Here is a 143,797-nt window from a genome sequence, read left to right as displayed (position 1 = left end):
GTCCATAAATTCTCATAAATTACAAACAAGACACATAAGGACTGCTAAATGGTGGTTGGAGATCCCATAACCAATAATTTATCATTATTTATGTTTTTGTTGAAATCATATATCAATAAATTATTATATAAATTCACCCTGATATTTAGAATAAAAATTAAAAATTCATGAACCTCACTTGCATGTGAAATCATCTAAACACCAAACATTGAAAAGAACACAAAAGACACATCTTATTGAATTAATATTAATTTTAGTTAGATAATATTAATCCTATTATGGGCTTAATATTAATTTAGTACTAAAAAAATGAGAATGTTGCAATTGGTTTGGTCAAAACATCCTGATTTTACCTTCCAACTTTAACCTCAACTTTCTGTTTTTTCCCATTGTATATATTGTCATTGCAAAATAATTATGAAAAACATAAAATGGAAAAAATAATATAAATTGCAAAAAAATAAAGAAATACATAGAAATTACAAAAAAAATATGCGAATGTTGCAATTGGTTTGCTCAAAACATGCTTATATTGTCATTGCAAAATAATTGTGAAAAAAACACAAAAAAATGAAGAAAATAATATAAATTACAAAAAAAAACAAAGAAACATAGAGAAAGTTTACAAAAAAAAATATAGAAAATCATAAAAATTGAAGAAAAAACATAAATTACAAAATACAAAGAAAACCCATAAATTACAAAAAAATAATAAAAATTGTAAAATAAAATAATAATTTATACCTATTACCATATATAAAAAATGAGAATGATTCAATTAGTGTGGTCGAAAGACCCTGATTTTTCATACCAATTATACCCCTTAGTTTTTTGGTTTTTCCAACATATCCCAATTCTATATGAGGGTGCAGGATAGTTGTTGGAAAAAAAAAAACATTGTGTTTTCTAAAAAGCCATTGGGTGGGCACCTGACCCATCAGCCTATTAATGACCCATTTTGGGTTTAACCCAAACTTGCCATAACCTAACCCATTAATTTTTCACATAATACATAAATTCTCGAAAAATATAACTATAAAAATACATAATGTACAAATAAAGATAGAAAATGAAGAAAATAATATAAATTACAAAAAAAAACAAAGAAATACACAACAAATTTACAAAAAATGTAGAAAATCATAAAAACTGATGAAAAATAACAGAAATTACAACAAACGAAAAAACCATAAATTACAGAAAAATGAATAGAAATTGTAGAATAAAACAAGAATTTATAGAAAAATATAAAAAATGAAAAAATATAACAAAAATTACACAAAAATACAGAAATTTCATTCCATGGGTCCTACACATGTTTGTCAGTTGGGCCCATGTCTTATAAGGGCATTTGACCACCGGGATTGTATGTTATCATGTGTGCAGTTGTTAAGTAGGGCATGCAACTCATGTCCTCGGTCTTATGCAACATTGTGACACATTATGAATGGTCCGATTGTTTTATTCTTGGACAAATGTGTAGAGGTGCTCAACGTGCCTAGAAGGTATTTGCATACATGTTACTCTAGTTGTTGGCTAATAAATTTTGCTTCCAACTAATTTCTTTATCTCTTCTTGGTTAAAAAGTATGAAGAAAATGTTTTTAGGCTTAAATATAAGTTTTTAATAGTCATCTTAGATAATGACTTCTGCTATTCAATAGTTAATTGAGTAAATTAATTAACATAACAACTTAGTTTACTTCTAACCATTAATAGTAATTATTTTCATAAGTTTTAGGTTATCACAAAATAGGAGATTGGTTAAGAGTGGCGATGAGGGCAGATTTGGCCCTCTAGTGAAATTATGACACCTGACACCTCATGCCAACTAAGTGCAGCCTCTTGACAACTAGGTAGCTCGCCACTTAGGGGCAGCTCGGCACTTACAAGCAGCTTGGCACTTACAGGCAGCTTGGCGTCTTACAAAGAGCTCGCCACTTAGGGGCAGCTCGGCACCTACAGGCAACTTGCCACTTATAGGCAGTTCGACATAGGTAACTCGCCACTTATGGGTAGCTCGGCGTATCGCAAGAAGATTTCCTACCTGACAACCGTACCTGCCAGATCTGGAGACTACACCCACGTCTCTGGCCAGGCGCCGTCATGCCTGTCAACTCTGACAACGCCTCATGTCTGACAGGGTTGTACCCTACAACGGTTACCTGCGCCCACCAGCTCAGCCCTGGCAAGTAACGGCTGCGGTAGAGAGTCAAAGGCGGTTACGCCAGATTTGTCAGGACACCGCTATATAAGAGCTCCGACCCTCCAGAGGGGAAGGAGGATGAAAAATGGAGGTAACCCCTGCTCTCTAGCTCTCTCATTTCTCTAACATCTTCAAGCTCTCTACTATCAGAGTGCTAACTTAGCCATTGGAGTGGCCCCGCTGGGTAAACACCCCCAGGTCCTCTGATTCAGTTCTCGTAGGTTCATCAGCTCCCGCCAACTACAAAGAAGAGTAGATCATCTCATGTAGAGGGCAGTTGGGTTGCACTACACTAGGAGGCTCGCCAACAAGGCAGCGCACCCAACAGCTCATCCAAGTAGCTCACCACCAAGGAGCTCGTCACCAGGTAGCTCACCACTAGGGAGCTCGTCACCAAGTAGCTCACCACTAGGGAGCTCGTCACCAAGTAGCTCACCATCAGGGAGCTCTCGTCACCAGGTAGCTCACCACTAGGGAGCTCGTCACCAGGTAGCTCACCACCAGGGAGCTCGTCACCAAGTAGCTCACCATCAGGGAGCTCGTCACCAGGTAGCTCACCACCAGGGAGCTCGTCACCAGGTAGCTCACCACCAGGGAGCTCGTCACCAGGTAGCTCACCACCAAGGATCTCATCACCAAGTAGCTCACCACCAGGGAGCTCGTCACCAAGTAGCTCACCACTAAGGAGTTCGCCACCAAGTAGCTCACCACCAGGCAGTTCGCCACCAGGGAGCTCCATCATCCTCTGAGTCACAGGCCACTTGGAAGCAGATCAAATGACGAAGTACTTAGCCAAAAATTGATACATCACAAAAAAAAAAATTGGTATGTGACCAGAAACGGTTACATCAAGTGGCATCTCCAATTCTCCATAAATTTTGTGTTTCATTGGGATGAACTGTATTTGTATATAATGTCATTGAATGTAATTTTATCATTGATTTGGTGCATTAATGTTTTAATCTAATACATTTGCAACCAACATTTTATAATTATAAAACTCAGATCTTAGCATTTTGTGAGTATAGTCTTTTTTTATGTATTATATAATTGTCTTAGGACTTAAACGATATATAAACTTTCATCTATACCCGAAATGTAAAAACATAGTCAAACATCACCATCAATATCAAATACTCCGTGCATCGCACGGGCCATTCCACTAGTTTATAGAAAAAGGAGAATCATGTTCATGCATTCGGTAACATTGATAAGAAAAGTCCTTTTTTCACTTAAATACCAAGATTGCCCTCATGATTCCATGTGGCGTATTTCTATCACAAAACCATGCACTATTGCCACAAAACAATTACTGAAACCGATAGAACATTTCCATTTGTCAATGTTTTCGTCCCTACAAAAAATAATTTGACCAAAAATACCCTTTCATTAACAAATCGAGCAAAATCAACATACAAGTATTTTGACCAAAATGACCTTTAAAGTATATGGCATCAAAATTCAATGTTTTCATCATAATTGTGGACCCTAAAAAAATAATTTGACAAAAATACCCTTCAAACAACAAATTGACCATAATACCCCTGCAATGACAAGTTGACCAAAATGACCAGAACAACCAACACCATAGGGGCCAATAAGTCCCCCTGAACACTGATTGGTGTATCTTCGGTTCATATTTTTCCAAATGTGTCCATGCACTTGATCTTCCCTGAATCCTTCCTCAGCTTCCCTAGAAGCATATATAACAAGGAATTAATGGTGAACACTGAACGTAATTTTGAATATCTGTGATGTATGTAATGCATGCGTGAACACAGATAGCTGAGGTTCACTTATTCAAGAAATCAACATCTAAGACAAGAAGTAATATAGAAAACCCAAGAAAGCAACCTAAGGGGGGGAAACAAGCTCCATCTTGGGTTTATATAGTTAATAAAGAAAGCATTTATAACTCAACCTTGATATCTATCTATCAGCTTCAGTCAGTACAAGCCCATGCTCACACTGTTTGAACAGCCTCTTGCAATTTTGTATTGGGAATATCTTCCTATGAAATAAATCACAAATGTATGAAGATTTTCTTAATGCAAGGCTGTAAAGACTGTTCGAACTGGTGTTGCACTGATTGAAGCCAAGCTCCTATCTATCTATCTATCTAAATCTATATATATATATATATATATATATATATATATATATATATATATATATATGTATATATGTATATATGTATGTATATACCTAAGGATCTTTTGATCTGTACATGTGAACGTGTATTTGAATGTAATATGATGATTTGTGAGTTAATAATTCAGACAAGAAAACCCACTAAGGTCTGGAAATGCAGAAAAGAAGGCATACGTGCATCTCTGTATGCCTTTACTACAAAGGAGGAGGACAAAGTTGATGGAAGAACAGATGATTGAGTAGTTATGCAACTGTAACAGACTATTCTCTACCTGTAGAAATAGAAATTAAGCTGGATCTGATCCTTCATGCACAATGTAGATATGCACTAGTCTCATAGTAAACGCATACACCAAGCAACACAGATTTACATTCACAAAACTAAGAAAAATTCAGAGATAAATGCAGGAACCCATATAGGGGATACGCTTGGATGACTGTTTAAGTGTTTAGGACTCTTATCCACACTATGGTTAAGATCTTAAGCCCATCTTTTTTGGTGGTGTGGTGTGGTGGGTTTCAGCAAGTGTTATATGGCCGTGTTTTCAGTTGGGCATCTATATTACATATAAACAAAAAACCAGTAAATATGTTTAATTTTTAAAATAGCTCCTATTGTTGCAGGACTTTTTTTTACCTTAAGTTTGTTTCCGGTGTAATGGAGATATTGTAGATATTGTATATATTTAGAAAGATATTGTTTTAGGAAGTTGCTAATATTGTGTTTAGGAAGTTACTGATATTGTATTTAGGAAGGTGCTATTTTAGGAAGTTGAAGTTGCTAATATTGTGCATATGGATTTTTAGGAAGATAGAGTTTTAGGAAGTTGCTATTTTCTAGAGTTGTTACTTTGATCATGATGTAATTGTATATATATGGGGTGATTGCCTCCATTGAAAGCAAGACAGAAGAGTCATTCTTTTGAATTTCGACCCATGCAATTATTCTTTACGGTGCAAATACGGATAAGTGTAAAATTCCACTCCCAGTCCGTATTTGTTGGCATTTGGATGGAGTGTGGTTTTACATTGAAAATTGATGTAAGCTTTACTTACGGTAGAGTTTTACATTGATAATCGATGTAAATACAACATCAATAAAATCGATGTAAATATTTATATCGATAATAACACTTTTCAAAGTTACAACGGTTCATTCATTTAAACCAATTCGTGTTGAATTCCATCAATGTACTTTTACATCAATAAATATTTACACCAAAAACAAGCACAACTTAGTTTCTATTAATATAGAAAGAAAATTGAAAAAAGAAAGCTTCTTTAGTACTTGATCTTCTACAACACAATGTTGCATATAGAAGGTTGGGAAATGGAACATGCACACAGTAGAATCCAATATCTAACTGAGATCCATGTGTTAACTGACAAAGCCAAGAGAGATAAGAAACACCAGCTCCCCATCTAATTTCTTCTGCACCTCCCTTACCACATTCCTATACCTCCATGGCCCATTAATGTTGTCCTTCAACCAACCCACAACTGCTTTCAAATCTTCAACTAACCCTTACACCAAAACAGCTTAATGAGAAGGCTCATCTAATATATATTAAAGGAAGGCTTTCAGGCTACAGCCCCACCATTCAGATACGTGGCTTTTTCAAATTTAGACACATAGTATTTTATGAGAAGTTACTGTTAAAGACCACAATCAACTACTACCATTCAGACAAGTGGCCTTCTCATTTTTCAGAAAGCTAGACACGTGGCAATTTCTAAGAAATTCCTACTAAAGCCCATAACCCACTACCAAGCTACACCTCCCCACTATCTAGACACATGGCCTTCTCATTTTTCTGGAAAGCTAGACACGTGGCATTTTCTGATAAGTTGCTGCTAAAGCCCACAATCCACTATCACCATTTTCAATCAATTCCTAAAAAAATGCAAAAAATGCAAAAGTGGTTATCCACAACCACTTCCAATCCATATTCTAATAATTATTGAAAAGCTGTTTTTTGAAATAAATATTTCTTGAAATTTTAACAATTATTTAAAATATTAATAAATATAAATTTAACATTATTGATTCCTTGTACTTAGTACGGGGTCATTCACTAGTTTCATAATTAAAAAAAGGGTAAATTGCTGAAACCTCCCCTAAATTTTTAGGCTATTGCTAAAACCTCCCTTGAAGTTTAGTAATTACAATCACCTCCCCTGAACTTTCTGACATAGTTGCAAGTAGACCCCTTTTGTTAGAATACTCTTAAAAAGAGGCATGAAAATGACCAAAATACCCATACAATTACTTTGATGAAAATAGACCCCTTCTGTTAGAATACTCTTAAAAAGAAGCATGAAAATGACCAAAATACCCATGAAATTACTTTGACGAAAATGATTATTTTTCAAGTTTTCTCTACATATGAGTCGCTACCTCAAATCCTTCCAATTTCTTTTCTCAAATTGATTTATTTTCCAAATTTTCCCTTCATATCAATCACTCAAAGGTAAAGCTGCTACTTTAAGTTCTCTTTTATTTTTTGTTTTAATAAAATTTGTATTATTTTTTCTGTAGAACCATCAACCATAGTAATTGTATGGGTATATTGGACATTTTTATGCCTCATTTTAGAAGATTCTGATAGAGGGGGTCTACTTGTAACTGTATCAGAAAGTTCAGGAGAGGTGATTGCAATCACCAAACTTTAGGGGAGGTTTTAGCAACTTTTCAAAACTTCAAAGAAGGTTTCAGCAATTTACCCTTAAAAAAACTTGAATGAGAGTGGTCCAAGCAAAAAATGGAAGTTGAGAGCAATTCTTTCCTTTTTTTTTTTGGACGATTAGTAAGTATGTTCATTCTTCTACAACATATAAGTGAAGAAGAGAAGGCCGGAAGGGTCAAGGGAATGGATTATGAAACTATGTTCATTCATGGGAAATGTGCATAAATCTCTTGGGAACTGATTTCCTCACATTAGGAATATAAATAAGCAAAGTTCCCTCTTACAAACAAGTTTAATAAATGGTAGATTTGTATGATCATCATTTGATGGGTTTAGTAATCCTAAGTTCCTAACCATGAGATCATGATGGCAATTCTTCTTCAACTATCAATTGGAAGTTCAAACCGTGAAATACATGTATATGAAAAGAAAAAGACAATCCACACCTATGTCGCTGAGCATACCTCTTCTTTGTTTGCTCTGCCTGCAATTTAAAATTTCCTATCAATTCAAAATTTCTTAAAAGAACAACATCTTGCAAATTTTAAATTAACCAAAACAGAGTGGAAGTAATAAATAAATTCTTCAAAAATACAAAGAATATTGTTTGTCTATATCAAAATTTTTTACATCCATGTACTAGAATCAAATTCAGCATTCAGAATTTCAGATCTTAGAACAATTCTCTACATTCAGATGTAAAAAAAAAAGTAAAAAATCACAATTTTTCAAAATACTTTTGTCAAAAGTGAAATGTTTACTAGAGATCAGAGATCAATGCAAACAAACAGGCCCTAACTAATCATCTAGATGAAATAAAAATTCCATAGCCAGCAACCTTATTAATAAGCTTACTCTTTCAAGGGTTCGAGTAGTGGAAACAGGTAGGGGTGATATGTAGACCTGTTCATGGGCCGGGCCGGGCTTTTATTGTGTATTAACAAATTTTTTTAAGGCCCGAGCCCGAGCCCGGCCCGACCATCGGGCCTACAACTTGGGCCCGAGCCCGGCCCTCATAAAAAGCTCGAAGCCCGAGCCTGGGCCCGGGCCCGAAATTTAGCCTATACTATTATTATTATTAATGTTGAAGCAAGTGAATAGAGAAAGAGAGATAGATTGAAATTATAAAGAAAAGAATAATATATATATATTAAATTATAAATATATATTTTAATAAATATTATATTATTTATATATTTTATATAATATATAAAATACATATTATATATTTTATAAAATATATAATACTGAGTCGGGCCGGGCCGGGCTCGGGCCGGGCTTTTTTGACAAATCCCAAGCCCGGCCCGAAACACAGTCGGGCTTACTGTGTTAAGCCCGAGGTCAGGCCCGCGGGCCTAATTATATGACCAAGCCCGACCGGGGTGCGGGCTGGGCCGGGTCGGGCCGGGCTTTTTTGACAAATCCCGAGCCCGGCCCGAAACACAATCGGGCTACTGTGTTAAGCCTGAGGTCAGGCCCGTGGGCCTAATTATATGACCAAGCCCGGCCGGGGTGCGGGCCGGGCCGTCGGGCTACCCGACCCATGAACAGGTCTAGTGATATGTAGTGGTGGAGCCAGGAATTTTCTTTTGGGGGACCAAGTTAAACAAGAAAATGAAATAGGGGGTAGAAGAAGTAGGTTTTCGAGAGAAATGGGATGGGAAGGTTTGGATTTGTTAAAGATTTTTTAAAGAAAAAACAAACAATGTTTTTCTTAATTTTGAGATTTGGAAGAGCATTAGAGAGTGATCCTTAACATCTCAGTTCAATTTTTTTTCTTTTTTTCTTTTTGTTTAAGGACTCACTTTACTACATTTTTAACTCTGCCCCCACTTGTAGGTAGGGTGTTAAGGCGAAGGATGTTGGTCTCCCTGAAGGATAGAGGATGATTGGGGCTGTATAAGTAGGGTGAGTGTTAGTGAGGAGAAGGATATGGAATTGCAAGGGAAGGGAACGAGAAAGCTAGGAGGTGGGGGATTCTCTTAGTATTATTGAGATGAATCTCGCGTGGAGACGTTCAAGCCTCTCTCCCTTTATAAAGGGATTGCTAAAGCTATAACAAGAAATGCACAAAAGAGACTTTTATTATTCGAAAAGTGGATCACGATTGTTTGGATACCTAACAAGTCTTATTGGGGTTTCACCACGTGTCTAGTGAAGATCTTTTAAGATCAGGATTCTCCTTCTCTTAGAATTCTTATGTGGCACATTTCTGGCTACAGCTCTTTCGTGCCTACTCACGTTCTTGGCGACATGGCTTACTGTGACGAGGTGTCATAGGCCATCATGGCTGCTCGCGAGGCAAGCTATACAATCGAGGCTTGAGGTAGCCACAAGTTACATGTATAGAACATCGCAAGCATATGTGATTGCATTCGTCACTCTTGAATGATTCTAAGTCATTGTAACAGCCTGCAACTGTTTTTCCATGGCGACTTCTTCAACGGATACAATGCTTATCGTAGGTTGTATGATGATCACCCCTGTGCGATCATGATCCTCATCACAATCTCTGCAATGCTGATCTACATGCACCTACTACTATCTATATAAATGGTGGTTTTAACAAAAAGTTTGTGTAAGTTTATTATTTCAAGTGGGTCGTCCAACATTCAGTATATGCAGGTTCCAAACAAAATATTTCAGATGTGTGGTGTAAGATGGATTTTTAAGACTTACATGAAAATAAATTTATATGCTGGCTAAAATTCTGTTACCCAAATGTTGGGGTCTTGAGAGGGATGAACTGGACACAGAAAAGTACTGTAAGACCCGGACTAAACTGGATGGTTGAACCACCGACCTATGATCAGTGACCTTTTTGGGTCCCGGTTAAGTGACAGCTTTTATGAGTTTGTCATTGGGAGATGTTTCTAATACACAATTGGAATATGCTGTGGGACAGGCTCTGTGAGGTGCCAATATAATCTCAGCTTTTATGGGTTGTATGGACTAATCATCTAGATAACCTGTAAAATCATGACCCAATGAGAATTTCAATAGTCCCGTCTCAGTCTTATAACATTGATACAGACCCAACCTATGGCGTTTTTTAGTATAAAGTAGCCACTCACCCTCATCATTCTGATCATACTTTTCAATCCAAGGTTTTATCATTACAACCATCATTTTCACATTTTTCTAGCTCCGAATTTTACCATTCGAAAGAAAGAAAGAAAGAGAGGACCAAAGAATTAACTGATGAGAATTTTTACCTATAAAAAAATTTGATGAGATTTTACCATTCATGCTTGTGTCTTTTTCAGTCGACCAAGAAATTGTGGTCTTCTCCCACAGAATCCTCACCTTAAATCCACAAAAAATAGATAGTTTGACTGAAAATAAAAGCTTAAAAGAAATAGACAAACTACAAAGAGAGACAATTTGACTGAAAAACTAGAATTGATATTTGAAAATGGGTTTTCCAATGACTGTTCAGTAGGCTGCAAATGACAATGATGTGGGTAGTTATTGAATTAATTTTGTGTAAATTTAATAAATTTCCCGCAATATACAAATCAAAAGTTATAGCTGTTTGAACTTCGGATTTCTCCATTATTTTCTCTCTCTCTCTCTCTAGCTGATCCTGGCCCTCTGCAAATTGTTCTATAACCTATTTTGTATCTCACAGTTCTCAATCACCATGTTTAGATAATTACATCTAAAAGCTAGGTTAGTTCTCACTTCTAAATAGCTTAGTCATATAATTTCTCGTTTCATGTTATTAAAAGAAGCACAGAAACTTGCAAATTCGGGATAAATGGTGCACCCTGAAGAACACCGTGCACTTTGGTTGTAAATCGTATATATATATAAATAGGGATGTCCATGTATTCGGTTAAGTGGTAAACCCACATTGACCCAATCCTATTGAGTTAGGGTCTTGGTTTTGTGTCATGTTCAAAGTTAAGATGGATTCATACCAAATCCTATCCACCTTTTTTGCCATGTGTATCACATACACACATTACAGCGGATTTGGGGGTGAGGACAGAGCAAAGTTTATATGAGGATTACCAATTTGGGGGTGTTTTGTGGTATGGATGAGAAATTGGGTAGTACAGATGAATTCACATCATGCCATAGCAGAAGAGTTGTTATGTGTAGTGGACAAAAATGAGTGGATTGAATTACACCTCACCCCATAGGCTTTTTTCAAAGTGGTATGGTTTAGTCTACATTCTGTTTTTTTTTTATTCCATGCATCTAACATATAACATGTGAGATGATCTATACGGTTGACCAAGAATAAAAATATCTTATGTTTTTTTTTAAATAATATAAATAATTTAAAATATACAATTTAACCATGATTAATATAACATAATTAATAAAAATAGTAGATGAACTTATAAAGCATAATAATTACAAAAAAAGAGTATTAATTTTAAAGCTACTAATTAATAAAAGTTAAAGTAACAGAAATTATATATTTTTAATAAAAATATGATACTAAGATAATATTATTTAATAAAAATTAGTAATAATTATAAGAAATACAAGCTGAGGTTAAACAAGAAGCATAAAATCAATTTTTTTTCACCACCGTGGAAAGGATCAAACCACGAGTTTTTGGTGTAGACGAAAAAATGCAATATAGTGTAGAATGATCCATGATATATTGCAAATCAGTTCATGCTACAGCCAAAGGTTTAAAATTTTGATACAATATGCCCGATACGGGAAGTATCGTATCATATATTTGAAAAATAGATGCGGGATACGCATGGAAATTGGATATTTTGTCTTTTTTCATGCATATCGGACCCGTATCAGGGGCGTATCGTGGGTGTATCGGGGCATATCAGTAGCAATATCAATGAAAAAGATATGGCCAAAAACTAAAAAAATTAAAGGGGGAAAGCAAACTTCTTTTCCCTGAAATAAGCCTTCTTTCACCTCCAAATGACTCTAAAACTCCAAACTTCATTGTTAGAGTGCTAGATTTGCAAAAGTTTGCAAGCAACAACTGTAAATCGTTAATTTTTTTAAAGATTTTTCAAATTTTGAAAAAATATGACAAAATAGGTAAAATTTTTCAAATTCTTATAATATCTTGTGATTTCTTTTTTTCCTGAGTGTTTAAATTTATGTTGATCTACATTTCTTACATTCAAAATCACAATTTATTTTGTATTATCAATAGATTTATGGAAATTTGCGAAGATATTTGGGAAAAATATAAATTAACAAAAAAATTGAAAATGTAATTTTTTCTCTGCCTATAATGACTAAATATATTTTAGATCTATGGATTTATCTATCATATCCATAGAGCAATTGAAATTTCTTCTTTAATATTTTTTTTTTATTTTTTATATTTTTAGAATTAAAAAATAAATAAAAATTATTTATATTTTATCATTTGGTCACGACAATTGAATATATTATAATTCTATGGATGATCTATCATATCCACATATCAATTGAATTTTTTTTTTAATAATTATTTTTTTATTTTTATATTTTTTGAATTAAAAATAAATAATTAATTAATTATATTTTATCATTTGATCAAAATGATTGAATATATTATAATTCTATGGATGATCTATCATATCCATAAAGAAATTGAAATTTCTTCTTTAATAATTATTTTTTAAATATATTATATAATGTTTATTTATTTTTTATAACTTTTGGAAATGAATAATAAATAATAATTAATTATTAATTCTATTTTCACATAGAAATTGTGCCAATGCATGCTTTATGGTTGGATAGGAGAGTTGGGTTTTTCCCATCCCATAAAACATTAAAACCTAAGAATTACAATTTATAAATTATAGTTAGGCATAGGATTTTAAATGAAATTATAATTAACTACAATATATTTCTTCATAAACCATTAAAATATATTAATTTAATGTATATACACCTCATTGAGGTCTTATATTTAGTGGTTTTGATATATTTATATGATTTATTAAAGTATTTATAGTGTTTCAAGCGTATCTTAGTTTTTCTCCAATACACATGCGTATCCAAGATGTTTCCCGATATGTCTCTTAAAATTGCCTTTCCGATGCACTTGGCGTTTCCAATACTTTGAACCTTGCTAATTGAGGTCTTATATTTAGTGGTTTTGATATATTTCTATGATTTATTAAAGTATTTATAGTGTTTCTAAGCGTATCTTAGTTTTTCTCCAATACGCATGCGTATCCAAGACGTATCCTGATACGTCTCTTAAAATTGCCTTTCCGATGCACTTGGCGTTTCCAATACTTTGAACCTTGCTACAGCCTCACCGAACGCCACTCATCTCATAGTGTGGACCGAAATGGTCTACACCACAAGATAATCAAACATCCAAACACCACCTTTACCAGCATGTGGTTTAACGGGCTTGATCCCACATTTCATTTTTGGAGAAGACAGAATGGACACCTAATAGAGCACACCCCACAACCTATCACCCCCTCTCACTTGAATTGAGAACATCTCCCCATGACAAGTACGGAAAATGGATTGTTGGGCATGCTCTTTGGGGAAACATTTGTATAGTTTGCGTTGGTTGAATATAGTTATATACTATATATGGGGTGGATCAGGTTTTGGTTGAGAAAGACCTATGCTGAGTCGAACCTTTGACATATCCCTAAGACATAGGTGTTGATTGTGTGCAATTTGAAAGCTCCTAGCTAGAAGATGAACCGGACCTTAGTCGTGCGGCAAGCTGGACCAAGTTGCAAGTCAGAGAATCGGAGACCCGGGGTGTCAATTAATGAGGTTTATCATTTCCCTCCGATTCAGATGGGGAGAAGATAAGGCCTACGGTTATGCGACGTGATCTCGGGAGGTTCGGAGATAACTGGCGACCTTCTAGGTTTGGCTACGTGACGCCTCAGCATATGTGGGTATCGAGGTGCTCTAGTCCTGAGGTGCTCTGGTTCTGAAATGACCAAACTCCCGAGGTCTTGCAATCTGCTATCATGGCACCACACGCTGATTTGTCGTCTGGCTTGCAGGCCGCATCCACGTGTCCCTTACTCATTAGGTCGGGCCAAATCACCCCTCATCAATTGCCCCCCACTCCCCGTGCTAGGGGTCCCGACCCGGTATGGGGAGTTCATGGTGAGCCTAGGTGGGTTTAGCATGACTTTTAGGTGGTTTGGAAGGTGACTCTTCGATCGGACCTGCATAACTCGTTGACTCGACCAGGGAATGCCCAGATCACATATCGAGTACACGTGGATGTCATGCTATTTATAAAATCCGCGGACGTCAAAACACGCGCTCAACTGATTTTGACCTCGGTTAGCATGCAACTGGTTTTCATGGGAGCCATCAGATTGTGTAGATCTCAACCGTTGAGATCCAGTCGCGGTGGCTATAAATATAGGTCAGAGGGACCCATTTTGTTTTGCCACATATTACGTGCTCGAGTTTGTTGAGGTCACGATCCAATTCTTCCAGTTCGGTGTCAGTTGCCTTTGCACCCAAGGTCTTTTCGCTTCCTTCGGTCTTCTTGGTGAGTTCGCCTCTCCTCGTTTCCGTTTCCTATTGTCTTCTTCCTCTTAGTTCAATATGTCTAGTATTAGTTTGGGTAGCCTTTTTAATGAGAGCGGAGAATCCGTCGGGACCGAGGTGGGCACCTCGGGGCAGGCCATAGAGTCTCATCCTGCCAAGGTGGATGCCTCAGTGCGGGGTGTGGACTCCAACCCGTCCGAGGCGGACTCACCTTGGCAAAAGTGCGAGTTCTTTGGCAAGGGGGCCTCCACTTCACGTTGGTCTCAGGGACCGGACAGCTTCGGCCCTTCTACTATGATGGCTGACAAGCTTTTGTCCCTGGTAGCTCGGTACAAGCTGCCCAATAGCCTTGTTTAGAGCATTCTCTTAGGTAGTTTTCCTTGGGATCACGGTCATGACAAGATTGTGGTGTTCGAGGAGCAGCTCGTAGCCGTGCTGCGATTCCTACTTCACCCTTTCATCATTGAGGTCGTCAATTTTTTTGACATTGCCATAGATCAACTCCATCCCAACTCGATTCATAACATTATAGGTACCATCTCCCTTTTCCACGACTATAATCAGCCTTTGAACCTCGACATCTTTTCTTCAATCTACTCCATTAAAAAGAATTTCGCCTGTGTTCTCCCCGAGCATAGGCGATGTTATTACATGTCTCCCTATCCTTGCTACAAACTCTTGCATGACCTCCCAAACAAAGTCTCGGTCTGGAAGAGGCGCTACTTCATAGTTCGTAACACTGCGGGGTGGTCGTTTCCAACTCATTGGAGACCTACCATTGAGGACCCCTGCATCAGGTTGGACAAACAGACACAGGAGGAAGTTCAATCTTGGGTGAAGCTCGGGTTGAAGTTCGAGAACTTCATGACCGAAGAGAAGCTCATACAAGCCGGGCTGAGTCCTCCTGGTAGGTCGCCATCATGATTGTCATACTTGCTTTCTTCTTCATGATTTATCTTGATCTTGTAATTTAACCTGTTCGTTACATTTTGCAGGAGCAATGGCTGATATTCCTACTGTCGAGCTCTTCTGAAGTATGAAGAAGGGGAAGAAGAGGAGGGCCTCCAAGAAGGCCCATCTCCATCAGGCCCCCACCACTTCAAGTGTCGATACTGCCCCCCCAAGCACCCTCTAGTTATTGATTTGGTCGAGGAAGACCAAGGTAGGGCTTCTAGGCCTCGGTGTCTGAGCCCCAACCCACTTAGGCGGCCACCCCTTCGAGAGACGACACATCCCGGGGAGCTCAGAGCATTTTGACACTGAAGTTTAGTCTCCTCAAGAGTAAGGATGCAATTTTCGCCGAGGAGGTCGCGCATTGGGCCGATCTGTTGATGGCTTAGCTTGGGGCCAGAGCGGTGACTCACTACATGGTGGTACGTACCTAATCCTTGGATTGTACTCTTTGTTGCTCTCCTTCGATACTTAGATTTTGTTCCTTCTTTAGAAGGTAAACTCCGCAATCCATGCTCTTGCTTATCAATCCGAGGTGCAGTTGAAATGAGCCCTCCAGGTTGAAGAAACCTCCCAAAGCGCCTAGCACGAACTGGACTTAGCTCACGGCGAGATCCAAAAACTGGAGAAGGATGCGTGAGCTCAAAAGGAGTTGATCATTCTGCTGAGGGAGGAGAAGAAAAGGCTCAAGGAGAAGAGGGAGGCCCTCCAAAGGGAAAAGAAGAAACTCGAGGAGCTCGTGAAGGAACACATGGAGATCTTCACCGAAGCGTTGAAGGAGGCCAAGGTCAAGGCCGTCGAGGAATAGAAGTCTTTGGAGGAGCAACGCAAATTGTTGATTGATACGGGCATAGCAGCCTACCGTAAAGGCTTCAAACTTAGTAGGTGGCTGACTCGGCGCAAATTCCCCCAGCTCAACCTCAGTGCTATCACAACGTCCAAGGTCACAAAGGAGATGGTCGGGGAGGCTACTAATGACCCGGGCTACGAGGAAGAGAGTGATGATGACCTCCTCGACGAAGAGACAGCGGAGGAGGGAGATGGAGATGTTGCCACCGAGGACCACATGGAGACCGACCAACCTGCTAGAGCTACTGTTGGGGACAAGGAGCCCCATGTTCACTGATATCTATCTGCCTCTTTTCTTGGACCCCCCGTACATATCTGATGTCTCGAGCCTCTGAGATCGATTGAGTACTTGTAGTCTTTTTTTTTTGTCATGTACTTAGAACTTCACCTTATTAATGCAATGCAATAGTTTCAAAACTCCTTGTTGTGAAAAATTTTATAAGTATGGATTACCCCTTAAGTGTCGATCTAACGATCTAGGCCCGAGTAGGAATAACCCGATTTCGTTATACGTCAAAGTGAACAAGCACTGTAGGGTATACACCCAACCTGTTTGCGCACGGGCTACTTTATTTACCCATGCTGAAGCGACTAGGTTTTTGGTTGCCTATGCCAAAGTAATTAGGTCTTAGGTTGCCCATGTTGAAGAGGCGACTAGGACTTATTTGCCCATGCTGAAGAGGCGACTGGGTCTTATATTATGCCGAGGTCTTTTGTCAGCTCGACACCATAGCCCTTAGGCTCTGTGAGTGACTTATAGTCCTCTTTCTAGCTCGACATCCTTTTGACCAACTCGGTGGTCTTGTGGACTTAGTAAATTTTTTTTGGTTATGTCAAAATTGGAGCCGCGAGCTCATAGATAATATCTCCTCAGGTTGTCGACGTTTCAAGCTCGAGGTACTTGTTTTCCTCCCATATTCTCGAGCTCATATGTGCCTTCGCCAAACACTCGTCTCACTTAGTATGGACCTTCCCAATTCGAACCGAGCTTACCCACGCTAGGCTCAGGTACCAATACCCTGCAAAGCACCAGGTCACCAACTCGAAACTCCCAGGCATTGTAGTACTGAGCTACTCGTTGCTGGTAAGCTGCAGTTTGGATATAGGCCAGGTTACACACTTCTTCGATTAGATCCAAGTTAGTTCGGAGCTCGTCGTCGTTCGCTCCTTTGTTGTATGCTTCGAGCCACAATGTCGGTACTTCAATATCTGCCAAAATCACAGCCTCTGTTCCATACGTCAGGTTGAAGGGTGTTTCACCAGTCGCAGTCTTGATGGTCATCATATAGGACCAAAGGACACTGGGCAACTCATCCACCCATAACCCTTTAGCTCACATCAGGCAAGCTTTCAATCTGTGGAGGATAACCCTGTTCGTCACTTCGGCCTGTCCATTCGCTTGTGGGTGTGCCACCGAAATGAAGTTTTGCCGAATCCCCATTTCAACACACCAATTCTAGAATTTGATGTCTTTGAACCGCTTCCCGTTGTCCAAGATCAGCACCTTGGGAATTCTAAAACAACACACAATGTTCTTCTAGAAGAAGTTATGCACGTTCCGAGCTGTAATGCTTACCAACGGTTCAACTTCCACCCAATTTGTGAAGTAGTCCACCGCTACGACCAAGAATTTCCTCTGCCCGATTACCGACGAAAATGGACCGAGGATGTCGATCCCTCATTGCACGAAGGGCCACATGCTGGTTAAGTACTTCAAATCGGCAGCAGGTTGATGAAAGATATTGGTGTGCCTCTAACATTTGTTGCATTTTTTGACGAGGTCGAGCGCGTCTGCCTTCATGGTAGGCTAGTAGTAGCCCTGCCTTAGTGCTTTTTGGGCGAGTGCTCTACCCCCCAAGTGTCCTCCGCATAGTCCTTCATGGATGTCGCGAACTACTAGTTCGGCTTCTGAAGGTTGCAAGCAACGTAGGTAGGGGAGCGTGAAGGACCTCCTGTACAGACATCCGTTGACGAGGACGTACTGAGCTGATTGATGCTCTACCCTCCGAGCTACATTGCATTCTACTGGTAGGGTCCCATAGAGTAGATAATCAACGAGCGGGTCAATCCATCTCGGTTCCACTTGCAACATGGGAGCGACCTCTTCTGCCCCCCCCCCCCCCCCGAGAGTGTCGGGCCGCGGCAAGTCTTCTATATATACAGTTCGCAATGTGTTGTCGTTGGTACTTGCCAATCGTGACAGGGCGTTGGCCTCAACGTTATCAGACCTTGGAATCTACCTGATGAAGCAAGAATGAAAGCCTAGTAGGATTTCTCTAACCTTGGCCAGGTAAGCTGTCATGGTTGAATCGCGAGTTTCGTAGTCACTATTGACTTGGTTTACTACCAACTGAGAGTCGCTCCACACGATGGGGTGTTTGGCACCTATTTCTTTCACTAAGTGTAGCTTGACAATTAGTGCCTCATACTCTGCCTTGTTGTTCGACGCCTCGAATCTGAACCAGAGAGCATACTCAAGCTTCACCTCGCTCAGGCCGTACAATATCAGTCCAACACCATTTCCTCACTGGTTAGACGAGCTGTCTGTGTGGAGGTTCCAGGGCTCCTCGTCCCAGGTCGGTCCTACTCTGACTGGGACCGGTGTCGCGCTAGTTGAGGCCTCTGACACATTAGCGGGCTCAGTGAGTTCAGGGGTTGGCATGTTGAATGTACACTCTGCTACGAAGTCTGCCAAGATTTGGGCTTTGATCGCTGGACGTGTCTCAAACCGGATGTCGTATTTTCTCAGCTCAAAGGACCACTTCGTCAACCTCTCTAACACCTCAAGCTTAAGAAAAATGTGCCTCAGAGGTCTATTGGTGAGGATGACAATGGTATGGGCTTGGAAGTATGGACGTAGTTTCCAGGCTGCTACTACTAGTACATATGCTAGTTTCTCAATGTCGGGATATCTAATTTTCGCGTCTTGCATAACCTTACTTATGTAGTAGACTGGTCGTTGGACCCGGTCTACTTCTTTGATTAGTACTGACCTGACCACCTCATCACTCGCGGAGAGGTACAACTTCAGCTCGTCTCCTTCCTCAGGTCGGGTCAAAACTGGGGCTATACTTAGGTACCTTTTTTGCTCATCAAATGTGAGCTAGCACTCTTCAGTCCATGCAAAGTCTTCGTTCTTTTTTATCGCCTTAAAGAAAGGTAGGCACCAACCTGCCGATTTAGACATGAACCGGCTGAGAGCGGCTACTCGGCCAGTGAGTCTTTGAACCTCCTTTATTTTTTAGGGTGGTCTCATATCTAAAATGACCTTAATTTTATTCGGATTGGCTTCGATGCCACGTCGGTTTACTATGTGACCGAGGAACTTGCCTGATGTGACCCCGAAGACACACTTGTTCGGGTTAAGTTTCATGTTTAATTTCCTTAGAATTTGAAAAATTGAATTTAAGTCATCAATTAAAGAATTGGAAAACTGGGCCTTCACGACCATGTCATCAACATAGCACTCTATTTTATTGCCAATCAAAGGCTCAAAAATTTTATTTACAAGTCGCTGAAAAGTTGCTCCAGCATTTTTTAAACCAAAGGGCATAACTTTATAACAATACAACCCTAGCTCAATTACAAAGGCAGTCTTGTCCTGGCCGACTAAGTCCATCCTAATCCGGTTGTAGCCGGAGTAGGCGTCCATGAAGCTTAGAAACTCGTGCCCTGAGGTCGCATCTACCAAGCGGTCTATTATGGGAAGGGAGAAGTAGTCCTTTGGGCAGGCTCTGTTCAGGTCGGTGTAGTCAACGCACATGTGCCACTTGCCATTGGACTTCTTCACCAGCACGGGGTTGGCGACCTAGCTCGGGTAATGGACCTCCCTAACGAAGTCTGCAGCGATGAGCTTCCTGACCTCCTCATCAACTACCCTTCATTGCTCTAAGGCGAGGTTGACTTTTCTTTGTTTAACTGGCTTGACTAAATGGTCCACATTTAATTTGTGAGTAATCACATTAGGGTCGATGCCGAGCATTTCTGCAACGAACCAAGCAAAAACATCTAAGTTATTAAACATGAAACTTACTAGTTGTGTTCGGGGCGGTTTGCTTATCAGGGCACTGATCTGGAGAGTCTTCATCGGTTCAGTCTCAAAAATTGGTATGTGGACTGTCTCCTCTATCGGGGCAGCTTGCTCCTTTGTGTAGTCTGCTAGTTGCTCTAGCTCGACATCCTCTACCAATTTTGCCTTTCCTTTCAATGCAGCCACGTAGCACTTCCTAGACTCGAGTTGGTCATCTTGTACAACCCCTATTCTGTAATCTATCAGGAACTCCATTGCTAGGTAGTATGTCGATACTATTGCATGTAAGACATGTTGGATGGGCCGACCTACGATTGCATTGTAGGGGGACGAAGTCGTGACCACCAGAAAGGCGTGCTCGAATTGCACTATGTTCGGCCACGTTCCAACCTCTACTGGTACCCTAATCCAACCAAGGGGTCTGACTTCTTCGCCGCTGAATCCAACCAAGGGTGTACTTGCTAGCTCCAAGTCGCTTCGCTTCAACTATAGTCTGTCGAAAGTCCCTTTAAATATGGTGTCGGCTAAACTGCCTGAGTCCACCAGAATCCACTTCACTTCGAAGTCATTGATGACGAGCTTCACCACAAGAGCATTGTCATGAGGGTATTGTATCCCACGCGTGTCGTCCTTGGTGAAATAGATAGGCTCTTCTATCTGAGGTCATTTCGGTGGGTTTTCTGCTTCGTGCCCTAGCTCTCTAACTGAGGTCTTCCCCGCTGCTGTAGTGCACCCTGCCACAATGGACCCCCTGGTGATCATGTTGATCACCTCACAGAACGGTCTTTCTTCTGGTAGCTACCAAGGTGGCTACTCATTTTGTCTGCTTGACTCTGGAACATCTCTCCTCCGGTCTCCTTACTGATCTCCCTGTTGGTCTCCCTATCCTTTCTCTTTGTGAAAAATGTAGTTCTTTAGGTATCTGCAATGAATGAGCTCTTTGATTTCGTCGCGGAGGTTCTGATAGTTCTCTGTGATGTGGCCATGGTCCCGATGAAAGTGACAGTACACATTTGGGTTCCTGGTTATTGGGTCTCCCCGTAGCCTGGGTGGCTATTTGACGAAGGAGGAGTCCTTAATTGCCATCAAGATCTCTCCTTACTTCATGTTGAGGGGAGTGTAGTTGGTTCTTCTTCCTTTTGTGTTTGTTGCTGCTCATACCTTCTTCTTCTCTCTTTCTCTTCTTGCCTTGTTGGTTTTCCGATTTCTAACTGAGTTCTTCTTTGGTACTTATGAATCTCTTAGCTAACGCAAGAAACTCTATAATGGTCTTCAGCCGATTCACTCCAACGTACCACCTAAACTCCTTGTGTGTGACTCCTTTTCGAGCTGCGGTGAGGCGTACTGCTGGGTCAAGCTCTGGTACCTGTAAGCATGTTTCATTGAAACGTTTGATGTAGCTTCGGATCGACTCGCCTTCCCTCTGCACCACGTTCAGAAGGCTTTCTTGTGACTTCGAGCACTTCTTACTAGTGATGAAGTGGGTTGTGAACATGTCCACGAACCGTCTCCAACTTCTGATGGGCTAATCCTTTGAAAGTGGTGGAAAAAGCCACACACATACACGCTTCGTCTGCCCCGACGAGATGCAACTGAAATGTGCCTACATGATCACTGGGGTTGTAGGATCCATCGTACTTGTCCAACAGAGGTACCTTGAAATCTTTCGGCATCGGGACTACTAGTAGCTTGGGTGACAGGGGGATTGCCGGCTCAACAAAGCTGGAGCCGCTCGTGTAGCCACCGAGCTTACCTCTTCCCTTTCCTTGCTCTGCTCCAACGGTTGGTTGTTCTTTGCTAGCAGGCTATTCCTGGCCAAGGAATGACGAGTTTTGCGACGTCGCCGTTGTTGCTTCTTTACTGGCTCGGCGTTGGTGCTGTTGACTTCTGTATGGTCAGGCACTTTGATTCTGGTCTGCTCTCGCTCCTGAACATTGCCACGAGGTGGATCAAGGTTCCTTCTTGCTACTTCTTCTTGATCTCGAGACTGGCACTAGCTGCTGTGGGGTGTTGGGGGGTCCTATCTTGAGCCTGCACCCCAGGCCCCGAGCTGGTGATCATCCCATTGTGATCCATTGTTCTCCGGCCGTGAATGTTGCTACTGACTGGCCCTCTCGGGTTGGCTGACTTCGAACCTATCCTTCGAGTTCCCCCTTTGAGAGACTAGGGGAGTGTGATGTCCGTTCGTCCTGCCCCGAGGTGAGGTCCAACCCCTATGTAGGACCGGTACCTGTGAGGTCTCTTCACCCCTATGGGGAGATTGGCAGACATTCTGATGGGACCTGTGTTGGTTCTGGTTCTGTCCTTGGTACTGACCTGTGTGCTACGGTGGAATCTGTTGTTGGCTTGGTTGCAGTGGTGGAAACTGTTGCTGGTATTGTTGGTAGAAATAATACTATTGAAACTGCTTGAATTGGTGGATCTACTGCATTTGGATCTGCATCATCCTAACACTCTGAACGTGGTTGTCGAACTGAAATGCCCAACCCCAAGAGGGATCACAAAAGGCTTTGAAAAGGTGGTGTTCACCTGGGGCAACAAGACATTTATCTATTGGGTTGTCTGAGGCACTAACGGAGAGGGGATCCCTAAAGCAGTCAGGGAAATGGTAAATTGCCCGATAGTCTCTGAGGGGCCTTGATGGAGTGACGTTTGATGATCCTGCCCCACAGTGACGTTCATGTCAATGCCCTTACCGGTGTTGCTGGAAGATGCCATTGAAAAAGAGTGTGGTGGTTGATGAAATGTAGTGTTGACCTTTTGATCGTTTCCCACAGACGGCGTCAATTGATTGTGTGCGATCTGGAAGCTCCTAGTTGGAAGATGACCTGGACCTTAGTCGCACAGTGAGTTGGACCAAGCTGCAAGTCAGAGGATCAGAGACCCGGGGTAGCTAACCCGGCGAGGTCGCTCTGATGCTTAAGTTTGTACTTTATTATGGTTGTGAGCTGAAAGCTTGAGTGCTAGAATGCTAGTGAGCAAGTAATCGTGCATACCTGATACCCTTATATAGCTAAGATGTCGTAGGTCCCTCGAAATGTTCCCGGAATCTTCGACCCATGACATTAGGGTCCATTCCGCTTTGGTAGGAGAGTAACGTGTCAATTAATGAGGTTTATCGTTTCCCTCCGATTCAGACGGGGAGAAGATAAAGCCTATGGTTATGTGACATGATCCCAGGAGATTCGGAGATAACTGGCAACCTTCTAGGTTCGGTTATGTGAAGCCTCGGCGTGTGTGGGTACCAAGGTGCTTTGGTGCCGAGGTGCTCTGGTTCCAAAATGACCAAGCTCCCGAGGTCCTGCGATCTACTATTGTGGCACCACACGTTGATTTGTCGTTTGGCTGGCAAGCCGCATCCACATGTCCCTTACTCATTAGGTTGGGCCAAATCACCCCTCATCAGGTGCAATATCTTTATACGGAAAAAAAGGGTGCAGTGTCTAAAGATAGAATTTGTTACATAATTTAGTACGAATATATTTTATGTAATAACACAATAATATACACATGGGCTTGAAGAGCCCACCATTCTTCATTATCCAGCCCAAGTTTTCTGATAGGGCTGGGCTTGGGCTCAACTATGTACTTAACCTTGCACAATCGATCTATTACCAATCTACAATTAGACAAGGAAATTGCTACAAAAGACAATTGAGGCTTGGTCATACATCCCAAACCCTCTCGCTTTCTTTCTTCTTTTATATACAATAATTCTTCTTTACTAATATATGAGAAAAAGGTTAGTTCGATAGGCGACCCAAATATCTTTGATGGGTGATTTCTCATTTTTTAGCGTCATGGACATTCATGGCGGAGCTAAAACTAATAAATATGGATGGGCCAAAATATAAGTGGGAAATAAATGGAAATTGTAGGGATTTTTTAGGTATGTGGTGTGGTGGGGCATGGCTCTCCTCCACCACCCTTGGTTCCGCCCCTATTTATGGACAAGTAGAGAAGGGGCTTTGTTTAGGGTCTATTTTGTTTGTAGTCGGAATCAAAATCAGAATGGTTTATTCCTACAGTTTATTTGACTCGAACAGGAATCAGAATGGGGATTAGAATCAGTTGGAATAAGATTTCATTCCCAAGGGAAAGAGAGGGAATGGCCATTCCACCAGAAATGGAAATGAGATTTGGATTCTACCCAACCAAACAATTGAAATCAAAATCGACCATTTTGATTTTGATTCCAGACCCCTATTCCCGTGAGCTAAACAGGACCTTAGATTTCCTATTCATGTCAAACCAATCTATCAGACTATCCTTTTCCCTCCATCAATGGGAAATGAATGGGGGTTTATTGCAAGGAGACAAAACTCTATGAATTCCAATCCTATAAGAAACCTTCTGATAATCATGTTTTTAATAAATCAGTTGCTTAGTACAGCCTAATAATACTTAATTCTCTGGTTGTTGCTTGAGAACCTTGACTTCTACAGGCTACCAACCTTATCTTTTCATCTCTGGGCTCAGCTGCCTGAAACTTCCAATAAGTAGACAAATTCACAAACCATTCCAAATACGTCTCTGTGCAAGGGAAAGAGATTGCTTGGTTCCATCTACATCAATCCTAGTCCAGGAGACAATGGAGTTGAGTTAACAGGTCTAAGTAGTTTTTTTCCCTCTTTGAATAAACAGTGTGCACTGCACCCCATCTACTTCCAAGGGTGCAAGAAGCAAGCTCCCTTATAAGCAGGGGTGTCAATTGGACTGGATTTGGTCCAATCCAATCTAGTTCAATGTGAGTTCATTACAAATGGATCAGGTCCAATCCAATCTAATTCAATGTGAATTCATTACAAATGGATCAGGTCCAATCCAATCCAATAGAGATTTTGGACCATTTTAGACCGGTCCAATTCAATGTTTAAACCGTTCAATTTGTTCAAATTTGTTTAAATTTAGATGGGTTTTAATCAAACCTGGCCCATTGACACCTATATTCTTATCTTCTATCAATGGAGCTGATATTATCTCAATCCAACCCAATCCAATAAATTCATTAAGGATAGACTAGATCCAGTCCAATCTAATAAATACTTTGGACCATTAAGTCTGGACTGATCCAATTCAATGTTTTGTTGGCCTGTTCAATTTGTCCAAATTGATCTTAGTTTGAATGGAATCCAATCCAAAACTGGTCCATTATTGACACCCCTACTTACAAGCTTATTCTCATGGCTGCTACCCTTGATTGCCTCTCCCTCGCCAACTCTGCGAGAATATCTGCTTGAATGGCCACTGATTGATGAAATGTTGATACTGTAACTAATTCCTCTTGGAATTAGGAGTCTGTTTTCATCAACTTTTGGTGGGTGGGCATTGTTGATATAACTTGATGTGGAGAAGTCATGATCTAATAAATGGTTGAGTTTGGCAAAGGGGATGGCATTGGCATTCATTAGAGTACGATCACGTCATGGGCTAAGCTTTCTTGGACGTCCTTTTCATGTGGATAGAGGTACAACTGGGGCCCAGTTCTCCCAAACCCAATCAAAAAAGTGGGGTTGGATTGGGTTTCAGTTGAAGTTCGGTACAGGGTTAGGGTTGAAAAATTAGTGGATGTGAGTCCAATTTAACTTCAGTTGGGTTAGGATTGAGGCCTTGGAAAAACAACTTTAATCCAGTAATCTTAAGCCTGTCAAAAATGTTTTTCGCAAAAATGAAGTCAATCCAAACCCAATTTGATCTATTGGTTGGATTAGGGTTGGGGTTCAACAACTCGAATTAGATTAGGGTTCACCTCAACTAGACCTAACATAGCCCTGCGTGTATCCCTTCATGTGGACCCCATTAATCCATTGCATGTCAGCATCATTCTATCAGCTCCATAGAAGGGAATCTAGATCAAGCTAAGCTTGACTTTGAATTTGATGGAAAAAAGAGAGGTAGGCCATGAGTGGCAGGGTTTTAGGTATATATATGGTTACGAGGTAGAAGACCCACACCATTGAAAGCAACTTTTAAGACTGAGTGACTTTCCTCCATGGTCTATGGCTGCATTTGAACTTTCCTTTCACATTGTAGGTAAGATGAAAGGTGTAGTTGTCTCAACAACATTGTTCATGTGGCCAGTGAGGAGACATATCCAACTAGACTCAAGTACAGAAGGTCTGAAACACATGGAATGGGTCCCATCCAAGTTGTCAAGCCCAGAATGAACATGACCAAATAATGTTTTATCTTCTTATTATGTTGATTTCTATTTGTTTTTTATTTATTGTTAATCGATTAGGTGGTCCCCATCCATTCAATGTTGGGTCCCAGCAATTCTATAAAGATGATAGAATTATTTATTTTGAGATAGTTCTCTCACAATTCTGCCAACTTTCCAGCTTGTTGTTGCGTGTAATTTCGAAATCTTAAAAATGTGGGGTTGGAAGCTTAGGCTATGTATAGTTAAAATTTTGTTATAAAGACATTATTTGAAGAATGAATTTTGAGCCAAAAATGATTTTTTTAAGCTTGATTTTTTTTGCTCTTTAAGAATCAATTTTCAGAATGAATTTTGAACCCAAGAAAAGCTTTACTATTCCAGTAATTTTCATACTTCCAAGTTTAAAATTGGGTTATAACCTAAACAGTACTTCCCTTCACTTTTCTCTCTTTCTCATTTTACCCTGACTTTTCGAAACCTCTAGAGACCCCTATCTATCATCACGAGATGAATGTATTTACAATTTTATCCCTCCTTTTTAATTTGTCATGAACAAAAATTGTGGGATGATGAAATTTATTATTTTATTATATTACCTCTATTTGAGGGTTTACCACTTCATCCAAATGGGCTTGGAACATTTGAATTTACCTATTCTCTTTTTAAACAATTATTTAATGGGTATTTTGATGAATACCACTTTTACAATATTGATTGATTGGTTATAAGTTTTTATCATGTTTTTCCAATATCATACTCGAACCTATAAATATAGTATAGGCTTAGTTTTGTCATTAAAAATAATTAATGGTCAAGTCAGTTAAATTTAAGAGAAATGGGAAAAGTGAAGGGGCTTTTAGATAATAACTCTTTAAAATTGATTCTTAGAATCACAAAATTTAATAGAATTAATTCTATGAAAATATGTCAAATGCAATCATGCCCAAACCCACAAATAGAAGATATGGGTAAGTTTTGTCACTAAAAATAATTAATGGTCAAGTTGGATATCTTTTGCTAATAATCACTGGCAGTGACTTGAGGGAATGTAAATTAGGGTTTGTGTGGTTTATAGCTAGAATTTCCTTTGAAATTTGGAATGGACTATTCCCATAATTTGTTTGATTCATATAGGAATGGGAATAGGAATTGGAATCAGTAAGAATAGGATTTCATTCCCAAGGGAGGAGCAGGGAATGACCATTCCTTCAAATGGAGAAATGTCATTCCAGTAGGAATGAGAATGTGATTCCGATTCTAGACCCCTATTCTTGTGAACCAAATTGGGTCTAGATATGACAACAAAAATTCATTGATAGTGGGGTCTTTGAAGGTTTTGAATAAGTCGGGTTAAGTTTAAGAGAAACGGAAAAAGTGAAGGTGAGCTTTAGATAATAATCCTTTAAAGTTGATTCTTAAAATCAAAAAATTTAATAGAGGGCCCATTTGGTTTGTAGTCGAAATCGGAACCGGAGTCCGAGTCGAAATCCTCCAAGAATCGGAATCTGAATGATCCATTCCCATACTCTGTTTGGTTCAGACAGAAATGGGACTGGGAATTGAAATCAGTAGGAATGAGATTTCATTACCAAGGGAGGGGCAGGGAATGACCATTCCCTCAAATGGGGGAATGCCATTCCAGTAGGAATGAGAATGGGATTCCGATTCCATCCAACCAAAAAGTTGGAATTGGAATAGCCAATTCTGATTCCAATTCCAGACCCCTATTCCCACGAACCGAACGAGGTCTTAGTTTTTTCGCTAAAAATAATTAATGGCCAAACTGGATTTCTTCTATTAATAATAACTGATAACTAACAATGACCTAAAGGAAGGTAAGTGATGAAGGGAAATTTGGCCCGACCTCGCCATCACTCGACGCGTGGCAAAAGCGAACAGCTCGGAGCAACAGAGCGCCCAAAACACCAAAAGAAAAAGGAGCACGAGCTCCCTACTAGGAGCCCGAGCTCCCTACTAAGAACCCGAGCTCCCTGCTAGGAGCCCGAGCTCGCAACTAAGGACCTGAGCTCCCTACAAGGAGCCCGAGCTCTCTCCTAGGCCATAAACCTCGAGGCCGTGACCCGAGCTGGCCCATGGAAGCTCGGAGCACTCCCCAAACCGAACTCAAGACTTTGTCCCCCCCCCGTTACTCCGGCACTTCGCCTCCGAAACGCCAGACTAACCAAGCGTACCATACCTGACACCAAGGATGTCCGTTTCCAAGGGCGGCGCACCTGACTGATTTGGGATCTGACGCTTGACAGCCGCACTTCAAACGGCCTCCTGCCACCGCCACCTACCACCGTCGTCACCAGCCGCAGAAACAGTTCCGACAAAAGGAGCAGTGGCGGTTCTGCCCGGCCAGAAGGGATGACATCCAAACTGGCAGGAGCTCAGAGATAGTCAGGCCTGATCTAACAGAAGCCTGGAAGTGAGTGCGCGATGTGGTTATAAAAGGCTCCCTACCTCCCAAGAACGAGGTATGCAAACTTTGCGCTATCTGGTTTATCTTGCCTTTGAAGGATTCTAACTTGAGCTTCGGAGCCTCTACACCGGGTTCTCCCCAGAGCTTCTTCATCTCCCCCGTTTCAGGTCCCCAGTTACTCAATTCAGAGGCAAGGTCGTTGACAGCTAAGACCGGCCGGATTGCGCATCATCAGTAAGTGTTAGATGACAAAAATTGTCCGAAGTTAAGTCAGGTAAAGTATAATAGAAATGGGGAAAAGTGAAGGGGGTTTTAGATAATAACTCTTTAAAATTGATTCTTAGAATCACAAACTTAAATCTCCTAGCTTATCAGCTCTGTTCTGCTAAAGAATTCAACACGAACAACAAATCCATTCTTATCTGTTTTCCCTGTTTTCTCCTTAATCCAAACATAACCTTGAAGCTTTCAAACGGTGCAGGAAAAAACATTAAGCATGTATTCCATATAAGGTGGTTTATGGTTGATAAAAAGGAGACTCGAGTTAAATGTCAGAATATAATCTAAGATTGTGAAATCAAATATCTCATTTGTTTTTTTTTTTTTTCTAAAGGATTTAACCAATAGGTTTTGGCAAGTTGTTGTTTGGGTCTTTTGCTCAGGTAGGGCCAATTTGTGTTTGACATGCTTCCAAAGAATTAACTCTAATTACTTTGTGATTCTAAGGATTAGTTTCAAGTTTGAATACTTGAAAATTATTGCAACTAACGGCTCAAAACTCATTATAAGAAGTGATTCAATGGAACTCAGAAATTTAGGCTGCATTTGGTTTGAAGGAAAGGAAATGTAGATTTTCCTTTACAAATCTTGTATAGATTTTCCTATCTTTGCCTTCCTTTCCTTGCTTTTTCCTTCAAACCAAACAAGCCATTAACTTGAAAAAAGAACCATGTTTGACTCAAAACTCATTAGCTTGAGTTTCCTTCCACATCAATTTAATAGTGTTATGCGCCATCTATCAAAATATTCTGTTCATTTGCATTCTTCAATTGCTAACATATTTTCTTGATTTTGCCAACAAAGGCAAACCCTTTTGTTCAATGGAGTTGCCTAGACGAGGGTGCAAGTTGGGTGGGCTCTGCTTGAAATTTTGCTAAAATTTAAATGGGCCTAACTTCACAATCCAGGCCCAATGGTAAATTCTTCAAATCATTTGCAGCTGCACAAAGGCTGAAATTGTCTTGATTTTCATGCCTCTCATTTTTGATGAATTATAAGAAACCAACATAGAATAGTTCCCAAGATATTGGATGGTCGACAATCAAAAACTTAGGACCAGCATCGTAAAATTAGTAACCAATCAGGTGGATTTTAATCAAAATTCACGGGGTTGTGATTGGTTAAAACCTTTGCGGTATCACAGTATGACAACGGGGTAACTCATAAACCCCAAACCCATAAACCCTCAATCCAGATGCAGACGGGATTCGATCCCAAATCACCACTACAAGTCTACAATCAGTAGGAGACCTTACCAGTTACCAATTACCAACCAACCGGTTGGCACCTTTTATTTAATCGGGTTTGATTTGCATTGGATCCGATTACATAAATGGATCATCCGAAATGAGAAATAATCGGACTTTCGGTTTTGGACTCCTCTAAGTCTAAAGTTCTAATAGTTCTATCACCCAAATCGGCTTCAGTGCTGATATGCCCGTGCTCACTGTCAGCCTTGCATTGGGAATATTTCCCAATGCACGGTGTAAAAAGGCTGTGCGAATGGTGTAAGCACAGTTGTGAGCACTGAAGCCGATCTCGACAGGGATGGGCTTGGTAATGGTAATCGGCACACGCGAGTTGCAATTGCAGCTGCCAGGCGAGAGAGAGAGAGAGATATGATATTGAACGCTGGTACAATTGTTGTAGCTCGCAGGCCTCCTTGGGGGACGCTCTGCATGGGAACGAAAATCAGCAAGACAGAGGAGCTACGAACCCAACTCGACCAGCTTCACACTGAAGCAGAGAAAACAAGGTTCAAAGGTGTGTTTGTGCTGCCTCTGCTCTTTTTCTTTTCGAAAAATCCGAATCCATCTTCCCTTCATCACTTGCATTAAATCATTGATTCTACGACAATTAAGGCGAGATAATTTGCTTCTCAGAAGATTTTACTCAAATCGTGTGAAATTCTTCCTTTGATTTCTTATGAAACTGCGGCAATTTTGCTGCTAGACCCTCAGAGAGTTCTAGTAAAAGGGATCAGAAGGTGGGTTTTGAAATGGGTTATGGGGTTACACTGCAATGGATAAATTGTTGATCCGAGAATGCTAGAAATGACCTATTTTAGATGGTCATCTGTATTATCACCTTCTGTGGCTCACAAGGTGGGATGCAATAGGCGATGTAGGATTGATTGTTCATTAGTTGGGTTCATGCTTCTCTATCAGAAGAAACGGTCTAAAGATAAATATCTCACAACATGAAGGTCTCTATAGAAGTATTGGACTTCCAGGCAATAATTTGCTTTGTTGACCAATTTGTCTTGGACTATTTGTTCCAGCTCATATAAGAGGTGGTACACATGGAGTCAGCTTTCTATTAACGAATATGTATGAACAATGGGTGTACAGGTCTGAAGTGTGCGGAATCCACTGATTTCACCATATGGGCAAGAGCTTGTTCAGGTTAAATTGATCTTTCTGAGACATACTGGACTCCATTTAATAGTTAGCATTGGCTACAAATAACACCAAGTCACTAACTATTAGGTAGAAATTACAATAGTGAACCCTAAATAGTTGCGGTTAAGGCTGAGTTGAGCTTATCTATAAATGAACTGGGATTAAAATCATGATCTTAATCTTTATTTTACCCACACCTTCATTGGTATTAACTTAAATTTTGTATATTTTAGAAGTCTACCAGAAAAGAAAAAGAAAGGATGAAAGTGAAGGAAAATGGTAACCATAGTAAAGAAGGACAATGACTCCTATACCTTTTTTTTATAGGAAACGGTAACTTTCATTGATGGATTTAAATAAAATTACAATTACAATTTTACCACCTACAGGATGGGTGGAACATCAGAGCAAGAACTTTACAAACAAGCCCAAAACAAAGCCTCCCTAGTAACTCCTTGCTTAGCTAAAGTGTCATCCATTCCATTTGCTGACCTTTTTATCCATTTAAAATGCACCCAATCTCCCTTGCTAAGCTAATAGTCTCTCTTAGAGGTTGCCTAAGTGACCATACTCCCAAGTTTCCAAATTGTATCCACCCTATTACCAGCTTGGAGTCTCCTTCCACTTCTAAGTGTTGCATTCCCCATTGTTTCGCCAATTTCAGGCCTTGGAGCAAGGCCATGACTTCTGCCCTTAAGGAGTCTCTGTTGGAAAATGTGGGGTTACTGGTTCAGATCTGAAAATAGAATTGTATATATTCCTAGGATTGTGGAAGGATTGATTTAGAAAGTTTTTCTTTCTATTTTTGTACTTTCTTTTTTCTTCTTTTTATTTTATTTTCTTTCTATTTATTGCAACAGCTTACTGTATAAATATGCCAATTGGCAATAGAATGAAACATATCAGTATTCTACCATTCCAAAACATGGTATCGGAGCTCTAGGTTTGTCAACCTTGAGATTTTTTTTTTCGGCCTTCATTGCCAGTTTTTTGTGTTTTTCTCTTATGGCCTTCAGTGTTGATCTGTAACCAGAAGTGTTCCTTTATTCTCCTTTCCTACTGGCCTTATTTTTCCTCCATTAACAATGTCCGACATGACTGCATCAAGTGCTCCCGTCCAAACCGATGAAGGAGCAACAAATTCTCATCCTCACACTGGTGATTTGCAGAATATTCAGGCAACATATAGACTGAATGGCCAGAATTACTTGAAGTGGTCACAACTAGTGCGTACCTATTTAAAGGGAAAAGGAAAAATTAGTCACCTCCTTGGAACAGGACCAAGGTTGGGTGAGCCAAATTTTGATGCTTGGGACGAAGAGGACTCCATGATTATGTCATGGTTGTGGAGTTCAATGACACCCGAGAGTGATACTTGTATGTTTCTTCCCTCTGCAAAGGCTATTTGGGATGTTGTCCGACAAACCTATTCCAAAGCTGCTCGTGTCTATGAGGTCAAAGTGAAGACTGTGGCGGCCAAACAAGGGAGCAGGAGTGTTACAGAGTATGCAAATCTGCTGCAAAATTTATGGCATGAGCTTGATCATTATCAGGTTCTTGAGACAAAGTGCGCAGATGATGCTGTGATCTTGAAGAATTTCATTGAAAGAGATAGGGTGTATGATTTTTTGGTCGGACTGAATGTTGAATTTGATCAGGTCTGAATACAAATTCTTGGCAAAGAAGAAGTGCCTCCATTGAATGAAGTCATAGCCCTTGTCAGAGCTGAGGAAAGCCGCCGTGGAATCATGCTTGAGCCTAAAGATCCCGAAGGCTCAGCCATGGTGGCAAGGGGAGGAAGTTACAGTGGTTCAAAGGGTGAGAACAATCACAACTTGGCTCATGACACAACCACCCGTGACTCTAACGATAACATCTGGTGCACCTATTGCAAGAAGCCCAGACACACGAAAGATCGGTGCTGGAAACTTCATGGGAAACCTCCCACATCCAACAAGGAATGGGGAAATCGAGGAGTTTCAAAAGGAGTTCAACAGGCCCATAATGTCTCCACAACCCCGCAGCAAGAACACTCAAGTCAGGGACCATTTAATGATGAAGAAATTGAAAGGCTAAGGTGCTTCCTGAAATCCTTGAAACCAGGAAGTGGTTCTACCTCTCTTGCTCTCTCAGGCGAGTCTTTATCTCTAGGATTACATGCCTCGGCTAGTGTTTTTCCATGGATTCTTGATTCTGGAGCTACTGACCACATGACACCCTCTTCACTACATTTTCTCACCTATACACTCTGTCCTAGTAATAGAAAAATTTCTGTTGCTGATGGTTCTTTCACCACAGTGGCAGGGATTGGGAATATTCAAATTACTCCATCCCTATTACTTAAAAATGTGCTTCATGTTCCTAAGTTATCCACTAGCCTTATCTCTATACATAAACTCACCCAGGATGTGAACTGCAATGTTGTGTTCTTCCCTTCTTACTGTGTATTTCAGGACTAGGTTTCGGGGAAGAAGATTGGACTTGCTAAGGAAAGAGATGGACTCTACTACCTTGAAGCAACCAGCAAATCATCTCACACTGTTATGCATGTCACACACGAATCATTCTTATCTACCTCCAATAAAGATTTAATTTGGCGTCATCATTTCCGTTTTGGTCATCCTTCATTTCCTATTTTAAAAACAATGCTTCATTCCTTGTTTAAAGGAATTGATGTTGAAATCTTTCATTGTGATGTTTGTGAACTTGCTAAGCACAAAAGTATTTCTTTCCCAATCAATAACAAAAGATCTTCAACTCCTTTTTATTTGATTCATTCGGATATATGGGGCCCTTCTCAAATTCCCAACATTACTGGTTCCAGATGGTTCGTCACCTTTATTGATGATTGCACTAGGGTCACATGGATTTTTCTTCTTAAGTCTAAATCTGATGTGGGTACGATTCTTCCCAACTTTCATAACATGGTCCAAACTTAGTTTGGTGTGAGAATTAAAAGGTTTCGATCTGATAATGCTACAAATTATTTTAATCAGAATTTGCCCCCATTTTTTCAGAAAGAAGGCATTGTGCATGAATCCTCCTGTGTTAACACTCCCCAACAGAATGGGGTAGCTGAGAGAAAAAATGGCCATCTTTTGCAAACCACCCGAGCCTTTCTCTTTCAAAATCAGGTGCCAAAACAATATTGGGGGGAAGCTGTCATTACTGCTGCCTACACCATAAATAGACTACCATCTAAAGTTCTTGACAACCAAAGCCCAATACAAGTCCTTTCTCAATTTTACCCTGATATTCGAGCCTCAAATAATCTCACACCAAGAATTTTTGGCTGCATTGCCTTTGTTCATGTCCATAATAAGGGAAAATTAGACCCACGAGCAATCAGGTGTGTCTTTTTGGTATATTCCCCAACTCAGAAAGATTATAAATGTTATCATCCAGCCACCAGAAAATTCTACACCTCCATCGATGTCACATTTGAGGAAGGAAAATCTTTTTTCACTCAACCTTATCTTCAGGGGGAGCCCTCATTAATGGAAGATAAAGCCTCGGATCTACTCTCCCTAGATTTATTACCCTCCTCACAGACATTCAATCGTCAAGAATCACATCCCTCTGAGTCACATTCCTCTGAGTCTCAACAAGAGTCAAACAACCCGACCATTGAACCAAATTCGGACATTGTTAACCCCACGAATGATGTGCATGATAATGTGAGATATATGCAGGTTTACTCTAGGAGGAAAAATCCAGATCCTCAACCTATGCAAGTCCAAGATTCAACTCCTAATCCTAGAACTGAGGGATGCTCAGAACCTGAACCTACACCTTCACAGTCTGAGTATGAGTATGACCTACCTATTGCACTGAGAAAATGAACCAGAGAATGTACCAAACGCCCATTGTACCCTTTAGCCAAATATGTATCATTCCAAAGATTCTCTAAATCCTATAAAAGTTTTCTAGCCAGCCTTAACACCATTCCAATTCCTAATACTCTAGCCGAGGCACTTTCTAATAAGGAGTGGAGAAAAGCCATGAGAGTGGAAATGGAGGCATTAGAAAAAAAAACACATGGGAAGTTGTGGATCTACCAAGAAACAAGAAGATGGTAGGTTGTAAATGAGTGTTCACAATTAAGTACAAATTTGATGGGTCATTAGAAAGGTACAAAGCACGCCTGGTAGCCAAGGAATATACACAGACTTATGGGGTAGATTATCAGGAGACTTTTGCCCCAATAGCTAAATGAATACAGTAAGGGTGTTACTTTGGCTGCTAACTATAATTGGGATTTGCAACAGTTTGATGTAAAAAATGCGTTTCTCTATGGTGATCTCGAAGAGGAGATATACATGGACATTCCACCGGGTTTTGGAGAAGGCATTAAAGGGAACAAGGTTTGTCGGTTGAAGAAAGCAAAGTCAAGGTGACCACACATTGTTTATCAAACACAGCCTCAGGGAGAGTTACTGCACTATTAGTCTATGTGGATGATATAATCGTTACTGGGAATGATAAAAAGGAGAAGGAAGTATTGAAAAACTGTCTTGCCAGAGAATTTGAGATAAAAGACTTGGGGAGACTAAAGTATTTTCTCAGAATTGAAGTTGCACATTCTAAACAAGGCATCTTTATCTCTCAACAAAAGTATGTTGTTGATCTTTTGAGAGAAACAGGAAATATGGCATGTAAACCAGCTTCCACGCCCATAGATCCCAATCATAAACTTGGAGAAGCCAACGAGAATGCAAGTGTAGACAAGGAGATGTTCCAAAGACTAGTTGGAAAACTCATTTATCTTGCACATACACGACCGGATATTGCATATGCTGTAAGTGTAATAAGTCAGTTTATGCATAATCCTGAAGAAGTTCATCTGCAGGCTGTTCATCGAATTCTGCACTATTTGAAAGCCAATCCAAGAAAAGGAATTTTATTCAGAAGAAATGGAGGACTGGCTCTTGAAGCATATACAGATGCTGACTATGCAGGATCTCCAGTAGATAGACGGTCCACTTCTGGTTACTGTACCTTCTTAGGAGGAAACTTAGTCACTTGGAGGAGTAAGAAGCAAAATGTAGTGGCTCGGTCAAGTGCAGAGGCAGAATTCAGGGCTATGGCACAAGGAGTGTGTGAATTACTCTGGTTGAAGATAATTTTAGAAGACCTGAAGATTCCATGAGAAGAGCCTATGAAACTATATTGTGACAACAAGTCAGCCATCAATATTGCTCACAATCCTGTTCAACATGCCAGGACGAAGCACATCGAAATTAACCGACACTTTATAAAAGAGAAACTGGACAACAAGTTAATTTGCACTCCCTATGTGTCTACAAAAGGACAACTGGCCGATGTACTTACTAAAGGGCTCAATAGTACAGACTTTTGGAGAATTATAGCCAAGCTAGGAATGGAGGATCTTTATTCACTAGATTGAGGGGGAGTGTTGGAAAACGTGGGGTTACTGGTTCAGATCTGAAAATAGAATCGTATATATTCCTAGGATTGTGGAAGGATTGATTTAGAAAGTTTTTCTTTCTATTTCTTTCTTTCTATTTTTGTACTTTCTTTTTTCTTCTTTCTATTTTCTTTTCTTTCTATTTTTCTTTCTTTCTATTTATTGCAGAAGCTTACTGTATAAATATGCCAATTGGCAATAGAATGAAACATATCAGTATTCTACCATTCCAAAACAGTCTCCTATCCCAATCGGGCTCGAGTAAAGGGCCAAGACTTTTCCTTCCTCATTTTTGAAAACTCCCTCAACTCCTGACTGGCCTAGATTACCCAAGGAGCTTCCATCAAAGTTTAACTTCACCCTGAACTGAGGCGGTGGTAACCAAATTTCTTGAACCACAAGGAGGTAGGGAGAGATACAGCTATATCACTCCAATTTCTAATTAAATCAGCTGAGGAGAAGCCCTTGAAGAGGTGCTGCTCTTTCAGCCAATGCATAACCTTGATGGTGATAACCTCAAGAAGTGTTTCCTTGGATTTTTCTTTCCCTTGGAAGATCCTATTGTTTCTCTCTTCCCAAATTGACCAAAGGATAGCTGCTCTTGTTATTCTCCACATTACCCTACCTCTTTTCTTTGGTTGCCAGAAGAAGCTAGAGTCAAAAAGGTTCAGCACACCCGAGGGGGGATTCCAACTACAACCAAAAAAAGAAGAGAACCAATCCCACAAATAAGAAGCAAAAGGACAAGAAATCAAAAGATGAGTCAACGTCTCACCATTTCTTAAGCAAAGGCAACAAACATGTGGGGAAAGGCACCAATCTAGCCTTTTTCTTTGAAGTACATCTATAGTGTTGATCTTTTTGGAGAGCCACTTCCTAACAAAAAGCCCTAACCTTTGGCGGCACAGGAGAAAACCACACTTCTTTAGCAGGAAAAGAGACAGGCACAACAGAAGGTTGAACTAAGGCATTGAAAAGAGAGGAACAAGAGAAAGATCCTGAAGAGGATTCTTTCCAAATTCTATTGTTTGGGCAAGAAAGATCTAGGAAAACTAAACTGAACATAGTGAGCAACTCATCTGCAAAAGCCAACTCTGAATCCCTCAACCCTCTTTTCAAACTCAAATCTCAAGTCCCCTTAGACACATGGAGTGAGGAGATGGTTTTGAATTTATTTAGGGAAAGATCCCAAGTCAAAGATCCTCCCAAAATAGAATTTTATTACTTGAGAACACATCAAGTCTGATGAAAGGCTGGAAGGAAGGCAAGGCTCCAGAAATGGCTTTCCAAGGGGAGAAATGAGAAGCCCTAGGATCAACGACAACATTCCATCCGTTAAAGACAAAAAGCAATAAGTCATTCAGTATAGCCACTTAAGCTGTTTTCAAACAGCTCCTAAGAATCAGTCAGTTTAGAAGAGTTAATCTAAGATGCTCAAATGCTAAAGGTGGATATGTGAAATGGGCATACAACTTATTTCTTGAGATCAAGGATATGGATATGGACATCAATATCCTATATAACATGCTGACACCATTTTTTTATGTTTAAGCACTTTAAGTTGAATGTCCTTTTTAAATACTTTAACATTAAATATTGTTAAATTCATTGAAATTTAACATCACACAATATCAACCATGGTAGGGACTTATAAGCTGAGGGTGATGAATGTGACGTTGTTTTTTATTATTCTTCAATTTTTTATATATAATGATTAAAATGTAGCATTTATATATTTTATAGGTGTGCATATATTCTAGTAACTATCCATGCAATATCTGATATTATAACGGATAAGTATCAACCCATGTTGCACGGACACTGATACAGGAGTTTGAATTTGACATGTATTGAAGAGTCTGACTTGGGAAGCTAAGAAAACATGGACTTGTAGACACGTCTATGGAAAATTATATACTATTAAAATAGCCCGTATTTTTTGAATCCTAACCTTATATACCTGTGAAAATTACCTTTGTTGTTACTAAGTAATGTTTGATGTGAAAAATGGCATTCATCTTGTACATTAGCTGTTCATGCATGTCAAATAACCTAGAAGATAGAAAGGAAATGTTATTTAAAAGTATCCTCAAGAATCATGGAGTGTTGGAATCTAACGCATGTCGAACGTGGACATGCCATCCATTTGGAAGAGTGGATGCAACACTGAAAGGAGATAGCATTTTGAGTATCATAGGATTTAAGGTAATGCGATAGCATTTATGTCATTCCATATTGAAAATGGCAGTCGAATCTCCACTTTCAAATAGAAAAAGTTTCTCTGCTCCCCTTCTTCTCTTTCTGGTTTGAACTAGAATTTGGGCTTCACTAGGAATCTTAGAGAGTTTGAGGTTCCCATCATGTCTGCTTTGCTTACCTTGCTGAATTCTGTAGTCCTAGGGTAAGATGGCTTGGATAGTAGGGTGTAGATCCTTAATCTAGCTAGACTTTTCACCTGTAAGTCTTTGTTTACCTCTCTTATTGCCTCCTCACCTTCCCCTTCTCCTTCTTTCCTTGTTAAGGAAATTTGGTGTGTTCCCATTCCTCCTGGAGTTGGTGCTTTCTGCTGGGATGTGTTTTATGATTATATTAACACTTGTGGTTTACTTCGAAGGAAGATGCCAAACTGGTACTTGTCCCCCAACTGGTGCTGCTTATGCAAATTAAATTGTGAGATTGTATTTCATCTCTTAATCTCCTGTCCCTTTGTTGGATTTATTTGGGATTGGTTTGCTTCGCTTTTTGGTTGCAAGTGGCTACCTCCTGATAGGTTGGGGGGGTTGTTTAGCCCTTCTGTTTGCAGTTGTACAAAAAGGAGGGGCAGGTTGATGTGGAGATGTACTAGGGCAGCAGTGGTTTGGACAGTCTGGGAAGAAAGAAACTCAAGAGCTTTCCAGGATAAGGAGGGGAGTAAGGAAGCCTTAATAGAGGTCATAACTCTAAGAGTGGCACAACAGGTCAAGACCTTAAATATTTTCTCTGTTTTTAAGTCGATGATTTTTTCAGGTCTTGGGGGGCTATTGCTGACTCTTCTAGAAGACAGCTGGTAAACAATGGAATGGTCACCTCCATCTAGTGGCTGGATGAAGCTGAACTTTGATGGGAGTTGCGTGGGCAATCTAGGCCCATCTGGAATTGGAGGGGTAATTAGGGATGAGGAAGGAAACATATGTGCCTTTTTCTCAGATCCAATTGAGCAATTTGATGTTGCCACTGCAGAATTCTTGGTAGCAGTTTTTGGGGTTGAGAAAGCCAAAGAATTGGGTTTCGAAAGGTTAGTTATTGAAGGTGATTCCCAAATAGTCGTGGATGGCAAAAGAAGGGGGAAGGAGTGTCTTGGCATCTAAGGAATGATCTCAGATGGCTCAAATGGCTCTCTAAGGACATGTTCATTCAAGTAAATTGGTTAAAAGGTCTACCAACAGCTTGGTGAATGGTCTAGCTAAGCAAGGGGTTCAGAGACAATCTATGTTGTGGGCTCAGTTTTAATATTGTGGGGAATTTAGACTCTGTCGAGTCTATTTGTTTCTTTCACAATTTCTTGTTGTTCTGTTTTCTCATAATTTTAATAAAATTCTTCCCGAGTTACTGACCAAAAAAATAGAAAAAATTTTTCAACATGCTATCATCAAAAAATTGAAAGGAGACTAAGGTTGTGTTTGATAACTCAAAGTTTGATGTCTGAAAAGTCAAAAAGCTATTATTTCGGGTCTGACATCTGAAAAGAGGAAGAAATGATTTTCTGCCTTTCAGAGGCTTTGAAAAGATAAGATTGTTTCGAGAAAAACTCTTGCGTTACTTCTTTCTTCTTTCTCTATACCTCGGTTGTAATACTGCACTTTCATCCATTATTATGCCCAGGATAGAACTTTCTTGATTACATTTAAATGGGATAAATTCTCACATGCAAAGCTATAAGATCAAATAATAATGGGATGGCCAAAACTATAATTACAACTATAAATAATTTTATTTCAGCAAGTGCAGAAAGAGTAGTGAATTCCTTAAGGATGGAAAATCAATAAAAACAGAGCAAGAAGATGTTGTTAATTCACCTTTTGTTCTATGGTTTTTCTTTTCTGAAAATATATTGTTGTGCATCTTTTTTTTTTTTTTTTGATAAATGAGTGAAATTTTATTAAACCAGCAAATAAGAGTTACATGCAACCCTTGGAAAGGCACGGGATTATTGTTGTGCATCTTTTTATTATTGTGCATCTTATCCTACATAGATAAGTTTAAAATAATAAGATGTATTGTTTTTGTCAACATTTTTCTGGTGAGTGCATCTGGAGTTTGGAAAAGGAGATGGTTTCCTACAGAGTTGGTTTCCAAGTGGCGGTATGAGGGGCACATCACTAAATTTGCATGTATTTCTGCTCTACACTTGAATGTAGGAGTTCTGAGGATTCTATGAAAGCAGTCATTTCTTTACATGGGAAGCCTTGTAAGATGAGCTAAAACTCATTGTACAGTATTAACAATACTCAAGGGGACATTGGGTGGAATCACAGTGAACGGTTATTCTATGCAAACTTGTCAAATTCTAGCTAATTAAAGTTCCATGACATTATTGACAGTTGTGAATCTTGTTGGTGCTTATTGCTGCAGCATCTTTCTTTCCAAAGCCATTGTTGCTAGAATGCCAAGTGTTTCAAGTGATCTAAATGATTTGGTTTTGTAATCCTGTTCATGCTTTACTATACTTGATGAACTATGCTTCTTGTGGGTTTTTGACATTTTGCATATGCCTGAGTTCTTTGGTGTATACACAACTAGGCCGTATATCAAATATTTGGGGTTAGCTTATGAAATATCTGCACCACCATACCACTTTGTCGAGGGTTATATCCTCTTTTGAATCACAAATCCTGAAGTGTAGTTTCATACATGTGTAAATAACACTAATTCATATAACAATATAATAAGATGCGCTGTTTTTGTTAACATCTTTCTGGTGAGTGCATTGGTTTCAAAGTGGCAGTATGAAGGGCATATCACTAAATTTGCATGTATTTCTGCTCTGCACTTGAACGTAGGAGTTTTGAGGATTCTTTGAAAGCATTCATTCCTTTATATGGGAAGCCTTGTAAGATGAGCTAGAACTCATGGTACGGACTACGGAATTAGAAATACTTCGATGGTACATAGAGTAGAACCGCACTGAACTTATCAAAATCCAGTTAATTAAAGTTCCTTGACATTGTTGTTAGTTGAGAGCTTCTTACTGCTTATTGTTGCAGCATCTTTCTTTCCAAAGCCATTATTGTTAGAATGCCAAGTTTTTCAGGGATCTAATTTAACAGCTCAAGCCTTAAGGTTGAACAGTTCCTGGACCAGGTATCAGAGCTTGTTTGATCAAGTAGTCTAGTGTTCAGTTCTCATCACCCCCATTATAATTAATTAGTTTTCAGCACAAGGTATGGGTGGGCCAGTGCTTGTCCATGCTTCAAGCCTGATGAACTTTTGCGTGAGGGGGCACATTAGAGAATAAAAACCTATTCAGGGATCTAATCTAACAGCTTAAGATTTTAGGTTGAATGGTTCCTTGAGAATCTAGATCATTTGGTTTTGTAATACTGTTCATACTTTACTATACTTGATGAACCATGCTTTTTATGGGTTTTTGACAGTTTGCATGTGCCTCAGTTCTTTAGAGTATACACAACTAGGCCTTATCCTTGTACCAAATATTTGGGGTTAGCTTATGAAATACCTACCTGTGCCACCATATGACTTTGTCAAGGGTTATATCCTCTTCTGAATCACAAGTCCTGAAGTGTAATTTTATGTGTAAATAACACTTATTCATATCTCTGTGTGTATACCTACCTTACCTGCCTATAGAAGTTTGATCAGCTATATTGGAAGCTTCTAATAATAGATTTGAAAGGTCTCAATTTCATGATCAGGTTAAGGATGATATAACAACCATTGTTTTTTACCTGCTGATCAGGATCATTCATCATCAATTGACAAAAAATAGATTTTCTTTCACAGCTATCATTTTGTATGTCATCATAATAATAGACAAGGCATGTACTCTGCATAAAAATATATTTATCAGTAAATATGTGGTTATTGGTTCAGCAAATAGTGCAAGGTTAAGGCTCATAAGGTTGTCAGAGGCAGCAGAGAAGCTTCGGCAACAGGCAGCAATTGATGTTCAACTTGGGAAAGAAAATGAAGCAAGGGAACTTCTTTTTCAAAAAAGGAAGGTTATGCAAGCATTGGAGAAGTCAAAGAGCCGCATTGAGTTACTTGATCAGCTCTCAGCAAAGCTTAATGAGGTGCAGTAATCTTTTTTTTTTTTTATTTGGAATTTTGCATCTTATTGTTTCGTTCCAACAAAGGAACTTGTTGGAGTGAACAATATCTGAAAATCTTAATTATATATAGTAAATTCAAATGGATATGTCATTATCAATTTCCTCAAAGTTCATTAATATTATATGAGTTCTGTATTGTTCTCTGACCTAATCATGGTCATTGGTGCTTCAAAATAAATAAATAAATAAAGAACAAACCTAGTCTTACATAGAAAGACCAAAAATGAAATGAAGGTAAGAACTAAGAACTTTGTGTTGTTTTCTTGTAAGATGTTATTACTTCTTGGACTGAAGGGAGATTTTTACTTCCCAATATTTGCACCCTGATGGATTCATACATAGGATTCAACACCAAAAGGAAAGCAAAAACTCATTGTTGGGAGATGAAAAACTTATAAGCCTTGGTATCTGTAGAGAAGATGGGCCAAATGGCCCATAGGCTGTTTATCCTTTTTTATTTCTATGTTCTTTGTTGTAATGGGCCTTAAACTAGGGGTCTCTCTGTAAATTATTAAAGTTTTACTTAATGAAATGGAATTAAGGGTGTAAGAGAGAATGTTATGTTCGAAAATCTCTCTCTCTGAACCCTAGTTGTTGCCACCTTCTTCTTCTTCTCTCTTCTTGAAACCTGATTTCTGTTACTTTTGATTTTCTGCAATTTTTTAAGCAGTCATTTCATTTCAAAAGGTTGTTTTTCTTCTTGGTATCAGAGCAGACTCGACTTTTATAGAGAACTGAATCGTATGAATAGGTAAAGAAACCTATTTCAGCTTAGTTGTTAATGGTTTCTGGAGAGAAGGGGCTGGTTTTGTCGTCCTCCTGACAGATTCAAGTGTGTTGCCCAAAACCCTAATTTTCTGGAGAAATCTGATTGTGGGCCCCACAGGGAGTTTGACATGGGTGCTCAGTGACTGAAAGTCTTCTCATCCTTCATCTTGAAAATCGAATCAAGTAGATTGGTGTTCTGTGAAGTCTACAAGGAGCGGCTGAGATTTCTTTGTTTCTCCCGTTTTCTAGGTGTGACGCAGGTAGCTGGTACAACTGCATAGAGGTTGGCTCACAATACGGTTTTTGTTCTATCTTCATTTGTTGTTATTCGAAGTTGTTAGAAGTTATTTTCGAAGTATTTAAGAAGATGAACCCTTCAGAAGTTGAAAACAAGCAAGTTGCTGAATCCGGACAAGTTTCAGGAGCCTCTGTAGACTCTCTACTGGTTGTGACCATGGTCAAGATAGATGGAACTAATTATCTAGCTTGGTCACAATCAATAAAAATTCATATCTGCAGTAGAGGCAAATGGGGTTTTATCTCTGGGAGCAAAAAGGCTCCTTCGGAAGATGATCCATCATATGAAAAATGGGTGCAAGAAAATTATACTATTATTGGATGGCTTGTGAATTCAATGCAACCGCAAATTAGTCAGCACTATTTGTGGATGAATTCAGCAAAGGAAATTTGGGATAGTGTTGCTGAAACCTATTCCCAAAAATATATTGAAGTCTTTATGGCAGGAAATTGATTTGATAGAAGCTGTATCCTGGGACACCACTAATGATGCTGAGACTTACAGGAAACTTGTTGAGAGATGTTTTTGACAGGGTTGAATCCAGAGTATAACATCATCACAAAGCAAAATATTTATCCAAGGATAGTATTTCACTGTCTCAAGCTTATGCCTTGGTAAGTAGTGAAGAAAGCAGGAGACTTGTCCAGGTTCAAGGGGCTGGTCTAGATGATCACTTTGCTAATATGGGAGTGAAACCCAAGTGAGTTGCGGGGACTCCAAGTAGCTCAAGGAAGAAAGAAATTATTTGTAAGTACTATAAGAATCCAAAACACACTAAAGACAAGTATTGGAAATTGCATCCTGAGCTTCTTCCTCTTCATTTTCAAAAGAAGTCTGATAATATGAAGGCAGGGAGTGCCAATATTGTTGCTGGTCCAGATAGTGACAGATACCAAACTAAAGAGATGGACTGCTAGTGAGCAGTTAGTAGCTATGAAGGAAAAATATGAGAAGTTTGGAAGGATGATCAGTCACCAAGAGGGTGTGGCCTCTTCTTCCAACCCTCCAGGAAATTCAACCTCTTCTGCATTTGCTCATTCAGGTATACGGGCTTCTTCCAATCATACAACTATCTTAAGTAATCGTAGGATCCCTTGGATTATTGATTCTAGTGCTTTTGATCATATGGCCAGCCTTTTCCACTTTGTTTGTTTCTTATGATTTACTTCCTGACCGTGACAAAATCACCCTAGCCGATGGCTTTCTTGCCCCTATCTCCGGCAAGAGAACCATCAAGGCTACAAATTCCTTGGTACTTCCTTCTGCTCTTCATGTACTCAAGCTAAAAACAAATTTATTATTTGTAAGTAGCCTAACTAAGTCATTGAACTGTTGTGTAACATTCTTTCCTTCCTACTGTGTTTTTAAGGATCTGGAGTCTCAGAAAGTGATTGAGAGTGGCCATGAGGTGAATGGAATATATCTGCTGGACACTCCTGGACAGAGCCATGAACAACTTGGAAAAGTTGCTTTTGGGTCTACATATACAGAGTCCATCAGTTGAGTCATGTTATGTCATTTTCGTTTGGGTCATCTTTCTTTTTCTACATTAAGTCATTTTATTCCCAGAACTGTTTAAGGGAATTAGTATGTCTATTCTTCATTGTGAGTCGTGTGAATTGTCAAAACATTGTAGAAGCAATTATCCTTTGAGTAATAAAAAATCTTCTTCTCCATTTCATATTGTGTACTCTGATGTGTGGGGGCCTTACCACTTACCTTCTATGGGTGGTTACAAATATTTTATCTTGTTCATTGATGACTTTTCTCGGTTCACTTGGATATTTTTTGATGAAGTCCCATGATGATGTTCCCAGACTTGTGAGGCAATTCCATAAATTTGTCCTAACCCAGTTTGATACCAGAATTAAAATTTTCAGATCCGACAATGCAAAAGAATAGTTTGAGAAAAAACTGACCTGCTATCTCATTGATTTGGGGGTTATTCACCAAAGCTCATGTGTTAGGACCCCAGAATAGAATGCAGCTGCTGAAAGAAAAAATCGGCATATTGTTGAAGTTGCAAAAAGTATTCTATTTGCCTCACATGTTCCTACAAAATTTTGGGGTGATGCTGTTCTCATTGCAACCTACCTAATCAACCGTATGCCATTCAGGGTTTTGGGGTTTAAGTCTCCCTTCAGTCTTCTTCATCTGGGCAAGGATCTTTTTCCTATTCCTCTTCGTGTCTTTAGTTGCAATTGTTATGTACATATCATAAGTGTCCAGAGACATAAATTTGAACCAAAATCCCACAAATGTATCTTCTTTAGTTATTCCCTCACACAAAAGGGTTACTGTTGTTTTGATTCGAAGACTGGCACTCGGTATGTCTCAATGGATGTCACCTTTGATGAGCTCTCTTCCTTTTATGATTCTTCTCAGGAGAGGCATTGTCCAAAGGGGGAGAATTTGTCACACTTGTTTGCTCTTCCCCTTCCTATCCCAATTGAGTCTTCTATTGAGACTCATTCCAGTGTTTTTATCCCTCCTCCTTTACCTCCTCGTCCTCCTTTTAATCCCAGGTTGTACCAACGGTAAAGAACCAAAAGTGAGTAGATTGTTTCCCCTTCAGCACATGAGCCTCCTGCACTTCCAGTCACAGAAGAGACAACAGGTATTGATACAGCCCCTTTGGAGTCATCCTTTCTAGACCTTGATATCCCTATTGTTATTAGTAAAGGAAAAATGAAGTGTACTGCACATTGCATTTCCAAACGCCTTTCTTATAGTTTGCTCTCTCCTTCATATTTTGCCTACCTTTCTTCTGTTGCTTCTAACCCAATTCCCAGGTTTGTGTCAGAAGCTCTTACTATTCCAGAATGGAGGGATGCTATGAGAACAGAAATTGATGCCCTACACAAGAATGACACTTGGGAAGTAGTTGATTTGCTTGGAGGGAAGGATCCAGTAGGCTGTAAGTGGGTTTTTACTATCAAATATCTTGCTGATGGCACCATTGAAAGGTACAAGGCTAGGCTGGTTGCAAAAGGTTATACACAGACATATGGGATTGATTATATAGAGACCTTTGCTCCTGTTGCAAAGATGACTTCTGTGAGAGTTCTGCTATCTCTGGCTGCACACTCAGACTGGCCACTTTATCAGTTGGATGTAAAGAATGCATTTCTGAATGGAGAGTTACATGAGGAGGTCTATATGTCTCTTCCTCCAGGGATGTATGAAACAGATATGAAAGGGAAGGTCTGCAGGCTAAAGAAATCTCTTTATGGACTCAAACAGTCCCCTAGAGCATGGTTTGAAAGGTTTAGGGTTGCTCTTGTTAGCTTTAGTTATGTACAGACATAGTCTGATCATACCCTCTTTGTGAAGAGGAGAGGATCCTTGGCCATTTACCTAATTGTGTATGTTGATGATATTGTTGTGACTGGTAATGATGTATCAAGGATTAATGATCTCAAATATTTCCTTCATACAGAGTTTGAGATCAAAGATCTGGAGAAATTGAGATACTTTCTTGGCATAGAAATTGCTAGATCCAAGGATGGGATCCTTATCTCTCAGAGAAAGATGGGTGTTGTGGAGACTCTATAACTTGATGTTCCTTATTAGTATAGTCCCTGTTGTATATTACTTTTACATCTTATTCTTCTCTCTTTCAGCCCTGTATGGGCATTCTTGTAATTGTACATATCTTTTAATATATAAGAGACTCTTTGAGGTGGGGGTCATTCATTCTTGACACCTCTAAGATTATTCTTGTTCCTTTCTCTATTCGGCCAAGAGTGTTGACATGGTATTAGAGCATGTTGTTCTCTGATCTATTTTCTCGCTCTCTTGAACCTTGCTAGAAGCAGTAAACCTGTCGTATTAGGGCTATCTTGATCAACCCTTTTCTATTCTTTCTTCTTTGCACAACCAGCAAGAGAGATTTCTTTAGATCTCTCTTGGGAGACATTGGTTTGAGGCCAAACTTCAGATCTGGTGTCACCTAGACCTGATCTATTCTCCCTACAAACAACATCTGATTTGGTGAAGTTTTCGAAGGAGTTCTGGTCTTCTTCTTGGGGCGGCAACACTGTACAGTTTCCTTTTTTGGACTGCAACAACTTTGGACTTCAGATTTGGTGTCGCCTAGACTTGATCTATTCCACCTACAAACAACATCTGATTTGGTGAAGTTTTCGAAGGAATACTGATCTTCTTCTTGGGGTGGTAGCACTATACAGTTTCCATTTTTGGACTGCAACTTTTTTTTGGACTTCAGGCCTTCAACATCAGCCTGTGATTTAAGTTTTTCTCTCCAGATCGAAGGGTTCTCTCAAGCTCTCCTTAACCCTACACTCAGTTTCTGGTTTGGAGATTTTAAGAACTACCTCGATCAGCATAAGATACCTCCTTGTTCGTGAAGACGACGTCTGATGTGTTGGTAAATCACAGATTTCCCTCAATCGGCTGACTCGATCAACCTATACCCCTAGATCTAGTGTTGTCCTAGGGTTTTCTTGCCTCCCATTTATTTCATTTAGACTTCAGATTCATATTTGAAAGGCCTTAGACTCAACAGTCTTAAAAACTTGCCTTTTTTGGACTGTCATCTTGAGTTCCTGATTGCTGAATTTGGTTGTCTCTGATATCCTTGCGCCTGGATTGCTATTTTCTTGCTGAAATGACCTCCGATAGTGGCGATTCCTTTGTTAAAGGTGATTCTTTGGCATCTATGGTTGAGCAAAACATTTGACAACTGGTAACATCTGCTATTCCCTCTACTCTTTCTGCTATTGGCTTACCTGGTGAGTTTTCCGGTTATTGTGCTTCTCCTTCTCATATTTGGATCATTGACTCTGGAGCTACCAACCACATGACAGGAGCCTACCCTAACCAACCAAGTAACCTTACTAAAACCCATTGCAAACATATTGTTACTACCAATGGTGAAAAGTTAAACATCATTGGTAGTAGTGATCTGTCTCTTAAGCTTTAACCCACTGCATATTTCCCTCTTACCAAGACCCTTCTTGTTCGTAATCTCACTACAAATTTGATTTATGTTGGCCAATTAGTTGATGAAGGTAACATTCTTATCTTCTCTCGTGATGGATGTTTGATTTAGGACCGGAACATTGGGAAGGTGAAAGGGAAGGGGCGCAGGTTGGGTCGTCTGTTTGCATTGGAGTTCGAAAAGCCTCAAACAGCAGCATCATCAGTTTATTTCAGTTCCTCCACTTCTAGTTCCTTTATAAATCATAGAAATAATGTTTGAGACTTATGGCATAAGCATCTGGGTCATTTACATTCTGAAAAATTAAAATTTTTGCTTGATTCAAGCCTTATTAAGAACAAAGTTCCTTCCATGCACACCTTTGATACATCTTGTGTTTCTTGTTGCTTAAGTAAGAGTCGTACCTTACCATTTCCTCACATATCTGAGCATGCTACCTCTTCCTTCGAGCTTATACATAGTGATGTCTGGACTGTTGCTGTCTCTTCTCAGCTTGGATACAAATATTTTGTGTCGTTCATTGATGATTGTGCCAGGTACACATGAATATACTTTCTTTGCCACAAGTGTGAGGTTTTCCCAACATTTAAGTTGTTTCATGCTATGGTGCGAGTTTGGTTTCAATCACAAGTGCATATTCTCCATTTAGATTCAGGAAGAGAATACACTGATGGAGATTTTTTATCCTATTTGAAGGATCATGGAATACAAGTGCAATGAAGTTGTTTAGATACTCCTCAGCAAAATGGTGTGGCCGAGCGCAAGAATGGACATATCCTTAGTGTTGCGAGGACATTATTGCAGGAGTCCCATACTCCACCTTCCTTTTGGGTAGAGGCAACCAGGTACAACTATGTTTTTGATCAACTATATTCCTTCCTTAGTTCTTGGTAATATGTCTCCCTTTCAAAAGTTATTTGGTCGTTCTCCAGATTTATCTATGCTTCATGTCTTTGGATGTGTGTGCTTTGTTCATCTTCCCTCTTGTGAATGTTCTAAATTGTCTGCACAGTCTATCATGTGTGCCTTTGTGGGTTACAGTCCTAACCACAAAGGATTTCTTTGTTATGATCCTCTATTCGCCGCATTCGTATATCACGTAATGTTAAATTCCTTAAGCACATTTCATATTTTGCTGGAATTACTAGACTGTCTACACCATCTGTTTCTATTTTGCCAAACTTTGATTCACAGGATGCTCCACCTCCTTCTGTTGAGAAGAACTTTCTCGTCTTCTCTCGCAAGCGGTTACATGCTCCAGCCCCCGCGCCTGTGACTCTCCTTCCTCCTGGTTTAGATCATCATCCTACCTTTGCTCCTGTAAGTGATACCTCTACTTTAGATACTCTTCATACTTTTGTTCATCTTCGTCGTTATACTCGTATATCTAAACCTCCTGACCGCTATGGTTTTCCTTCAAACCATAGCTCTTTGTTTGCTGTCCTATCCTCCACAGATGTTCCTCGCTCCTACCAGGAAGCTAATAGTAGCCCTCATTGGAAGGAAGCCATGGATGCAGAGATTCATGCTTTACATGAGAATGACACTTGGGATCTTGCACCTGCTCCTCCAGATGTATCCATTGTTGGGAGTCGTTGGGTTTACAACATTAAGCTGAAGTCTGATGGATCTCTTGATCGATACAAGGCACGTTTAGTTGCCTAAGGATATAGTTAGGAGTATGATATTGACTATGAAGAAACCTTTGCTCCTGTTGCAAAGATCACCACAGTCCGTGTTCTTTTAGCAGTGTCTGCTGCTCAATCTTGGACCATATGCTAGCTTGATGTGAAGAATGCCTTTCTTCATGGTTAGTTGAAGGAGATGGTCTACATGAAGCCTCCTTCTGGATATTGCATTGATCCTTCTTTAGTATGTCGCCTCAAAAAATCTCTATATGGTCTAAAACAAGCTCCCTGGGCATGGTTTGAATGCTTTCGCAATGTTGTAGTTGCTGCTGGATATAGCCAGAGTTCTTTTTATCACTCTTTATTTGTTAGGCGATGACCTCAGGGTATTACCATTCTCCAACTATATGTTGATGACATGTTGACTGTGAATGATGCTGAAGGCATTCGTGAATTAAAACTATTACTTCATAATTCCTTTCACATGAAGGACTTGGGCCCTCTCACATATTTCCTAGGACCGAAAGTACACCACAGTGATCAAGGGTATTTTGTTTGTTAGCAGAAGTATGCCTCTGACCTTGTTAAACTTGCTGGTCTTAATGATGAAAAGCATGTTGATGCACCTATGAAGCTAAATCTTAAGCTATTTAAATCTGAAGGTCCATTACTTCTTGATGTTGCCTTATATCGCTAGCTTGTGGGGTTTCTCATCTATTTCACTATGACTTGGCCTGATATTTCTCTTGTTGTTCAGGTTGTTAGTCAATTTGTTTCTGCTCCTCGTCAGCCTCATATGACTGTTGTTCATCGCATCATTCGATATGTTAGAAGCACAACTTCCCAGGACTGTTCTTCTCCTTCTCTCCTATTCAGTTGAGAGCATATGCTGATGCGGATTGGGCTGGTTGTCCAGACACTCGTAGGTCCACTTTTGGGTGGTGTGTTTTTATGGGTGATTCACTTATCTCTTGGAAATGTAAGAAACAACAAATAGTCTCCAAGTCTTCCACTGAAGTAGAGTATAAGGCCATGTCTTCGGTTTGCAGTGAGATTGTTTGGTTACAGTCTCTCTTTATGGATCTTGGCATTCATGTTCCTACTCCTATCCCTCTCTATCCAGACAATACGAGTGCTATCAAGATTGCATCTAACCCTGTCTTTCATGAGAGAACCAAGCACATCGAGGTGGACTACCACTTTATCTGAGATCTCTTCACTATTGGGTCTATATTGCTTCCTCATGTAGCCTCAGACATGCAGATTGCTGATATCTTCACCAAAGCTATGACTAGAGTTCGACATCTCTTTCTTATAGATAAACTGATGCTTATGTCGAGGCATCAGTTTGAGGGGGTGTGGAGACTCTATAACTTGATGTACCTTATTAGTATAGTCCCTATTGTATATTACTTTTACATCTTATTCTTCTTTTCTCTTTCAGCCCTGTATGGGCATTCTTGTAATTGTACATATCTTTTAATGTATAAGAGACTCTTTGAGGTGGGGGTTGTTCATTCTTGACACCTCTAAGATTATTTTTGTTCATTTCTCTATTCGGCTAAGAGTGTTGACAGACCAGTTGCTACTCCTATTGATACGAGTCATAAATTCTCTGCTTCAGATGGAATATTGTTGAAAGATAAGGGAGTCTTCCAGAGACTACTTGGAAAACTTCTCTATCTATGCATGACTCGGTCAGACATTGCATATGCTGTCAGTTGCATTAGTCAGTTCATGCATGCTCCCAAGGATACTCAAATGGCAGCAGTAGAGTGGATTCTGTGCTATTTGAAGGGCTCCCCTGGAAAGGGAATTCTATTTGCTAAGCATGGCCATATGAAACTTGAAGCCTACATAGATGCTGATTGGGCCGGAAACATTGATGACAGAAGATCTACCTCTGGGTACTGTAGCTTGGTGGCAGGTAATATTGTCTCTTGGAGAAGCAAGAAACAATCAATTGTTGCCCGATCTTTAGCCGAAGCTGAATACAAAGCCATGGCTCATGGAATTTCTGAACTACTGTGGCTTAGATCTTTGATGGGAACTGGGTATTGAGCATGATAAGCCAATGATGTTATACTGTGATAATCAGCTACCATCAACATTGCTCACAATCCAGTGCAACATGGCAGAACTAAACATATTGAAGTTGACAGACACTTCGTTTGAGAAAGAGTGGCTTCTAGAGAGGTGTGTCTACCTTTCATCACTTCTGAAGGACAGTTAGCTGATTTCCTCACCAAGGGCATTCCCAAAGCTAAACTTCTGCATGATACTGGCAAGCTTGGCATGATTGACATCTATGCTCAGCTTGAGGGGGAGTGTAGAGAAGATGGGCCAAATGGCCCATAGGCTGTTTATCCTTTTTTATTTTTATGTTCTTTGTTGTAATGGGCCTTAAACTAGGGGCCTCTCTGTAAATTATTAAAGTTTAACTTAATGAAATGGAATTAGGGGTGTAAGAGAATGTTATGTTCGAAATCTCTCTCTCTGAACCCTAGTTGCCACCACCTTCTTCTTCTTCTTCTCTCTTCTTGAAACCTGATTTCTGCTACTTTTGATTTTCTGCAACTTTTTAAACAGTCCTTTCTTTTCAAAAGGCTGTTTTTCTTCTGTATCCTCATCACACTTCTAGTTCACACTCTGGTAATGGTCCAATTCATTTAAGATATAGGTCAAACCAGAATAGTACACCGAGAGACTCCTCTCCCCCTGCTTATAGGTGGAGTATTCAGCTTGTAGCTGATAGATTTTTCCATAATGTCGTTATTTATAATAGGTAGATTTAGCTTGCTCCCAAATCTTGTAAGTAGTGTCATCCCACATAAAGTTTTTTGTCACTTGTGGCAACATTGATACTAAAAGCCACAACATCACCATATTGTTTTCTTGGTCCCATTTATCATGTTCTAAACTCCCAGACTTTAGTTCCTTAATTTTACCATTAATGTGGCCTATCTTTCACTTTGCAGTTATGTAGAGTTTAATTCCCTTTGACCACTCGAGGTAGTTGAATCCATTTAAGGGAATTACAGCCATAGGGAAACTCATATTGAACCCCCACTCACACCACCTTGGCTTAATATGGGGGGCTGTTGGTGCAATCTAGAAGCAAAAAAGAAAAAAAAAACAATTTAATCTAAATCCGGACAGGCCCTACAAATATCAATCTCTTTTCTAGGCCACACGATCATTACTCTCACCAAAAAACATGGACATCACTGTTATTACAGCAGATACAGGTCATCCCAAACCTACAAAAGACATCACCTAGGTACAAAAGGATCACACGATCCACATAGGGTTTGGAAAGAATCCTCAATCACCTTCACAGCATCCAATAGGCACATTCATAGGGTATTTCTTGGCATATGACCAAGAAAAGAAAGGAAACATAGCAGATAATTCTTCTCAGACCAGTTGATGTAAGCTTCTCTCTGTCTTGATCTGAAAAAACTTCAGAACAAGAGTGGAATCCCTAATCAAACTGCAAAAAAGTTGCTTTGATACCATGTTTTCTTATTAGGAAGCAATAGGAGAGGGAGGAGAGAGAAAGAGAGGAGGATAGAGAAGAGAAGAGGAGAGGAGAGAGAAACGAGAGGTTGGGAGTCAAAAGATTGTGCTTGTGGAGCCAACCTCTATTTATAATAAGGCGACATTACATAATAAAACAATAAAGGTAAAAGGACTATCGTGCCCCTACAACACATTATTTCAAAAGATTGTGTAGTGGGCTTTTACCCTCTCTTTTGTTAATAAAATTTCTTCTTAATTATTATAAGAAGTTGGAACCCATTATATGTTGTTGGAAAGCATATAAATATTAATGGAGAAGGCTTCTTTGAATTGATATTAAGCATTAAAAGTGGGGAGACATCCATTACTAGCAAATTGCAAGCCAAAGGTAGCAAATAAATTATAAAACTACATGGAAGAGCAGGACTATAGTTGTCAAGGCAATGCCTAGGCGACTAGGTGCCCTTCTAGGTGACGAAAATGACAAGGCAGGCACCCTATATAATATCATTTATATTGTTGTATCTTATTAATGTATGTTAATACATTTTATTATATGCTATATATTATCATTTATACTTTGTTTTAATGTTTTATTAATGAAATTTTAAAGATCTAAGGGTTTTGAGGAGAGAAAAAGAAAGAAAGCAAGAAAAAAAGGAGGAAAGAACGAATAGAAGTATAAAGAGGTTCTTTTTTTCTTCTATTCTCTCTCTCTAATTAAATAAAACAGAAATTCCATTCCTTTTTTTTCTATTTTACTTTCCATCTTGAATATTTATCGTATAAAGTTAATAACCTTCTTTAGCTGCTAATTGATATGAAACTGCTCTATTAAATACTTATTATAATAGTATTATTTTTGAAAAATAATGAAACTAATATATGCAAAAGATTTTTATCTTTTAGATGTGATGATTTGCCACATTTTTAGAGGAAATTTAATGTTCTTAATAAAGAGAGTTGCTATTTTTTCAATTAATATACATGGTGAATGGTATGTAAAACTAGGGAACTAGCCAAAAGTTAGTTCTTTATATTATAAAATTCTTATCGCCTAGGTGACTAGGTGCCCCAGTTTCCTAGATGCCTTGAAAACTATGAGTAGGACAGGAGTGTTTGCAGACCTACAATGCTGTTTAGAGCAAGAGGAAGATCAAATAGAGAGGAGAGAAGAGAGTGAATGGACAGCAAGTAAATTCTCAGCCAGCCCTAGAGCAGAGTTTATATTAAGTGTCTAATAATAATACATAAAAAGACTGATGTGTCCTGATTAGTGATGGGACACTCAAGAAAAAAGTAAGAAGGCTAATCTAGACCCAATAACTTCAGGCCCACTACAAAAACATATCTAAAATATAAAGAAGAAAAGGCCCACACTTGTTACAACACAACCCCCTCAAGCAAAGCATAGATGTCCATTATGCCTAGCTTGCCAAGTAAACCATGGAACTTCAATGGAGGAGGGCCTTTCATCAGAACATTAACTATCTGCATTTCTAAGGGTGTAGGGAATGCATAGATCACCAGAGACAATTCTCTCTCACAAAATGTTAGTCAACCTCAATGTGCTTAATTCTATGATGTTGTAACAAGTTAGTAGCAATATTAATTGCAGCCTTGTTGTCATAGTAAAACTTGAGAGGACAATCAACCTTCATTCCTAGCTCACCTAGAAGAGTCCTGAGCTACAATAGTTTTGCAACACCATGAGCCATGGCCCTATATTCAACTTTTGCACTTGATCTAGCAACCACAATTTTCTTTTAACTCCTCCAAGTAATCAGGTTCTCCCCAACAAATGTACAATATCCAAAAGTAGACTTTTTGTCCCCAATGATCCTACCCAGTCAGCATCAGTATAAGCTTCTATCTCAAGTTAATTTGTGCTTCTTGAACAAAATTCCCTTCCTTGGACAAGTCTTCAAATATCTGAGGATTCTCTCAAATGCCTTCATGTGGGGAATTTTGAGAGTATGTATAAACTGACTTACCACATGTACTACATAAGCTATATTAGGTCGAGTAAGAGACAAGTATATCAATTTTCCTATCAGCTTTTGATGCCTTTCCTTGTCAAAATAATTCTCACCAATAGACTCCTATAGACCATGACTCTCAAATATCCTAGATCCTTAACCTCAAATTCAAATGCCAAGAACTCTTTCAATCTTTTTATCTCTTTTGGATCATTCATTGTAATGACCATATCATCCACATAGACTATAAGTGTTGTAATCATATCACCCTATATTTTTATGAACATAGCATGGTCAGCTCCGCTCTGAGTGTATCTCACATTCTAAATAGCCCTACAAAGCCTCTCAAACCAGGCTTGAGGAGACTTCTTAAGTTTATACGAGGCTTTCCTTAGTGTACACACCTTCCCTTGAAAGTCATAGCCATGTGGGGGTTCATAAATACTTCCTCATGTAAGCTTCCATTCAAGAATGCATTCTTTACATCTAATTGGCGTGGCTCTCAAGAGAAATTTGCAGCTAAGGACAATAGAACCCGAATCGTGTTGTGCTTGGCAACTGTTACAAAAGTCTCCTTGTAGTCAATCCCCTCCTGTGTAAACCCTTTTGCCACTAGCCTAGCCTTATATCTCTCAATCCAACCATCTGCCTTATGTTTCATAGTAAACACCCACTTACACCCCACAATGTTCTTGCCTTTTGGTAGATCCACTAATTCCCAAGTTTCGGTTTTCACCAAGGCTCTAATTTCCTCATTCATTGCCTCTCTCGATTTTAGACCAGATATAGCTCCAGACTACCTGATGGGAACATGGGCAGAAGAAAGAGCAGACACAAAAGAGTAATAGGGGGGAGGGATAAACAAGAATAAGAAACATATTTAGCAATAGGGTGTTGAGTAGTACAAGAACAAACAGGCTTGTGAAGAGAAATGGGAAGATCCAAACCAGAAATAGGTGTAAGAAATTAGGAATGGGGTTACCTAGGCGTTAGGGCAGATTGATTTGGGTCCAGTTGGTTGCTATTACAAGCTAGAGGCTCCCTCATCCTCTTCCTATAGAAGGTTCTCATTTCTTTTTGTTGTTCAAGATTAGTATCATCACCATGAGCCCCATCTCCTACATCTGGAGTAATAATAGGGTCAGTAGGAATCTCACCAGATTCACCTAGACAGCTAGAACTAGGAGGATTAGGAGGAGAAGATGGAAGACTAGAAGTGGAGGGATCCTCTTCAACCCTACTAGTCTCCCCCTGAAGAGGATTCCTAGGAAATTGAAAGAAAGATTGAGACTTGAAAAAGATCTCATCCTTGGTGACATACTTTTTCTTGGTAATTGGGTATTTGGATCATAGCACTTATAGCCCTTTTGTGTAGGGGAATACCCAAGAAGACATCCCGCATAGCCTTAGGATCCAACTTTGTTTTCTTAGGATCCTTAACATGGATGAAACATACACAACCAAAGACTCTAGGAGGAAGGGGAAAATCATCAAGAGTAGGAAAAAGGACAGAAAAAGAAGTTCTCATACCAAACACACTAGATGACATCCTATTTATCGGATATGAGGCTATAAGAACTACTTGAGACCAATAGTTCTTGGGCACTTTGTGCTGAAATAATAGGTCTCAAGCTATCTCTAATAAGTATCTGTTCTTGTGTTCTACAACTCCATTTTGTTGAGGAGTACTAACATAAGATGATTGATGCAAGACACTTGCTTCCTCCATGAACACATTTAAAGAGCTTTCAAAACACTCAACATTATCTGAACAAAACTGTTTGATCTTCTTGCCAAACTAAGTCTCAATCATTTTATAAAATATCATAGTTATTTGCAGTACTTCATCATGGCCTTTAATAAATAAATCCATGTGCACCAGGAATAGTGATCAATGAAGCGAATAAAATATTAGAAGCTATCTATAGAAACAAGGGGTCAAGGACCCCAAACATTAGAATGGACTAAATCAGAAGGAGCTTGAATTTCATTACTTGAAATTGGAAAAATGGTTCTACATTGCTTTGACATCTGACACACTTCACAAACCAAACTCTGACTTGAAATGGAAATAACTCAGGAAACAACTTTTTCATCAAGGAAAAAGACAGATGACCTAGCCTAGCATGCCACAAATGTAACCTAACTATGGACTCCTCGTTATCCCGACCACGAAAAGTAGATGATTGTAGGGATGAGCTGATGTGTTCATCAAAATAATAGAAGACTCCAGACTCATGACTCCTCCCAACTGTTCTTGTCAATCTATTCTAAAACACATAGTGAGTAGGAAAGAAAGTTATGCTACAGTTCAAATTTTTAGTAAGGTTAGAAACAAATAACAAATTTTGAAGCAAAACTAGGAACATGAAGAACAAACTTAAGGGAGAGATCCTTGTTGAGGTTTGCCTCCCCCTTTCTAGAGATAGTAGAGAGGGAACCATCAGCTACTCTCACCTTATCTTGACTAGACATCAAATGATAGGGGGAAAATAAAGAGGACATATGTGTCATATGGTTAGTAGCTCCTGAATCAATAATCCAAGAATTAGAGGGTATGGGGCCAATAACACTATGAGCAGAGACAGTACCTGACTTGGCTAGAGAGGAGGATGCAAAGGGATTGTTCCTCAACTGAGCCATAACTCGGCTAAGAATTTCTACCTCATTAGTTGTAAAATCCTAGAAAGACTCTGAGGGAATAGTAGTGGTTTTTCCTGTTGGAGGAGAAACCGTGGATGTTTCTTCTGACTTTATACACTGTTCCCCATGGCAATATTCACACTCAATGTCTGACTCCTCTGTGGCTTCTTATCCTTCCTCAATGCAGCTGGTTTCAAGTGGGGATATAAAATCTAACATGTCTCATTGGTTTGTCTCTCGCCCCCAGTACGTTTAAGATTCATTATGTTAGAACTTTTTTCCCCTTTTTGGCCAGAAGAAATTAATATTGAATGTTTAACAGGTGGCTGCAAGTGGGTATCTACTTGCAATTCCTTTCTTCTTCCCTCTTCATTCCTCACAAGGTAGTATACATGTTTCAAGTCTAGAAGTTCATCCCTTTCTAATATCTGTGACCTTATACGTTCATATATGGGATCCAACCCAGCTAGGAACTTGAATGCCCTTCCTCTGTTTTTTTGTCATGTTTCTCCTTGACCTTTGTGCTGTCCCAGTCAATTATAAGATGATGGTCTAATTCTTCCAACAGCCCCTCCATGTAGCAAAGTATGTGGCTACCATAGTTTTCAAGGCGCCAAGGCGAGGCTGGACATCAGGGGGGCACCTTGTTGCCTAGACTCTTTTATATAGAAAATATAGATCCTATGGTAGTTCCCTAGGTACCATAGCCATATTTCCTTAATAATTATTCATAATTTTCATAATAAAAGTATAGAGTTCATGTTAAAGTATAGAAAATCAACATATTCATGAGAAGAAAAAAAAAGAAGGAAAAGAAAATTCAAAAAATATAGGGTCTGAACCCTTATTTTTGTTATAGGAAAAGAAGAAAAGAAAAAGTGTTGATTATAGTAGTAGTACTGTAGTAGAAAATGTGTTGATTAGACAAAATTTTAAGTTCTTCCTTACTTATTGGTTCAGGTTTTAAAGTCTTTGAGGGTTCAATACAGCATTTAGCAATGTTTGTATTGATTAAATCCTAACAAATAAGAAAATAATAAAAACAAATTAGTATATAAACACACAAAATGAGTATTTTAGTTTAATTGTGCCTATTTTATAATTATAATGTCAAAAAATAAAGAATAAAAAAGTATTCTACAATACATAGTACAAAACTGCTAGGCGATTAGGCGAGGCGAGCCTCAAAGGGTGCCTTGTTGCCTAGGCGTCGCCTTGACAACTATGGTGGCTACAAACATGTCTCCTTGCTTTAGGACAGCAATATCTTGTGTCAATTTGTAGATTCTAGCATTCTTCCGTTGCCCATAAATCTTAGAGACCTTCTCCTAAATCTTAAAGGTGATAGGGAAGTGTTGGATAGTCCTTGCAACTCTTAGAGTCATGGAAGCAAGGAGCCAAGACATAACAGTCGCATTTTCCCTACACCAGGTTGCATATTCAGCATCTTCCTCCTTGGGTTCCTTCTTTTTCCCATTAATATACCCCATGAGATCCCAAGATGTGATGAATGACTTGGTCAAGACTGACCATTTTGCTGAAATTGTACTCATCTAGCAGCACACTGGTTATTTGTAAGCTGTGCAGACTTGGGTTACCAAGATTGGGAGACCTCCCAATAGGTTGGTTGTCCTTAGAAGACACTTCTCCTGAAACTGAAGGCATTTTTTCCTTCTACTAACACACTAGCTACTGTTTTTACACCAGATTCAATGTATATACTGCTGAAACACAAGCCCAAAGTGAAAGAGAACATACCAGAAACAAGAGCCCAGCTGTAACACTCTTCTCAGACCACCTATACCTTCCAGAAGCTTGAGAGGACCTTCTGCAGCAATCGTCTATACCAGCAACTTGGTTCCAGAACTAATCTAGGACTGTCTATTCAGTCCTTCTAGATCTGCCCTAAATAGATCTCTCTAATAGCTGAATGGCTACTGGCTGTCTCCACTATCTAGTAGGGCATAAACTAGGTCGAAACTTCCTCTTTGGTCCCTACTCCCAAAGAGAAACCCTAGATACAGACTTCCTTGGGTACAACGATCAGAATTAAGGTTTCTTAATCAGTAATAAAAAACAAAAAGAAGATAGGAGAAAGAGGAGAAGAAGAAGTAGGTTGAAACTTGCAGAAGTTGGATCATCAGTGCTCTGATACCATGTTTGCAAACCTGCAGTGGTGCTTAGAGCAAGAGGAAGAGAAAACAGAGAGGAAAGAAGAGAGTGAATGGGTGGCAAGTAAGTTCTCAGCTGGCCCTAGAACAGAATTTATACCAAGTGTCTAAGTGTCTAATATTACATAAAAAGACTGATGATTAGTGATGAGACACTCAGAAAAAAATAAGAAGGCTAGTCCAGGCCCAATAATTTCAGGCCCACTACAGAAACAGATCTAAAATATAAAGAAAAAAAAGTCCCACACCAGTCACTTGTTACAACACGGATAACTAGGCAAGGGAAAAGAAACAAATAATCCTTTTCAAAGTAAAAAAGAAACAAATAATATTGTCTGCTAGGAAACTGTCCTCATCGCAACACCAAAAAAAAAACGAATATAGCCGGTTAGCATGGATAGCATATATTCTCTGAGCTTTCCGAAAATCTAAATTCTTTTGGGGTTTCAATAGTCAATACATCCTCTGCCTTGGCACTGTTTCATTTTTTATTTGTATTGCGAAATGATAGGCTTTGACTTCATCCTTTGCCTTGGCTCTATTTCATCCTTCCTCTTCAATCTATTTGAGACTTCTTCCTTATAAAAAAAAGTGTAATGGAAATACTTGTTTCTCTTTTTTCTCTCAGGCCTTGTTTGAGAATAAAAACTTTTAGTTTATTGTATACTTAGAAGTTTCACATGGTTTTCAGGCAATTTCTTTAAAGGAGACACAGTTAATTGGTAATTGTGCCCTGGATCTTGAAATTGGCAAGAAAGATGATTTGGGTCCGATTCGCATTATCTCCCCAAAGGAGGATGATGAAAAATGTTCAGATGACAATGAAGACAACTACAAACCAGTTACTATGAACCTTAATGAGGATCAAGAGCTGCAGTTTCAGGAGTTCCAAGAAAACCTGCCTGTCAATCATCAGCAAGAGGATGATGAAGAAAGGAATCTTAGTATTGGAATTTGGAAGAAAGAGGACATGATTAGTAGCTTGCAAGGAATATCCTCTTATGAGGACTTCCTGGAACATCTGGACCAACAGTTCAACAAAATTGAATTGGAACTTGCCACAGTTTTAAGGCTCTCAACCTTGGTACTGGAAAATGGGGAGAAGCCTAGAAATTCAAAGTGTCAACAAATCATGGATATTCTTGAGACTGTGTGTGGCATTAGAGGGAGGTAAATATGAAAGAGTTAAAATTTATGCACATTAGGCTTATTTTGCTTCTGTCTTGTTTCTGTTTTCATCAGTCAAATATTGATCACCATTTTCTATATTTATTGGACTATTTATTACTCATTAGTGATATTCTGGTTCAAATGTATCTACTCTCCAATGTATTTATTTCTGAGATTTGCATGTTCGTAGGATTGCAAGCATCATGCAGATGAAAGCAGAGATCAGATAAAGCTAGATTGCAATACATATTGTTTGTGCAAGACAGGTGAGAAAGGACTTGAATTTATGGTTCTTTTTTTATTAGTAAGTATATTAATGGATTCTTCCACTTATGACAACTCATTCCTTTTTTTTATCAGTAACGGCAAAATTTATTAAGAATGAGAAACTTTAATTACAAGAGAGGGGGGAGGTAAACTTTCTCAACTCCCCCACTAGCACAAAACAAATGATACAAAATTAGAAATGAGCCCAGAAGAAAGATCCCCTATTGACCCCTTGCTTGGCTAACCCATCAGCAAGTGATTAGCAGTTCTCTTTACCCAACTGTATTTCACCTCAATGCCCCTAGTCAGCCATTTAAACTTTTTCTTTTCATTGCTGTAGTTCCAGATACCAGTGTTATCTTCCTTTAGCCATCTCACCACCACCTCTGAGTCACCTTCATTGACCAATTTTCTTAGGTTCAACTCCCTTGCTCTGTGGGCACCTTCCAGATTCACAAGGATCTCAGCCCTAAGAGAGTCTCCTCCAATAGGGCCTGAGAACATGGTTATAATAAGCCCTTCCTCATTCCTGAACACTCCCCCTATACCAGAGTGCCCTGGTTTCCTTAAACTACTGCCATCAAAATTCAGCTTTATGACAGGGGGGGAGAGGTCCAAGAGGGAAAAGAAACCTTATTAATCTGGGCAGAATTATCTATCTCTAACCAATTTCTCAGCAAGTCATCCAAGGAGAAAACTGTGAATAGGTTCAGGGATTTCAGCCAGTGAGTCACCCTTAAGTGTATCAACTCCATTACATTCTCAATGGTTCTTTTCCTTTTCTGAGAAGGTAGGTAAGTTTCTTTCTTCCCAAATAGACCAACAGACTGCAGCCTTGATACATCTCAACATAATTCTCCCTCTTTTTAAAGGTCAAATAAAGTAAGGAGAGATGAGGCTTTGCACATCTGCACCCAAAAAGGTTCAGTTACACAATCCTGTTTTTTGTCCGAGGTCATATTTTCTGCTAAAGAATGAGTTGCAAATCTATGATTACCACTTGAACTCATATTTGTCTTCAAACATGAAGAATTATAGTTCTTTCAATAAGATCATGGAAAATATAGAAAAGTGAATAAAAACGAAGCTAACAATTTGCCAAGTCTTTTCACTGTTATTTTTTTTAAACAATTCTGATACAGACTGCATTTTGTCATGTTTTTGCCCCAAGTTAAGAAATAAATAGCTTTAATCTTGCCACTTAGTCGTTTGTTGGTTCTTGGGTTGTAGCCATTTAATACACTTAATATTTGAAATAGCTGAAAATCATCAAGAAACTTACACAGAGATCCATCTTTACTATATAATACCAATACTTGCATTGCTTCATGTCCAGGCCATTAAAGTCAGATCAGAATATTTTAATAGCATCATATAATATTAATACTTACAAATGTTAGTTGTCCAGATATTTTAATCCTTAAATCCAATTAATGAATTGAGGCATTTAAATTACAGTAAAAAAACTTTCAATATTTAAATGTTTTTTTTTTCATTTTTTACCCTTTTTTACTTGCGCATGCGCATGGCATATTCCCTTTCGGTACTACATGCAAATGCGTTTAGCTTCTTTTTATATATGATACATCCAGTTTGCTGCTTCATTGATCAAAGAAGAAAAAATAGGAAAAAAAAAAGAAACTAGTAGGTTTTGAGTGAACCATGATTGTGTCTAGATTTTCTAGTCCTTGGAAACCGTATTTAAACATTTTTAGGCTCTAATTGTCAAGAACAAATATGTATATCATTCTGAATGCCAATATATACTACATGTCCAACTATCAATACTTCTGTGAGTTCCTTTTACAAAACTTGGGTTGAGGCAAGGAGTTGCATCGTTATTCTGTCTTCCATAATCTTTTGATTTTTTAAGCACTTACGATGTCTGATTTGGAATTGCATAGAGTCTCACTGAACCTTCATTTTGTTCTCATGTTTCCCTTAAATGTGTTCGTTATCTATTTCTTTGCAGTCGCAGAAGGGATATTCTAGATATACCAATTCATTGATGGGAGAAGCATCCTCAAACAGGTAAGAAAATTCCCTTTTCATTGTTCCCATCCATTTCTATTTTCTTGTTACTTATATTGTTTCTCAAACAGTGAGATGCAGTTTAAATCATATTAGTAATGGAAGCTGCCTTTTTTGAAAAAAAAAAAAACAGTGAGATGCAGTTTCATTCTGTTTATTTTCTTTTTCAAAGAAAAGTTTTGTTTAATGTGAGTTTCATTATTTTGTCTGCTTATGACCTTCACTCTCTTGGTGCAGTCATTTTGTCATTTTGTGAAGGCTAAAAAGAACATAACTTAAATGCAAACAAGCTACTGTTATGGGGTGATTCCCGGGAACCATGATTATTGTAAAAAGTGTTAGTTCCATATTCTCAGAGTGTTATCAAAAGCTGGGTGCTTCGTGAAGAGATCTAAAACCAGTCATTAGAATGTTGTATATTTTCTTGTGGCATCCAAGAGTACATGTTTTAAATTTATGACTGATGCTTGCCTATTACAGGTAATGCCAGAAAAGCTATGCTTACTCGTATCTAAGATCTGGTTGAGTACTACGCTTCAGATGATATGTGGACTATGGATTCTTTTTCTGCAGCAAGAAGGGTTAATTGTGTTTATTTGGTTTTTTAAACGAGTCTAGCATGGTTACCTTGTGTTTATTTGGTTTTTTAAACGAGTCTAGCATGGTTACCTTCATGTAAATATTTTTCCTTGTGGTCTGAGCTCTCTGCCAATAAGCCACAAGCTCATGCATCATATTGATCAAGACATCCCAAATAAGTTTTGTATATGGAACTTCATACCCCTTCTATTTTTTTACCGCAATGCAATTTTTACCCAATCAAAAGGAAATAAACCACTTGTAAGTGAACACTACTCGGTTGCTTTAGCAATCAAGCGGATTTTCATGAGGCCTGCAGATTATATAGCCATTTCCTGGAATTCGCTTTGGGTTTTACTTTCCTCGGCTCCCTGGGTAGTGGGTGGTGTCTCAGACTCTCAGTCGGACTTAAAGATAGGTATTTGAAATTACGAGTGTCAACCTTCAAATCCCTGGTTTCTTTGTGAAGATCCAGAAAAGAGCTAGCTACTGTACCATCGCTTCAAGGGCGAGGGCTTTTAGAGGCACGCATAACCTGAGATTCACTTGCTAAGAGCTCAAAGTAAGTACATGAAGGCCAACACCAACAGGATCTCACCACCGAAAAATGCTGTTGACCAAGCAAATACTGATATAGGCTCTAATATGGTTTATACTATCAGGGTGTTGTTAAACACAATGCCCATTGATCCAAGATCTTCAAATCTCTAAGGCTTACACTTTTCTACCTTCAGAAACTAGTTTCCTCACTTGGTTATGCAACCAAAACCAAGAGCATTTTACGTACAACCATATCTTAGGCTATGGTCAGAAAGTTTTAGTGAAAGTTGAAACTCTCTCTAAGCTCTAAAAAATGAGGCATGAATGAGACGGTCCAGTGACATCTGATCATGAATGAGACGTATCCAAGTTGAAACTCTCTCTCTCTATGCCACTGTGTTAAGTTATGAGAACCTCAGACTACAACACTGAATTCTGTGTTCCCACTCCTAAACCGAGACATAGCAGGGCTACCATTGAATGCATACCAACTAGATCAGCTTACGCAGATTACTTGACTTTTAATCATCAGATTTGCTCATAATTTGTAGGATTATACCTTAAGCAGGACACATTTGAGGGGGACCCAGATCCCAGCTTTAGCCATTTCGGAAACTTGATGGTTCGTATATACCTAAATTATGGTTTCTTAACACTTTCTTTATGGACAAGGCACAAGAGTTGCAGTTACCATCTTAGTTGCTTCATCAATCATCATCCTCTGGATGCCACAACTAATGCAAGGGAAAGGATGGCTTAGCTCAAGAAAATCGATCTCCATGTACTGCAAGAGAAAAACTAAAAATCCAAGAAAGAAAATCTCAAATTTGAGATTATACACTGTTTAATGTGTAGGAATATGGACAAAGCTGAGCCAATCGAATCTCTGAAGATTTGAGGAAAAAGCGGTTGGGGAAGATGGAAATAGCCAGACTCCTAAAAAGGCTGCACTTCGTACCCTCCAACCAAGAATTAGGCCACTATAGTTCTTCTATACAGATTTTCAATGATCTGAGATAAGGAAAAGGAGAGAAACTGAGAGAAACAGACCAATGCACTGAAACTGAAAGGAGTCTCCCTTGTTTTTTAAGAGTTAGCTATTTATTTTTTCCTTAATAAAATGTTTCTGAAATCTTTCTATTACATGCTCCTAGGTTAACTATTAAACTGGACCAAACCAATTCACTTAATTGGATCTAGGGCGGTATGCAAGTCTATTCTCTTACACAACCATTCGAGCAAATTACTCAGGAGATCATACCGGATCAGACAGAAATAAGGAAGCCTTGAAGCACTTGTTTTAAATCTTCCCCATGGTGGTTATATTGGTAATATTGCCTTACGAAGGATAGACTCCCTTCCAAGTTCCAATCAAGCAACCCATATGGGAATCCAAACAGGCCATTCCCAAATGCTATATGTTTGCACAAGGAAAATGAATTTGCATAGATGAAGCCAAACAACTCCAAAATTTACTCGTTTGGTCAAACAACAATATGACAAACGAATCTGAACAAGAACCAACCATGTTTTCTTCTCCACCTAACAAAAATTGTTCCCAGTAGCTCCCTACCCTCCCACATCTTCCCAAGACTCTCTACTATACCTTGCTGAGTTCCGACTTTCTTGGTTTTTCCTTTGTGTTTGTGGGGTTTACTCAGATGGGGGATGGTGGAACGTCGAGTGTAGTCCCTGCTTGAATCTGGCCCCACCCAATGAGTCGCCAGTGCTTCTCAACTCGCCGGCTGAGTGCGACCTTCTCACCCTTGCTGGTGCACACTGGAGAGGTCAGCTGTAGCTTAGCCAAGTCATTCTTAACAGCAACTACACGTGCCCCTGTTGACATGGACCCTATGTTCAGCATCAGAATCTCTCCCTTGGCTAGCTTTGATACTTTGCCCTGCCTCTCTGTTCCCTTTGTTCTAACTCCTAGAAGACGGCGGAGCAGGAAGAAGTTGACCTGAAAGCAGAACAAAACCATTCAATACTAGCATGTTTAGCAAACTGCTTTAAAGAGTACAAGGCACAACCATTCCATATTTTTTATGATTAACGGATGTAACAGACTCATCTATGATGAATTGCCCTGTATTCATAATTCAAATATAAAACGAGCCAGACAAAGCGGTCCACTGGGAAAGAGCCCAAGAAAGGAGACACAATTTTGTCATACGGTCATACCACCATCTGCTACATGGCATGCCTACATTCATGTTAACAACTCTTGCACTAGAATGACAACTAGGCTGGACACTGTTTAAATCATAGAAGGCATTTTTCATATCAGACTTACCTCAAGTTCCACAAAAACATCGGGGAGTGATCCAACCTCCCCAAGAACCTGACCCACCAGCCTGTCAGCACGTGTCAAAGTAGGATCCATGGTGGTACCAACCCCAATAAGCCCCCCGGGCACGGCAAACTGCAATTCATTTTGCTCGGCGTATAATGAAACTATTCTTGAATATATTGGAGTACACCTGATGTTACCACTCTCATCTTTTACAACAATTCCAGGGCGAACTTCAATGAACTGATTCACCTTCAAAACACCCTGCACATGGCAAATTTGCTCAACTTTGGTATGTAAGCAATATGTGATCCCTACAAATATTAGTTTCCAAAAGGTAGCAGTTTTTGTCATATAATCTGCTCTGTAGAAGCACCCAAAATCTAATGCACAGCAAACATGTAGGTCAGAACTCAGAACCATATTTCATAGGTCAGAGAAATTTCATATAACAAACATCCAACTCAATGGATGATTGCAATAATTCATCATATTATCCTTTCTTGATAGAAATAGAATTAGGAAAATCTAAAACTTGACACCCTTGAGGGAAATATTGACGGGAAATATACTAAGTTAGAAACTAGGTTCTGTTTTGGTCAAACATTGAACCAATAGACAAACTGTTTGTCCAGCATATCTCCTGACGGTCTACCATCCAATTGTTTGCAGGTGCAAAATATGTACAAGAATGCACCTTCACTTCCATTCTTGAAACGTAAAAAAGAAACATACCCTAAGAATGCTTCCACCAGCAACTCCACCCTTTATCTCATCAACCTCAGACCCAGGCTTATTCACATCAAAAGATCGGATTACTATCATATTTGGTGGTGAGACAAAATTCCTCTCTGGGATGGGGATCTTTTTCACAATGTATTCACAGACAACATCAATATTATATTTTAACTGAGCAGAAATTGGAATGACTGGTGCACCATCAGCAACAGTTTTCTGAAAAAGAAAAGCCGTAAAATATTTTAGTTCAACTTCCACAAAATGGTGATGGCAAACCAACATATACCCTTGCATTAGATAATGCTCCAGGATACCTGAATAAATTTCTGGATTGCTTCATGCTGGTTGATTGCAACATTTTCTTGAATGAGATCAACTTTATTTTGTAGAATAATTATATGTTGCAGGCGCATAATCTCCACAGCAGCCAAATGCTCAGAAGTCTGAGGCTGGGGACAGCTTTCATTCGCAGCTATCAAAAGTAATGCCCCATCCATAATTGCCGCTCCATTAAGCATTGTAGCCATGAGAATATCATGACCCTGTTACAGAGTGAGGAAACAAAATGTGATGCAACAGATCAGAAATTGAGAAAAAGAAAACAAAAATTAGAAATATAACATATAAGATGAACATTGTCATAAGGAAATCCATAAAAAAACGATGAAACCAGAAAAGATGCCATTTATAAATTCAAATAATAACTTCTGCAAGAAAGCCTTTTTTATAATCAGCAACAATAATCAAATTACTTATGGACTAGAAAAGAACCTTCCACCTACTATCATTCTTCTAAACATGATACTAGATATAAGGGAGATGTCTAAATGTCTATCCTTACCGGGCAATCTACAAATGAAACATGTCTCAACAATTTCATCCGTGCATTTTCAAAGCCTGGCACATCACAGAGAGGATTATCTTCTTTTCCACTTCCATAGGCCCTGCAAAATCATTTTGAATAGAAAATCATGAAAGGTCCTAGATGGCACAGAAATCATTTTCTTGGATATCACCATACTTGTAGCACATGGGCCGAGGGCATTTTTCATCTTCACATTTATATATCTTTGCATTAGCATATCCAAGCTTGATTGTAATGTTACGCTCCAACTCATTTTTAAAACGAACAGTCTGAAATGACAAAGAAGGAACCATAAGAGCCTATTTTAAGGTTTACATACGCAGCATCATAAACAAACCATTCAATTAGTGGAGACAGGACAAAATTCTAGGTTGCTGTATCTTGCCATAACCAAGCAAATGGGTAAACTATAAACACAATTAATTTGTAATGGAAGATGCATCACTTAAACTTAGTCCTCCTTAAGATGAAGGATAATTCAAACCTGTAAGTCATGCTACCACCAAATGGTTATTTATCTAAAATTAACGAATTATATATATATTTTTTTTGAGCAGGGTAGATGTGAGGCCCACTGGCCATACCAGTGAGATCCTGTAGTTCCACAGGTTTGATCTCATACCTCCAAATTGGAGAGTGTGCCAAATGATATAATATTATTTAACCGTTATTTGCTCCCCTCCCCATAAGTTAGGTTCTTTTATATGAATAATTAGAAAATAATTTTATTTATAACTTGCTTCACCTAAACATTGGGAGTAAGAAGCTTTATAATATTCGGGCATGTAAGCAACCCCATGGTCTCCATGTTTTGCCGTTTTTAACTGGAATATCTTCAGTACATGCTCATTATTCATTAGAAGAGAACTCCACAAACTATTTTATAAGCAACAGAAAATATTCCATTAAATAAGATCACCAAACTGCTCAAAACAAAGAAGCTGACCTGTAATAGTGTAATTACAACAGCTTCCTTCACATAAACCCACAAGAAAGAACAGAACGATCTTAGAAATTACAGCCTGGTCCTAGACAGACCCAATCCAAACAAACTCTCCCTACCCCATTTCCTGCCAACAAGTCAGCTAGCAAATTAGCACTCCTAGGGACCCAGTTGAATGAGGTGTTCAATCTGGCACCTAAGGAATGAGCCAACCTCACCATATGCCTAAACTGCCAAGGAATCTGGTCCAGAGATTTCATCCATAATATATGATTATTTCACAGTCCCCCTCCACTTCTACATTCCTTAATCCCTGCTGCAATAACAGTTTTAGACCTTGAAGAAAGGCCATCAATTCTGCACTTTTTTTGATGAATCATCAATTTTTCCGCACTTAGACAACTCCCAAATCCAGCTGGCCCTGAATAACTGAGAATTATATTACCATTAGAATCCCTAATCACTCCAGATTCCCCAGGATTTCCAAAGCAGCACCCATCAAAGTTAAGTATATATCTTCCTTCCCCTGGTGGGAACCACTCCACAACCCTTTGAGGCACACTGCTATGAAAACCCAAACTCTATATTCCACTACCTCAATAGGTCATTGAGATTCACTCCATTAAATTCTTTGCAAATCATTGCACAATGCGCAGTTCTTATCATTGTGAATTCATTCAATTCCTCCACCTGTTTGTATTTCTCTTTAAAAATTCTAGCATTCCTTTCCCCCCATAATCCCCATATAAAGTTGCTCCTCACACAATGCCACAAAATTTTCTGTCATGGTGTTGAGCATCTTATTATAGTTGATCTAAAGGGGTCCTCAACATCAGAGAGTGCAATCCACACTTCCCCAATGCCCAACCAAGGACAAAAAATGTTGCCATACCCAAGAAGCATAGGAACAGTGCAAAAGAAGTCGGTTGGCACCTTCCCCATTTTTCCAGCATACGACACACATGGGGTGAATAAAACCAATTCTCCCACTTCCTTTGGAATCTCTTGCAAGTATTTATGACTTGATTCACAGCCTCAATGAAAAATCTTTATTTTAGGTGAAATTAGGCTAGACCACAAGAACTCCACAAACTTTGGTTGCATTCTATATTCCTACAGTTGCACAAATTGCCACAAACAGAAAAATACTCATCTACCTGTAACCTGTTAAACCCACGTAATCCACCAGATGCTGCCAATTTATTGGATTTCCTTTTCTTAATTTCTTAATTCTATAATATATTTAATATCTACTTTCTATAATTGAATTAATTAGAATTCCCTCAGATATATTATACAAGTAAAATACCTCATCCTTTTAAATCAACTAGCACCCTACTTATCAAAAATAAATAAAAGTTATCTGACTTGATTGTGCTAAAATATAGCACTCAAACATATTGTCCAGTCTATTTTTCCTATTTTATAGGATTTGTTATACACAATATAGGTACCAAATGCCATCATTTGTTAATTTGTATGATTGTATGCATATATTATGTTTGTTAAATCTCTTGTTACATTTATAAATTCAACAAGCTTCCAACAAAGTGCCAATGTCTACAATAAAATTTAAGACTATGTCACCAAGTCTAGAATGGGTAGAGGAATTTTTACTACTGCAGGGACTCATTGCCTATAAATCACTACATCTTGCGCTACTTTTCTGGCTTACATTTGCTTCTTAGTTGGGCTTTTACAGATAATTTCCTTGTAGACTACTTCATTTTACATTCTAGATAAGGCAATTGTTCAGTACATGAATGAATATTAAAACAAATACAAAAGGATGTGAACAAGAAAAAACAAAATAAATAAGGAAAACACTTATTTTATTCTCTTTGTTTTATCTTAATGAATGTTCATTTACTATCAAAAAGAAATAGACTCACCTGAACACCAGATATTGCTTTTACGACTGTTGACTTTCCATGGGCCACATGCCCAATGGTGCCTGAGGAAATATATTAAAAGTAGAGATGCATCAATATCAAAAATAGAAATAGGAATCCTGTTTAATACATCATCTTGATGGCTATAGGATCCATATGAAATTATAGGGATATTAAATCAACAAGCAGAAATTCTAAGAAATAGATGAAAAGCTCAAATGAAATTTTTACGGTTGTTGGGATTACCAATATTTATTGTAGCTTGACGAGAAATTACTTCAGGTGAGAGTGGATGCAGTTTAGTCACATCAAGCTTGCTCAAATCTTGTTCCATTAACCCTTTTCGAGACATTTTGATAGTTGTTGAGGCCTCTGCAATCCTGAATTGAAAAAACAATACATTCAGGCACATATAAACATACCAGTGTTTTAAAAGCACAAGGCGCAAAAAAGGTACAGGGGCCAATTTGCGTCTCAGTGCAAGGCGAGGCACGTGCCTTTTTGAAGCAAGGCGCAAAAATACAAAAAAAAATAAAAAATAAAAAATAATGTCAGAAAATTCAAAAAATAAAAAAATATTAAACATAATATTAATAAAAAATATAAACTTAAATTTTAAAATAAATGCTTTGAAAAACCTATTACCTAAAATTAAATTACACAAACATAACATGTAAAGCGTATTCAAATGAAAATTTAAAAATAAAATCAAACATATAAAACATTTTCAAGCATGTAAAACCCACAATCTCTTTTTTTCCTCAATTGCATTACTTAAAGTAGCTAATGTGATGTAAAACATATTACATTCCAGATCCTACAAGCCCCCTTTGTGCCACACTCCTCGAGGCAAGCCCAAACAAGTCCATGTTAGGGTCTTAAATTCTTAGTTCTCACACAAAAATAATGATTTTATAATTTTAATTGATTTTTAAGAAGACATTTTATTAGAATGAATGAATAAACAAATAGGGGGTTCTTGGAGCCCCCGACCCAACTGCTAGGTTCAAAAAAAGCAAAAAAAAAGTGGAATTTTCAAAAGACGCATGCCTGGGCTGAGGCACAAGGCATATCAGGCGCATTCCTAGGCAGTGTTTTAAAACGCGGAGGCATGACGCGAGGCGTTCCACTACCTAGAGGCATGAGGCGTAATTCAAAACGCAAGAGGCGTAAGCCTCCTGAACACAAGGAGTCGTAAGCCTCCTTAAGAGGAGGGGGGTTATGAGGAGGATGAAAAGGAAGGGGGGATCTCATTTTTTTCTTTATTTTTAATAAAAATCTTTTATATTAAGAAGAATAAAGATGCATAACAGTAATTCAAAGGGGGGTCTTATCAAAGCGAAGGCGAGCAAGCTTGCTGAAGCGGAGCAAGACCCCCCCAACTCAAAAAAAAATAAATAAATTGGGCTGCATCGAAAAGGGGGTGGGGGGGTCTGGGGTCGAAGCCCCCCAACCGAAGGGACAGGGGGCAAACCATTTTCTTTCCCCTTATCTTTTCTTCCCTTCCCTTACTTTTCTTTTCTTTCCTTTTATCTTTTTTTCTTCTCTTTCCTTTCATTTTCTTTCCCTTTCTTTTCTTTTCCTTTCCTTTTTTTTTTCTTTTTTCTTTTTTTTTTCTGTATTTTCATATCAGATGTGCATGAGGTGCAAGAGGCGTACGCCTCTAGCACGCCTCATGAGAAAAGCGCAAGAGGCATACGCCTCTAGCACGCCTCATGAGAAAAGCGCAAGAGGCGTATGCCTCAGAGGTGTCAGCGCCTCTAGCACGCCTCATGAGAAAAGCGCAAGAGGCGTACGCCTCTAGCACGCCTCATGAGAAAAGCGCAAGAGGCGTATGCCTCAGAGGTGTCAGCGCCTCTAGCATACGCCTCAGGGCGTTTTGGGAGCGCCTCACCTAGAGGCGTGCCTCCAGGCATACGCCTCCCACGCCTTTAAAACACTGTTCCTAGGCGCACCAGGCATGCGCCTTTTGAAAGGGCTGTGCCTAGGACCTAGGCAAGGCGCATACCCTAAAATGCGCCTCGCCTGTGTACCTAGGCGCACCTTTTAAATCACTGAAACATGCACGCATAAAACATAAAATTTCCTGATTTTTTAATCATAATTCTTCTTATTTTCCTGCTTTGGAGAGAGTCAAATCACTTTTGTTCATTTTATTATCTTAGATGCTATGGAATGAACCCCTTCTAATGATCTGAAATTCTGAACTATGGATTTTCCTGACAAAAAATCTCTGATCCAATAACCTGGAAGAATAATTGTCTAGATAACTACTAACTAAATTTTATTAAGCTATTCATTCAAAGTCATAGAAATTTATAGAATTTGGGCTTTAGTCTTAATTATTCTCTTTTTTTTTAAGTGGAGATATGCAAAATTGCAATTCTTTCTCTTAAATATCTACTTCCTGCATGCAATTCTTCTGTCCTGTGTATGCAGTGTGTATTTGTTTTAGCTATAAAATTGCAATTGTACCAAACAGATTGCTAATTTATACTGATGATTTGCATGGATCTCAAGGACTTTCAAATGGGTTCAGAGTTTGATATTAGTTTGACAATGCACAGGGGCATACAGAATAGTATTGCAGTACAAGTAAGAAGGTTTTACTTTCCATTCTCATATTATTCTACAATACGTTACATTGGGCAGCTTACTCTGAAATGGTATTGACAAGATATGCTTGGCAGAAAATTTTTATAAACAAAGTTGGATGTCAACAAGGATATCTAGTTTATTGAGCTGGGCTTGGGAGAGAATATGCCTATACCGAGACCATTTTTAAACATCAAATGCGTTAGTTTCAATAAAGTAACTCAAAAATAAGAAAAAAATAAGCAAGTTCCAGATATTCATAGATGCAAAGACAAAACCACTAAAACTAGACGCAATAATTCCCCTCATTTTGTAATCCCCAACAAAAGACATTAATAAAAAAAAATTACTGCAACAGATTTAAATGGATTGCGCCTAAGTTGCAGACTCACAGTTTGTACACAGTCCTCCCCTCAGTTCTTCCCGCAGGCTAAAGCATGAAGAAAACAAAAGGAAAACCAAGAATAAGCCGAGTATTACCCAAAAATAAACAAAACAAAGGATGACAGAAGCACGAGATAGATCTAACATCTAAGATAAAGAAACAGAAGGAAAAACAGATCCCTGAGGACAGATCGACCTACCTCGCTTTGGGGCCTGGAGTGTGCCAAATCTTCTACCCCTTCTGATCGTTTATCTAACAGGTTCAGACTACAGATTTTCAATCGAGCTTGGTCGTATTGTGATTTGTGTCGATTAATCGACAGAGTTCAGTAGCCAAATCACCTACTCTCTTCTTCTTTTGTCTATTCTCTGACACAACAATTTTAGGGTTTCAAGGTTCAGGTGTTTAGGGTTTGGACTTTGGACGGGCTGAGATGGTTAAGGGCCAACTTGGTCTTGGGCCGAATTATTGACAGCCCAGCCCGAGGGCGTTTCAAACCGATGTGAAAAGTGAGAACTGAGAAGCACAAAACGTGAGGAAAATCATTTCCGGCCTGGCCCGGAAATATTTGGGTTTGGGCATAGGTTTTGGGATAGGCCCGTAAATTCCTGAGCTGGGCCAATGTATTGTGAATATCTATTTTTTGTATGCTATCCAATGCTGCATCTCAGCATCTCCTCTTAAATTATACGGACCCCTCTGTATTATGGGATTAGTGACAAATACCTTTTATACTTTTTTTTTTTTTTTGCAGTAAAGGCCCTCTCAACTTTAACCATTAGACAAAAGACCCTCTTCCGATAACATTTCGTCAATTAACTAAAAAAGATTTTCGAGATTCTTGTCTGATATAAATGTCCAAACTACCCTTTTCTTTAACAAAACAAATCATTTAGCTTTTTTTGTACTTTGTATTCTTCATCGTCTTTCCTCCGCTCCCTTTTCCCGTTTTTTCATGCCAGATCACAAGAGGCACCACCGCTCATAATCTGCTTACTCGGATTCCTTACTAAGACTATCCTTCAAAATTGATACCTCAGTTTCATCCCATAATCTGCAATTCTTTTCGTTTTGTTTCATCTTGGCCTCTGCTAACGAAGGTCACGCGGTGACCTGCTTAATCTACACTCTATTACTCAGTTGGGCAGCTGACGTGGCTAATCCCGTCGGTGTTTTTGGACGGTGAGAATCCATCAGACAAATCGTTTGGTGAGGATCTGTTCCATGGTTCCTCGCAAAAGAGATTGCAGATTGATTGCTAGAAAGTGATCGGCCGTTCTTGTGGATCAACCGTCAACGGGACGCGAAAAATAGAAGATACAGAGTTTGAGCGGATTGGAAGAGATGAAGAAAGAAGGAATGATTGTTCCTTGCTGTACCCAGGTGGAGATTCTGTCTCACCGGTCCGTGGGATTTCTGTGATGCACTTTGCTGGAATTCGACGTTCGACTTGAAGAGTTTTAGGCTCCGTTTTTGTTGGATGGGGATAAGAAAAAATTGAATATTCTAAAAATATTTTATTTTTTTATATATATTTATTTTGAGAGAAAGAAGGGATGGGATGAAAAAAAGTTGAACTGCGAGATCTCAAAATCATGAATTCGGATCGCATTAAAACAGTGCGACCTTGGTGGGAAAACTCGAAAAAGCTCGAGTTACGATCTCTCTCCTCCCTCCCTCCCTCCATAACGCGGCAGCGACGTTAGAGCACGACCATGCCAGTGGGATCGTTGTCGTCAGAGTTAGAAGGGCACGAGGCGAAGGCAGCAGCGACGACGACTAAACAAGTTATGGCAGAGTTAGAAGAGCACGACCATACAAGTTACAGTGGTAATCAGGAATAAACAGAGAAGTTGAAACGAGAAGAAGAAGAGACGCCCAAGAAATGCAAGCAGCTGCTGCTGCTGATTCGGGGATGTCTAATGGTCCTTAGAACATGAACGCCGGTAACCCTTCGGATTTTCCGGCCATTCGGACGCATGATGGCGGCTTCATCCAATACAACATCTTCGGTATCGTCCCCCGATAATGCCCATCGGACGAGACACTTACGGAATCATCCCCTAATAACAAGAAAGATGAATTCGATCTTTTGAATTTTTTGATATGGAAAACAGAAAAGAAAATCCCCTTGTCCGAACTGGAGAGAACTTTTACCATCTTCTTATTGGCTCTTCCTTTGTTGTGTGATTCTAGCTCGGTAATGAATTCGGAGACCAACGATGGTGGCCATCAAGAAGATAGCTAATGCGTTTGATAATCACATGGATGCCAAACGTACACTTCGTGAGATTAAGCTTCTTCCATGTTTGGATCACGAGAATGAAGGGGGTAGTCGTCGCCTGACTCGCCTCCATTTGTCTCGAACGAAGGAGGAAGGTGAACAGTCCCATTTCAGAGGTGGGAGATAAAGGGAGTAGCCGTCGCCTGATTCTCCTTTGTTGGTCTCGAACAAAAGAGGAAGGTGAACAATGACATTTGATCCCCTTTTACATTTTCCCATCCCATCCCAATGAAACCAAACATTAGAAAGTTAGATTTTTACACTTTTCCATCCCACCCAAATCTTCCCACAAACCAAACGAAAACTTAAGAAAAAAAATGGCATAAAAAGAAAATAAAGAAAGATTAATGGAGTATTTTGATAATTTAACATTTTCATCATCTAAATCAACGGTCAAGGGGTATTTGTCGCAAAGTAAAAATTTAGAGGTTCTTTCATTCTTTGTCAAAAAAAAAGTATAGGGGGTCTTTGTCACTTGCCCCATAGTAAGGGGTCCGTGTGATTTACCCTTTATTATTAAAAACCCACTTAAATGCAAATTTACTTTTTTATTAACGCACTTTTACATCTTATTATTATTGTAAATATGCATTAGAAAGTGTATTTTCTGTCATTTGTCAATGAATAAATGTAATGTTGTCAAACAAAGACAAAAGTGAACCAAGAGTGCAAATTTACATTTACCTTGAACCAGAATTTATACTCCATTTGCATTGTTTCCAAACGCAACCTAAATCTTTTATTCATTTCAGTAAGTAACTGCACTTCTCATTCTATTAGAACAACCATCTTATTGTGAATTCTCTTACATGCAAGGAAAGCAACTCTTATTAAGTCATACCCACCTTAATAGTGCTCCCCTCTAATAATAGTACTTATAAAAGATGCAATATTATATGTATCAAATATGCTAGATTTTGGATTCATGTTTAATTGGATCAGAAAGAAATAAACTATTTAGGAGCTTAGCTTAATCAAATCAGATTATGATTAGCTACAGATCATGATTGATGCGTTTTTGGTCACGTACCATTTTTTTGTGATGTAAAAATTTTTTTGGCTAAGTACCTCGTTATTTGACCCGGTGGTGACGTGCCTTGGTGATGAGCTACTTGGTGGCGAACTCCCTGGTGGAGAACTGCTTGATGGCGAGCTCCCTGGTGGAAAGCTACTTGGTGACGAACTGCTTGGTGGCGAACTCCCTGGTGGCAAACTGCCTGGTGGCGAGCTCCCTGGTGGCGAACTGCCTGGGGGAGAACTGCCTGGTGGATTCGTCATTTGACCTGCTCCTAGGCAGCCTGCAACTCAAAGAATGATGGAGCTCCCTTGTGCAGTGCAACCCGACTGCCCTCTGCATGAGGTGATTTCCTCTCCTTTGTAGGCGGCGAGAGCTGAGGGACCTGCGAAAACTGAATCAGAGGACCCGGGGGTATTTTCCCGGCGAGGACTCTCCAATGCTTAAGTTAGCATTTTGATTACAGAGAGCTTGGAGAGAAATGAGAGAGCTAGAGAGCAGGGGTTACCATCATTTTTTCCCTCTTCTTGGCTTTGGGGGTCGGAGTCCTTGTATAGTGGTGTCCTCGCGGGTTAGGTGGGTGAAAAGCCTTCAAACGGTAAGACTTGTCATATCCCGTCAGAACCGAGGTACGGTGGTGAACTCCTCGAGGTTGTCAGGCTGGCGCTTGTGTCAGGCGGCCAGGTTGACACCTGGGCTAGGTTGTCAGGTCGGCACCTGTGTCAGTCGGTGGGTCGGTGTCTGGGCCAAGTTGTCAAGCAGGAGATCTTCTTGCGATACACCAAACTACTCTTCTGTACCGAGCTACCCTACAAGTGACGAGCTGCCCAGGGGAGCTATGCCGAGCTCCTTGGGCTATGCCGAGCTGCTTGTGGCGAGCTTTGCCGAGCTGCCTGGCTCCTTGGTGGCGAGCTCCTTGGAGAGCTGCCTATCTCCTTGGCGAGCTACCGAGCTCCTTGGTGAGCTACCGAGCTCGCGGGGTATGCCGTTATGGTTCATCGGTGGGCGTCTTATGGGTTGCCAGGTCGGATCATGTGTCAGGCTGATCCAGGTCGGCCAGGCAGCGCGCAGGCCGCACGCCAAGCCGCGTGCAGGTCGCGTGCCAGGCAACGCGCAGGCCGCGTGCAAGCCGCGCCAGGCCGGCCAGGTCGGTGTCCCGGCGGGACATCGACTTGGTAAGTTGTTACCTGGGTGTCGCCTAGTTGTCACGAGGTGCCACGTGTCACAATTTCACTGGAGGACCAAATCTATCCTCATCAATGATCTTTAAAACTGCAAAGGTCATCTGGATCTTCTATCTACAGTTCAATGTCATGTATCTATGCTGAAATGTGTGTATGAAATAAATGAGTGAACCGTCACCACTATTCCATATCCTGTCCAATTTGGTTTTAGAATTGCTAGTAATCTACAATGTAAAACAAGGTAGATATAGAGATATTGAGGCTTTTTGAATTTTGGCATGTGAAAAATTGGTTTTGAGGATTGTCAAAGTAATGAATTTGTAACTAAATTATTCATTTTCATTACCTTTCTTCATTTCCTCTCATATTTAAAAAGAAAAAAAAAATATTTTGCTCATCATTTCTGGATGTGTTGTTTTAATTGTAATCCTTAAATCTTAAATAGGACAATAAAATGAAAATATTTATTAAAAACTATAAGATGAAAGTGTAGAACATCAATCTTCAATAGTTGCATTACTTGTATCATAATCACCTAGCCTTGTCCTAACTATACGGGTTGGCCATATGAATTTTGTTCTGCCATTTCATTATGTTCTTTGACATATCAATTGTCAATTTATGTTTCCTTAAATCATTTCTTAATACTTCAATCCATATCAATTTGCAAGTAGCAACAGATGACATCTTTCTGGTGCTTTTGCATTACTTGTAGGGTAATGCTTTTTGTATATTTATTTGAGATTTGAGGACAGGTGTGGCTTTAAGGTTTTTTTTTTTTCTTTTTTCTTTTTCATTGGTTTGCAACTAAGTTTTAAAGAATGATATAAATGGAAGGTGTAGATTGCAGCCAGCTTAATTGAAGTCTGGGATAAAATCCTACTTTTATCAATACCGATTGCTGACCACTGAGCGTTGAGCTTATATACATCCGAAGAAACAAAAGGCAATGGAAGGTCTTGTTCCATATTATCTAATGGAGAATATATCAAATTTAGAACCTCTATGGGCTGGCCCATGGTTGAGGTATTCCACTCAACTCAAAGAAGCATTGTCCCAACTATATGGGCTCAGCTAGTCAAATCCGGTTTTTACCATTCCACCCCTATATATTAAATTGAGTTCTCAAATCATTTCTTACTATGATAGTGATAGAAAATATACCTCACTACCTTGTGTTATTTTTGGCCAGGCCTAGATTTTCCAAGAATTAGGTCTTTTTGCTATAGTTGTTATAGATTGAACATGTTTTCTCAAAACTTGTGTACATTGGGGAAGTCCAGTGAGAGATAATAGAGAATGTTGAACAATGCTATTATAGTTTTTTCTCTTGGTACAGAACATTGCCGTTCAAGATCAAAATATCCACTATTCAAACTAATGGAAGCATTGTCATGAAATGAAATTGTCTTCATATCCTCTCTTTAGTCTTTTTCTTTGATAGGTTTCAATCTTGTTTTGTTTCTCCATGCTTTGGTTGTTTGATTTAGGTTCATGTTATGAAGTATTATGTATTTGATATAAAATCAGAACCATCTTGTATTATTGTTATTCATCCCTCATTATTGCTGATTGAAGACACAATTATGATGTGGAAACTAATAACATTATTTCTCTAACCTACTGCTTCTAATCCATATTCATATACAAAAGTCTTATCATATTTTCCTTAATTAGCCTTGGTGTTGATAGGTGGATATGCATCTAATGGAGCTTCTTCTCCAGGTGGACAGTCTAATGGTGATTCAACTAACACAACAGTAAGTGCAACTCTCTCATCTTGTTACCCAAAAGACTGTTCTCCTCTTTTATATCATTAACCCAATTACCTAAACGATCAACACCTATTGGAGGACCAATGCTGAGGAAGTAAATGCCAAATAAACTTCCTGTTAAAATGAAAAGGAAAAAACCAAAAAAAAAAGAAGCAAAGGAAGACAAGGAAAAACAAAGAACTAAAAGAAAAATACGCAAAGATCTATATTTGCCAACAACCACCAACAAAGTGGAACTAGGTTAGAACTGAATCAAGTAACAATGAAAAGTATGACACCATAACCCTGCCAATAAAGTCACACAAAGCAAAATCTGAGCAAAGAAACTGTAAATTACTGTAACACAAAAACCCTAAGTTAGCAACCAAGAAGCAAACAAGAAAATACAAACAGAACACATTGTCGCCAAAGAAAAACAGAGCAAACAAAATCTCTACCAGAAAAAAGGGAAAAAACATATGCAATGCAATTGACCGGTGGTGGCAGAGCTACGAGATAATAGAGGAGTTAGTGAGCAGTGGCAATACCATTACCACCAAGCCTAGATAACCCACACAGTCGTTCCAAAATGCAGTGCAAGAAAAATACCATACTTAGTTAACAACCAAGAACGCTAGAAAAGCATTACAAATCACATAGCAGAAAAATAACATACTTAGATAACAACAAAGATGAAATAAAAAAAAAAATTACCAATGATTAGCATACCAACACCAAATGCGCAAGAGCAACCAACAATAGCATACACCTATTAAAACCTACCAAAAGAAGAGTCACGAACAAACAAATGAGGTGAGCATAGACTCCAGACAGCATATTAAAAGAAAAAAGGTGGAAATTTTAGGAAGAACTTTGAAAAGAAAAAAGAGGCTTTGTTTCTTTTCCTTTCTTCTTCTTTCTCTCTCTTTCCTTCATTTCACCTTTTTCTCCTTCTCTCTCTTTCTTTTAATTTCCATCTGAGTGGAAGAGAAGAAATTGCTAAAAACTAACCAAAGAAATAGTCGAAAAGATGAAAAAAAAAAACAACAAATGAAATAAAGCAAATATGATGATATTTCATGAAAAACAAAAGCAAATAAGCAGTTATTCAAATGACAGTAAGCAAAGGAAAACCAAAATCAAAGAGCTCCATAGAGGCAAACGAAACAAAACAAAAGGCAGAGATAAAATCCTCCTACAAACCCTGAAGCAAAAACAAACCCTAAGAGCTATTGAACCTTGAAGTAGAAATAATCAAATAAACCCTATTCCATTGTTGAAGAAACCCTACGGAGCTCTAGAACCCCAACTCGAGACAAAATCCTCTCACTGCTAGGAGGTCTTAAGGACCAAAAAGTTGTTAGGGAACATAACCCTACAGAGCTCTAGAACCCCAACCCCGAGACAGAACCCTCTTATTTCATTCACTGGTAGGAGGTCTTAGGGACCAAAAAGTTGTTAGGGAACATAACCAGTGAGACAAAAAGAGAATGATGAGTAATAGGATCTCTCCATTACCTGGGTTTTCTTCCTATCTACGGAAACCCCTAATTAGAAAAATGGCAGTTGGATTGCTTCTCTCCCATTGGAAAAAAAGCATTGAAAATGATTGACCAGATTGCCTCTTTCGTTGAAGGTCTTCGCATGCCGTAAACGAAGAAAAACCTTAGAAGCTGAGGAAAAAAGGGAAAAAGAGAGACTGTGAGAGGGCAGCTATAGATGGGGGAGATGGATAAGAGTAACGAGGGATTTTGGAGGAGAGAGAGAAAGAGAGAGGCAAATGATACCAACGAAGTCCTGCCAATCTCGAAGATTTGAAGCCTATTGTCTCCTTCCTCCGTGGTTAAACATTGGTACATTTCAAGTGCTTGAACACTTCCTCAATTGGAATTCATTCCAGATCAACATATTCATACTTGCAACAGAGGTTGAGAGTCTATTCACGGTGAAGATTTTCGAGGTTTCTGTTTCTGTTTCTGTGAGCAAGGGCAAGAACGAGAGGGAGAGAGAGAGGGATTCCTGCGTGGAAAATAAAGAAAAGAGAGGATACGTGTTGCACATGCAATGACATATTTCATTTTATTCGCACGCTCAAAAATACTCGCACGTGAAGGCATTCATCTACTCGCACGAGTAGATTTCATTTTGCGTACGGAGAAAGCAACATTTCATAATATATATATATATATATATACATTAAGTGGATGAAAGTTTTAATGTCATTTATATGATTTTTAGCTACATTTATTAAAGCGCCATTAAAACCTATTTTTAGTGACATCTTCTATTCATTTGTAACAATAATAGTGTTTATTGTTTTTTTAGTGTTTATTGTTGTTTTTTTCTTTATCAACAATTTAAACATTGATAAAAAACGTAATAGTTTCAAATTTTTATCTTTTCCATTCAAAAAAGTTGGGATCATTAGAAATGTAACAATTCAGTATCTATCGTTAATTAATTGTTAATTAACTGTTAAATGGCATTTGAAAAAAACACAAATGTCCTTCAATTGTTATTTAATTTTCTTTATCAATCATCTAAACACTGATAAAAAAATTAACGGTCCTAAATCCTGTATTTTCCATTCAAGAAAGTTGGGATCATATTTGATTGAACATTCTGGTAGCCATAACTTAATTAAATAAAAGAGACAAAGATTTGAGACTTAATTTTTTGTTAATATTTAAATGAAATAAAAGAAAATTAGATGACACTTAAAAAAGCGACATATATGTCTTTTTCAAATGCCACTTAAGGAATGGTTGTATGATCCTCGAAGCCCATTGTTCCAAACCAGGCATCTAATAATGCCGAAGACAAACTGATGATGCCACGTTGACTGCATATGGCTGCCGTCTCACAGAGATATCTCGTGACAAGTCTCCCAATAGGTATAGAGGGTATCCATCGTAGACTTTCCCACCCCACAAGGTTGCCGTCGAGAGGATGGGAATAAGACCCTTGGTGAATTCAGTGCCAAGAGACTCGGTATTGGATGTATTGTATGGCTGGAGATCTACCTCTAAGACAACACTTCTTTTATCAATACGTCAACAGCTTAAATTTTTTTTACTGTCTTTTTTCCTCTTATTGTAATAAAATTTCTTTTAATTATGTTCTGATATGCCAGATGATCCAAGCTAGTGACACGCTGCCATGTGGCCCATGTGGAAGGGCAAAATGGTAAATTCACTAACAAATTGGCCATAAATCCCATAACGAGACTTTTCCTTTATAAAAGATTACACACTCTAAATAGTTCGGCTTCGGTCGGGACAAAGTCCATTCGAGCAGAATTCGGATTATTTGAACTTGATGGTTGTTCAGTAGGCTGTGAAACCAATGATGAGGTTCTATGTCAATAATAAATTCATAGGCCCCACTGTAAAAAGTGCAGGCCCCATGTATTTAAATATTGGCGTAGAACCTTATTATTGATTCCACAACCTGCTGAACAGCCGTCACATTCAATCAAACCTTATTCGTTCGAGCAGTTTTTACAGCCTTGTATTGAGAATATCTCCATATTTATGTGCTTTATTTCATCAAGAGATATTTCCAATGCAAAGTTGCAAAAGGTGATTGGAACGATGTGGGCACGAGCTTGCCCTAATGGAAGCCAATCTCCACTCCAAAGGCACATTCTTTATGCACACTCATTTCTCTACTTTATTGCTCTCTAGTCACCTTGGTTCATCTCTTATTTTCTTCTATTCATTTGAGCTCCCAAATTCATACCTTAACTAACTAGATCTTCGGAGACTCCTCTCTTAGGCTCAATTTGGAAAGAGTACAAATACAAATATGTACATTACAAATGGATACAAAATACTAGGTTTTGCACTCTACATATTTGTATTTGTAAAGCTCAGTTTGGAAAGAGTACAAATACAAATACGTAGAGTGCAAAACCTTGTATTTTGTATTATTTTGAATGTATTTGCACTCTACATATTTGTATTTGTACTCCTTCCAAACTGAGCTTGCACAAATACAAATATATACAAAATAATACAAAATACAAGGTTTTGTATTGTACATATTTGTATTTATACTTGTTCCAAATTGAGCCTTAGGGAAGAATTGCAGGGCATCTAACTTATTTTTGTGATAATAGGTGATGTGGGTGTTTGGTATCGTGGTCAGACCAAGATATATTGCATTTTGAAATGCACCACAATCTCTTAAAGGTCTTCGATTGACTTGTGGTGTGGACTGATCCACACTATCTCATGGATTGGTCCACACCAAAAGCCAATTTCTCATCCACATGTTTTTATCGTGGATGATCCACACTACTGTTAGAATTTTTTTACTAAAAACGATTTCATGCTTTGCATGGTATGTTTTACTCAGTCTATCCCGTATTTTTTAATTCAATATGTGTATATTTTATTACTTTTTAATTAAATATATGTATATTTTATTAATTATTGTTTTATATAAAATTAATACTCTAGGCAACCTAATGATTTTTTTTTTATTTTTATAAAATAAAATATTGCTTTTTTGTGTTAACAACATAGATCACCTCACATGTTGTTAGGCCCGTTACTGATACCTAAAAATCCTAGGCCCATTTGACATTTAATCTGATTATCTCAGATTCAAATTATGTATTTATGTAATTCAATCGGATTCAAATTTGACCCCATCCAATCCAATTATATTATAATATTTATTAATTTTTATATAATTATATTTAAAATTATAAAAGTATATTATATTATATATAAAAATAATTAAATTTTAAAATTTTATGATATTTTAAAAAATTTAAAGCAGGGTCTAGTTAAATCCAAATCCGATCCAAGTCTCTTAGGAATCGAATTCTAATATGAGTCTTTAAATCCGGTTGGATTCAGATGCAAGTTTTCATTAATCAAATCGGATGTGGATTTTGCTGCACTTGATCTAAGTCGGATCTAATTACAACCCTACATGTTGTAGGTGAGATGCATGGAATCAAAACACAGGGTGTCGACTGAAATGCACCACACCTTGTAAAACACCTATGGGGTGTAATGTGGTTCAATCCACACTTCTTTGTCCATGGTTCAGAACAACTAATGTGTTGGGGTGTAGTGCATTCTCATAAAAACACACCACCCAATCTCTCATCTACCTTATAGAACACCCCGACATTGCTACTGTGATCTTTGGACATTTCTAGCTTTCTCCTTGCCTTCAAAACCGAATAACATCATATATAGAAAAAGTAGGGAATTGTATACAAGGTTTGTGCAAGTTTCCCCATCTTTCCCTACTTTTTCTTTTAAACCAAAGACAACCTTAATTCTCAATGCTGAAATAATTTTTTAAGCTTTCCAACCTTAATGTCTCATATGGCTTTTGTTTTCCAATGGTTTCAATTTTTATTTTCCAGAAGTTATCGTAAAAAGGTTCCTCCTTTTACTATGCTACAAATTTAATAATAATAATAATAATAATAATAATAATAATAATAATAATAATAATAATAATAATAATAATAATAATAATTACTATTGTTATTTAGAAATTGTTATCATTTTATTGTATTATTTAATTACATATTTAGTTATTTTATCAATGTTATAAAAACCATTCCGGAACCACTTTGCCCATTGGTTTTTGAGTCAACGGTTTGACCATTTGATCCAAATGGATCATCTTGTTATGTTTGAAGAATTAAAAATATAAAAATTAAAATAAATAATTGACCTGAAAACAACTGAGTGTCCATTTAGTTTGTGGTAATAGGGGTCCGGAATGAGAATCTGAATGGTCCATTCCAATTCTAACTGTTTGGTTGGGTGGAATCTGAATGCTCATTCCTGGTAAAATGGCCATTCCCACCCTCTCCCCCAGGAATAAGAATCCATTCCAGCCAATTCTGATTCCGGTTTCCATTCCAGACTGAACCAAACTGGTGAAGGGGATAGATCACATTAAGATTGTGATTCTGATTCCAATTCCGACTGTAAACCTAACGGACCCTAAGTGATGGCATTACGTTAGCAGACATCTAGCCTACCAAGTATGGGGGAGGTTTCAAGTTTCAACAAGTATCATAAAATTATGGGGTAAGTTGGAAAAACTTTCCCTTCCCATTCCCATTCCATAGGAAAAAAGACCCATCCCAAAGAAATAACCTAGTGTGAAGGTTTTCAAGACTTGTGAGTTGCACCACCCAGTTCGCTAGTGATCATGTTTTCAGTGGAAGAAACTTCTGTGCTCTGCTGGGACGAAGCCGGTTTTTTTGACTTAAACCAAAAGCAAGAAAATTGGGGAACGGCCAATGGGGCTGTAAGTCTGTAACATAGTTGCTTTCCGAGTCGAAAGTAGATGGTGAAAAAAATTGGCAATGGCTTCGGTCTAGAATGTGTAGATGGTGAACCTCTGCTGACTGCTAATTAGATGGCAAATTCACCAGCTGGCAGCTGCCCACAAACTCAGGTACGTATGCTATACCGTATTTCATTGGAATAATAACTGTTCAGCCCAGGGTCAGAATTTGTAGATTTAAAATACATTTCAGGTAAGTGTCAGTTCAAAATTGATGTTAATTTACAGGCAGCCACGGGACAGGTATAAGTGCATAGAGTGTGAATTTTTGACATTTTCAATGTTTATAACTCTACAGTGGAAATCAGATATGGGTCTGTCCATACTTTTCCGTATTTCATTTTGGATTCTGTTTTCATTAAACTAGGTTGACTGATGGGTCAACGGCATCGGACTAATATGCTCGTCCCATTAGTCTCACACCTACCGCAATCATCATGTTTAGACTCAATTTTGGCGTATTTCACGCCTTCATTTCGCCGCTGGCATCTTTAAAATATGGGTCGTTGGAACATTTTGTTTTGACTTTAAGATAGTCCTACACGTTTTTAGGGGGGAGGAGATCTTTTGGCCTTTCCAAAATTCCCATGAGCCTTCACTTCTTTTTGTTTTTGCCATGGTTTGGGGTTTAGCATGGCATGGCGTTATCTTTAAATCCCTCTTGTTTTTTAGGGTTCATTCGTTTTTTGGATTTTGAGAAGGAAAAATCGATCAATAGGATTTTGATTTTTATTGGCTAAGATACCCATGTTTTTTTTTTTCAGATTTATGTGAAGTTTATAAAAAATTAATTTTCGTTAAATACTCGTCTTCTAGGTGATAAGTAATTTTTTCACTTAGAGAAAAAATTGCCAACATTTGGATGGAATAAAATTGTCCCTTTTAATAATGGCTTTTTATAGCTAAAACAATCATTATCTTATTTACCTAAAAATAAAAGAACATGGATAAATAGCCTTTTGAAAAACCAATTGGAGACTTAAAGTTTTGGTGTGGCATTACTGGTCAATTAATGAGTGAGTCACACTTGATGAATTTTTGTGCCACTTGTAGAGATTCTCATTTTCTCAAGATGTTCTCCCTCAACGCTCGTGGTTACTTTATTATTTAATAAGGGTTTAATGAATGAATTTCACCCATAAGGCTTAAAGCATACTATTCCATTACTTGAACTCTCAAAACGTCTTAGTTAAGGTTCAAAGTTTTGATACGTATGGGGGCCTCTCGATACGCCCCTATAGTGGGTGTTTTGGGTCAGACCATGGTTCAAGGGATAGACGGGCCTTAAGCTAACCCCTTTGAACCAAATTGAAAAAAAAAAAGAGAAATGAGCCTTGATATAGGTCAATACCCTGGTAGGGGCATATCGGTTGTATCGATATTTTGAACCTTAGTCCCAGTTTAATCCCTACCTTTAGTAGTTCATCAGTTACCTGTACATCATGACATATGCAACTTAAAACTTTTGAAAATATCACTTCTTTCTCAAGAATCAACATTGAACCAAGGCAATGGTAAACAACCCAAAGGACATTTGGATTTAAGCATTTGGATGATTGATAAAGAAAATTAGATGACACTTGAAAGGCATTTGCATCTTTTCATATACCACTAAACGGTAGTGATTTTAGATTAAACTGGGACATTTTAAGAGTTCAAGTACTGGATTGGCATGTTTTGAAATTCGGGTACCAAAGCAAGACTAGACCCAAAGCACAAGTAATAATCTGCAATTTACCCTAAAAATGACAGTAAAAGATCAACCCGAATGAATGCATTGAGCAGAACTGGAGGGAGTATGCAGAATTTCATCTGAATTGGTTAACCAAAAAAATGGCCAACATCGAGGAAATCATGAAACAAGAAATAAGGAAAACATCTTTCTTTGGTAATTACAATTTTTTCTTGTAATTACAAATTAACCACTTTTCTAACTTGATCTATAAATACATGATATTGATACTTAAGGACATGGGTGACCATTTATATTGTTTCATACAAGAATAAGATATCCATGATCTGCTTTTGTTGATTTCTTCTAAATTTGAGCATTTTTACACACCTTTACATTAGGGTAGGAGCTAACCCCTTCAGTAACAAGCAAAACATGACGAGTAACATAAACATGAAATTATTGAAGCTCCCTTTCTTCTTTCCATGCTCTACTTTATCTTTCTTGTGCATTTGTGAAAGAATAACTGCCATGGGCATCCTATACCAATATGGTGTTGTATAGATGATTTCTACTGATAATCAGTACGATGCCCATCTATAAAGATTGTTGATTACTTAAGAAACCAATATCCTTTTGCCATTGATGGACCTATGGATCTTAAGAAACCAATATCTTTTTGCTACCCAATAAAAACCAAGGGCAATTCTAGTTGAATCATATCTCAGAATCCATATTTTTTATGGTATGACTTATCCAAGAGACAGCTAGTTCCTTGAAGGGACTGTTATAGGCATATTCAATGGAGCAGCAGGGAAGCTCACAGAATACGATAAACAGGAGCTGGCACCTTTAAACCATTTATAGCTTGATAAAAGTAGGATCTTCTCTTGTCTAGTTGATGGAAAGGTTTTCAAACCAAGAATACCTCTCATATGGGGTAGGCACGCTTGTTCTATTAGAGAAAAATCCACAACTCAATGGTGATTTTCCATAAGATCAGCGAGTGTGATCTTCCCACAATTGCCTGTGTCCAGCCTGTCAAACTGGTTGCAGATCTGCAGGATATCTTTCTCTGCTATCTTCCCCATCTCCTTAAGCTTGTAGATAACATACTCAGATTTGCTGGATGTACACAAGAAAGAAAAGAGTACAAAGTTAGAAGGGATACAAACCAAAATGTAAGAAAGCAATGGTCCTTGGTCAAAGCAAAATGGATGCAACCAAAGAAAATAGCTTGCTCTCTCTCTCCTGGTCAGAGTCAGAAAGCAACAGTTTTCAGAATACATGCAAGAGAACCCATCTGAATGAAGATGATGTTCTTCCATTCCTGTCTTTATTTTTTCTGTTTTTAATCAGCTACAGACTAGATGGTAAGTTTCAGAGATTTCATACGGTTTGGATGATACAAGGATTACACTTGTAGAATCAACAAACCACAAATATGTAAAGTAAATCACTTCTGCATAACAGCCCACATAATATTTTGATCAATAAGCAAACAGACCATAAGCACAGAAAGTAAACAGTACATGCATTTGATGCCTCATGTAGGGGCCAATGTGTGTTCAGTTCTGGTTTTAATTACTTGGTCCTGCCTAATGACTCAGATCCACAGTTCTCAAAGAACCTGATTCAAATACAGGTTTACCATCCCATATGAATAGTATGGGATAGCACTGTTAAATTACTTTAGCTTAGCAAGCCATGGCACTGTCAACCACCTTCCTGCAGGCATATTTACCAACTTGAGATTTGAGAATCATGTATACCATCCTAAAATGTAAAAAAGAGATCAAAGCACTAATTGTTTTATCAGATTATATGAGGATGGTATACTGCTTCTCGTAATAAAAGTGGAACCTCAATAAAGGACAGGACTTAAATATATATGCATGTATGTGGAGAGGTAACAGAAGAAAGGCCCCAAAACAAATAGCAAGTAATAGTCTTATTATTCAAAATAAAGACTTTTCCTAAGCTAATGTGGGTCCTTCTGGAGTGGGGGGAGCATTTAGAGACAAAGATGGTAATATGATAGCATTGTGTTCAGGATCATTGTTGTTGGGGATTCTATCATTCTATGAAGGCTGTTCTACAAGGAGTGCAACAGGCAAAAGATATGAATTTGGACGAGATGATTATTGAGGGCGACTCTACGGTGGTGATGGTTAAGGAGCATTGAGAGGGTAGCATGGGCTTACAAAGATGAAATTATGAAATTTAAGGGTCAATTTTTTTTTTATGAGTAGAAATTTAAGGGTCTGTTTTTTTTATGAGTAGAAATTTAAGGGTTTGTTTGGTTTACTTGAATGGGGGTCTGGAATCGGAATCGGAATTGGAGTCCATTCCGATTCCAACCATTTGGTTGGGCGGAATCAAAATCCGATTCCCATTCCTGGTTGAATGGCATTTCTCCATCTGAGGGAATGGCGATTCACTACCCCTCCCTTGTGAATCAGAACCCATTCCAGCCAATTCTGATTCTGATTCTGATTCCGATTCCCATCTGAATCAAATAGGCAGGGAGAATAGACCATTCCAGTTCCGATTCCAACGGACTTCGATTTTGATTCTATTTATGACTGTGAGCCAAACAGACCCTAAGTGGATAACATGCAATATCCTTTTAAAGATACAATGGGTGGAAAGATTTACAAATAGCTTGGTTGATACATTAGCCAAACAAGAGGTAATTAAAGATCAATTATATTGGGCTCAACTATAATTTGATGTTTGTTGACTGGGGAGGTAGTTTTACCTCCCTTTGAGATGCCTGTATTGTATGTACACATTGTGATTATATCATTAATAAGCACTGTTAACACATTAAAGTTATAGCTACCTCCATGGACTGATAGAACCTGATGCATGTCCACTGAACACTAAATAGATTTAGGAAAGTCCATGTGACACTACATTTCAGAACAGTAGAAAAAAATTCAAAATGTCTCTTATCTCATTAAGGTTGATCCAAAACTCCATGAACCCCCACTTGCCCACCTTATAGCAATAACTGAATCACCAAGCAGTGTTAATGAAGGGGGTTGAAAGCCTTTTTAACAATCCTTGAATTAGTGAACAAGACACCATTAAAGTACCAAAATAATGAAAGACCCAGGTAATCCCCCCCCCACCCCTGGTATGAGTTAATGTTTTCTATTTAACTCCTTTGCAATGCATTGAGGAAGAAGATATCCCTAAGTTCTTCCTCAGACAACATCCAAGAGTCAACCAAAAAAGAATATGGTCACTTGGCGCATTAAATAAGTTGACTTTACAACGTCTCTCTGCCCATACTTTCCACATGATGGAAGGCAATACTGCCTTCAATACAGCCTTCTTTTGGAGTCTAACCCAGCAGACATCCATGTGAGGCTGGACTCTTAGCGCATTTAATAAGTTGACTTTACAATGTATTTCTCTTCCCATACACTCCACATGATGGAAGGCGATATATTGCCTTCAATACAGCCTTCTTTTGGAGTCCCCACAGACGTCCATTGTGAGACTGGACCAACCTACTCCAATATCTGATGACCCTATAAAATCTAAAAGAAAATGACAAAATCTCCCTGTTTCCCAGAGGAGGTATGGGGCCATCTTTTTCAGCTTAACCTCAATGACATCTATTACTTGATTTCTAAGAGAATTCTTAGAGAAATCATTTTCTCAAAAAAAAAAGAAAGAACGAAACTTGTTAGGGGAGAAGTCAGCACATGGTTGGGCAAGGAAAAAACAGCTCGGTTGTATCCCAGAAGGCAGAGGAGCTAGAGATTGGGTTATGTTTTCTAATACGGTTCAGGATTTTACTCATTATGTTGAAAAGATGTTGCCTAAGGAGATTGGAAGGGGAAGAAAAGAGTCAGACGGAGATGCAGGTGGGGCAACAAAGAGTGGAGAAGGAAACAATACTTAACTGCAAATAACAAGTAGGTTGGGGAAGCTGAAATTTTTCTACAATGGTCTGAAGGAATAATGGGAATCTAGATTGGTGTTGTCCACAAGAGAAGAGATCAAGGACTGGAATGAAGTAGAAGAAATCAGGGAACATTTCCATAATGATAGCCAATGGTGGTTAATCCGTTTGAACAGAAGAAAGCTATACTCGGCTTTGTGGGAGGTGTGGAGGTTGTAGAAGCTATGGTAAAGATGAAGGTGGGGCTGGTACAGGTTGAACATTGGTGTCCTTCAAGCAACTCAAAGTCAGTGGATCCTGGGAGAAGATCATGCTCAGAATCTTTGGACTACCTTTCCATTTGTGGTCTGAGATGATCTTCAAGAGAGTTGTAGAGCTCCGTGGTGGAGAGATGATTGCCTTAGATGCTGGTAACCTTCAGTTGGTGGCAATACAACTAGTCAAGGCAAAGCTAGAAGTGATTCCTCAAATGTTTGAACTACACAAGGAATTTTTAAGGTTGCAGGATTGGATTACATCTTTTGAAGCTAGGTCGTGGAAGGAGGGAGGGATGACATGCCACTTCTTTCACCATATGGTTGACTGGGAGAGAAAGGGCCATAGAAGATAGAAAGTTTCACCAGAAAGAAAACCGGAGGGTCGGCAAAGATTAGAGTAGATGGACAGTTGCATTTTAAGAATCCTATTTCTGAACCATGCAGTGCATTCAAAGGGATGGTGTTTATTCATTTGACAGGGGGTGCAGGAATCAAAAAGTTCAGCATTTAAAGCAACTGCAACTCAGTCAGTTGGTGTGGGTAATAAGGAAAAGCTTTTTACTAGTGATTTGGATGGACCAAAGGCAAACCGGGTGGGTGAGCCACGAGTGGATGATTCAAATTTTCTTTTTAGGGGCTAGAGGGTCTTGGTGATGTGGGTCTTGGGTTTTGAAACTTTGTGGGTGATGTCTTGTCAGTGGTCACCTTATTGTATTTTCTTCTTTAATAATACTTTTCTTTTTTATTTATTACCAAAAAAACAATTGGTGTAAAACTGACTACTCTAATATCAATAAATTTTTTCTTTTATATTTATTACCCAAGGATGATTACTCTAATATCAATGATCATGAATTCATGATGATGACTTCACATGTGAACAACTAAAGCTCTTGTTTCTAATTTTAGATATCCAGTTTTATTAAAATATAATTGGGGTTGGCTACACAAGTCCTACTAGATAATTTCATTTTATCTTGAAGATGTCATCTTGAGCATAGTTCTCAAGCCCCTTCCCTCCTTTCCATTACTTCTACAGTTCTTTCCAGAAACTTGCTTTTGTAAAGCCTTCAACATGCACCAAACAGCCAAACCATTATTTCACAGTAATACAAACACGGATCTATGATCTACATGAATAAACCATATCAGTTGACTTTCTCTCATCTTGTCATATATCAGGTCTACCATAGCATGCATAAATGCTTTCATTTTCTAAATTTTTATAGTCTTGACAAGCAACCATCTCTTCAGCTTTGTTGTATTCATTTGATGAACATGTTTCTTGATTTCCTAATGCTCTGTCCCATAAAGCGTGGGTAGTTGTAAACCATCTCAATAGAAGTGTGCACTAACTTGCATTATGTCCACTTTAACAATTTTGGTTTAATTTCTTTTTATCCCTTTTCACATCTACATATATGGTATTTTAACCATTTCACAAAGTTGCTATTTCCAAAGATAATCTGTTGATTCGTAGCCATCCATTAATAGCTCATAGGGTACCCACCATGGTAGAAGTACCCCTTGGATTTCAAAACATAACTTGCTAGGTTATATGTTGTATCTGTAAACTTCCATAGAAACTGCATATTGGATACCACTACAGATATATCCTAAGTTTCTTATTTGGTGAAAAATTGAAAGAGGATCAATAAGCATCAAATTTGTTCAAGCATCTAGTATACATAAAGCATGCCTTGTTATGGTGGAGACTTAACAGACCAATTATTGACACCATTTCATATTACTGTTGCACCTTTGCATCTCAGTGCTTAGAGTAATTCGATAATTGATCCAATCAATCGTTGTCCTCCTAACAAATCCTGAGAGAGCTGTTACAGAGACCGGCACTCCTTCATATGGAAGGATGAATCAATCCAACCCAGAATTCTAACCTACTGGGCTGGTTAACTGCAAGATCAAGAAACTTATAAAGGTGAAATTAGCCATAGAAACCAGTGATCCTCCTATTGGTCTAGAATCCACACAGTCTACGCATGATATCATGAAATCCTGCCTCTCATAGCGATTCAAAGCCACAGATTCAAAACAAACAAATTTTTATAAAGGGATGAGATACGACAAACGACAAACACCCACCTCACAAAACCATTGTTGTCAATGTCGGCTGCAAGAAACTCTGCGATGGTCATATCCTGACGAAGCACCCATTTTGCCATCATCCTGTGTCGCTTATCAATCCGAGCCTCAGCAAGGTAAAGGAAGGCTCGAGCTACAGCGAGCGTCGAGACAAGCAGCCAAATTGATGCAAACAAACGCCCAGGCAAGGACTTGAATGCATGATCACCATACCCAACTGTCGTCACAGACATCACAGAAAGATAGAACGAATCCAACCAACCGAGCCTCTCAACGAAATGCATTACACCGGTACCTATACCAATGCATAGAATGACAACCCCCAAAGCCAACGCCACCTTCATCCGAATCCTCATCCTCCCCTTCTTCACATCGACAATATAAGACCTCGCATCATGCCCTCCCCCACCTTTGACAGCACTCAGAAGCAAGCTCTCCTGCAAATCCAGCACATAGCTAACCATCCCAGTAAGCAGGATATCGATGAATCCGAAGCCAACCAATACGAACATAATCGAGAACAGCTTCGTCACCGTCGTAGTGGGGGTGATATCACCGTACCCAATTGTGCACATGGTGACAATACAAAAGTACAGCGCATCGACGACGGGATGGGTCTCGGTCGCCGAGAAGTGCTTGCGATTAAACGAGTATATAAGCACGCCGAAAGAGAGATACACGACCAGAAGAATAAATGCCTGGCGGACAATCGAAGTAGAAGCGAACTGGGGTTTGCGGAGCGACTTGTGCTCGAGGTCGTTAATGGCGGCCATGGCGGGGGCGGTCTTGGAGCGGTGGAGATTGGTCTTGGTAAATGGGAGAATAGGGTCGGTGAGCCATGAGGGCTGGTCTTGGGGAGGGTCTGAGGAAGACAGGGAGCGAGGTGAGTTGATGGCTAGGGTTAGAGCGTCGGTGAAGTCGGTGGAGGACTCGGTTGCAGAAGGGGAAGAACCGAAGATGAGACGGTCTTTGAGCTCGGAAGGGGTCAAGGGGAGGGTCATCTCTCCGTCTTCTGGGAGTGGACAGAGAGAGGGAGGTGTTGAAGAGAGATGGGGTGGTTTTCTTCTGGGGCTGAGGTATGGAAGGAGTGGTTCCCTATCCATTTTAGGTGGTTGCCGGAAACCGTTTTCGACCAACCGGAAAACCAGAAACCAGTAAGAAAGAGAGTCATACAGAGAGATAGATAGATAGATAGATAGAGAGATAGAGAGAGAGAGAGAGAGAGAGATGCTTTGAGGTCGTAACGGGCAAAGAAGTGTGGAAGAATGGACTCGGTCGGTGACGGTGAGTGCGAACTGGTTACTCCGTTTAGGCGCCTGGAATCCACGGTTGACAGTGGTGGGTCTCCCGATGTTGTATATTGTAACTGAAGCCTATAAGAAAACAAAATTGTACACTGTAATTCAAGTCTATAAGAGACAATCTAGTGGACTGGGACTCGTTAAAGAACAAAGGAACGAGGGGGGAGGAGTTGCTATTTGGCTTTTTTTTTTTTTTTGGTTGTTTGGTTAAAAATTGACCCTAGTCAGACCAAAATCAGCTCCAATTGGATTATTTGAATAAGCTCTGGAAGTGCATTTTTGCTGTAGATGTTTATGGACGAGAGTAGAGTAGCTTGGAAATAAGGCAGGTTTTAAAATAAGTATGATCGGAACAGGACATATGCAATGCAATTTTAATAATTCCATCGAAAAAAATGTAAATTAAATAATATACTTCCAAAGCTAAGATGACAAAATTGACAGTTTGGTCAGGTCTGCATTTAGAAATGGTTTGAAGCAGTTTGAGAAATTTTCAAATTTTGAGCTATGGATTATGCTGGTTTGTTTGAATTTTAGGCTACGTTTATTTGGAGTAGAAAATCAAACTCGAGTAAATTTTACACCCTGGATTGATTTTATTCGTGTTTGGTTAATATGTAATTTTACATCGAGAATCAGTGTAATAAATACATTGATGATCGATGTAATAAATGCATCGAAATTATTGATGTAAAAGGTAACCGCTCTTTCTTCCTCAATTCTTCTTCTTCTTCTCTCTCTCTCCTTCCCTCTTCTTCTTCTTCTTCTTCTTCTTCTTCTCTCTCTCTCTCCTTCCCTCTTCTTCTTCTTCGTCTTCTCCTTCTCTCTCGCTCACTCTCTCTCTCTCTCTCTTCTTCTTCCCCCTTTTTTTCTCTTTCCATCACTGTCATGGCAGATCTGAACCCCACCTCCAAAGGGAGAGCCATAGAAGACACAAGGTAGAGATCGTCCTCGAGCAGTACCCCAACTTTGTCCTCCGAAGGGAGAGCCGGAAAGGGCCCAAATCTTAACCGCTACAACCAGTTGAAAGTTGGTTTAGGACTAGAAAACAGACACCATCTCTCTCTCTCTCTCTTTGATAAATCTCCCGCTACAACAAACTAGAAAACAGGGTAACCTCCATTTATGTTGATGTAACCAAACAGGACGAGTGTAAATGGGCACAATAGCCGATTCATATTTTACACTCTCACCGAACCAACGTGGTTCAACTCCATCGGTGTAAAAGTGCATTTACACCGGAAACAAATGCAGCCTTAGAAACAAACCAAATTATAAACTGAAATAATATAATATAGGGAAAATTTATGATGCTGGATTTTGATAATATAATAAAGGTTTTTGACCAATCACAACCCCCTGAATTTTGATGAAAACCCATATGATTAATTATAACTTTTATGATATCGTTGGTAGGCAATAAGTTTTTCAGTATCATAGTTGAACCCTATAATATATTAATTTTCTAAATTCCACTTCAATAGGATAAAAACAAATCAAACTGTAATAAAATGGTTTAATTTGATCAATAATTTCTTATACTATAATTTATTAATTTGGTCTGAGATCTTTTTCAAACTAAAACAAATCGAACTATGAAAACCCTAACTGAATAGTAATTGGGACAAGGTTTAGGTGGTAATGATGATGATTTCCAGTATTTACACATGGTATGTCCATAATGTATAATCCACACAAAGAACACTTAAATTTGAACAGGAACAAAAGGGGAAAATTACAGTTGGGATTACAATTTTAAGTGTAAGAGATAAGTGATAATAGTCAAGCATTGTAAAATTTTATTGGCTGATATGATCTGATACATTGTAAAATTTTAAACCTTGAGATCACCGTAAAAAAATAAACAAATTCAAAGAAACAACTGCAATAAATGATAAAACAAGGGAAAATAGGCTGAGATAGTTTAGGCACTAAATATAGGGACATGGTCCAGACCACCAAATCAAACCAAACCAAACTGAAATTGACAGTCTGGTTTGGTTTGGGATATTTTCAAATTTCAGCATATGGTTTCGGTTCGGCTTTCTGAGTTTAGAAACAAACCAAATCATAAACCTATATATTATATTATATTAATATATAATATATACAATGGGGTGGAGTTTTCTAAATTTTACTTCAATAGAATGGACCAAATCATAATAAAACAATTTGATTTCTATACTAAAACAGTTTGGTTTAATCTAAGAATTTCTCATACCATAATTTACTAGTTTAATTCGAAGTTTTCTTCAAATCAAACCACACCAGACTGTGAAAACCCCTAACTGAATAGAATAGAAGGTGAAGCAACACTCGTGTAGCTGATCCTATATAATTGGGACGAGGTTTAAGTGATGATGATGACTTCCTACATTTGCACATGGTATGTCCGTAATCTCTAATCCACACCAAGAACACTTGAATTTGAACAGGGACAAAAGGGAAAAAGAAATTACAGTTGAGATTAATTACAATTTTCAGTCCAAATGGGGAAGTGAGAATCAGAGGGATTTTCATTTTAATTTGTTTCTGTACAGAGCTGGCAATATTTTCCCAACAAAAAGGAGACGGGCAACATTCTATGTAAGGCTGTTTTTGCAGAGCTCAGATCTGTGAGAAACAGAGTGCTCCTCACATCAACCTCACGGTATTTCTCAACTGTGCTGCACACTAAGAACATCTCCCATACTTTATGTTGTTTATGAGGAGATATTCCTAATACACGGTGGGATGGGACTGTGAGGTCGGTGTGAGGTACACTCTGTGAGGAGCAAATCCCAATTCATTTTTGCATTGTGAGAGGTGAGATCAGAATTTATTTGAATTATATCACCACCTCAATTGCACCCAAAACAAAATGATTAATATCTACAGAAGGATTTTGAATCCCACTAAAAGGTGGAATTCAGACTTCTTTTTTTGGGATATTTTGTTAGGATTATCTGTTTGGTTTTAATGGTAGCATCTGTGGCTTTCAGAAAGAATTTAGGAACAGACCAATTTGAGTCATTCTCTTTTTTCATCATCATCTAAGCTTTATCTACATGAATGCTGTTTGGCAGTTTCATCATTCCATTCGGTTTAGTGTCATATCCATTATTAAATTATGAGCATTTAAATTGTTTCTTACTAAATTTTATGTCCTTTCTAGTGATTTCAACAATAAAATACTTTGGGTTTTTTTTATGATCTTCTACATATATGATCAAAGCATTTTAGTCTATTTTCTCTCATTTAAAATTTTTGACGTTAAGCGTCATAGAATAATACCCATTAAAAGACTATTCAACGTAATTGTTTTTTTTTTCAAAAAATTTATTAATGTAACAGTTATTTTTGTTTTCAAAAACAAAACCAAGTATGTAAAAATTCCCAATTTTGAAATTAACATATTTGGTTATCGAATTAAAAAAAAAATCAACAGTGACAAGTGCTCAACCTAGGCCCACCCAACATATATAAGACTAAGAGGACTATAATATTGAGAGCTTGGCAATGGCATGTCACTGGACATGAATGGAAGTATCACCCACCAATTATTTTTAAACCAAGAACGTGAACTAATTGACAGAATGTGGGACCAGCAGACTGACTTGGTCCAACCTGACGGTCTACTAATACCAGCCACAGAATAGAGCCAGAAGTTGGGATGATATCTAAATTATTATAGCTTCTGTATTGACTACCAAGAAAAGGAAAAATCAAGTCTATGTTAACAATTCAATCACTCTCTGTCACTACCCAACTGGTGGACCACCTATATCTAATTCCAGTCTGAAGACCCAAAACCTAGCCAAAACCCAACCAAACACTACATTAGTTTTTTTCAAGAAATCAACAAAAACATAAGTTTGTCCATGCCCTGAGCTGATACCTTATCTTTGTATCAGACTGTGTGTGGTTGAATTTAATAGTTTGGCATTAGGGGTCCAAGTTGGGTACCTAATTTGAAAGAATTTACATAGCACCGGGCCGGCCGATGAGGCCCTCTGCTTGTACCATCTAAATTTTAGCAAATGCTCAACCCAAGCCCACTCAAATTGTAGCCCTAGTTGGGATTAAGGCTTAGCTGGCTTCCTATTTTTTATTTAAAAAAATGTTAACACTAACTTGACATTTTTTTACCTATTTTGGGAAGGTTGTATCAATATATATTAATCTAGATTTTTTTTTATTTAGACTTTAGAGGATACTATAATATATTAATTTAAAATTGAATAAAATATATAATAATAATAATAAATTTATTTTATGTGTTTTTAGGCCAAAATGGAAAGACCATAAGTTGTGAAAACTGAAAAAAAAAAGATAATCCAGATGGAATCTATTTCTGGCTTTAAATAAAAGGAAATGATGGAGAAAGATTGTTGTAATAGTTGGCGACAGCTCAGATATTATCTATTCCCTTACACTCTCTTATGCTTGCCATTAACCACCACAATAAATCTTAATTGGAGGGGAGTCATTGTCCTAGCTCATCCACCTAATCAATTATATCAAATGAGATATCACACCTTCCACCTTCCATCATCATGTGGGTGCTCTTTAATTGCTCCTATCTGGCGATGGACAATAGATACCTATGAGAAAAAAGATGAAGGAACCCGGGGGGTTCATCCGGCGAGAACACTCCGATGGTTAAGTTAGTAACCGGATTGAAAGCTGGGAGAGAAAGAGAGAGAGAGAGTTGCAGAGAAATTAAAGAGCTAGAGTGATGATCACGCAATACCTTCGCCCCTAGGGGTCGGGGTCCTTATATACTGGTATCTTGACATGTCAGGTGCAACCGCCTCCGAATCTCTGTTGCGGCGATCTGCTGTCAAATAATGGCTTGGAGTGGTTGGCCATTATTTGTTAGAGCTGAGCTGTCGGGCAAAGGTGATCGCTGCAGGGTACAGTCCTGCCAGACAATAAACAACCTCCAGGGTTGGCAGGCACGACGCCGCCAGGCGACAAATGTGGGTGCAGTCTCCAGGTTTGGCAGGTATGGTTGTCAGGCAGGAAACTCCCTGCGATACGCCGAGCTACTCTGTAGTGAGCTACCTTATACCGAGCTGCTGGTGATACCCCGAGGTGCTTCTACCCGAGGCAGGACTCCGAGGTAGACTACTTAGGCTTGGACAGGAGCGAGCTTATTCTAGTTAGGGAGCTAATGAACTTAACCCGAAGTGTCTTCAGTCCGGGATGCTCCCTACTTGGGAGAGTCTTAGCTCGGGGTAACAGAGTATTACCTTGTAGCGAACTGCCATTTGCGGCGAGCGGTCAGGCTAGGTTATAGCGAGCTCGTTATGTTGAGTTGTCACTTATGTCGAGTCACGTCCATGTGTCCCCTTATCATGAGGTCGGGCCAAATCACCCTCCATCAATTGCCCCCCACTCCCCGGGCCAGGGGTCTTGACCTGGTGTGGGGAGTTCACGGCGTGACGGGTGGACTTGGCTCGAGGTTCAGGCCGTCCAGTCAGATAGTTTGTTGGTCGGACCAGTTCGGCTGCTCGGCTCAACCAAGTATAACCCAGGTCGCGTACGGTTTACACGTGGACGTCACGCAATCTATAGACTCCGCAGACGCCAAAAAATGCGCTAAATTGATTTCGACCTCGAGGGTCGTGCAACCGGTTTTCTCAGGAACCGTTAGGTCTCCTTGATCTCGACCGTTGATCCCCTGACCTTGCGGCTATAAATAGGGGGGGACCCGAGTCATTTTCTCCGCCATAAGTTCACTAGCATTCACCTTGAGGTTGCGGTTAAAGTCCTTAGCTCGGGTTTTCTAGTTCGTCAGTCTTTCAATTTGGTCTCCCTTCTTGGTGAGTCTCCCTAGCTTCTTTTTTTAGTTCATTTCAGTTCAATAGTATGTCAAACAGTAGTTTCGATAGCCTTCTAGATGAGCCCGAGGTGGGTACCTCGGCTCAAGTGGGCCTTTCCGAGGTGCAATCCTCTTATGAGGCACAGGAGGCCTCAGATAACCCAACATCCACCTCTTCTCGAGGTCGGGTGCCGGACAAGTTCGGTCCCTCAACCATGACCGTAGATAGGCTTCGGTCTTTGATTCACCGGTACAACCTCCCGAGGGAGTTCGCCTATAACCTTCCTGCGGGCAACTTCCCTTGGGAACACGATCATGATGAGATCGTGATCTTCGGAGAACAGCTCGTGGTTGGACTCCGTCTTCCTCTACACCCCCTAATCATAGAAGTCTTGAAGCACTTCGATGTCACCATAGACCAACTCCACCCGAACTCCATCCAGAATGTGGTCGGGACAAATTCTCTTTGCCTTGACTATGCCCTGCCCCTTGACCTCGACATTTTCTCCTCTATCTTATCCATAAAGAAGAATGCTTCTTGCGTCCTTCCCGAGCATAGACAGACCTATTACCTGTCTCCTCGTCTGGGCTACAAACTGTTACACAACCTCCCTAGTAAAATCCCGGCCTGGGAGTAGGATTATTTTGTAGTCCGCAATCCCGTGGGGTGGCCCTTCCCAACTCATTGGAGGGCGGCCATTCAGGACTCCGGCATTAGGCTGGACCTGAAAACAAGGGAGACGCTCCAATCTTGGGCGGAGGTTGGCCTCAACTACAAGGATTACATCCAGGACAAGCTCGTACAGGCCAGCCCGAGTCCTGGTAGGTCGCCTTGGTTTAGAGTTTGTATTTTACCTCAGTAGCTAATATTTCTTCTCGGTAGCATCACTAGTTGTCGAGCTTTATTGCAGGCCCCATGCAGCAGATCAGCGCGGATAGGCTCTTCGGAAAGATGAAGGGAAGGAAGAAGCGGGCTGCTAAAAGAGCTCGCGTTGAATCTCCGCGGTCCCCTACTCCCGAGCCCAAACAACCTCCAAGTGCTCCTCAAGTGATCGACCTGGTCGAGGAGTCGAAGAGGAGCCCTCATGCACCCGAGGTGCTCTTAGAGCTCGCTCCTTTTACAGCTGCAGTTTCTTCAGGCAGCGAAGGGGCAGTTCGGAGTATTTTGACTCCGGAATACGACCTCCACAAAAGCAAGGGGGCGGTATATGCTGATGAAGTCAAGAGCTGGTCCGAGCTATCGACCGCTCAACTCGGAGTTTGGGCCACTACTCATTGCATGGTGGTAAGTCTTGTTTTGCCTTAATTTCTGGTTTTGTAGCCTTGCCGGTACTAACTAGTGCTCTTGGCAGGTGAACTCCATTGTGCATGCCCTGACTCTCCAGTCCGAGAGGCACCTGAAGCGGGCCCTGGCTGCCGAGAGCTCGTCCCGCAAGGCTCACGCCGAACTAAAGTTAGCTCACGGTCAGATCCACCGGCTAGAGAGCGACGCGATAGCTCAGAAAGAGCATGTCAAGGTGTTGATGTCGGAGAAGGAAGATTTGCTATGCCGGGTGGAGAGCCTCGAGGCCGATGTCAAGGAGCGGACCGAGATCCTCCTCAAGGGTATGGACGAGGCCAAGGTGAAGGCCGTTGAGGACTACAATAGCTCGGAAGAGTTCGATGGGGCACTGGTGGAGGCCTACCGCAAAGGCTTCAAGCTCAGCAAGTGGCTGATCAAGCGTGAGTTCCCGCAGCTCGACGTAAGCGCCATCACTACTTCGCGAATCACAAGAGAGGTAGCCCTCCAAGCCGCTGAAGACCTGGACTCCGAGGAGGAGGGTGATGATGACATTGGAGAGGCCAATGCCACTAATCAGGCTGGTACTTTTGCGGAGGCTTCAGGCAAGAGTGACGAGTCCCCTAAGTAGTCAGAGGTCTTTTGTATTTTGAGCCTGCGAGCTCGACGTTTTTTGTTCCTTTTCTGCCCTTGCAATGAACTACAAAATTAATGAAATACTCTTTTTGCAAACTGTCGAGCAATTACCACCTTTTTTATCGTAATTATGTAATTTTCTCCAAACTATTAAGTCATCGAGCTAGCTGACCGAGGTAGGGGTTTCTTAGCTGTTACCCCGAACTTCCACCCTGTACTTAGGAGTAATTTTCCGAAGTGAGCGACATTGTAGGGTATACGCCCGACCTGTCTGCACGCAGGCTACATGTCGTAACAACCATTACAGGTATTCATACCCGAGCTAGGTGTGCCTTAGCACTTCCCCTATGCCAAAGAGGCGACTAGGTCTTTGATGGTGTCGATGTCCTTTGTTAGCTCGGTATTTTAGCCCTTAGGCTGAGGGAGTGACTTATAGTCCACTCTCCTCTAGAGCTCGCCCATGCCAAAGAGGCGACTGGGTCTTATATGGTGCCGAGGTTCTTTTATTAGCTCTACGCTTTGGCCCTTAGGCTCGAGGAGCGACTTGTGGTCCACCCTCTTCTAGAGTTTGCCCATGCCGAAGAGGTGACTGGGTCTTATATGGTGCCGAGGTTCTTTTATTAGCTTGGCACTTTGGCCCTTAGGCTCGAGGAGCGACTTGTGGTCCACTCAACTCGGTAATTATAGGTAATATTGCCTTAGGTTGACAATATTCCATGCCCGAGGTACCTGCTTCCCTTCTAGGGTTTCGAGCTCATAAGTTCCTTCCCCAAGTACCCGCTTTACTCGGTAGGGTCCTTCCCAATTTGGCCCGAGCTTACCAACACTAGGCTCAGGTACCATGACTTTGTGAAGAACTAGGTCTCCGACGCGGAGGTTCCGCTTCTTGACCCTGGCATTATAGTACCGAGCTACTCTCTGTTGATAGGCCACGGTCCTAATGTATGCGAGGTCTCGTACCTCATCAAGTAGGTCGAAGTTGGTGCATAGTTCATCCTTGTTTGCTTCGTCGTCGTATGCTTCCAGGCGTAGCGTAGGGACCTCAATCTCGGCTGGGATCACTGCCTTCGTGCCGTAAGTGAGGTTGAAAGGGGTCTCCCCCGTTGCGGTCTTCACCGTGGTTCGATAAGCCCATAGTACGCTGGGCAGCTCGTCTACCCACAGTCCCTTAGCTCGGGCTAGACGTGCCTTCAGTCCACGGAGAATGACTCTGTTTGTGACCTCCGCTTGACCGTTTGCTTGAGGGTGCGCCATTGAGGTGAAATTTTGTTGTATTCCCATGTCTTTGCACTAGTTCTGGAACTTAATGTCCTCGAATTGTTTTCCGTTATCAGAGATGAGCACTCGGGGTAGTCCAAAATGGCAAACTATATTCTTTTAGAAGAAATTCTGCACACTTCGCGCCGTGATCGTTGCAAGAGGTTCGGCCTCCACCCACGTGAAATAATCAACTGCTACCACTAAGAACCTCCTTTGTTCTGTCGCTGGTGGAAACGGTCCGAGTATATCGATCCCCCATTGTGCAAAGGGCCACGGGCTGGTGAGGTACTTGAGGTCGGCAGTCGGCTGGTGGTGGATGTTGGCGTGCTTCTGACACTTGTCGCACCTTCTCACGAACTCAATCGCATCTGCCTTCATCTTTGGCCAATAATATCCCTGTAGTAGCGCCTTTTAGGCGAGAGCCTTGCCCCCCATGTCTCCGCCACACAAGCCCTCATGAGTGTCGCGGAGCACGAGCTCGGCTTCAGAAGGTCGTAAGCAGCACAGATAAGGGAGCGTGTAGGATCTTCGGTATAGTCGTCCGTCTATTATGACATATTTGGCTGCCTGACGCTCTACCCTTCTGGCAGCATTATGATCTGCAGGGAGGATCTCGTGTAGTAGGTAGCTCGCGAGTGGATCAACCCAGCTCGGCTCTGCTTGTAGGATAGGAGCGACCTCCTCTGCCCCCCCGAGAATGCTAGGCCGAGGCAGGTTCTCTATGTACACGGTTTTCATGGTGTTGTCGCTTGTGCTGGCTAATCGGGATAGGGCATCGACCTCAACGTTCTCGAATCTTGGGATCTGCTTGATGAAGTAGGACTGGAAGTTGAGCAGAGCCTCTCTGACTTTGGCTAAGTAGGCGACCATGGTTGGCTCGTGAGCTTCATATTCGCCGGTGACCTGGTTGAGCACGAGCTGGGAGTCATTGCAGATAACGATGTGCTTAGCTACTTCATTCGCTAGGGCTAGCTCGACTATCAACGCCTCGTACTTCGCTTCATTTTTGGATGCAGCGAACTTGAAGCGTAGCGCATACTCCAATTTCACACCGCTTGGCCCGTATAGAATGATTCCAGCCCCGCTACCCTGCTGATTTGACGAGCCATCCACATGGAGGATCCAGGGATCCTCATCCCAGGTCGGGTTCAGTCTAACCAGGGGAGAGGCCGTGCTGGTTCAAGCTTCCTCGCTATGCTTGGGCTCGTCCAACCTGGGGACTTCGGTGCTGAAAGTGCATTCCGCGACAAAGTCAACTAAGGCTTGGGCCTTGATAGCAGTTCGCGGCTTGTATCGGATGTCGTACTCGTTGAGTTCGATGGCCCACTTCGTCAACTTACCAAGGACCTTGGGCTTGAGCAAGACTTGCCTTAGAGGCTTATTAGTAAGGACGATGATCGTATGAGCTTGGAAGTACGGGTCGAAGTCTCCGAGTTGCAACAACTAACGCGCACGCCAACTTTTCGATCTCTGGATACCTCGTCTCTGCTTCCTGCAATACTTTGCTAACATAATAGATGGGTCGTTGGACCCAATCTACTTCTTTTATCAGTACCGAGCTGACTACCTCGTCACTCGCGGAGAGGTACAACTCCAAAATATCTCCCTCCTCGGGTCGAGTTAACACCGGGATGCTAGCGAGGTACCTTTTGAGCTCGTCAAAAGCGAGCTAGCATTCTTCGGTCCATTCGAAGTCCTTGTTTATTTTAATTGCCTTGAAGAAAGGCAGGCAACGATCTGCCGATTTAGACATGAAGCGGCTCAGAGCGGCTATGCGGCCATTCAACCTCTAAACCTCCTTCATTTTCCGGGGTGGTCTCATATCTAAGATGGCCTTAATTTTATTAGGGTTGGCCTCAATGCCACGTCGGTTGACAATGTAACCTAGGAATTTACCCGATGTGACACCGAAAACACACTTGTTCGGGTTTAATTTCATGTTAAACTCGCGCAAAATTTCAAAAACAGAATGCATATCTTTTATTAAATCATTCGAAAACTGGGTTTTGATGACCATGTCGTCTACATAGCACTCTACTTTTTTGCCGATCAATGGCTCGAACAATCGGTTTACAAGTTTTTGAAATGTAGCCCCAGCATTTTTCAGCCCAAAAGGCATGACCTTGTAGCAATACAGGCCTAGTTCGGTTATGAAGGCCGTTTTTTCCTCATCGGCAGGGTCCATTCTGATCTGATTGTAGCCCGAGTAAGCATCCAAGAAACTTAGCAACTCATGCCCTGAGGTCGCGTCCACCAAACGGTCTATCTTGGGAAGTGGGAAGCAGTCATTCGGGCAAGCTCGATTCATGTCGGTATAATCGATGCACATGCGCCATTTACCGTTGGCCTTTTTTACCAGAACGGGGTTGGCTACCCAGCTCGGGTAATGGACCTCCCTGATGAAATCGGCTGCGAGGAGCTTCCCAACCTCCTCGTCGACTGCTCTTCAACGCTCTAGGGCTAGGTTGCGTTTCTTCTGTCTAACGGGCCTAACTACAAGATCAATGTTCAGTTTGTGAGTAATGACTCCGGGGTCTATGTCGGGCATCTCTGCCGCGGACCATGCAAAAACATCTAAATTTTTAAGTAAAAAGCTTACCAGCTGAGATCGTAGAGGCTCCTTGATTGAAGCGCCGATTTGGAGAGTCCGAGCTGGATCGTCTGCCGAAGTAGGTACAACGACCGTCTCTTCTATGGGCGTAGCTCGCTCTTCATGCTGCTCCGCAGGTCACTCCAACTCGAGGTCGTCGGCCACCTTGGCTTTCCCTTTCAGGGCGGCGACGTAGCATTTGCGAGACTCGAGCCGGTCGCCCTGCGCTACCCCTACTCCGAATTCCGTTGGGAACTTCATAGCCAAGTAATAGGTGGACACCACTGCGCATAAAGCGTGGGTGATTGGCCGACCTATTATGGCATTGTACGGGGAGGGAGTTGCGACCACTAGAAAAGGGTGGTCGAATCTCACAATACTAAGCCATGTGCCAACCTCCACGGGTACTGTAACTCTCCCCAGGGGCCTGACTTCCTCTCCGCTGAAGCCCACCAAGGGAGTGTTTGCGGGTTTGAGATCACTTTCCCAAAGCTGAAGTTTGTCAAATGCGGCCTTGAAGAGTATATCCGTCGAACTGCCGGAGTCGACGAGGACGCACCTTACCTCGAAATCATTGATTCTCATCTTTACAACGAGCGCGTCATCATGGGGTACTGGACTCCGCGCATGTCATCTTCGGTGAAGAAAATCGGTTCCTCTATCCTTGGCCGCTCCGGGGGATTCCGCTCTTCTCTTTCGATCTCGCGAGCCGAGGTCTTTGCTACAGTTGAGGTGCAGCCCGCGATGATTGATTCATCGGTGATCATTTGGATTGTTCCCCGAACCAGCCTCTCTTCGGGTGGCTGCCTCTGCGGCTGCTCATTTTGCCTGTTGCTGGATTTGGGAGCGTCTCTACCTTGCTCTCCCTGCCATCCTGTTTTATTATATCACTTTGTACAAAATTTCTCAAATACCCGCAACGGATGAGTTCTTCTATCTCATCGTGGAAGTTTTTACAATTTTCGGTGCTATGACCGTGATCTCTACGAAAATGGCAATACAAATTTTTATTTCTAGTATTCGGGTCTCCTCTCATTCGAGGTGGCCACTTCACATAAGACGCATCCTTGATCGCCATGAGGATTTCTGCTCGCTTCGCGTTCAAAGGCGTCTTTCCTCCCCGAGCTGGTTCTTTCTTCCTCTTATTGTCCCCATTAGTTGAGGTCTCACCTTCTCTTTTCCTCTTCTCCGGTGGGTTCTCGTTCTTCTGCTTCATCTCCTCCTCTGTTCCGATGAATGGTCGACGAGCTTGAGGAACTCGGTTACATCCTTGGGCTTGTTGGCAACCACGTGCCACTTGAACTCTTTGTGCATTATGCCTCTTTTGGCTGTTGTGAGCCTCACTACAGGGTCTAGATCAGGTATCTGCAGACATGCATCATTGAATCTCTTGATGTAACTGCGGATAGATTCCCCCTCCCTCTGGACTATGCTGAAAAGGCTTTCTTGGGACCTCAGACACCTCTTGCTGGTGATGAAGTGTGAGGTGAAGATCTGCACGAACTGCGCCCATCTCTTGATTGTCCCGGGCGCGAGGTTTCTATACCATGTGCGAGCTACCCCCTTAAACGTAGTAGAGAAAGCTACACACATGCAATACTCACCTGCCCCGGCTAAGTGCATCTGTGACTGAAAAGAATCTACATGATCATTCGCACGAATGATCCATCATACTTGTCCAGGGGAGGTACCTTGAAATCTTTTGGCATTGGGACGGCCAGGAGTTCAGGAGACAGGGGAGATGGCACAGAGAGGAGTGGAGTGGCTTTCACTGCTCCCGAGCTCGCTTCTTCCTTTCCTTTGAGGAGTTCGGGCAAGTTCTGGGTTGTAGCTCGGCGATCTCTGCGGCGTCTCCGTTGCTTCTTTGTTGGCTCTGCATTGGTGCTGTTGGCCTCTGTGTTGTCCGGCACAGTTCTCGCGGGGAGTGGCCCAGACTGTTGACGATGGTTGTGGATTGAGGGACCTTGTCTAGAGTCCGCAATCAGGACCTCAAACCGGTTTTCTACGAGTGAGATCTCAAACTCTGAAAGCCGAGGTGATGCGGGTCTGTTAGGCTGAGAATCTCTCGACCTGACCATGCGCGGTGAGGTGGGAGTAACTGGTTTCTCCCTCCTGCTGCGAGACAAGACTTGGCTCCTAGGAGGATTCTGGGTCTGGGAGGTCTCTCCTTGGTGAGAGGGGCGTTCGCTCCGACGGCGAAGCTTAGCTTGCTGTGTGGCCGGATGCCGAGGTGGAACCGACAGCTGGTTCTGAGGCAGTAGTGGGAACTGCTGTTGGTACTGCTGTTGATAAACATGGTGCAGTGCTTGTTGCTGATACAGTTGGAGCAAATGGACTTGCTGCATTTGAGCTTGTATAGATCGCATGCAGTGCATCAGGTCTTCGAGTTGGTTCTGTCCGACTATATTCTTATTGGTTTGAATTGGAACTAAATCAAATTTCCAATAATTTGATCATGAGGCCAAACCCTTGTCCAATTTGAAACCGATTAGAATTGAAGTCGGCATAAAATCACTTTTATGAAAGTACTTTTACAAAAGCACTTTTATAAAAGTAATTTTATGAAAAGTGCTTTTACGAAAGCACTTTTACAAAAATACTTTTATGAAAGCACTTTCACAAAAGTACTTTTATGAAAGCACTTTTACAGAAGAAGTTTTATAAAAAGCACTTCTATAAAAGTACTTTTACATGAAAACACTTTTACAAAAGAACTTTTACGGAAGTACTTTTGTGGAAGTACTTTTATGAAAGCACTTTTGCGAAAGTACGTTTATAAAATAACTTCTACAAAAGTACTTCTACAAAAGCACTTTTATGAAAGTACTTTTATAAAAGCACTTCTATGAAAATACTTTTATAAAAGCACTTCTATGAAAGTACTTTTACAAAAGTACTTTTATGAAAATACTTTCATTAAAGTGCTTTTTCAATGCCAAAAGGGTATATTTTTGTAATTTTCAGATTTTCTTCATTTTAATATATTTTTGTAATTTTTATATATTCTATTTTTTTTATATAATTTTTGATATGTCATTTAGTTTGGATTGGATCCAATCTAGTCCATTTACATTTTAATGGATTGGATTGGATTTGGTTTGTATTGGATTTGGACTGGATTGGGTCCAGTCTGTTTGTAAGTGGACTCACATTGGATTGGATCGGGTTGGACCAAATCCAATCCAATTGACACCTCTAAGCCCAACAGCTGAGATAATCACTTGGCATCCCTCTAGGCTAGAAAAGGAAGCGTGGGATCAAACCTGCTGATCTGTGCTAGTGGACCTCACGTTCTACTTGCTCCGTCCCTGTTAAGGGTGTTCATGGACTGGTTCAGTTTTGTTTGGAGAAGATTTCAAACCAAATTAGTAAATTGCAGTTTGAAATTAAATTTCCAGAACAAACCATTTTATTATGGTTTGGTGCGATTTCTAATATGATTTGTTGACTTTGGGCCATTCTATGACTTTATTGGGCTTAACCCAATTAAAATGCCAAATAACACCCCTAAAAGTTAAGTTAAAATTTTTATTTTATTATTCTTTTAAAGTAAAAGAGTTTATTATATGTTTATACTTTTATACATTTGGAATATTATATATTTATATAATTATATGTGGTATATATTTTTTTGCCAATACTATATATTCTACATACATAAACCTATATTAATTTGATTTGCAAAATCCAATAAATCGAATCAAATTACAAATTTAATTTGGTTTGGTTCAGTTTTACGGTTTGAACCGTATAATAAATACCCTTAGTCCCTATCTTTAGCACCTAAAAGAGCAATTTCTATGATACTCGAAAAACTTTAACCAATCAGAAACCCACGAGAAGGGGACTCTCGAGTTGACCTGTTCTATCCTCTCGTCGGACAGAAGCTACCTCACCAAAGCAAATGTTCATCTAATCCATCAGGATATAAAGAAAAAGGACTAGAAGGTAAGTACAGATACATTGTTTATAGAACCAGCTGGGTCCCTCAAATAAAAAAGTGAAGGATCTATGCGCTGGACAGACTGTCTTATTAAATAAATCAGTTTGAACTTAGGTTTGGGCTCTCAGAGACATTGAAAGTATATCAATCTATTCACATTTCAATAAGTGATCTGTTGCAAGTTGAAGAGGCTAGAAGGGCCTTGGCTAGTTCAAATAGGACATGGGTTGAAGTAGTAAGAAATGATTTAGGGTATGTTTGATGGTTAAGTGGTTTGAGAACTTATTTTTAAGTACTTATTTGAATAAGTACTTAAAAATGGAAATAATTATTGGGTAAGCACTTCAAAGAAAGAAAGAATTGCAGAAAGGCAAACTATCAATATACAAAGTTATTCAGATGAAATCAAATGGAAATAATTAAACTGAGCATACCTTATGGACCCATCATTATCAAGGTCTGCAGCCACCAGGTCACCAAGAGTAATCTTCTTCTGAAGAACCCATTTGGCAATCTTGCGGTTTCTCTTTTCTATCCTGAGCTCTGTGAGGTACAAGAAAGCTCTGGCTACAGCTAATGTGCTTACCAATAGCCAAATGATGGCAAAGCACCTACCCTTTAGAGTCTTGAATGAGTAGTCTCCATATCCTACTGTGGTCACAGAAGTCACAGACAAATAGAAGCTGTCTGTCCAATCCAATCCCTCCAGAACATGCACCATGATTGTCCCTATGGCAATGCAGCCAAACACAGCAAACAAAGCCAAAGCCACCTTCATCCTGATCCTCATTCTTCCCTTCACAGTGTCAATGATGTATGTCTGGAACACTGTATTCAGTCTGTTTTCATCCACTGCACTTAATAGCACTGTCTCTTGTCGATCAAGCACGTAGACCACCAGACCATTGAGCAAGATATCGATGAACCCAAAACCAACAAGGATGAATGCACAGGTGAAGAGCTTGGTGAAGGTGGTACCAGGCACAATGTCGCCATATCCTATGGTGCAGAGAGTGACCACAGTGAAATACAGAGCATCTACTAGGCTGAACGTTGAGTGGCCTGTGAAACTTCCACTTGTCACCATAAAAATGGCAACTCCGGCAGCTATATACAGAACCACTCCGATGAAGGCTAGGCGAACGATTGAAGGGGTTGATCGTGAAGAAGGGCATTGGTCAATGGAGGGAGCACCTCTTGTCTCTGTAAACAGGGATGGGGCAGAATGAGAGTGACGTCTGAGTTCTCTTCTTTTGCTCAAGTTGGCTAAGAGATTGACAACGGAAGAACTGTTGGCTGCTGCCCGTGTGATCTGTGGTGAGAGAATGGGAATTATGGCTTCTGTGTTGATAATATGGGCAGCCGATTGACGCAAAGGTGAACCCAGATCAAGGAAACATGAGGAGGTGAAATCCTTCTTCAGGTTCAGGGTTGATTTGCCTTTGCCAGAGTCATCTGCTAATGCTTTGTTGGAGAGCAGAAGCTCATCCATGGTGAATATATATGTTTGTTAAACAGCATGAATCATCAGAATTCGACCTCCCCAAAACTTTGGTGGGAGATGGGGAGGTTTCCCTTTCTCTCTTCTCTTCTCTTTTCTTCTTCTTCATCATCGTTCTTTTCCCTTTTTGCTGGTAAGTGATCAGTCGGTAGCAACCCAACTACAAGTCAATCTGCAAAGCAGAAAACAATTGGGAAGCTTCATGAGAGGCTCTTATTCATTTCTGTGGTAGCTGTAGCAACTAATTAACCGTCATTCTTTGTTGTTGTTGTGGGCTGGTTGGTTTAGGCGTTTGTCCAATACTTTCTTGTCGCTGGTCAAACCCAGAAACGCTTGATATGGACAGTCGCTGATGAAAACATTTCTCACAGAAAAGATATTGGCGGAAGAGTGAAGATATGAATTTTTGGATAAGATTACGCCTAGCGGATAACGAAGACATATCGGACTTTTGCTCAATCAAGTGGTGCTATTGAAAGCAATCTTCCATTATTGATCCAAACGACACAATCAAAGTGGAAACAAAGGAGCACAATCCACGTGTTTGTGAAAAACCATTTATAATTCAGTATGATATGGAAAAATTATGATATCTGAAAAATAACCGATCAATAAACTGAAATCTTAAAAGTAGTAGCGAATAAGGTGTTATTTATCAAAATTCATGGGTGGATTTTGATTGATCAAAACTTTTTTCATACCATATCTTTCCGACATCATAGATTTTCTCAAATAAAAAATTTATGAGAGATTCAATAATTGACATACAAAGTGGTCTTCTGTTTGGGCATCATCTTGTAGTGGGCCTGCAATTGAACCAATCAAAGTCCTATGACGGTACATGGTGCTTGCTTGGTTCTTGAATTTTTTTATTCTTGTAATGAAAGAGGAAAGAGCTCCATAAATCCTTGCATATGGTGCAGCTTAACCCCTCCACATCTCCCTTGCCATTTCTCTCGTGTCCTTGATTAGTGGGTCGATCTTCTATGGAATGGTTATACGGTACCCTATCTTGATTCTGTCTATTGAGAAGCTTAGGTTATTAATCAGCCATTCAATTGGTAAACAGTGGAGGCATTCCACAGAATTGCAGATTTTGGACTAGCTCTGCAGCTAGAGCGAAGTCAATAATTCTGTATAGAGTAATGAAAGCTACTTATCGAAAGCACACATTTTGGCCACACACACATGCACGTCAGGTACCGTAGTCTTTTTCATGTGCTTCGACTATCTATTCTTTGCAACCCATTTGCTACTTTTGTCGAATTGTAATTTTCTAATGTGGTTCAAAAATCTCATTTCATTCAGGGCATGAAACCATCCCTTGCTACTTTAGTTCTTTTGGTGAAAGTTTTCTAAAAGTTCAAGATATGGACCTCACCACAGAACAAATCCTCGACAGAGTATAGTAACTCTAGAAGACGCATTTTTAAAATGGCTAGTTTTGGTTGATGTGTTTGTTCAAGATCAATTAGGTTTTAAGAGAGAATTTCAAGAAAAAGAAAATAGAGAAAATTTAGTGTGGTATTTTGGTAATTTAATGGCTTCTGTCATCTGACTTAATGGCCAAGGGGTATTTGTCACAATGTAAAAGTTTAGGGGGGGGGGGGGGGGGGGGGTCTGCGCAAATTAAAGTCTAAGAATCTTTGTCACTGACCCTATAGTAAGGAGGTCTTTGTAATTTACCCGATTATTAATAGTGATTTTTGTGTATGGAAATCAAAAAGAGAAATCATTGAATTTGCTGATTTCTCTGAGAAATGACTTTGAACCCCCCTCAAAAAAAAAACCTAATGCCTATACAATGAAAATCCACTCACTGAAACCCACGGTAAAATCAAAATACCATCGCAACCCCCTGCTACTTGGTTCCAAAATGAAACTTTTTTACACATCCTAACTTAAAAAATTTTCATACATCCAAACTTAAAAAATAATTTATTGAATGACAAAATTAATCATAATTAGTTCTCTAAGAACATGCCAAACGCAGCCTTAATTAGCCAAGACTTACCATCAAAGTTCATCGTATTGAAACCTAAAGGATAGGGGCAGTAACTCTAGAAAGCAATGTCTACAAAGCCACCAGGGCATATTTGCTCTTTGGTAGTTTGTTGGTGATTTTGGTAGCTGAGGCAATCTCATGCGTCAGAGATAGAGTTTGTTTGCCAGGAGAACATAGTTACTGAACCAGAATAAGTCATGGCCAGTACAGCACGTTAATGATAAATATTTGACACAGGTTTTTACTCTTAACTCAGTGTTGGATGAACAATCTGGTAGCAAAAGAAAGACACCCAATTGCCAGCAGACGTAATAGCAGCAGAAGACTATCTTGAAATGTGAGGCCAGCATAATCACATGGACCAAGTGTATTGAAAATATATACTCATTTAAGAGCTTTCTGTCATTAAATACCAAGTACAGATTAAAACTGGAGCTAATCGTCTTCCTCAAGAACACTCCTACGCCTCTGGATCTGAAGAATCAGAAATAAGAGATATGGGAAGTGGAAAAATCAATATTCACGTCAAATATAAGCACAGGGAAGAGCAAGTATACGACGTACTGTCACTTTAGTTTGTTTTGTTGTTTGATTGTTAATCTGTTCCAGCAATGATATAAGCCTCTCTTTAGACACCTGAAAATATAAAACCATTTAAAGGCATAAACCTATGATGGATGAAACACCTTTTTCCTGCACATCAACATGATAGAAATTTCAGGGTCTATTGCACAAGTTGGGCATGTAAGGACATGACTATCCTTATTTACGCCTAAAAATGTGCAGAAACTTTTTGGCATACACAAACAATACTTGTAAATAGAGATGAACCTGCACCTCTTTCTGTGTAGACTTTGGACGGACTGAATATATGCCTTCATGGGTCAAATTGTGCGAGCATCCAGGCCAATACAAGTATGCTATGGATGTACAGACATTTGGGGTGTCATAGATCACCATTAATATGTTGAACAAAAATGTTTTCCCTCTGCACAAGGGTGGCACTATATGCAAAGATAAGGACCATGGAAGCAACCTCTTTCTTTGCTTTGTCATACTCATTTCTAGGAACATCCAGGGCTCCTTGCACTTTTTCAACAGGAGTATGTCAATTGGAAACTATGAGGCTCTTCTTGTTTGGCGTTCAATTGATTTTGGCTTTTGGCTCTGAGGGCTCTTTTGCAAAGTGTGGTCCCATTTACTAGATTGTAAAGGCAATGGAATGAAAAAAAAAATGGAAGAATATTTAATGGTGCACAAATGATCCAAAAAAAATGTGACAATGTATTTGGCCTCCCAACAATTTTGCACATATCTTTCTAGATATGGATGTATTGGGCTTTAATTTTGAAAGAAATCAAGGATATTATAATTTTATAAGGATGAGTGGGGAAGAATAGAGATGCTACACCTTGTAGAATAGTACTTTCTGATTTTTCCCCTCTTTGAATAGGCTTATTTTTTGCTCTCTTTGAATTTTTTATCCTCTGTTATCTAACCCCAATCCCAACCCCAAAGAAAAAGGAAGAAATAAAGAAAAGCGTAAAATTGGCATCCTTGCAAACAACTTTTAGATAGATTAGATGCAGCAATAGGTAAATCCCAGCCCAAAGAAAAAAAAAAGCATTAAACCAGCATCCTTGAGAAAAACTTTGGGATAGATTAGATACACCAATTAGGTGTGCATCGAAGTAAAGAAAATACAAAGGCATGTTCTTTCTTACCTTCTCAACAATCTGACCCATTTGAGCAGCTCTCAGTAGAACATCCTCAACTCCTCGTGCCTTCTCAGGCTTCACCAAAGCAATCCGAGCAACTGTTAGTGGTAAGATCATAAAAGTGAGAATATAAGCATGGAAGAGTGTAAGGTGGATTAACAGCTTCTTAAAGTGTAAGTAAATTAGTTTCTTTTCTTGTGCAGAGCCAAGTATGACCATTTAAAATTTCAAACATGGCATATAGAACAACAATAAATCAGCATTCTTTTTGTGTTTACCATCTGCAGTATTTGATAGGCCATAAAAACATATTTCATCTATAAGCAGATTCAAGCATACGATGAGTGTAACCATTCATATTCTAAATCTTACAACATCCCCCTCTACTATGGTTTTCTTTCCAATCTTGATGACATTAGGCTTTGCCACTTAAAATTAAAGAGTGCCAATCTTTCAACATGTTAAAAATGAAATCAATATCCAAACCCTTGATTTCTGTGGGGAAAGACATGAGACAAATATGGAGTTCCCAACTAGCATCAGCAGTCATACAGAAATAACTTTGTACAATTGCAAGAATGATATAACTCAACCAGATTGATATATTACTTACAGAACCAACATAAGTAAAAGGCATGACAACAATAAAGAGCAATTGCAAGACAGGATTCTTGTACACTTGTAGCCAACCCAAATGGTTTGGATCAAGGCTTTTTTGAGTTGAATTGAGATACTAACAAGGAGACAAAGAACTATACTGTTATAAATGGCATCTGAAATTGTTAGACAGTTTATGCCCTTAGCTCCAATCAGATTGATGTACAATGAGTTTTATGCATTAATAATATCAGTACAACCAATGGGTGTTTGTGAAAAGCATTGAACCTGGACCTTGGAGAGATGAGCAAAACTGGAAAGTTGCACTTAACCCCAAACTTGATAATGATATTGCACTAGGTCTTGGACTGAGCTTCTTTTGATATGCAAACTAGTGAAATCCTCTTAGGGTCAAATACCTAGGTATGTTGGAGCATTTTAGGATATTATCTGAATGGGCGATCATTGTAATAGGATCAGTCCCTTAGTCAAACAAAGTAAATATCAAGGTTTACACTCTCTTTGATGGAAATGTAAAACTGCCGATAGTGGATTTCAACTATACTTGAAATCTTTTTGCAAAATGTATTTATACTTATGTTATTTTCTAAAAAATGGTCTGCCAAAGGTTTTAATCCCGGGATCCATCTGAGTAGAGGGTGTGGCACTGCATTTTGTAGTTAGGGAAGAGGCCCTTCCCTATGAGCAGTGTTTTGATTATTTAGGGCTGAGAGGTTAGGGGCGAGAGGCCACTACAGGGCTGAAAATTGATGGGCTTTATCTCATATCAATCCATCATCCTTGGGCTTCATAGGGTGACTGAAACCAAAGATCACTTAGTTAAGTGTTGGGCCTAGACTGAGTCCAATTCGATTGGCTCAGGGGTTCATTACCTCTGTGCGGAAAATTCGACCTGTCTCTTCCCAAACATGGTTTGAACCTAGAGATGTAATGTGGGTCGGGCCGATGGCAAGCCGACACAATCCAGCATGATAGGGGTTGTGCTTGGCACGACATGGTTACTACAGTACCATGTTGTGCCAAATCTAGGCCGTGTCGAGCCTAGGCTATAAAGGGGACTGAACCTCCTAGACATGCCTGACCAAACAGCCCAACACGACATGGCACATGTGTAGCCTACAAGAATATAGTCGTTGGAGGGGGCCCAATTGATATATTTGCTTTTTGAGGGGGTATTTCAACTAAAATACCCCCCCCCCACCAACAGCTATAAACCGCCACTAGGAGTATTTTTGTATTTTGGATCATAGGGGGCAAAAAATGACTTAAATGCCCCCTAAGGCCCTAACAACTATATTACAACTAGGTTAGGCCCTTTAGGGGGTTTTTAAGTTAAATAACATATAACCCTAAAAATAACCAAAATACCCCTCCCAACAACAATAAACAACTAGTTTTGGAGGTATTTTAGTCAAATTAATCACCCCAATTCCTATAAATACCCTACCTCCCTCATTCTCACCACAACTCTCATACTCTCCTACATACTCTCATACTCTATTACTCTCTACAATGGCCGGCTCTTCCCAAAATCCTTTTCCTTTTCTTGATGAAGCCCAATTCAGTAATATCAGGTCCCACACTGGTAACAGAAGGAGCAAAGTCTGGACTATGTTCGAGATTATGGAAATCCCTAGAAAGGAAAGAAGAGCAGTTTGCAAAAAAAATGCATACATGATTTCAACTATCATAGAAGTGTTGGCATTGGCCATTTGTTTAGACACATGGCATCTCACCTAGAACAGGGAAGAGGAGAGCAGCTTGAATGATCAACTCCATTGTATTATTTTTTTCAGTGTATTTTTTATTTTTTTTTTGTACACATTAGATTTGAAATGACAATTTTTTTTCCAACTATTGTCTATTACCATTCATGCTAATTTTTTCTATTGTATGTTTTTTTTATTTCTTTTCTAATTTTTCTTAGTTTAGGAAAAGACAAGAAGTGAAAAACTAGAAAAGAAATAATCAAATAAAGTAGGCAGCCTAACCTGCCATGGCCTGGTTCCTCATGTCCGGCCCGACACAGCTGGGAACAAGGCCACGGGCTGTGCTAGGCCTGACCTGGGAGGGGGGGCCGTGCTTGGGGGCCAAGGCCTGAGGCCCAACATGAATCACTAAACGAAATGGGCCTTAGCCTATTACTAATGACTAGTTAAATTAGTCACATGATAACTTAAGTGGAAATGGCATCAAGAGGTTCAACAAGTGGCAATGGCATCAAGAGGTTCAACAAGTGGCAATGGCATTTGGAGGTATGATTATTTAATTAATTTTATTACCAATTGGTTCGACCATGTGTTGATGGAAAGACCTCCTCATTCAGGTATAATTTACCTAGTTATATTGGGTTTTTATTTTGTGCCTATTAGATCGAAATTCCTTAATGGCCATGTGTTGCTAAAAGGCTTGATACCTTTTTTTTTCCTTTTGCATGGGGTGGGTTTCCCTCCTCTAATGGCTTAAGCTGTTCTGCATCCTTATTTTGTTTGTCCAGCATTTCATGTGAAATTTGGTAGTTTCTAACTAACCTTTAGCATTGGAAGAAGTTTTTTTTTTTTTTGATCAGCAACCTTTAACATTGGAAAAGGTTGAACATTATGCAAGTAGAATGTAGTTAAGTGACACAAAAATAACAAGTGGGCTAGTACACGAGGTCATTTTAATTTACCATAAAATAAAATGCTCAAGTTCACAAGAACAGTTATCATATTATATGCAGATTTCAACTTATGCCTTTCTCGTGCTTCAGATGACAAAATCTGACTAAGCATCATTTGCCTCCTTTCATCTGCTTCCCTGAAGTATAATAGTTGAACAATTCAGTTTGATAGTCCTATAGCAACCACACCAAAAAGACATGACATAGTGCTATGAATATTTGTATAGAAAAAACAACCTTTTCGCCTCTTCCTGTGCTTTCTGCTGCTCTGAGTTATGCTGATTACCCTGCTTGCAAAGGTATTAAGTTAGCAAAATGATTATAGTCTGACGTTGAAGTCAACTGAATCATGTTGACGCAACATAATCCCAAAATAGTAAATAGTCTAAAGACAATATTACTTACAATGCCACGTTGTGCCATTAATTCTTGCATTCTTCTTTGCCTGATAGCTTCCAATTCAGGATCAGCCTAGGTAGATAGAAGTTGCAAGTGATGTACAATAAATTTATAAAATCACCGACATTTCTACAAGGTTCAAAGTATCAATACATGTGATACGCAAAGTTGTGTATCACGTTCCAAAGGGGCAATACTCTTCAATTTTAAATGCTTTAAGTTTTAAGAATTGAGACAGGAGATCTCTAGGAAAGGTACCCTTCAAAAGTGACCACATGTCCTAAGTCCTTATTTTTAGTGTATCAATGGGTTCAAAAACTGATAAGTATCGTACAATATGCACCCACACTTTGAACCTTGCACTTCTATGCCAAAATGTTCAGATTTAACACTAAAATATAATTGCACAAAAACAATGCCAATAAAGCCTATTAATAACAAGATTTGCAAACAACCACCCTTAAGGAAATTAAACAATACCAAACATCAATTTAATTAAGAAACATAAGTTCTTTCCTAAACATCAAAGCAGCACAATTGTGGATAGAACGATAAGTAATATCCCTCTCATCCTATTCTCCTTACATCGTATCCTCGACCACAATTATGAATTATGGCACCCAATTGACCAAAAAGTTTAAACTAAAGAACTGGCTAAAGACATTAAATTTTCATCATGTTTCTTCAATTACCAAAATAAGCAATGGATACAAATATGAAAAACCATAGTGTAAGCGGCCTTTTTCCAAAAACAGAGCCTCACTCCTTATCAAAACGGTCAATTTGCATTGTCGGGTCGACGGAGATTCAAATGTTCTATACTTTTATATTGGTTCAATAGCTAAGCAACCAATCCACGAAATCGAACACATACCATCACACCATCACAAGAAGCATAAAACGCACTAACTCAACCAAACTATTAACAACAATCAAGTTGATTAAAACCACCCCAAATAATCAAACTTATATTTAATGGGAAAAACCCTCAAGATCAAAATCAAACTAGGAAAAGTCCTCTCTAAGAAAAAAAAAAACCAAAAACGCGTTCTTCGAATGGACCAAAAACAACTAACTGTAAACAATTTTGGCACTAATAGAGAAGAAAAAACAGAAGGGCAAGAAGCAAAACGAAAACGTGAAGCACTGGTTGTGAGATGGCTCTGCTTCTACACATACCATTGCTTTTCTTTCTCTCCTCTGGAAGAAGCAGCGAAACCAACCCTGGAGGCCTGGACCTCATTGCTCAGCAACAGCGTTGATTGAAGTTATGCGGTCTCCAAAAGGTCCGCATTTATACGGTAGCTCAATTACAGCGATCCGATCCGAATAAGAACCCGAGAGATCCAAATTGATCGACTTCGATTTAGCTGCAATTGATGGCTGTGTTAGAGGTTGTTTAACCAATAATAACTCCCCACGTCATATATACACGTGAACAGAAGCGAAGCTGCACACACATTTGATGATAGACAGTTGAGTAAAGTATTACTGCCTGCACCAAAAATAGATTATGAGAAAAGATTCCAATCCAACGCCCCCCAATCCCCCATCTCCCAGCTCCCCTGTCTGAGTGTAAATACTCAGTGCAGACTGCAGTAGAGCTCAGAGCTCGCTCTCTCTCTCTCTCTCTGTATAATGGAGCTCATGGACTGACTGATGACTTTTCTATTTCTCTACATATCGATCGCTCTCCGGTCGCAAAGAAGAGCCATGACAGTTGCATCTTCTTCTGGTAAGTTTTCTTTTTTAAGCTTTTAGCTTCGTTAGTTGTATAAGTTGGCGTTGGGTTTTCTTCTTTTCTTCTTTTTTTAACTTACAAGATCTGCCATTTGCATTGGAACTTGAGATCTGCGAGCTGAAGTCCTTTGATCTATGATTTTAACTGAAATCTAATAATGTGAGATCTTAGAACCTTACTATCCTAGTATGAACTCACTTGAGTCAATGATTCTGATATATTTTAATGTTACTGAGAGATTGGATTTCTGCTATAAAATATATCTACGTGAGTGATTAGTTTATTAGAGTAATGTGGTGAGGAACAGTAGTTCTTGTTTCTGATACAATTTAGTTTTCTGCATTCATTAGTTTCCCAGGCATAGAAGAGAAGAAGAGCAACTCAGAGAAAAAGAGGAAGTAGGGGAAGATGGAAAGAAAGATGGGATTGGGAATGGGGCTGAACATGCTTCTCTTGCTGGCCATGGTGGCTACCAATATCCTCTCTCTGTACCACCTCACTTCATCCGTCCAGAGCAAACCCGCATCTCCTCCCCCAGTCCCAGACCACCTACATCACCAACTCAACACAATCAGAGCCACCATTAACCACCTCACCCGCCTCCGCTCAACCACTCCCACCACCGCCACCAGCGCAAAAGCCACTGTCCCTTCAGATCTCCTTCTCTATGCACATATAGCCCCCATTGCCTCTGCCTGCCGTGACAACCCTGATCTTCTTCACCGTTACATGAACTACACACCATTCTCTCTCTGTCCAGATGATACGGATCTCTCCGAAGCCCTAATACTCCGAGGTTGCCACCCCCTCCCCCGTCGCCGCTGCTTCTCTCGCACTTCTTCAAAAATCCCTTCCTCTCTCACCTCGAATCCCTTTCCTTCTTCTCTCCCTGACTATGCTTTACTTTGGTCCCACTATTCTTGCAAGAGTTTCGCTTGTCTTAACCGCTTCAATGACAACCTTGGCTTTGACATGAAACTTGAGTCCACTAAATTCCTTACAGCTAAATCTGATCTTGATCTTACCATTCCCCAATTACTGCAAATTGCAAAGGGCTCTTCTTCAGTTCTTCGACTTGCACTTGATATTGGAGCTGGAACTGGGACCTTTGCTGCAAGAATGAAGCTCCACAATGTCACTGTTCTATCCACAACCATGAATTTGGGTTCCCCATATAATGAAGCAACTGCACTGAGGGGGCTTGTTCCATTGCACATTCCATTGCAACAGCGGTTCCCAATATTTGATGGGGTTGTCGATCTTGTTCGCTGTGGGCATGCTGTTAACCGTTGGATTCCAATTACAACAATGGAATTCCTATTCTATGATGTAGATAGGGTGTTGAGGGGTGGGGGGTACTTCTGGTTAGATCATTTTTTCAGCAAAGGAACCGATCTTGAGAAGGTTTATGCACCATTGATCAGGAAGTTGGGTTACAAGAAAGTGAAGTGGGCAACAGGGAATAAAACAGATTCCAGTGGGCTGAAGAATGGAGATGTTTATTTGACTGCCCTCCTGCAGAAGCCTGTATCAAGGTGAGAGTCTAGGGTCCAGGTTCGTATGCTTTCTTTGATGATGATATCTATTTCGTTTGTATTTTAGCTTAAATTGCTGTTTTTCTTAAGAGGGATGGGAAGAAAATCTTCTACTTGAAATCATGTTTTATCATTTTATGACAAAAATTAATTGTTTTTATACTATTTGGGTTGAAGAGAAGATTAATGGTTTTATTTGCTTCTGGTGAAACATGATATTGGCATTACTTGGGTCATGTTTCAGTTTGCTTCTTTGAAACACTTTTTAATTTCACAAAACACTTCCAGGGAAATGTTAATAAGAATGCTTTGGCCAGATAAGGTGAAATCAGAAGTTCCTTTTGGGGAGAGTTGAACACTTGTAAACCCAAATATCTGGTTTGTTAACGTATAAAATATAGTTAGGTCAATCAACATAAAGCCCATTATGTTTTGGAATGTTACTGAAAATAGCACTACAGAGTAAGAATCAAGTTTCGTAAGATAATTAAAACTTTTGCCAAAACTCTCATGATATGGAGGATCCTGATTTGTCTTTCCATGCTTCAATCGATATGGCTTTAAATAGAATGAATTGGTGAAACAGGATTCATGTAGCCACCCTATAAAATTGGGATAAGGCATGGATGATGATGATGAATTCAGTGCTAGGATCTGTAAGAAGAAATCTTTTCCTTTCTTTTATTATTTAGGTGAACTTCTCTGTTGCCAGTTTGGACTATTTTAAGCTTCTTAGTCATCATTTGGCCTTCTTTATGGCCTTTTATGTAACAAAGGATACTCTAGCTGAAACCATAGTCATTTCTAGATGTTAGGAGCAGTATACTGAAAGGCTTGGGAGGCATCTGCTTGGAGGCATGCTTCCATGTGAGTGTTAACAAAACACCCAGAGAAATATATAAAAATAAGAGGCATGGAGACAAAAGAGGCATATACCTCTCATATAGAAGTGCATAGAAAACTAAAAAGGTGTAAACCTCATGTAAGGTGTGCTTCTACTGGTCCTCTATTTTAGAGATGCACACTTCATATGTGTCATCCTTAAGGTACTTGCTATTAAGAAACAACATAAAGGATGGGTCATGCTTAATGATCTGTTCTATATTTGAATGTGATGGTTCTATTATAAAAAAAATTGTACCTATTTTTTTCTAACTTTTCTTGATTTTCCTTTTTTTTTGGAAAACTTCCTATTTTTATTTATTTATTAATTTAAATTATATGCTCTAGAGGCTTTCACCTCTTGCATCCTGGTTTATGCCTCATTCCTCGGGATGGTGGAATGCCTTGCATTACGCCTCTGCATTTTTTTTTTTCACTTACAAACACCTCTACATTTTTAAACATCTGTTAGGAGCACAGACATGCATAAGTTTTTGGCTTTCATTAATTTTGACATTCTAATGAATGCTTTTGCTTTATTATGTCAATTCTTAAAATCTGGCATGTTTTGACATTATATACTAGAGGCTTTGAGCAACTGTTTTTAAGTTGGTTTCCTAATATTGCAGGTGAAATTCATTAGCAGTGGAAAATGGGAATATCATCTACTATCAATGGAACTCCTTATATCCGTTTCTGCTCTTTTTAAAATGAAAGGCTAAAAGGGTAGATGTTGAGCACATTTTAAACTTGGATACATTTGCTACACAAGTCGGGTAATACCAAGCCACCATTCTTTGTTACTCCTGAGAACAACACTAGTTTGGGCTATCCAAGACTAGCCCTTTCAGGAGTCAGGACAAGTCTCAGGGTAAATGATAAGCTCCCTTTATTTCTTCAATGTATTGTACAAGGCTTTGTTTGTTGAAAATTTATTTAATCCAAGAGACCAGGCTTATGTGTCTTGATTACAACTTGTATTGAGAACTGCTGCCTATTATGTTTCAGAAAAAAGAAAGAAAAAAGGATATCTAATATTAACTGCAAAAGGGACAGAAGCTCTAAGGAAAAAGGTTCTTGTTGTTGGGGTTCACCTACAAGTAATTGGAGAGAATCCCACATTGGAAAAGAATGAGAGGTAGGTGTAAGGGACTTGTATACAAGAGTGGCACATAACCGAATAGCTTAAGTTTTTGGATTATATGTGGCGTCCCTCCCTTGTGTGCAAGTCCTACGCGCATGTACATGTATGAGCCCCGGTTTTGATGACTCCCCTCGAATGCTTACCACTTTTGGAGTCTAGAAAGCGTGGAGGAGCTGGTAGCCAGGCACCTGAAACACCATTGAATAGAACCACCACCACCACCACCAAATATCTGGTTTAATATTCAGAAGATAGAAATTGAGAGGCATGAGAACTGCATGGTACCAGTGAGCTCAAGTCCTTTGTGACCTGGTTCACCGGGCATTACCAAGGTTCAAATATAGGTTTCATCAAGAGAGTATCAGAATTCACAAAACCAATTTTAAGATATGAACCGGAAAGATATATTTGGGGGATTCATATAAATCCAACAAATGTACTCATAATATTAAATCTAAAATTAAAATGACTATAAATAAAATTTAGACATATAACAAAAACATATTTTACTAGTTTATGTGAAGTCTCTTCTCTATTGAATAGGAGTTGATATGTCAGAAGATATAGGCTATCTGCTCCCTAAGAACAATCCTCAGGAAGCAAAAGTTGCAATATTATTGCAAGCAGTTAGATTTATATGTGGAATGGAACTGATTAGATGGTTGGGATATTTGGATTCAAAAACTGACAATTTCTTGGAAATATAGGTTGTAATTAGTAAAATTCTTCTTTTCTAGAGAATCGCATGGGATTCAAGGCATACGCCTTGAGGCGTAGCAAGGTGTAAATCAGAAGAATTAAAAATAATAATAATAATTGAAGTTTATAAATAATAAAAGGAACATATGACAAACAAAATATAAGCATCCATAAAATAGAAGTCTGTAAGTAATAAATTCCAGCCTTTGACGTTCAACAAAATAATAACTAATCAAGTAACAACCATAAACCTATTTATATTTCCAGTTTCAAAATTCAAATTTTCTCAAAGCCTTTTACATTCAACAAAATAATGACTAATCAAATAACAACAATAAACCTTTTTATATTTCAAGTTTCGAAGTTCAAATTTTCTCAAATTGTTCAAATGAACAATCATATGTTTTAAATTATCAAAAATTCTCCATCAAAGTTTCTTTTACTGATGAGATCTTCTAATGAATTGTCCGTGTGATTGATACTAGATTCTAGTTACCCAACAAAGGAAACAACTTGGTTTAATCTATGCAAAAAAAAAAGGCTAATAAAAATAAAAGGAATCCATTAGGAAGAGAATTGAGAGGGAAAAATTAGATAGATAGTATTTTCTTATGGAGAAGATAGGAAAAAAAAATGGAATGACAAGCTTAGGATGCTGTATTTCTAGTCAGGCAGAAGTGTTGAATAAAAAGAAAAAAATTCCACCTGATTTGACCAAGAATAAAAGAAGAGAACGATAACGGTTCTTTATAGCCCTTGATGCGTTGAACTCTTATAAAACCCCAAGAAAAGCTAAAAACTCTATTTTCTCTAGTAGCTTTTCATTTCAATCTTCTTATTCAGCGCTCAATTACTAAATTGCCCTTCCCATATGTTTTAAACTAAAAAAATAAAATAAAACAATCTTCTTTGCACTAAAGAATCCAATTGTTGTAGGCTCTTTAGGCTCACACCTTTCTACACTTCTCGCCCTGAGGGTTGAGGATACGCCTCTTTGACAAAAGCTTAAAAGCTGAACCTGGATTCCCTACCCACAATACACCGCAGCTGTAGATCTCACAGTACAGGATCACAATGTGTAGCTGCAATGCATTGTGGGTAGAAAGTTGCGGACAAGAAATCTAGTTTCGCTTAAACCTCAGACCATGGTTATAATGCTTAAAGCCTTTGAGGCAAAAATATGAGCGCTTCACCTCAAAGTGTAAGCCTCGCACCTCAAGACTTAAGCCTTTCAAAATCATGGTTACAACAAGGCCCCTAGGTCAGTGCTATCAAAGAAACCAGAGACTCAAGGAGTGCCTCACTACACTAACCCGCAACATATTTAAAATAAGATACCCTCCATTTAGTACCCTGTCAATTCATTTGTTTTGAATGTCTTGGGATCCATCTACTTCCAAGGTATTGACTATTGAGGCAAACTTTTCAGAGAAAGTAACAGGAAACGAACCACTACAGCTGAGTTTATAGCAAGTACACCATGGATAAAAATCTAAGCAAGCTTAATAGGATGGAAATGTTAATGTCATCTTAAAACAATCACCAATGCGAACTGTAGTTGTCAGGAAAGAAGCCACTGCTACAATCAAGTCTTTTGTTATTATAGAATGATGGATATCAACGTAACATAGAAAAATGATTAATTTACAATGGATGATTATTGCAAAAACTCCAATAAGAAGATAAAATAACAAATGGCTAATCCAAGAAATGGATTTCCTACATTTTGGCTGTCAAATATGAGAAATGGTTGTCATTGAGACAGAACCTTGTTTTTCATCTAAAATATTATATCAAGATGTTGGTGTTAAATGGCATTAATATACATTGAGTATGCTGTGCTCAGCTGATGATAACGTAATCTGCACCATCTGTAAGAAAATCTCCAGCCTTCGAGGGTAAACTGTTTCTAGGAACATTTTCCCGGACTTGTGCATGAGTCTCCGCCTCATGCTGAAACATCTTAACAAGCTCTTGGAGCTCCAACTTCCTCACTTCAACCTTTTCTTCTGCAATGGGCTCTTTCAATCCAAGGTAGAGTATTGCAGCTGAAATTAGGAGAATTCCTACCAGGACAAGTAAACCAGAGAACAAAGCAAATGCGTATGGTGTATGCTCAGCTCCAGGAATCCCATCTACATTGATCCCAAACAGCCCGGTAATGATGGATAGAACAAGACCACAACCACCAAAAACAGCCAAATTATGTGTTACACGGAGGCTTCTATCCTGGAAGTAGCATGTGCAAAACAAGGAATTCATGATACCAAACAGGTAAAAACAAGACAAGTGAAATGTGCATGGAAGGTCTCATTGTTGTGCATCTAATAACAATACAACATTCATTTGTGCATGCCCAAGTATATGGAATACAAATTTACATATAATTAATGCATAAATGCTTGGTATGAGGGTAAAATCTCAGGCTGACAAAATGAGAATGTGGATTCGAGTTTGAGAATTGGGTAATGAATTTTGCACCAGTTCTTGTCTTACCTGCAACCACGCCCGCACATTGCCCTGCATGACATCTTGAATAGTAAACAAACGGCCACGAACTGCTTCTTGCTCCTCAATCATTTCCCTTGTACTCTTTTTTATTCCCTCCAACAAACTTCTTGTTGCATTCCCCTTCAAATGTTGGAGTAGTTCATACACAATTTCTTCCCTTGCATGAAGTGACCATTTAACCCTAATTACCTGCCAATTGAAAAAAAGACAAAAATTGATGGTAAATTCATAATTAATTCAAGTCATATGCCAATACTTGGGACGTTCTCCATATATTTGTATTTGGGGAATCCAAAGTGTTGAGTTTTGGGCTGATATTACTTGTTTCTATTTACATAGCATAGTTAGGGAGTTATTGGGCCTTAGGCCCATTGGTTTATGCTTTAAGTTAAGTGTGCTTATTCAGTTCTTACATGTAGCCAACTTACTAGGGGCATATTTGTCTTTGTACCCTCTTTTATTGTGAGTATATAATCTAATGAAAGGGGTAGCCAGACCTAATTTTGGCTTCTCCCATTCTCTTCTCTCTCTCTTTTCTTTCTTTCTAAGCAGAAACCTTTTATTCTCTTTCTTTTCTTCTTTCTTTCACAGATTTTATATCAAAACAGGTCATCCAAACTTTTCTACTCCAAGAAAGTGATGCTATCAAAGGGCAATACAAACTTGGTTACCCTTTCAAATTTCCCAATCAGAGTACTAATCTTGGAGGTACAAAGGCCACATGTTGGTAAGAGTTTCTAGCGACAATTGATACAAGGATACAGAAGCATGGAACAGAGGTTCTGGGATGGTGCAAATGGTCTTAAGGAGAAGGGACCAGGATATCACTAGCTGTAAAGTTTGATCAAGTGACCCAAAGAGGGATGTTGAAGTCTATCTGTAGTTGTTAGATTGACACATAATCTGGTGTCTTTTGTATATTAATTTTAAACCATTCTCTATATTATTTAGTTATTTATTTATTTATTTATTTATTTATTATTGGTAACCCATTCTCTCTAATTGCAACATGTTCGTTGACTCCATGTCTGCACCCAGTTGATACCCATTAAAGTGGAATAATAAAGTATAAAATATAAACACATCTTAAGATCCTTCTTAACAGCAACCACTTGACTTGGTCTGCAGTGTTAAATATGGGTTACATTGACAATAATGGCTGACATTGAACAAAAACATAACCAATAATTAGAAGCTTCTCAGTCAAGCAAACACTAGAAAGGCAGAAGTAGCTGCAGTTTCTCAAGGTTTTCAGCTAGCTCAGAAATGTTGGTACGGTTCCATGGCAGTACAAAAATACCAGGAGAGAGATAAGACTGTTGACCAGGTATTTAATTATCAGATTTACCTGGATTCGCATATCAGCCAATGAATGGAGAAACAGGGAATTAGTAGAGGACAATTTCTTTGGGGTTAAGTAGGTACAAGTAATGTAATACAAATTGTATAATATAAAGGGACATAAAAGGAACACGCATGGGAAAAAACAGCTGGCCTAAGCTGTTGGATGCATGACATCTTCACATTATTATTCCTTCTTTATTCTAATCAATAAAGCATCAACAAACAATAAAAAGATAAAAAGTGCTGCCACCTCTAGTATTGTTACTTGGTCAGAAATATTATGCAAGCCTCTGATTAAGCAGGACCCTTCATTTCTATAGCAGAATTGCACCTCAAGCAATCTCAAAGATGCCACCTTCACCTTACTCTACTAGTCCAATTACTTTGTGTTTACTAATGGTCTAAATATATTTGAAGGTATGAGTAGAAGGCATGCCTTAATGGTTAAACCTTTCAATGACTCCTTAAATGCAGATTAATGATGACCTGCACCTTGAGGTAATTTGCTTGACTACATTCCATGACAAATATTTGTCATGAGCAAAGGTTCAATTATGAGATGTCTGACTTGCAGTCATGTCACTTGGAGAAGTGGAAACACTATGGCCTTTCTATGGCGGACCTGTTGGCTTTGCTTTCCTAACTCATAGACTAATAGTCTAATACTTAGGATGCAGAGGCATCATGGCCCTGCCACCCATGACACACTGTTGTCTTTGCCCTCCTGACTCTGAGATTAATACTTGCCCCTTCCTTCTTGGAAACACTGTTGCCTCTGCCTTCCTGTTTCAGGGCACCAAGGTCTAATAGACCCAAGACAAGGGGCATTGAGCAAAGGCTGACCAATCTGCCACATTGACACATAGGTTTGTTAAATGGCTTAGGAGCTTAAACATGGACTCTCATTCTTTTCATTTCTTTTCCTTTTCTTAAGGGAGAGGAGGTTCATGTGCGTCCAAAATCTTGCATCTACTACACTCTTTCATGTGGCAAGTTGTAGGGGTGATCAATCTTCCACAGTGCCACGTAGGTTTGTAGGTCCAAAATCTTGCACCTACAAATATATCAGACTAAAGACAAAGCATTATGCAACCGGTTTACCATTTATATGGATGATTATCAGACCAATTATATAATAAATAGAATATCAGATAAACCGAATTGACATGAGTCAGATTAAGAAACAAGACTTCAACAAATGGCTATGGCTTTCAAAGTTTACCACTTCAAGAAATTCTTTGAAGGTGTTCCTTGTTAGGGCACTAGAGAACCTTCAAATATGCTGTCTCCAAGGATGTCCGTAAGCACCACAAAGAACTTAGATCCAGGATAACTTGAAACACAAAAGAATTCTTCAGGCAACAAGGATGTGAAAGGTATGAATCCAAGCCAAGTGGTCAGTGCCAGGGGTGATCATGGGCTGAACCAGGCTTAGCACCTAGTAAGGGGCTTAATATAAATATGTATTACACTTAATATATTATATACAATTCCAGGGCCATGCTAGGAATGATCACCCCTAGTGACTGCTTAAAGTGACTACAACAAAAGTATCCTCCAGTCAACTATCAGAAAGGTAAAATGCTGTTGACTGTTTTATGATATTTGTGTCTTCGGTTATGCCCATTTAAACAACTAAATATTCCAGTCTATCAATAAGATGACAGTGACCCAAAAAGAATGGATGAAAATATACCTGTCTTGATAACCTTCTGATTTCTTGGTTCATAATTACGCTGAATAGATTCATATCTTCATGGTTCCTCCTATTCACAAGTACGAAGTACTTATTTTACAGGTAAACCACAAAAGATAACAGAATATGCAGAATAAAATTTCTTTAGTACAAAATAGCAGAATGAATATCATTACTTGTCCATAAACTTCAACTCAACTTCATCTGATGCTCCAAATATCAACTTACGGAATAACCTAAAAGAAACAAAAGAATCAAAGAAGAAAGGCATAACCATTTGATAGTGCTACAGTAGTAACACTAAATTTGTTGACGAAATCCAGTTTTCTTTTATTCAAAAAAACAAAATCTTGTCATCTAAAAGAAGCAATCCCTTCTATAGTTTAGGTCAGAAGAGGAGCATATTTGTCACCTATCATCCCATCGAGAAAGGCGACTAGCTAGATATGCAATGACTTCATGAATTGTTCTTGGCGTGTTAGTACCACCAGCAGAAAGAAGCTCCTGAGCCAAGGCACACCATCAAACTACAAAGTGAAAATTATAGCATATAGGAAATGCTAATGTGTATAAATAAGTCCTTACGTGAGAAGACAAATTTGAAAAGACTTTGCCAAGCATGAAACCTGAATTTCAGTGATACCCAACACGTTTATGTTTGATGCAGATCCTTTTACATGCAATGCAGTTATTAAAAAGTTCTGTGCTTGCCAAGATCGAAGAACAATGGGGATGTCATCAACATATGGATCACCTACCGAGTGCCCTAATAGCTCAAACAATAGACCACCTGCAACCCTAACTGGGATCTGATTTATAAACAATAATCATTAGTTCATTACTAATCAGTCCAACAAGACCAATCAATAACAGTCCAATACCAAAAGTTCTTGTAAATTACACATCTCAATACCAAAACAATACCTGTTTATTAATTGAATAAGAGAAAAGTAGCAGAGAAAAGAAGCATAAGATGGCATGAAAATAAAGATCAAAATAATGTAAAGGAGCAATGGTGTTGTCTGTAATTATTTTCATTTAATCCTGATACCTTTGCCATTCAAAGTCTAGTATCCATGCAAGGATGTGGGTGCCTAGGGAATTTTTTGACTGACAAATGTGACACCATTTAATTGGTGGCATACCCATAATATTAAAGATGTAATTTGCAACAATTATATCACTTGGAGTAATTGGCTGCCTGGCCCACTTTTACAACATCTTGGACTTCACTATAAAAAATCCAAAGCCGCTATAATGTAAACCGGCATTATATGGACATGGTGTACAAGAAATTTTAATCTCTCTTTATTTAAAATTTTTCATATAGATGTTATAATGGTACAGAATTATAGTGTCCTATAGTCAGCAGCCACATACAAGAAATAACTCAACCTGAGCAGACCTGGATTTTGATTAACTTTTAATTTCAATCCACCCAAAGTTGCACTCCCCCATAACTTGGAACATCCATGTTTCACATGTATATTCTTCAGTAATCCACCTACTGTTTAGGCTAGGAAATGACTCAGCTCAGCCTTAATCCCAACTATTTGGGGTCAGCTACATGAATCCTGTTGCACTATTGTGCTCTATCAAGAGTTGGTTTCTGTCAAAATTTAAGTCCAAAAATCATTTCTTGCCACTTCAGACTATGCTTTCTTTCATCTTCCCCTTTCTCTTTTAGAGCCTTCTACTTTCACTAAGTTAATCATTCTCATTGGTGTAGTCATTAGTCATCTACACAAAACCAAACCATTGCAGTTAACCTTCTCTCATCTTTTCACTAACTGGAGCTACTCTGAAGTCCTCTCTAATGTGCTCATTCTGATTGTGTCCTTTCTGTCATTGCCACTAATCCATCTCAATATCCTTATCTCGGCTAAACTCATTTTCTAAACATTTTCTTGCTTGATCACCCAGTAATCTGTCCCATATAGAAAAGCTGGTCTTATAATTGTGTTAAAAAGTTTTTCTTTTAGTCTTATTGGCATATGTTGGATGCATAGCATGCCAAATGCAACTCTTTACTCCTACCATCATGCTCTAATTCTATGGGCAACATCCTCATTAATTTCTCCTATTATAGATGAACTTTAATGATTCAGAATGAACCAACTCTTAAATCTCTATGGCTTCCCTGTGCAGCCACCCTACTGCTTCTCCAATCCCAACACTGGAGCTTTCTCTTATTGGTTTCTTTTTCTTATCATATTTCAAAATGTACTTCTATTTTCTTTACTTTGATACATTGGTTCAATAATTCCTAACAAGGGATAGATTGAGGAGGATGTTGCCCACAGAATTAGAGCAGGAAGGAAAAAATGGAGGGGTGCATCTGCATTCTTATGTCATAGGCGAATACCACTCAAATCAAAAGGAAAATTTTATAAAACAGTTGTAAGGCCAACAATGCTGCATGGAGCAGAGTATTGGGCAGGCAAAAAACAAAAATGCCCAAAAAACAAGTGTGGCAGAGATACATATACTGAGATGGATGAGTGGGGAAAAAAAAACTAGAAAGGAAAAGGTCAGAAATGAAGTGATTGGAAGGAAACTACGAATAGCTCCAATAGGTGGCAAAATGAGAAAAGGTAGATTAAGATGGCTTGATCACGTGCATAGAAGACCATCTACAGCACCTGTAAGAAGAAGTGATCTGTTGCAAGTTGAAGTGGCTAGAAGGGCTAGGGGCGGGCCAAAAAGGACATGGTTGAAGTAGTAAGAAATGATTTAAGCACTCATAATTTAACAATGGATATGCACTAAACAGAACATAATGGAAAAACAAGATTCATGTAGTCAACCCCATATAGTTGGGATACAGCTTAGATGATGATGATAATGAGTTTTAACAATGGATATGGCACTGAACATAACAGAATGGCAAAACAGGACCATATAGTTTGATGAGGTGCATCAAGGGATTTCCATATATTTCTCACCTGACTTTGGATTTGTCACACGTTCTATGCGCATTGTGATTATCATAAATGCTTTTGTGCCTTATCAGTTAAACATCTCTCTTATTTATTTATTTTTTTATCAATAACTATAAGCTTTCATTAAGATTAGGAAAATGGAATGGTACAAGGAGTAAATGTACATATAAAGACAGTGAGAGATAAAAGAGCTTATCTCTCCCCTTGACAGTACCCCTTTCTTACAATTGTGCCCAGAATAGATCTTGTCGTCCCACCCCTTGTTTGGCTAATGTATCTGCAAAGGAATTAGCACTATGCTTGCACCAACTGAAGGAAACTTCCATGTCCCTTGTTAAACATCTCTCTTATCCTTAGTTGTCAAGGCAACGCCTAGGCGACAAGGCACCCTTGGAGGCTCGCCTTGCCCAATCGCCAAGCAATTTTGTATACTGTCTTATAAAATACTTTTATATTGTTACTTTTTTGAGATTATAATTATAAAATAGACATTATTAAACAAAACTATTCATTTTTTGTGTTTATAAACTAATTTCTTTTTATTATTTTCTTATTTTTTAGGGTTTAATCTACACAAATATTGCTAACTGCTGTATTGAACCCCCAAAGACTTCAGAATCTGAACCAATAACTAAGGGAAAAACTTCTTCCATCTTTTCTTTTCTTCTTTTCCTATAACAAAAATAGGGGTTCAGTCCCCATGCTTTTTGAATTTTCGTTTCTTTCTTCTTTTTCTTCTCATAAATATGTTGATTTTCTAGACTGAAAATTATGGATAGTTATTAAGGAAAGATGGTTATGGAACCTAGGGAACTACCTAGGATATGTATTTTTTACTTAAAAAAATCCATCGCCTGGGCAACTAGGCGACAAGGCGCCCCCCCTGTTGCCTAGCCTTGCCTTGGCACCTTGAAAACTATGCTCTTATCTTGTTGAGTGCAAGAATAACACTCAAACCAGTATTTGATGAACATGAAGCATCTGCACTTGCAGTTGAAAAATAAGATTCTAGAAGCAATCTCTGCTTCTTATAACGTAGCAGGAACATTGATATTACTACAATAATTACATGGTTCTTCTCAATGTTCAGAGAACCAAACTGGGCATAGAACCGGAAAAGGGAGAGGTTTACGGGTCAGAGGTTCGACTGAGGTCGAACTGGAGGTTGAACCGTGACGACATGGCATATACATATATATACTACGAGTCATATAAATACTATATATAATACATTTTACAACTTTTAATATATTTAAATATGGTGGATGGATGGTAAGCTTCCTAATTTTTAAAACAAATGACTAGGGTTCAAGCCTTTTAATTTACATTTACTTTAAAATACGTACATAATAATGTAATGTGTATAATAGTCATTAATTAATATAAGTAAAGAGGTGGTTTAGTGGTAATTAATTAATCTATGAAAATAAGAGGTCTTGGGTTCAAATCTTGTTAACAACATTTTAAAATTTCATTTATGTATGGACTCGGGCGGATTCATGAAACCAGGACTGGTTCACCGGTTTTCCGGTTAAACCGGCCAGTTGGCCGGTTTTCACCAGGTTTTGAACAATTCCGGTTATTGGGGTGCAGCCAAACCGGTTAGTGCCCCAGGTCACAATTCGACCGGCCGGTCCGTTTTTCTAAAAACTGGTTCTTATAATACTCTTTTTTTTTGGTAAATATCATTATCATCGGGGCTTAATACTATTACTTACTGACAGCGTTATTCTTTTTACACAACAGGAATGCATTTGGAAACAAGGGTAAGGACAAAAGGGCATTTGGACTTCTCTCTCAACAATCCTTTTTTGTTCAAGGTCATAATAATCATCTAAGCCTTGTCCCAACTATATGGGGTTGGCTACATGAATCCTGTCCAGCATTCCATTCTGTTTAGTGCCATATCCATGGTTAAATTGCAGGTGCCTAAATGGTTTCTTATTACTTCCACCCAAGTCCTTTTCTGCCTACCCCTAACTCTTCTAGTCCCTTCAACTTGTAATAGGCCACTCTTTCTAACAGGTTCTGTAGGTGTTCAAGGTCTGCAATCTAATTGTGGCAGTTGATTAACTTTTACAATCTACAAAATGCTGATTGAATATTGAATGGTCATTCATACACAAATTATTTGTTGGTATTCTGATAAAGCATTATTTATGATGAATGTTCAGGTTAAAGGAAGAAAGATAAGTCAATACTCAATAGATAGGGATTATTGAAGTGGATAGTAGCTTATCTTGGGAGAAAGACAATGCCAGCCCTTTCCATTATTTTCTTTACAGTATGCTTCATATCCCACTCCCCATCATCAGAATGTGTTAATGAATTAAGTGACAAAATTTTCAGCTCCAATTTCTTTTTCTTGATAACATTTTGAGCTCTAATTATGCTCCAAAACCAATATGCCTGAACAGATGGTGCAAGTTGCAAGGTTCTCAGGTGGACTCTAAAATATCAAGAGGGTTGATATGACTATATATGATGAATAAGGTTACTATAATTCCAAATTTTATTAACTGCACCACTGGTGTTGGTACTAAAGCTAAACAAAATTTTCTTTTCTTTAGGAATGCTTACATTTAATTTAATAGTGTTTCATTCATCTATTTTTTGTTGTTTCATTGTAAATTTTCACACCGAAGTAAATGTATAATGCTGGTAGGAGATAAATGCTAATAAATAAACAGTTATAAGCCATGATGTAAATTTCATGTTGACATCTTATACTCTTATATACTAGTAACGGTTATCTGTAAACAAGAACAGGAAATGCATGCAGGACACCAAGATTGAACATGCAGTGGAAGATCTTCTGGATTAAAAATGAAATAGATCAATTATCAGAACCATATAATTTATTCATGATTCATGGCATACGTGGTTGAAATGCCTAAGTGAAAACTTACAGACCAGATGATTTTAGCCTAAGAAATTGCAAATGTGAACTATGAGCCCCAACAATTGGCACATTGATGGCCATCCCCATCTTAGTCAGTTTCATTATATGCCATCTACTACATTCTTTATAGTAACATTCATAAAAACAAATCCTATCAAACTGAAAAGTTCAGATTTCAAAGGTTAAATAAGAATTCACCTCATACAGAAGGTGCTTCATTCTGTCACTAATCAGCTGACTTTCGTCTCTCAAAGCAATACTGATGGCAGGATGTAACCACTGAGCATTACGCAGCCATGCATCAATGGCTGGGTGACCTGCTGTCACATGACACCACCATGTGGGCCCTGCTGGCCGTTCCCAGTAAGGAGCTGCTAAATCTGCAACAGTGAGATCATCCTTGTCCTCTGGGAACTCAATCTGCTGTGAGGCCCAGCCTGCATCAATTTGCACTGTTTGGACAAGCTGAGAAATCCTGGCCCATCCAATTGGTATCCAGTGACTTCCTACAATTTTTTCCATGGTAGGAAAATGGCCTGAATGGTTATCCTGGCAAACTTTGGGATCATCCAAAGGAATGCTACCACTAGCTCCAAATCCGGAAATGGAACCAGAGTCTAGTGAGTTGTTCCTGTTTACATTTTGTGCTTCAGTAAATGCACATCTAGGTGACAAAGGCCTTTCTGGATCTTCCCCATCTATTTTTTCTGCTGATTGGATCTTTGGGACAGATTTTAACCTAATTGTCTTCCTTTGGCCTCTAACAAATTCAAAAGCGCAAATAAGTCCATCTGTCCAAAGATCACTCCCAGGTAGTAAATCTCTAGTATAACTTTTATGGTTCTCTTGCTTCTTCATTTTGTTGCCCAGGGAGGCTGAGTGATCATAGCCCATGCCACTCATGTTGGATTCCATCTACTGAAAGCAACCAAAAGCATCAGTAAATAGTTTCCTCAATTTTCATTCAAAAGGAAACTTGAGAGTATGAAAATTATATTCCTCTATTAAAAGTAACAATATTAAAAGGACCTGGAAGAAACTCGCTATGAAAATCTATTTTCTTAAAATCTTAGTTAGTAATCCTGGAACACATTTCAAGATCCATAGAGAAGGTGAACTAGGTTCTGTTGCTCACTTTGCCTTACAATAGACAAGTGCAGTATTTCCATCTAATTTCCATGGTGCAAATGCCCAGAAGTTCATAAACAGAAATAAACCTTAGATGTAGAATTGAGTTTTATGGAAAACTTGGCACCCCATATTCATGCTGCAAACACCCCATAAATTCCTAAAAAGAAATCAACTTTGGCTTCACCTTACAAAAAGAAATTACCGGGTGCATTCACTAGAAAACAATTTATTTTTATTTAAGTGATTCTTCAATTCCTTGGCTCCTTGCCTATCCTCTTGTCCCAGTTTTGCAGTTTTCTTTCTAACTACATCTCATAGATATGCACACTTAAGGTCATAACTATAAGTTTAAAAGGAAAAGAGAAAAAGTGACTACTTCTACATCAGGCAAGTGTGGTTTGTAAAAACTTACAATAAAGTTAAGGTCATAACCATCAATAAAGTGTGGTTTGTAAAAACTTAAGGTCATAACTATCAATAAAGTTTAAAAGGAAAAGAGAATAAGTGACTACTTCTACATCAGGCAAGTGTGGTTTGTAAAAACTTACATATTTAATACTTGTTTAAGTGAAACTTGGGATAACAAACATCAATTAAAATCTATGAGGATTTGTCACCTCATGTTAATAATGGTTGCCTAGAAATTTCCTAAAAGGAAATCAATTTCAGTTTCACCTCACAAAATTACTGAGCATATTCAGCTAGAAAACAATTCGTTTTCATTTTAGTGATTCCTCACTATACTGCCTATCCTTTTTTCCTACTTTTGCAGTTTTGGTTCTAACTACATGTCATAGACATTAAGGATGCAACTTGAGCGGGCTCAGGTTGGGCTTTTGTCAAATTTTGAATGGGCCCAGTCTGAAGGCCCAAGCCCAAAGCAGTGTAAAATGCTAGCTCGGGCCAACCCAAGTTGACCCCTAATAGACATGCATGCATAAGGTTATCTCTAAAAAAAGTTTAAAATGAGAAAAAAAAAGGAAAATTGACTATTTCTACAACAGGGAAGTTTGGTTCAAAACCACTTAAGGATTTGAGTGAAACTTGGGATGCACTCTAAATAAACAACCATCAATTAAAATCTATGAAGATTTGTACCATTTACTTTCTATTTCCCTTCACTCTAGAATCCAAACTCTACATCTACCCCTGGGCCGCACTAACAGATCATCAGTTACCCATTATAGCGTTTTCAGGTATCATCAAAATCCCTGAAAAGACAGATTTCTTGTAATTATTAGTACCGCCCTTGCCATTCATAACAGCTTGCAAGTAACGGTGTAGTATATTAGATTCTGTCACTTGGAGAAATATTATAAATTTTTTATAGCTGAGTTTCAATATAAGATAAACTTTGGACAAGAAAGAGACCTCAACGCACTAAAAACAGGTACATATCCGGATTCCAGTGTCAAAGATGCTGTGGGTATTATTTTGGGTTATTCCAAAACAAATATGTGTCCACTAAATGAACGGAAGAGACCACTGATCTTCTCAGACATGTTTATGGTGGGTAGAATCCACCAAGGATGTCAAACCTCATGTTCGTCATACTTCTAATGGCATTTCTGCAAAATTCTGTTAATCACTTGGAAAAAAAGAAGAAGGAAAACAAAATTAGTAATGGTCCAAATAAAAGGTACAGGCTCTGCTTTTAAGAGAAATACTGAATGTAAAAATAACTGACAGGAAAATACACCACCAGCCACTACTGAAGCATCACCTCCAACTCCACAAGCTAGCAGAGATTTCCATCAATCGTGGAACTTGCTGGGGTTTTTCCTCCAAGCCGTATCCGAACACCCAGAGCAAAGAAACCCACTTATATAAAAGCAACCTGACTATAAGTACAACCAGAAAGCCAATTCAGTAAATGAAAATATCATAGAAGAAAAACATAAATTGAATATGAATTCATACTCTAATCATATCCATACCACAATAAGATGACGAGCAGAGGAGTAATTTACAACAAAACAGAAAGAATAAGTGAACAAAGAGACAGGATTAGATTAAGTAAGGAGAGAAGAAGTTACCTGTGAAAGATAGAAAGCGAATGATTGTTTTCCATCGAATTGGCTGGAGAAAGACCAGTCACAAGACTCATAACCACTTACTTCCAGTGCTGGAATCAATTCTCATCTGGAAGGTTTCTCAAAAGAGAGAACTACAATTTTCCGCTTCATTATGAGGCTCATATCGCTATACTGTCTAAAATTTAAGAAATTGTTTGTGAGTGCCTCATTTTTCACTTATTACAGGCAAGAACAAGATGCTCACCAGTCGGGCGGGTTAGGCCCGATTTATGATAAACCCTGGCCCGACCCTAAAATTTGAGTTTAAGGGATAGGTAAATATGTATATATAACCCAACTTATTAGGCCTGGGCCCAACTTGAAGATCGAAAATCCAACTTAACTTTTGTAAAATTTCGGTCTGGGTCAGTTCAGATTCAGACTCAAGCTGGGCCCACCCAAATTACACCCCTAACCAACAAATAAACTAAATGACCGCTAAAAATAATCTCAAGAAGAAATAAACAACTGCTTACAATTAACCATAAATGTAAACAATGGAAATAAAATAATTGCAACAATGTAAATGTAAAGTAATTAGTGGATGCATGAGATTTTACTACCCACGTCATTTTGTATCTGTCTTTAGTCTAGTCTGTGTTGTTTTTTCCCCTCTACCCAAAAAATAATAATAATAATAATAAAGAATAGTATAGTTGGTAAATGTTAGTGAACAACAAAGAACAATAAATTCTGAAATTAAATGTTAATGCAATTAATGGAATGCTAATAAAGTTAGTAGCTCAATAACTAGGGCAAGATTATTTTTATCTTGTAGTTTAAATAGTTAGAAAAATGTTAGTAACAGTTAGAAGAGAATTATTGCACAAAATTGAAAGTAAAGCAAGAACTAAGAAACAAGAAAAGATGCACACACGATTTTTATAGAGGTTATGTAAACCTTGCCTACATCCTCTACCTCAAACACCCTTTGAGGATTCCCATTAACTCAAAAGATACAAACACGATTTTTATAGAGGCTACGTAAATCTTGCCTGCATCCTCTACTTCAAATAAGGGTGTCAGTGGACCAGTTTTGGATTGGATCTCGTCTAGTCCAAAACCAATTTGGATGAATTAGATAGACCAACAAGACATATTGGATTGGACCTGGTCCATCCGTAACAAATTTATATTGGATTGGATTGGATTAAGCCAATATTTGGTCCATTGATATAAGATAAGAATATATCTGTCAATGGACCGAGTTTGGGTTGAAACCAATCTAAATCAAAATAAATTTGAACATATTGGACGGTCCAGACATTGAATTGGACTAGTCCAAATTGGTCCAAAACATTCATTGGATTGGATTGGACC

The 143,797-nt window shown here is 39.2% G+C and overlaps 8 protein-coding genes across 31 annotated transcripts; 3 read left to right on the top strand and 5 right to left on the bottom strand.

Moving 5' to 3' along the window:
- The first annotated feature begins 30,637 nt into the window (after positions 1-30,637).
- On the top strand, positions 30,638-65,646 carry LOC104610638 (forkhead-associated domain protein). 5 transcript variants are annotated; one of them, XM_019199974.2, is made up of 7 exons: positions 30,638-30,977; positions 43,134-43,333; positions 62,036-62,514; positions 62,705-62,780; positions 64,754-64,812; positions 65,050-65,115; positions 65,293-65,646. In XM_019199974.2, the coding sequence occupies exons 1-4, from the start codon at positions 30,833-30,835 to the stop codon at positions 62,742-62,744; spliced, it is 864 nt and encodes a 287-aa protein (XP_019055519.1). In that variant the 5' UTR covers positions 30,638-30,832; the 3' UTR covers positions 62,745-62,780; positions 64,754-64,812; positions 65,050-65,115; positions 65,293-65,646. The 5 variants fall into 5 exon arrangements, with proteins under 5 accessions (XP_019055519.1, XP_088760117.1, XP_019055517.1 ...); XM_088903991.1 differs by having other exon boundaries at positions 65,050-65,149; XM_019199972.2 differs by lacking the exon at positions 65,050-65,115.
- Positions 65,647-67,352: 1,706 nt separating this feature from the next.
- On the bottom strand, positions 67,353-83,842 carry LOC104610645 (eukaryotic translation initiation factor 2 subunit gamma-like). Of its 4 annotated transcripts, none has more exons than XM_088903990.1 (10): positions 83,664-83,842; positions 83,395-83,549; positions 72,906-73,039; positions 72,660-72,721; positions 69,981-70,093; positions 69,801-69,903; positions 69,274-69,501; positions 68,957-69,175; positions 68,225-68,485; positions 67,353-67,891 (listed from the first exon to the last, which is right to left on the bottom strand). In XM_088903990.1, exons 3-10 carry the CDS (start codon positions 73,009-73,011, stop codon positions 67,589-67,591), a joined length of 1,395 nt encoding a protein of 464 aa, XP_088760116.1. In that variant the 5' UTR covers positions 73,012-73,039; positions 83,395-83,549; positions 83,664-83,842; the 3' UTR covers positions 67,353-67,588. The 4 variants fall into 4 exon arrangements, with proteins under 4 accessions (XP_088760116.1, XP_010275672.1, XP_088760115.1 ...); XM_010277370.3 differs by lacking the exons at positions 83,395-83,549; positions 83,664-83,842 and adding exons at positions 75,647-75,684; positions 75,839-76,203; XM_088903989.1 differs by lacking the exons at positions 83,395-83,549; positions 83,664-83,842 and adding an exon at positions 78,992-79,010.
- Positions 83,843-90,073: 6,231 nt separating this feature from the next.
- On the bottom strand, positions 90,074-97,751 carry LOC104610661 (two-pore potassium channel 3-like). Its single transcript, XM_010277400.3, has 2 exons — positions 96,158-97,751; positions 90,074-91,003 (listed from the first exon to the last, which is right to left on the bottom strand). Exons 1-2 carry the CDS (start codon positions 97,258-97,260, stop codon positions 90,856-90,858), a joined length of 1,251 nt encoding a protein of 416 aa, XP_010275702.1. The 5' UTR covers positions 97,261-97,751; the 3' UTR covers positions 90,074-90,855.
- Positions 97,752-98,670: 919 nt separating this feature from the next.
- LOC148800865 (uncharacterized) lies at positions 98,671-109,778 on the top strand. 2 transcript variants are annotated; one of them, XM_088903309.1, is made up of 3 exons: positions 98,671-104,086; positions 104,176-104,549; positions 104,617-109,778. In XM_088903309.1, exons 2-3 carry the CDS (start codon positions 104,181-104,183, stop codon positions 105,172-105,174), a joined length of 927 nt encoding a protein of 308 aa, XP_088759435.1. In that variant the 5' UTR covers positions 98,671-104,086; positions 104,176-104,180; the 3' UTR covers positions 105,175-109,778. The 2 variants fall into 2 exon arrangements, with proteins under 2 accessions (XP_088759435.1, XP_088759434.1); XM_088903308.1 differs by having other exon boundaries at positions 98,671-104,549.
- A 136-nt stretch (positions 109,779-109,914) lies between these two features.
- LOC148800864 (two-pore potassium channel 3-like) lies at positions 109,915-114,689 on the bottom strand. Its single transcript, XM_088903307.1, has 2 exons — positions 113,407-114,689; positions 109,915-112,337 (listed from the first exon to the last, which is right to left on the bottom strand). Exons 1-2 carry the CDS (start codon positions 114,462-114,464, stop codon positions 112,316-112,318), a joined length of 1,080 nt encoding a protein of 359 aa, XP_088759433.1. The 5' UTR covers positions 114,465-114,689; the 3' UTR covers positions 109,915-112,315.
- Positions 114,690-116,399: 1,710 nt separating this feature from the next.
- On the bottom strand, positions 116,400-123,152 carry LOC104610676 (uncharacterized). Of its 2 annotated transcripts, none has more exons than XM_010277411.3 (7): positions 123,055-123,149; positions 121,882-121,947; positions 121,714-121,763; positions 121,486-121,613; positions 118,203-118,294; positions 117,043-117,114; positions 116,400-116,952 (listed from the first exon to the last, which is right to left on the bottom strand). In XM_010277411.3, exons 1-7 carry the CDS (start codon positions 123,055-123,057, stop codon positions 116,914-116,916), a joined length of 450 nt encoding a protein of 149 aa, XP_010275713.1. In that variant the 5' UTR covers positions 123,058-123,149; the 3' UTR covers positions 116,400-116,913. The 2 variants fall into 2 exon arrangements, with proteins under 2 accessions (XP_010275713.1, XP_010275720.1); XM_010277418.3 differs by having other exon boundaries at positions 116,653-116,952; positions 121,549-121,613; positions 123,055-123,152.
- Positions 123,153-123,342: 190 nt separating this feature from the next.
- On the top strand, positions 123,343-127,082 carry LOC104610690 (putative methyltransferase At1g29790). 2 transcript variants are annotated; one of them, XM_010277439.3, is made up of 3 exons: positions 123,343-123,610; positions 123,967-125,151; positions 126,663-127,082. In XM_010277439.3, exons 2-3 carry the CDS (start codon positions 124,025-124,027, stop codon positions 126,664-126,666), a joined length of 1,131 nt encoding a protein of 376 aa, XP_010275741.1. In that variant the 5' UTR covers positions 123,343-123,610; positions 123,967-124,024; the 3' UTR covers positions 126,667-127,082. The 2 variants fall into 2 exon arrangements, with proteins under 2 accessions (XP_010275741.1, XP_010275732.1); XM_010277430.3 differs by having other exon boundaries at positions 123,483-123,610; positions 123,967-125,170.
- Positions 127,083-129,456: 2,374 nt separating this feature from the next.
- On the bottom strand, positions 129,457-142,577 carry LOC104610702 (uncharacterized). Of its 14 annotated transcripts, none has more exons than XM_010277448.3 (10): positions 142,439-142,577; positions 142,090-142,243; positions 141,774-141,980; positions 139,470-140,189; positions 134,054-134,236; positions 133,840-133,931; positions 133,604-133,663; positions 133,428-133,497; positions 130,373-130,576; positions 129,457-130,105 (listed from the first exon to the last, which is right to left on the bottom strand). In XM_010277448.3, exons 4-10 carry the CDS (start codon positions 140,184-140,186, stop codon positions 129,719-129,721), a joined length of 1,713 nt encoding a protein of 570 aa, XP_010275750.1. In that variant the 5' UTR covers positions 140,187-140,189; positions 141,774-141,980; positions 142,090-142,243; positions 142,439-142,577; the 3' UTR covers positions 129,457-129,718. The 14 variants fall into 14 exon arrangements, with proteins under 14 accessions (XP_010275750.1, XP_019055540.1, XP_010275781.1 ...); XM_019199995.2 differs by having other exon boundaries at positions 129,457-130,011; XM_010277479.3 differs by having other exon boundaries at positions 142,105-142,243.
- Between the last annotated feature and the right edge of the window lie 1,220 nt (positions 142,578-143,797).

The sequence above is a fragment of the Nelumbo nucifera genome, chromosome 4, assembly GCF_055504915.1.
Source record: "Nelumbo nucifera cultivar China Antique chromosome 4, China Antique-T2T, whole genome shotgun sequence".
In the NCBI taxonomy this organism is placed as follows: Eukaryota; Viridiplantae; Streptophyta; class Magnoliopsida; order Proteales; family Nelumbonaceae; genus Nelumbo; species Nelumbo nucifera.
The sequence above is the reverse complement of the archived record's forward strand: the minus strand, read 5'-3'. Positions and strand labels throughout refer to the sequence as shown.

Bases quoted from the DNA above. Each gene is read 5' to 3' on its own strand.
- LOC104610661 (XM_010277400.3), bottom strand. From the start codon at position 97,260: ATGGATAGGGAACCACTCCTTCCATACCTCAGCCCCAGAAGAAAACCA. The intron at 91,004-96,157 runs GTGGGTGTTTGT...GTGTACATCCAG, and splicing joins GACAACAATGGTTTTGTGAG to CAAATCTGAGTATGTTATCT.
- LOC104610676 (XM_010277411.3), bottom strand. The intron at 121,614-121,713 runs GTTGTTTTTTCT...ATTATACTTCAG, and splicing joins GCACAGGAAGAGGCGAAAAG to GGAAGCAGATGAAAGGAGGC. The intron at 116,953-117,042 runs GTACGTCGTATA...CTGATTCTTCAG, and splicing joins CAAAACAAACTAAAGTGACA to ATCCAGAGGCGTAGGAGTGT.
- LOC148800865 (XM_088903309.1), top strand. From the start codon at position 104,181: ATGCAGCAGATCAGCGCGGATAGGCTCTTCGGAAAGATGAAGGGAAGG. The intron at 104,550-104,616 runs GTAAGTCTTGTT...TGCTCTTGGCAG, and splicing joins CCACTACTCATTGCATGGTG to GTGAACTCCATTGTGCATGC.
- LOC104610645 (XM_088903990.1), bottom strand. From the start codon at position 73,011: ATGTCTCGAAAAGGGTTAATGGAACAAGATTTGAGCAAGCTTGATGTG. The intron at 70,094-72,659 runs GTGAGTCTATTT...TTGTCATTTCAG, and splicing joins AAGCAATATCTGGTGTTCAG to ACTGTTCGTTTTAAAAATGA. The intron at 67,892-68,224 runs GTAAGTCTGATA...TTCTGCTTTCAG, and splicing joins ATGTTTTTGTGGAACTTGAG to GTCAACTTCTTCCTGCTCCG.
- LOC104610690 (XM_010277439.3), top strand. From the start codon at position 124,025: ATGGAAAGAAAGATGGGATTGGGAATGGGGCTGAACATGCTTCTCTTG.
- LOC104610638 (XM_019199972.2), top strand. From the start codon at position 30,833: ATGATATTGAACGCTGGTACAATTGTTGTAGCTCGCAGGCCTCCTTGG. The intron at 43,334-62,035 runs GTGCAGTAATCT...CATGGTTTTCAG, and splicing joins TCTCAGCAAAGCTTAATGAG to GCAATTTCTTTAAAGGAGAC. The intron at 62,515-62,704 runs GTAAATATGAAA...GCATGTTCGTAG, and splicing joins GTGTGTGGCATTAGAGGGAG to GATTGCAAGCATCATGCAGA.
- LOC148800864 (XM_088903307.1), bottom strand. From the start codon at position 114,464: ATGGATGAGCTTCTGCTCTCCAACAAAGCATTAGCAGATGACTCTGGC. The intron at 112,338-113,406 runs GTATGCTCAGTT...CACCCTTAACAG, and splicing joins GATAATGATGGGTCCATAAG to GGACGGAGCAAGTAGAACGT.
- LOC104610702 (XM_010277448.3), bottom strand. From the start codon at position 140,186: ATGGAATCCAACATGAGTGGCATGGGCTATGATCACTCAGCCTCCCTG. The intron at 133,664-133,839 runs GTGACAAATATG...TGTTTCTTTTAG, and splicing joins CTTTCTCGATGGGATGATAG to GTTATTCCGTAAGTTGATAT. The intron at 130,577-133,427 runs GTATATTTTCAT...TTCAATTGGCAG, and splicing joins TCAGAAGGTTATCAAGACAG to GTAATTAGGGTTAAATGGTC.